This window comes from Neovison vison, chromosome 4 (genome assembly GCF_020171115.1).
Source record: "Neovison vison isolate M4711 chromosome 4, ASM_NN_V1, whole genome shotgun sequence".
Classification (NCBI taxonomy): domain Eukaryota; kingdom Metazoa; phylum Chordata; class Mammalia; order Carnivora; family Mustelidae; genus Neogale; species Neogale vison.
Window position 1 is genome coordinate 61237366 of NC_058094.1, and position 144179 is coordinate 61381544.

At 38.9% G+C, this 144179-nt stretch overlaps 1 protein-coding gene across 1 annotated transcript; it reads left to right on the top strand.

Moving 5' to 3' along the window:
- The first annotated feature begins 41093 nt into the window (after window positions 1-41093).
- TRPA1 (transient receptor potential cation channel subfamily A member 1) lies at window positions 41094-105433 on the top strand. Its single transcript, XM_044244465.1, has 27 exons — window positions 41094-41204; window positions 49801-49960; window positions 52417-52592; window positions 58899-59006; window positions 61855-61963; window positions 62146-62291; window positions 62703-62839; window positions 65068-65116; window positions 66707-66806; window positions 67468-67568; window positions 68540-68709; window positions 68795-68959; window positions 70581-70695; window positions 71778-71944; window positions 73602-73695; window positions 77173-77232; window positions 77868-77966; window positions 81097-81167; window positions 89609-89771; window positions 90543-90632; window positions 92679-92848; window positions 94413-94542; window positions 95167-95349; window positions 98198-98266; window positions 102114-102224; window positions 104146-104243; window positions 104890-105433. The coding sequence occupies exons 1-27, from the start codon at window positions 41094-41096 to the stop codon at window positions 105098-105100; spliced, it is 3363 nt and encodes a 1120-aa protein (XP_044100400.1). The 3' UTR covers window positions 105101-105433.
- The last annotated feature ends 38746 nt before the right edge of the window (window positions 105434-144179 follow it).

Genomic DNA, 144179 nt, shown 5'->3' on the forward strand with positions numbered 1-144179 from the left:
ACAGGATCACTTGGGTTGTTTTTAAAAAGTCACATCCCAGATTAACAACAACAACAAAAAAAACTCTCTCTCTCTCTCTCTCTCTCTCTATATATATATATATATATATATATCTCCAGGTGGAAGACCCAAGCATGAGTGTTTTTAAATCACCAGGTAATACCAAAGAGTAGACAAGGTAAAAAAAAAAAACTGTTGAAATCAAGAAAAGGTAGGAGAGAGGGGCCTGGAGCCGCATTGAAAGAGGAATGGAATTTGGGCTGGTCTGGTAATATTTGGGGGAGGTACAATTTTCTAAAAATAAAATAGGCCATTCAACTACTGGTTGATTCAATTATATTATGTCCAAGTATTAAGTATTGAGTACAGAGAAGTAAATACAACTTGGGCATGACCCTTGAGGGGTCCACAATCCAGGCCTTGCAAATTTGGTAACACCTTGTTGCCCAGAGCCAGGGAACCATTGCTACATTGCTACATGGTGGGGAGGGTGAATGGCTCTTAAGGTTAGGTGCTGAGCATTAGAGAAATGCTAATGTTGACTTTACCTTGGAGTTAAAATGATATAGATGCCACTGAAATGGGCAAGAGGTTGTTTAGGATTTCATGAGTAGCCCTAACCAGGCCATTCTCAGCTGGTCATAAGGGACTCCACTTCCAAGACTGCCCTCTTGAGAAGGACAGACATTACTAGTGTCCAATAAAAACCTGGTTAACAGGAAAGACTGTGTGGAAAGGGTGCAGTGAAACTGAATCAGACTGGCCACCATGGAGTGGAGCCCCAGAGGAGAGAGATCATTATTGATCATCAAATGACTGCGTGGTTTAAGATTATAATTAATACATATGAATAAAAAACAAAAACAATGGCTTAAGCAACAAGGAAGCTAATTTCTCATGAAAAAGAAATTCAGATGTTCTAGCTGTCATATAAAATCCACACTCAGTGCAAAAGGAAAAACAAAAAAGAAATAAGTGAAGGAGACGACGCCCTTCATTATTAAAGAAATCTCCTCAAACCACACACAACACTTGTGTAATTAATTCCATTGTCAAAATTTTTGCAACATGGCCGTCCCTTGCTACCAGAGAGGCAGGAAATGTCTTTTTTATTTTTTTGTTAAAGATTTTATTTATTTACTTGAGAGAGAGAGTATGAGCAGGGGTGAGAGGTAGAGGGAGAGGGAGAAGCAGACTCCCTGAAGCAGAATCCCCACTGAGCAGGGAGCATGATTTGGGGCTCAATCCCAGGAATCTGGGATCATGACATGAGCTGAAAGCAGACACTTAACCGACTGAGCCACCCACGTGCCCAGGAAATGTGTCTTTTATCTGTGCTCAGTTTATACTGGAGCTTTATTCTTATAAAGCAAGAAGGGGAGGATATATCTGGAAGGCAACTAGCCAAATCCATCATGCCAACCAAGCAACCTGTGAAGGAATAATAGCAGGGTAGCAACCCAGCTGATTGGAGCTGGGAAGGTTTTAAACTGTCAAGTTCTTTTATATTAAATTCTTACTCTTACCTATATTCAATAGCATATAGCTATGTAACAGTTTCGAGTTGCAAGTCAAACTCTTCATAGGACAAAGGGTACTTTTATTCACATGATATCTGTATCAATTTCTCCATTCATATTTTAATTCCACAGTGAAGAGAAACTGAAAGAAAGATTATATTTCAGTACTGAAAAAGCAACCAGATCTGCATAAGTATGGCAATTTTTTCCTTTATAAATAAATCCCTCCCTCTCTTTCGTTTTTTCTTTTTTCTCCTTCCTTCCTTCCTTCCTTCCTTCCTTCCTTCCTTCCTTCCTTCCTTCCTTCCTCTTTCTCTCTTTCTTTTCTTCTTTCTTTCCTTTCTCTTTCTCTCTCTCTTCCTTCCTTCCTTTCTCTCTCTCTCTCTCTCTCTCTTTCTTTCTTTCCTTGACCACTATGGACTTCAACTGTGTATGTCAGATTAAGATCGAACCCTTGAACCTGAGCCAGTCCAGGTTTCCATAGGGCTAAATTTGGATTCTATCGAATCCTAGAAAAATCAGTTCTAACTAACCACTCAATGAATTTAAACTGAATTAAAAGAGAAGGATCCTGAAGGTTGATATGAATGAAATCTCCGAGTTCTTTCTACTCTTGGCGGGGGGGGGCGTGGGGGGGAGTGGGGGGCCTTAGAGCTTCATATTCTAGTTTGGATCAGATCAACTCTGAGCTTAGTAGATATCCTGGGAGCAAGCTAGCATGCTTGCTCTAGGCAACTCTAGGAAACTCTGAGCCTCTAAAGTGGCAAAAAAGGAATATTAAAAATTTTTCTTCCAGATGCTATCACATTATGTTAAGACAAAGTACACATTATAGTCCTTAGCTTGGGTGACCGAACAGTATTCCTGACAAGAGGATGCCATTTGCTTCATTCATCTGGAAACACCATATTCACGGTTCCACACCAATCACATCTGAGCCACCAAATTTCAGGGTCCAGTTTCATACTTAATACAGCCACATCTCCAACAAAACATTACAAGCCAACTTTGGTTACCTGACATTTCAGGACACTAATTAAATATCAGCTTCAGTTTGTAGCAAACAAACTAAGTTCCCAGCAAATGTCAAACCCCATGAAATCCTAAAAATGGACAAAGAACAAAGGAGGGTGACATTTCTGTATGTGTGCTCGGGCCCGTGTCTAGTTCAGTGGCCCTGTGATCACCAAGCACTCTAGATGGTAATCAGTCTGGCTTTTTCATGACTCAAGTCTCTCACTCAGTAAGCACGGCAGTAAATTTGACTGGGATTGAAGAAATCTGAATTACAATCCAAATTCTCCCAAACAGAAATACATGTGGACAAGTTCCTTAACTGTCTCATCTGTTTTATATCCTAAAAAAATCTAAAGGTTAGATTAGATGGCTTTAAATCTCATTTTCAGTTCAAAATTCTACAATTTGGAATACTTTCTGAGAACTCTTTCCTTGGATGATACCTAAGAGTAACATATTTCTGCTTTTCCACATCTAAAAGAACCAGTCTTGGCTTTAAAGGAAATGGATGTAGCACTGGATGCAACAGGAGTTTTGTTAATCCCATTTATAAATCTCCATTAAGTAACAGGTCCTGCTTAATGCCTAAAGTAATAAAGAAGTTTTCAACACACGTTGAAATGCGTCCTCTAGGAAACATTTGCAGAGGATTTCTTAAGCACACAGCTGAAGAAATGTGATGGTGCCTCCAATGGCTCCCTTAATTTTACAAGCCTTAACACACTTCCTGCTACAACACTGGAAAATTGCTGAAGGCAGAGAGAAAACTACCTCCACCGAGAAAGAAAAAGCAGGGCTTTTGTAAAAGTAAATAAAATCTGATGAACTTGGCATAAAGTTGGAAAAAATGCTGGATTGTGTACCAGCACCATCCCACAAACCCTTTCTTAGATGAGTGGGTCTAGGTAATCACATGCCACATGGCAAGGAGAGTGGGACATGGTGGTTTCTTTCATGGGAAGTAGGGGTAAAAATATTAGGTTGAACTTTACAAAAGGTTTTTTAGGTCAAAACTGATTGAATACTGGTAACACGATATGCCCAGACCAAATATTTCTGCTTCTTCCATGTGGGTATCGAGTGCCAATTCTACTAGAACGTTGTACATGAGCATCCAGGATGCGGAAGTATTGTTATCCTTAGTAATGACACTGTGAAGAGTGTTAGGTTGGACCCCCACAGGAGGTCTGACCACAGCAGAACCTCCAAAGGAACGAGAGTCCACGGAAGTGGGGGTGGAGGGTAAGGAGTACAGATGAAGCCACAGCGAGTGCACAGGGAGCATTAGGGCATTGCTTAATTTGTATCTTTTGCACTAAAATTAACTGAAACCCCACTAAACATGTTGAGGAGGAGACAAAAGTACAATTGCAACTCTGCAGAATTTGGAGAATAACACATTTCATACACCACCCAGGAGAATGGAGTACCCAATGCACACATTATTAATTGAGAGGCAGTTAATAGTATCATTCTTCCTCACAAATGGGTCCTTCCCTCACACTTTCCAGCCATTCCCAGAGTGCTTTTCTTGGCATACAGTCTCAGGCCCTCTGCTTTCATTCCTTCTTGCCCACTTCCAAGAGCTCTTTTTATTTACATAATTTCATCTGATTCCCTACCCACTGGACAATCCTCTCATCTTGCCTTCTCATCAGTTTCATACGTACAGATGCTTCTTTCCAGGTACTACTCCATTTACTATCCCATAAATGTTTATTAAGATCTTTAAATATTTACTCCTTTGTAAATGTTGTTTTTCATTTGGGTGCCTTGTATAGTTCGACGGGATTATGAACTCTGAAAGTGAAGACTTAATATAAAAGCCTGATATAAAACAGGATTCAGAGGAGAGAGCATGTATGTGGAAGTATGCTTGTTATTACTGATTCATAGAACAATGCCTCACCCATCCAGGAATCAGGTGTCTGGAAATCTCAAATTTCTGGGCACACCACTAACAGACACAAAATAAGATAAGAAAAAGTACTGAGAGAATTTAAGAAATCCAAGTTTCCTACCCAAGTAAGTTTCTTACCCAAATAAGTGTCATAGTATCCAAACACTAATGCTCATGAATATTTCTCACATGAGGCCAAATCTGAACCCATTTCTTACCTTGCTTAGAAATGTAACAAGTTTGAGGGGGAGACAAACCAATAGAGACTATGGACTCCGAGAAACAAACTGAGGGTTTTAGAGGGAAAGGGGGTAAAGGGATGGGTTAGCCTGGTGATGGGTATTAAGGAGGGCACATTTTGCATGGAACGTTGGGGTTTAGATGCAATGAATCATGGAACACTACACTAAAAACTAATAATGTACAGTATGGTGACTAACATAACATAATTAAAAAAAAAAGAAATCTAACAGGTTTGAGTACCTGGTTTCCATAGTGGATTAGAAACTTTGACAAAAAGGATTATTATAAGCAGGTACAAAATAAGAGGGTTAATATGGCTATTATATAAAGACCACACACATCTAAAGAAAGGAAAAAAAATCAAAATGCAATATGAGATTTCAAAAGAGAAATATTTGGGTTATTTAGTGTAGGGACAAATAGTAGGACTTTTCAACTGATTCTATGACAATAGCTATAATAAAATTCAGAATAATATTTTATTTCATACTGATGAACATGTTCTCAACAAAAGTTAAAAGTAAATAGCTTTTAAGGTAAGTAACAAAACATAGATTTTAGTCTGGAAAAAATCAATAATACCCAAAGGTTATTTATTTACTGATTTATTAAGGTTGATGGCTGAAAGTTGTAATGTTCAGTCATCCAGAAATTCTGTTCTTTACATTGATTTATCACCCAAAGATTCTAGATCACTGAATTTCTGTTTAATTATTAACTTTCCCAGTGTGAGCTTAATAAATGCCATTTATTATCAGCTAAATGACTAATGTAACATAAACTTCCATTATATCTTGCTAGTCTAACCTCTGGGGAAGTATGTAAAATATGAGAAATTTTATTTTTAATTGTGACAGGGTTATAGGTTGCATAGATAAAGGAGAACCCAGTGACATACTTTCACCCGGTTTTGTAAAATTTCTCAATTTCTCTTTCTACTTGTAGTCATAATGACAAGCTGCAAGTATGATACCCTGAAGAGTGAATGAGAAACTTCAAGCCCGTAGTTCACCAAAGAACATCCACTCAGACCATATGGTTGTGGGGATGAAGTTGTTAAATAATAAAACCCACAGAGGCACGTCCATGATCATGTGCAAGATGCCTGTCCCACTGTGTTTCTGGGCAGTAAAGAAGCCCTTCTAGCTCCATCTGGCAGCTACTGTCCTTGTAGGGCCACTACCCGCCATGACCTTAGGCAGCAGAGTTGAAGCAGATGGGAAGCAGGGCTCTAGCATGGCCCAACCACCCAGAGAAGCCATCTCCACCAATACATAACTGGTGGTGGACCCTCCTTTTCTCGAAGGCAGAGAAGGTTGCTCGTAGAAATCTGACCTTAGAATTACCATTTGCAACAGCCTGTGATACAAAGCAGCAACGGCCCCAGGGTGTTTCCACACAAGACAAGAAGAGTTTATGACAGAGAGGGGTGGATGGGATCTGGGAAACATAGCAAAGGTGAATAGACACACTGAAGTATCCCTTGTTTATGGGCTGAACTGTGCCCACCATCCTTCCCCTAAAACTTGTATGTTGACATCCTGACCTCCAGGACCTCAGAATGTGGCCTTATTTGGAAATAGGCTCATTGCAGATATGACGGGTTAAGGTGAGGTCATACTGGAGTAGAGCGGGCCCCTAATTCAGTGACTGGTCCTGATAAAAAGGGGAAATTTGGAGCCAGAGGGAGCAGACAGAGATAATGCCATATGATGAGGTAGGCAGAGATGGGGGTGAGGCACCTATCAAACAAGGAACACCGAAGACTGCCAGCAAACCACCAGGACCCAGGAATGAGGCATGGGCCAGATTCTCCCTCACAGCCTTGGGAGGGAGCCAGCCCTGCCGACAGCTTGATCGTGGACGTCTAGTCTCTACAACTGTGAGGCAATCAATGTTTGTCGTTTAAGCCATCTTGTCTGTGACAGCCCTAGCAAATGACTTCACTCATTTAACCAGTTCCTTAGTAAGTGCTAAACACTAATGACCAGAATACCTCTGTATAGAATTAGTAATAATCACATTCATATAACAGATGGAAGAAGCAAAAGAAAGAAGAGGAATAGGTTTGGATTAATTCTAGTTGTTTTATTTCTACATTTATATGTCTACCCATCTACCTAATCTCCCTCCATAATTCAGTTAACCACATGGAAAACTGTCCGCCAATCTTTTTTTTTTTTTTAAGATTTTATTTATTTATTTGACACAGAGAGAGAGAGAGAGAGAGAGATCACAAGTAGGCAGAGAGGCAGGCAGAGAGAGGTGGGGGTCAGGGAAACAGGCTCCCTGCCGAGCAGAGAGCCCGATGTGGGGCTTGATCCCAGGACCCTGAGATCATGACCTGAGCTGAAGGCAGAGGCTTAACCCACCGAGCCACCCTGTCCCCCAGTCTTGTCCCACATAGAGGCATGAATCCTTCTCAGCTTCCTCTCCCTGTTGCTGTGCATTCTAAGCCTGTTAGAGGTAACTGTGCTTCAGATTCTGCTGACCAAGGGGCCAGACCAATTAAATAGTGCCTCTCACCGAGTGGTGCTTCAATAACACTCCTGTTGGGTGTGCCACAGGTCACATCCAGGAAATTAAACTATCTTTTGTGCAACTACTGTGTACAGGGCTCAAGGTGAGGCACTTGGGGACAAGATATACATTAATAATTAACTATTAAGCTGAACATTAACAAGAACACAGAGGTCATTTTTGCAGCTTTTTATTAATAATACCCTGGACAGAAAAAAAATACTGTGGATTGTAGAGCTAAATCACAGGACTTCTTTGAATTTATGATAGGTTTTATGTTTCCAAGGTCTAAAAAAGCCTAATTACAGCATTTCCCTCCTCTTTTTGAAGAGGTACATTCTCTAAGGATCCCTACTTCCTGGACATTTGCCAAGTGAAGCCCTGTCACCTAGAAACATAATTACCAAAAAGTCATAGATAATTTATTATTGTATGATTATAGTAAATCATTTTACATATACCTCTTCCATTTTAAAAGGCAACTTTCTCCTAACCTCTAAGGTGTGTACTACTTACCTTCATGTGAAAAAATATGTAGTTAGGGATAATTTTATCTTGAAATATTCAATACATTTTTTCTACTTCTTTGCTTCTTTTTTTTTCAGTGACTTTATGGAAGATGTTTTATGAAATGCTTTGAATCCCCACATCCCCTCTTCTGCATTCTAGAAGCACATAGGTAATAAAAGCTTCCCGCATAGGCTAATTGGAACTTACTGGATAAAAAGGGACTTAATCTCTGCTCCAGGATGACCCTCTGAAGAGAGGCTTTTTAAACAGCATCATTTAACCACAATCAGAAGTAGTTTCCTGACTTATACACCAGTGAAACTACTTTGGGAAACAATTTGCTTTATTGATGGAATGGGAAGAAATGCCAAACAGCAATCACAGAATCAGTGAGCAAACATTATTAAACTTGTGATGGAAAGAACATTATTTAATCTGAATCCTTTCATTAGAATCCAGTATTTTGTTATAAATGGGTTACCATAGAATGTTTTCAAATTAACGTGAACCTCTTATTTAGATGTATCTAGAATTAGCTTTCTATATATTGAAATCATGACTTGTGACCCCTGTACTTATAATTCTGCATTTCCTGAACAGGATCAGGCTAGTTTAGTATATATCTATGAAGCATATTTGAAATGGACATGGAGTGGCTCATATAAACACAGTGACCACTCTAGCTTTAGAGAAAGGTAGAGAACCATTTGGAGACATTTGAAACCATGAAAATGAGTAACTCTAACTGGTACATGATTACTAGAATCTTAAAAATCTGCCCCAATCCACTCTCTTCCTATAAAAGGTATATATACAACTGAACACTAAAAGACCCCCAAACAATCCAATTAAAAAGTGGGCAGAAAATGTGAATAGACACTTTCCAAAGATGACATCCAGATGGCCAATAGACATATGAAAAGATGCTCAACATCACCAAGCATCAGAGAAATGCAAACAAAAACCAGAATGAGATATCATCTCAACTGGTCAGAATGGCTAACATAAGAAAGGTAAGAAATAACAAAAGTTGAAGAGGCTGTGGAGAAAAAGAAACCCTCATCCATTATTGGTGGGAATGTACATTGGTGCAACCACTGTGGAAAACAATATGGAAGCTCCTCCAAAAATTAAAAATAGAAATACCACATGGTCCAGTAATTTCACTACTGGGTATTTACCCAAAGAAAACAAAACACTAATTCCAAAATATATACACACCTCTATGTTTACTGCAGCATTATTTATAATAGCCAAGATATGGAAGCAACCTAAGTGTCCATTGATAGATGAATGGATAAAGATATGGTATATATATATATATATACACATTGTATATATACATATATATATACACATACACACAATGGAGTGTTACTCAGCCCTAAAATGAACGAACTCTTGCCATTTGTGTCAACATGGATTGATCTAGAGGGTATGATGCTAAGTGAAATAAGTCAGAGAAAGACAAATACCATATGATTTCACTTACATGTGTAATCTAAAACAAATGAACAAACAAAAAAATCCCAAACAGACTTAAGTACAGAAAACAAACAGGAGGTTGCCAGATGGGACTGGGGGGATGGGTGAAGCAGTTGAAGGGGATTAGGAGGTACAAACTTCTAGTTACAAAATAAATGAGTTACAGGTATTAAAATACAGCATGAAGAATATAATCAATAATACTGTAACAATGTTCTATGGTGACAGATGGTGACTACATTTACCATGGTGAGCACTGAGTAATGCACAGAATTTTCAAATCAATAAGTCATATACCCAAAATGAATATTTTATTTTATTTTTTAAAAGATTCTATTATTTGACTGAGAGAGACACAGCAAGAGAGGAAACACAAGCAGGGGGAGTGGGGGAGGGAGAAGCAGGGTTCCCACAGAGCAGGGAGCCGGATGCAGAGCTCAATCCCAGGACCCTCGGATCATGACCCAAGCGGAAGGCAGATGCTTAACCACTGAGCCACCCAGGCGCCCCCCAAAAGTAATACTTTTTAAAAAGCATATATTCTCTCCTCTTTTGAAAAGCCTTCTTTTGCTGTTCTTTAATCTATACATGTCTTAATTCTTTCCAGAAACATTGACTTCTCAATTAGCATGGATTCAAAGTCAAATGCTCATAGTAGCCAGGAAATCATACACTGGGGAGAGGTGGTGAGCAAGTTAAAGCAATGTGGCAAGTGACAGTAAATGTTGGGAGCAACAGGGAGAAGAGACAACTGTAGTGAATGGAGATTTTCTAAAGCTGCCTTTGGCTCTGGGTCATTCCAAGCAGGAATGTGGGCTCAGGTGAATGTCCCAATTTTAATGTCAAATTTTTTTTTCAATTTATTTATTTTCAGAAAAACAGTATTCATTATTTTTTCACCACACCCAGTGCTCCATGCAAGCCGTGCCCTCTATAATACCCACCACCTGGTACCCCAACCTCCCACCCCCCCCCCCCCCGCCACTTCAAACCCCTCAGACTGTTTTTCAGAGTCCATAGTCTCTCATGGTTCAATTTTTTAACACATGTCAAATTTTTAACACACCTGTGGAAGTTGAACAAAACACTACTGTGTTTTCCACAGTAAGATTATTTTTTGCCCTCAAGAATGTTACAATCATTGAATAAAGTGTGATAACAGAGGTAGACATGATTCTGTGGAAAAAGATTCTTCATCTATTCTGAACAGGCTCAGAGGGCAGTGGGGGATGGGTGGAGGAAGCTTGGTAAAAGAATGCTTCTGGAGGATGATCAACCTTATCTTGAATGATGACTGGGGGTGGCCGGAAGTGAAAGCAGGCATAGAGACACTCTAGGTAGAGGACAGAATAGAAGCCACACAGTTGTGTGAACCAGAGCAGGGAAAAAGCTGCTGAGGTTCTTTATGCCTGGGGTATAGGTGAGGTGGTGAGAGAAGAAAGCTGTGGGTGAAATTTATGGAATTTGAGCTGAGCTGAAAGATTTAAAATATTTCCATTCTAGGTCATTTATTTTTTATTTAAGGTCAAAACAATGATTCTTTAATTTTGGAATTTCATGGCCCAGTAAATTGGGACATGTATTTTAAAAAATTAATATTGAAGATAAACTTGATTTATCATAATTATGGTGTAACACATCTCTATATATTTATCAAGTTTTAAATTGACATAAACCTCACATTTGATTAAAATATGATTAAAAATCATAAACTTTATTAACATCTGTGTAAAACTGTCACCTCATTAAAGATAATTAATATCTTCCACAAAGTGTCCTCATGTGCCTTTGTAATTACTCCTTCTGACTCCACCCTGCCCCACCCTTGTTCACAGGCAACCATTGATCCATCTCCTGTTAATATAGATTAGTTTGTGCTTAATGGAGTATTATATCAATGGAACCATATATGTACCCTTTATCGTCTGGCTTCTAGCATTATTTTGAGATTTGTCCATGATGTCAAAGCATCGAATAGTTTCCAAATCAAGAATATATGAAAGTTTCAGCCTTTAAAAATTTTATCAGTTCTCATGGATGTAGTGGTGTATTACTGTGGATTTACTTAGCCTTTGACTAATGACTAATGATGTTGAAGAGCTTTTCACGTGCTTATATGCCGTCTATATATCTTCTTTGGTGGGATAGAACCATTTGCGGTCATAGACCCTTTCAAGCCAAAACCACTTTGTAAGAAAAGATTCTTTGGCCACAAACTGATTCTGAGTCTAAGAACTATAAGCTTAAGATACAGTGAATGGATGAAACTTCAAAGTGGAGCACTGTGACTCTTTGGCACTGATGTATGTTTAAATTATGCGTTGTGATTGATTTTGCACATGCTGTTTTAAAGAATTTGTGTTATTTTTACATGGATTATTCCAGACCTTAATTGTCTGGTCTCCTTTTGTTATTGTTGGGTAGCCCTTCCCTAAAGCCGGTCCTACCCTTGGAGGCCTGGCACTGCCAGTAGGAGGCAGGGCAGTGGCCTGGCAGGTCTACAGAAAGGTCACTTTCTGTCTAGAGAAAGGTGAGCCACTCACCACAATGGCAGGAGGCGACAGGACACACAGCCAGCTCATGCTGTCACTGCCCCTGCCAGGAACCTCTATTGGAATTCTGTCCTTCTCCTGGCCAAGTAAAAATAACCAGACCCTCTGAGAACCTATAGTTGTTGGGGAAATCTGCTTCCCTATTCTTTTTTTTTGCTTTTTTTTTTTTTTTTTTTGCTTCCCTATTCTACCACTATTCTTTCCTCTCAATGCATGAAACAGGCTTAAAATACATTTCTTCCTTTCTCCCTATGGATTCTTCCCCTTCCTATAATTGAGTCTTGGGAGGCTAGAGGCCAAATGAAAGCTTGCCTATCATTTTATACATAAATTGTATCTGTGTAAATTGTATCTCTGTATGGTCATTTGACACACCGCCTGGGGAAAATGAACATGCTGTATTTTAAAATTAGTCTTTCATCAAACCACTGGTCAGTCAACTAATAGCTTTAGTTTTTAAAAATTCTTCTATGAGGGTTTTATACTAGTTAGTACCTTACTCCTCCCAGCTCTAAACTCTCCATATTTGTAAACATCAATTTACGGAGGCATTAAATGTGTCACTCTTCACAAGGCTTAGCTGTTAGTTCTTTCTTCCTCCTCTCCCTTCCTATGTAACGGAAACATCTGGCACAGAAGTTAAACAATATTAGGAGTGTTGATTGATTTTTTTTTAATTTGTCAAGACATGATCTGTAATGTATGTTCTTAGATGTTTAATTTTCTCAGGAAATTTCAGTTGGCACTGCCATATTACCACTGTTACATATAGATTATTATATTACTCATATTTTGAATTACTCACATTTACTATTTCCTGTCTTGTCATGTAAAGAAAATCTGCTGTGAGGAGGGATAGAGTACATAGAAGTCAACTGGATGGCAATATCCATTAGAATTGGTGAACATGTTTTTCTTCTAAAATGAAAAATAAGAATCACTGTAATTACTGGAAGAGAGCTATCATGTTGGCAGAGATCAACTGTACCATAAATATTCTAATATTTTAAAAAGTATTATTTTTTTATCGAAGTTGTACATGTTTTAAACAATCAAATAGTTCTATAACACTTAACAAAAAACTGCACAGGCCACCACCACTTTCAACCCCACAAAGGCAATAATTTTCCACCTTTTAATCTAATTATTTTTAACCTAATTTTAAAAATCTAATTAATAATTTTGTTATTTATCTCCATATCGCAACATAATATGCTTCTGGATTGTACACGTCTTGATTTTTCACTTTTCATCCTTTATTGACTGTTGAAAATGGAAAATGAGGCACAAGCTCTTTTTCAGTTTCTCACAATACCACACACACACACTTCCTAAAACTTTAGTTTGTCATAATTCTACCGTAATATCACTGTAAATGTTCTTGAAAGATGCATTTTAAAAGGATACAGTGATTCGTTCTCCTTTTCTGTATATTTTATTTTCACTAGAATTAATTGTGCACATTTGCTAACTCTTCTATATATTTATTACTTATTTAACTTCCAACTCTCCTTCAGTTATATACATCTATCAGCATGTCCAAATGTTTTAGATATTCCAGCAATTTTGTTTTATTGAGCTTGTCTCTCTCAGAGCTTTCAGACTTGCTTCAGTCTGGAATGGTTTTTTCTTAGTCCTCTGGCTCAGGGTCATGGCAAGCTCTCTTCTCACCAGCCTCCTGGTGACTACTCTCCCCTCCCCTCCCCTCCCATCATCAATCTCCTTTCCTGGATTCCACATTTTCTTTTTCTCTCTACTCCCTTGGTATGATGTGGTGCATTCTCTTTTAGTTTCTTTTAATTTTTTTTTAAATTTTTAAAAAGATTTTATTTATTTACTTACTTGACAGAGAGAGAGAGCGAGAGAGAAAGAGAAATCATAAGTAGGTAGAGAGGCAGCGGGGGTCGGGGGGAAGCAATTTCCCTGCCGAGCAGAGATCCTGATGTAGGGCTCGATCCCAGGACCCTGAGATCATGACCTGAGCCGAAGGCAGAGGCTTAAAACCCACTGAGCCACCCAGGTGCCCCTCTTTCAGCTTCTTTTAGAAAGCATAGGCGATAACATGTTCAGCTTGCTATTTATTTCACCTGAACACTTAATCAGGGTTTAAAATTTCAGTTTGGAGGTTAACTTTTTTTTTTTTTTCCAATTTATTTATTTTCAGAAAAACATTATTCATTATTTTTTCACCACACCCAGTGCTCCATGCAAGCCGTGCCCTCTATAATACCCACCACCTGGTACCCCAACCTCCCACCACCCCCCGCCACTTCAAACCCCTCAAACTGTTTTCAGAGTCCATAGTCTCTCATGGTTCACCTCCCCCTCCAATTTACCCAAATTCCCTACTCCTCTCTAACGCCCCTTGTCCTCCATGCTATTTGTTATGCTCCACAAATAAGTGAAACCATATGATAATTGACTCTCTCTGCTTGACTTATTTCACTCAGCATAATCTCTTCCAGTCCCGTCCATGTTGCTACAAAAGTTGGGTATTCATCCTTTCTGATGGAGGCATAATACTCCATAGTGTATATGGACCACATCTTGGAGGTTAACTTTAAAAAAAAAAAATTGAAAACATGAATTATCTCCAGTCTTCCAGTGTGGCTATTAAGTCTCTTCTCATTCTTTAAAATCTTTTTTCTTTTTTATAAAACCCTTTTTCTTTTCTCTTTGAAAGCTGTAATTTTTTCTGCAGTTTTGCCCCACTTTCATATACTATGCAGAGCACTTAGTGGGTCCTTCTATCAACAAACTCCAAATTCTCTGTTCTTAGAAATTTTCTTCAACTATTTCTGTAACTATTTTCCTCCCTGCTCCCCAATCCTAGTTCAATTTTCTCTTTTTCTTTTTTCTAGAAGTCCAAATATCTGAATGTGCTCTAGTTATCTTATTTTCTTGCTATTTTTCATCTGTTTCTCTGATGGCCGACTTCCTATAAGATTTTCTTCATCTTTTTTTTTTTTTTTAAAGATTTTATTTGTTTATTTGACAGAGAGAAATCACAAGTAGATGGAGAGGCAGGCAGAGAGAGAGAGAGGGAAGCAGGCTCCCTGCTGAGCAGAGAGCCCGATGCGGGACTCGATCCCAGGACCCTGAGATCATGACCTGAGCCGAAGGCAGCGGCTTAACCCACTGAGCCACCCAGGCGCCTGATTTTCTTCATCTTATTTTCTAAACATTCTATTGAGTTTTTTAAAATTTCTGAAATGATCTATTACATATTATCCCAGGAATTTTTCTCTCTGAATATTCATGCTTCATGGACATGGTATCTTCCCTTCTTTTATGATATTTATCTTAGTTTTCTTCTTTTTAAAATCCTTTCTCCCCTCTATCTTATCTCTATGCCACACTTACTTGTTTCTATTTGCTCACTTTGGTTTCTAACTTTTTGTGATTGGAATATTTCATTTTGCATAATGTCTTCAAGGTTCATCCCTGTTATAGCATGTGTCAGGATTCTTCTGCTTTTTAAAGTGGAATAACATTTCATTGCATGTACATGTCACACTTTGTTTATGCATTCATCTGTCAACGGAACCTAGATTGCTTCCACCTTTTGGCTATTATGAATAATGCTTCTGTGAACATGAACATGGGTATACAATACAATCCTTAATGTTGCCTTTGTTCAGACCCTTTCTCAAAGATCTCCAAATTTCTTCTCTTTGGTGTTTCATCAAAATTTTCTTTCTTCTTTGTTCTCTTCTCACAATTTCTCTGTAGCCCTTTACTGAACTTACAGGCTCAAGAAGGATAGTAAAGCCATGAAGGCTCAGTAGGCAGCACAGTATACCTAAGCCTCAGAGGAACTTGTCCTCAGAGTAACCCAGGCCTCTGACATTAAGGGATCTGGTCCATTTAGATAAATTAATATGGTTTCGGCTATTTTATGGTGATATAGTTTTATATGGCCTATCTTAGAAACTTAACCACCATTTGAAGATTTTATTTATTTTATTATTTATTTGACAGAGAGAGAGATCACAAATAGAGAGGCAGGCAGAGAAAGGAGGGAAGCAGGCTCCCTGCTGAGCATAGAGCCCGATGCGGGCCTCGATCCCAGGACCCTGGGATCATGACCCGAGTGAAGGCAGAGGCTTTAACCCACTGAGCCACCCAGGCGCCCTTAACCACCATTTGTATTTAATTTTTTGTATGAATGTACTGAATAAACATTTGGGATATAATTTGTATTGATCTGTATATTATGGCTACAACTTGTAACTGATTTTTAACCTAGTGGTTACTTGTAGAAACAAAATATTTTAGAAATAGTTTCAGCTATATAGTAACAAAATAATATGGGTGGGCATAGAATTGAATGCTACCTAAAAGACTACATGCAATTCAAATCTATAAACATTTTAAAATAAGTACATTTTAGGCACTGAATGTAACGAGAGTAGCTACCTATTAATACATGTTTTAAATATTCTGCTATGCTCTATTCAATTAAACTATATGCTCACTAATTCACGTGAGCATGATCACGTGAAGCCCCCTGCTGGAGAGATCAAGACTTAAAGCAATTACATAGCCTACCAAATCACACAGATGGTCTGTATGAGACCATCTCATACATAGATGTCTGTATGGTCCAACTCATATGTTGGTGCTCTTAATGCTATGGTACAGAAACAGAATGCATGAAAAAGGCAGGACAACTCTAGGTGAAAAAGGAAGGGAAGTCTTGGCATTATAAGATGGACAGGGAACCCTCTCATAAAGTTTTTTTTTTTTTAATTTAACCTTTGATTACATTAACTAATATTAAAAAAATAACATCTTTCAAAAAGAATCTTAAAATTCTCTATGTGTGTTAGACTCACCACAGTAGAAGTTAGTGGGGTGCATTTTCCAAGGACAACAGAACACCTTCCTGGTCTGTTTCATATATAATACATCATCCCACAGCTAATAATCATGACAATATGGCCTCTACACAAGAGTAGCATAATATATGAATATGAAAGACCAATGAAATCACAAAATATTTAATTCAGGTTTTGTAAAGATCTTTAATCTTTAAAGCTTGCACCTATTTCTATCATCATGATATTCTTGAATTCCATGTCCTAAAAAGATAGTTTTAAGTTCTGCCAAAAAAAAAAACCCTTTTATATTCAGTACTCCCAAATAGAACCCATTGTGTGACTGCATGTCTAGATGAGGCGCCTCTCTAAAATTCAATAGAATTGTAACTGAGAAAAACTTAAACTGAGATTTCTGTAAAGTTCACCTGAGATCAAGAAGGTCTTAGAAAAGAATCTTTCTAATGGGCTTAATTTCAGGAACTCATTTACCGATTCCCTTGTTACTGGTGCCACTCCCTGAAGAACACAGTGTGAAAATGATCTGAATCCAAGGAAGAAGGGGGAATGCTCTTGGAAAGCTAATGGGTTTTAAAAGCCTCATCATCTTCATCTCTGAGTACCCTGACGGGCAGCATTAAGCATCTCGAAGATGGAAAGTGTTCTATGAGAGCACATTTTTAACATTATTAAGCTTCTCACAGCAAATTGGGGTTTCTTATTCAGAAAAGTGCTGAAGAAAACCTCAACCTTGTTGAGTAGTAATAATGTAGGAATCTGGGACAGCAACCGTAATTGCTGTCAGTAATAATTAGTTTCAGGTGTAAAATTTAGTGATCATCAGTTCCATACAACCCCTGGTGCTCATCACAAGTACCCTCCTGAATGTCCATCACCTATTTAACCCTTCCACCCCTCCCCCCTCCACCTCTCCTCTGGTAATCATCAATGTGTTCTCTATAGTTAAGAGTCTGTTTCTTAGATTCCTTCTTACTAAAACACTGATTGTCAGAATTCTCTTTGGGAAAGAAGTCATGATAATCAATCTCTATTATTAAAGCTTAAAAGCTTTATGGACTTAACCTTCTACAAAATAGTAAATTGTAAGTAAAATTATAAAGCCAAAAAGTACTTAACCTAGTTGAAATTCGTTATGATACAGGCTTTGGTATGAAATAGTTATTTCTAAGTTTAAATGGATGTGTAGCATAATGAGAAAGATATATTTGGGTTTCTGTCCCTGGTCTCTAATAGAGCTCCCAAAATTCTTATAAATTCCTGAATGATAGGGACGATAAGAACATCTTTTATTCTAAAATTTGGTCTTTCTCCTGATTCCTGACCTAGGCTCTTAAGTCCTCTGGAATTTCCTGGGAGATAAAAATATCTTTTGTTTCAATGGGGTGACTTTTATAGCCTCCTAAGGAGCTATAGGATAGGAAATAATCACCAGGCAGAACGAGCCAGTGTTTCAGTAGTACAAAAGTAGACAAAGTGAACAGAAGGACTAAATAAACATGCCAGAAATAGACCTACCTGTATCTAGATACCTACATAATGACAAAATGACCTAGAAGTACAACAGACAAAGACAGCTTTTTAATAATGGTGCTGGATTAATAAGCTGTTCATATGAGAGACAAGTGTACTTTGACTCCCACCTCAAACCACATATAAAAATCAATTCTATATAAATTGTAGATAATATAAATTCTATATAAATAGATATAGATAAATAGATATATATTGTAGATAATATAAATTGTATATAAATTCTATATAAGCTGTAGACCTCTATGTGACAGATAAAATATCAAAGCTTTTGGAAAGATATCATTTCATGACTTGGAGTAGGCAGATTATTTAAAATAATACACAAAGAGGCAAAATATTTGTATTAACTGATGAGAAACCAGAGTATTGCCATTTGCAACAATGTGGATGGAACTAGAGAGTATTATGCTAAGCAAAATAAACAGAGAAAGACAATTATAATATGATCTCCCTCATTTGAGGAATTTGAGAAACAAGGCAGAGGATCATAGCGGAAGGGAGAGAAAAATGAAACAAGACAAAACCAAAGAGGAAGACAAACCTTAAGAGACTCCTGGTCTAAGGAAACAAACTGAGGATTGCTGGGAGGGGTAAGGGATGGAGTGGAAGGGTAGTGGTCATTGGGGAGGGTATGTGGTATGGTTAGTGCTATGAATTATGTAAGACCGATGAACCACAGACCTGTACCCTTGAAACAAACAATATATTATATGTTAATTAAAAATAATACACAAAAAGGACTGCAAGATAAAAGATAAAAAAGCACTAAAGATAAAAGGAAAAGTTGGGAAAGTTGACTATGTTAAAATCAAGACTTCTATATACCAGAAGATACCACTGAAAGAGTCTAAGACCAGTTCACAGAGTGGGAGAAGATACCTTCTTACATACATCTTAAAGAGGACTTTTTTCTAGGATATATTAAGAACTCTAACAATCAGTAAGAAAAACACATATGTCCCAAAGATACTGAAAAAATACTTCAACATATACATCACAAAAGTGGATATTCAAATAGCTAGGAAGCCTATAATAAAATGTTCAGTTTCGTTATTACCAGGGAATTGCACATTTAAACCACGTGATACCACAATACTTCTGCCAGAGACAAAAAATGAAAAAGACGGAAAATATTTGGTGTTGGCAAAGATGTGGATAAGCTGGGTCACTTACCCAACACAAGTATGAGTAGAAATTGGTATAACTGCTTTGGAAAATGGGCATCTGACAACCCAACAGACTCATACCCTAAGACCCAATAATTCTACATATACACTCAATAAAAAAACCAGGAACATACATTTGCCAAAGGACATGAAAGAGAATTTTCACAGTGACACTATTTTTAACAGCAAAGTTCTGAACATTTTAAATGCCAAATAGAATGGATCAGTAAATAGTGATATATTGACACACTGGAATGTATGCAACAATAAAAATGAATGATTTACAGCTGCATGAAACAATTTCAAAATATCTCAACCTAATATTGAGTGAGAAACCAAGCCATGAAAGAGTGTTTAATTTACATAAATTACATAATCAGACAAAGATAATGATGGTTAAAGTAGAATTATGGTGGTTAAAGTAGAATTATTACTAAAAGGGGCACAAGTGGGGTTGTCTGAGGTCCTGGTAATATTTTGTTTCTCTACCTAGGTGCCAGTTACAAAGGTTCAGTCTGTGCAATATTCCCTGAACATTATGTATATACACACAAACACACATACATTTAAACTCTATGTTTAAAATGTTCCTCTTTCCTATGGATCTCTATGCTAGAGTTTCCTAGTTTTCTTAATGTTTCTTAATGTTTTTTATAGATTCTATTTTTGGAATGATGCATATGAATATATTTGACACAACTGCTTTTTAAAAATTAACATTTGAATGTAAAATTGTAAGGAGGTTCATAAAAATTCAAGTGGCAGAAAATGGAAATTTAGTTTTCTGTGGCAAATTATAGCTTTGTGGATTCAAGTGACACAGTAATACACTGCCATGTTTATCACTGTGGTTTGGATATTTATACAAAGGAATTACAATGCTTCTTGAGTACAGGATGTTTAAAGCAATGATACCTTTTATGATGGTAGAAGGAATTTATATTATCTTGACCTAATTTTACTCAACATACCTTGATGTTAGGAGCCTGAGTCACCACTGACTCAGCCCTTGAAATACAATGGTGCTTTCCTAGTAATTTTTCAATTAATTGAAAATTAATTAATTTTAGAACATAAAACTAGCAATAGAACATGGAGAAAACTCCTGCTAGTTTATTTTGTTCCCCCCTTTTTTTTTTTTAAGATTTTATTTGTTTGAGAGAGAGAACACAAGTGGGGAGGGAGCTCAGAAAGAGAGAAGCAGACTTCCCACTGAGCAGGGAGGCTAATGTGGGGGCTCCATCCCAGGATCATGGAATCCCAGGATCATGACCTGAGCCAAAGGCAGACCCTTAACCAACTGAGCTACCCAGGTGCCCCTAGTTTATTTTGTTCTTGAAAATACGGATAATGGGGTGCCTGGGTGGCTATATTGGTTAAGCATCTGCTTTTGGCTTAAATCATGATCCCAGAGTCCTGGAACTGAACCCGGCATGGGGCTCTCTGCTCGGCGAGGAGCCTGCTTCTCTCCCTCTATCTGCCTCTCTGCCTACTTACGCCGTTAAATAAATAAATAAAATCTTTAAAATAAAAAAAAAGAAAAAAGAAAATATGGGTAATAAGTCCTCCTTCCCACAATAAAAAATAAAGCCAAAATTTGGGGGGCTAATCTCTGCTTGGTTTTGATTGGTTTCTTCTTCTTTGAGCACCCAAGAGACATCTCCCAAATTTGTGCCACATTTAATAAAGGGAAAAGAGTAATGATAAAGACTTTTTGTTGTTGCTGTTTTGTTCTCAGAATTAGTTACTAATAATTTTTCTGTGTCACCATTGACATTTCAATAAGAAATTGGGAGAAGCTTTGTATAATTATATGCATTTGAAGGAATGTTTTTAAATACAAGTAAAAGAAAGTCTTTATTGTTTTATTAATAAAAAGTACAAAGAAATAGGTTTCCAGGATTGGTTCTGTAGCTCCATGATTGTGCTGCAGATGTAGAATCTGTTCGTTTTTCCTGTGTCACCATTATGTGCCATCTTTCACTCAGGTAGTTTGCCTCATGCAAACATTAAATCCTCACATGACAATGTCCAAAGCTGAAGGGAGGTAAGTAAGAAGAAAAGGGCTTTTCATCCTATGGTTCTCTTTTTTAATCAAGGAGAAAAATTATTCTCAAATGGCCACTGCTCCCTAGCCAACCTTCTTACAACGTCTCAAGTTCAGGGGCAATTACCATAATCAGTTTAGAACTATTACGGCTTAGTCCCTGAAACTCACTGAGCAAAACTCAGTATTTTCAAAGAAAAAAGTACAATGGACAACAAGTAGGCAAGGAACATCATCCATTCTGGGCTGTTTGCCATACACTTCTGTGAACAAAAGTCTTCACCTGAGTTTTCCAACATCTCATTCTCTTATGAAATGCCAAATGCATGCTTTATATGCTGAATATATGTCATTAGAAATCAATATCAAAAGCAAGAAATAAAATAATTTATTTCTTAATATTCTTACAGCACAAACCCAATAGCTATATATATTTTAATGATAGGCTCACAAGTCAGGTCACACTGGAAGGAAAACTTGCTCTAGCTAAATGAGTAAATTGGAATGAAGATAATATTTGAACAGATACTTTCAATCCTACAATAACACCACCAAGAGCCAGTAGAAAGAAATGCTAGTAGATGAATGCAAGTTCATCACCACCACGCAAAAATCATCACAAGCATAGGAACCTCTGATATTTCACCTTTTTACACCAGATAACCACGTTATTTCCATGAAATCAAAATAAAAGAACATTGGGAAATGTATCCTAGAGCCCCAAAAGATATCACAAAGTCCACTGGAGGAAAAATCAACAAATGAAGATGGAGATTATATAGTGGTTACTATTCCAGAACAAACACATCTGAGTTTATCTTCTCCCAAAATATTTATTTTACTTGTTAAGACAGTTTTCCTGATGTTTAAAATTTTTCATATGCCTAAACACCCTTGTGGATAGGCAACCGCACTGTAAAGCTATGATGTGGCAACTTTACAGAAAGTCAGGTAACGTTTGGCAATATAAACACATGATGTAACAGAAGATGAACATCTGTGCAGAAGGAAAATTAGCTGTTCAAACGGCATCAAAGTCTGTGGTGTGCAGTGCACCCTTTGTATCTCTGGTTGGCCAACTGGGCCAGTATCTTGTGGGAACATGCTCTATGAGGAGAACAGATTTTCACTGTTTGAACAGATGGATGGAATTGCATCAGATTATTTGCCTGAATGGGATTACAATCCTTATTAAAGGATGCTCACTCAAGAGAAAAAAATATTACTCTGGAAGCACAGAGTGCAGGAGGAAAAAGCAGAAGGAAGACAGCACTGGGAAGCAACAGGAGGATGATAAGAAAAGACAGAGAATGATCTCCTTCTTGTGGAGATTCTTGGATGGTTTTAGGGGCTCCTCCTGAGCCCAAGCTATGACTTTGGGAACCACTTACAGAGGCAATGCATCACACCCACCATGGTGGGGTGCAGGTGGCATTCCCACGGACATCAGTCTTGGCTCTCCTCTCTCTTTATTCTAGATATGGCCCCAAAAGTTTTTGGTTTCACTTACTTAGTCTTTCTTCTTTCCCCACCTGTTTTCGTCCTGCTCAGTTGCCCTGGGAGGTGATTCTTGTCAGCTCCTTTAAGGCTTGGGGATGGGTGTGGACAAAAGACTCCAGCAGAACACTGAAGGACAAGCAGGAGAGAGAAGTCAAGTTGTTCTTTTCTGCTTCCTCCCTCTTTCAATGCTATCTCTCTGGCAGTGGCCTTGTTCCTGCCAGCAGGTCCTCCTCTAGCACTCTGGGTCCCAGTGGGCTCTGGAAGCCCTAGTTCTTCTTCTCCTTCTGCCTTAGCAGCCTATCATGCTTCCCAGAGCATTCTTGGTAATTAGTGGAAGCCTCACCAGCCATTGTTGGTTCTCTCCATCCTAACCCATCTCTGTAAGAAGGCCTTTTATTTCTCTACATTTGAATCATCTGGGGTAATTCTGCTTCCATTTAGGACCTTGACCACACAGCTGCTGTTTCCTAAAATTGGGAAATCACCTCTTGAAAAATCAGACTTGACAATACCAGGCCCATATTTTCTCATCAAACCAATTATTTAGACAGAAAACAAAACAAAACAATTTGACCTTTTAGATCAGTGCTTCCCAGGCTTTAGTGTGCCTGAGTATCATTTGGGACTCTTGTTAAAATGAGTATCTGGCTATAGTAGCTCTGGGGTTGGGCCTGGGATTCTGCATTTCTAACAAGATTTCAGGTAACGTCAGTGTTGACAGTCAGTCCATGAACCACATTTTTGAGTTGCAGAACTTCAGACAGGATGTAGTTACCCACATTTGCCACTCTCATTTATGTTACTTTCATAGTACTTTTATTTCCTCCACCAATCCTCACTCATTTATGATACTGGTCTGGCTTATAATCTTTGCTCTCTATTCATTTTCGTTAATTTTCTTACTCTGATGATCTCAATTGTCTTGGAGTTCAGACGTCTCCCTTGATCTTCCGATACCACCCACCACCCAGAAATGGAGTAACCCCAGAAAAAAAAAAAAATCCCCTTTCCTCTACCCACATTTAACTGCTTAGAATTTTTGCTGTTTCTTTCTCCCATAAATCTTATCCATCCACTAGCATCTCTATTTGAATTTTTACTGCCCCCAACCAGACTCTTATTATTATCTGCCTGGTAGGACCTCTTAGCTTATCGCCCTGTCTTTAGGTTTTGTGCCTTCAACCTATTCTTCAGACAGCACCAGACTGATTTTTCTTATCTCTTTTTTTTTTCTTTTAAGATTTTATTTATTTATTTATTTATTTGACAAACAGAGATCACAAGTAGGCAGAGATGCAGGCAGGAGGGGTGGGGGGAGCTGGCTCTCCGCTGAGCAGAGAGCCCAATTTGGGGCTCGATCCCAGGACCCTGGGATCATGACCTGAGCCAAAGGCAGAGGCTTTAACCCACTGGCCACCCAGGTGCCCCCAGACTGATTTTTCTAAAATGCAAACTGAATGTTGTCTCACTTTTTTTTTTTTCCCTTTGGTGTTTCATACAATCTATAGCATAAGAAAGCCTTAGCAATCCTGTTTCCAGCTTCTGATGCAGCCCCCCACCTATTAATTTTATGTTCTGAGAACACTGAAAAACTTACAGGAGACTTCCAGTCCCAAAAGCTTTGTCCATGCTGTTTCTTCTCCCTGAAATGCCTTTGCCACCACTTCTTGCAAACACACCTATGGGTTTTTGCTCTCAGGAGAAGGCCTTCAGGCCAGAAACCATGTCTCGTCTCCTTTTCCTTTCCCTTTCCCATTATGTTCTTTCTTATGTCCAGCATCTAGTCCAGAGTGTCTTCAGTAAATGTTAATAAATGTATCATTTAAAATGGTAGATTAATGTTTGACAATGTATAATATTCTATTTCAATTTATACACTAAGGTTTATTTTAAATGTGGTTAGATATAAAACAAAACTGTTACTTCTCTTGATGTTCTCAATAGTAGGGAAGCAATTTTTAAAGAATGAGGCTTATAATCTTCACCCTGGCTCTCCATTTGGCCTTTATTAGAGATTAGTTATCTTCCTTGGATCTGTGCTTGGAATCTCCTGATGAGGGTGACAGATGATCGGTCCAATGTAGACCCTAATTTGTATTAATTTTGTATCTTACTGAGGAAGTAAACAATGGTAATTTGTTTCTTTTTCTTTAACCACAACACAGGAAATTTATATCTGGAAGGATTTCCTCTTGGGCAGGCAATCTGCCTGGAAATACTTATTGAGCACAGTCCAGATGAATCAGACTATTGGGTCTCAGTGTTTACAGATAAAAATAACTTACATTTATAGAGCAATAGAGGGAGTATTTGAGACTTGCTGCTGCATAGAGATCATTAAATGTTAGAACTGACAACCAAAGATGCTACAGAATCCCTATCCATGGCAGTTCTTAAAAGCCACATACACTGACTTAGGAAAGTCACTCCACCATTCCATTCCATGCCCTACTTGCCTTATTTGTAAAATGGACAAAATAAAAGACCTACTTCATAAGTTGTCATGAGAATTCACTGAGGTAATAAATGGGAAGCACTTAAACGAGATAATAAGTATCAACTTGGCTCACTGTGTTCATTAATAAATGTTACTATCAATTTAGTAAACAGTGTGTAGTAATGACTGTAAGTATCTTTGTGACTTTGGAATAAAAAATCAGAAAGCATTATTTACCTTTTATTACAATGGTTCAATTAAAAACTTAGTCTATAGTCATTGCCCCAAAGGCTCATCTTATTCCCAAGAACCTCAATAAAGCACCTTTGACTTTAGAAAAGTCCAAGATTAAATGTTTTTCCACCTGAAAGTTCCATAAATGCTGTGTCTTATATTGTATTCCTAATGTATTCTCCTATCACTGATCATCAGCATAATAAATTAAGCATTTTGTAATGGTGCTCATAAAACCCAGATGATTATGCTTCACTTTACAGCTTAATCAATATTTTCGCATGCACTGTCTAATTTGCTTGTAACAACCCCAGGGAGGCTTGTTGTACTATTTCCATTTTGTGCATAAGAGATGAGAAAATCAAAGAAATTACAAGACCAACCTAAGGTCATGATATTACCAGATTGCAAGTTGGGACTCAAACATTGGTCCTTTTACTTCACATTCCATGTCATTGCACAAACTTGTGTCTCTTGGCCCAGAGAAGACTGGTTTAGCAGACCATTTGTGGAATCTTCTGTGAGTAGATGGTACTTTGGATGTGGGTTTGCCGATTTCCTACTGGGATGCCAGACCAACATTTGCAGTGGTCCTCTATATTAGTCCATAGCTGTTTTACATTCTACTATGGAATTATTGCATTTATTCATCCCTGGAGAGTGAGAAAACTAAAACTAAACATAACCAAATGTAAAAGGTAGTTTTTATTTATTTGTTTTTGTAAGAACTCATCATATTTGGGCGCCTGGGTGGCTCAGTGGGTTAAGCCGCTGCCTTCAGCTCAGGTCATGATCTCAGGGTCCTGGGATCGAGTCCCACATTGGTCTCTCTGCTCAGCAGGGAGCCTGCTTCCCTTCCTCTCTCTCTCTGCCTACTTGTGATCTCTCTCTCTCTCTCTCTCTCTCTGTCAAATAAATAAATAAATAAATAATTTTTTTTTTTTTTTTAAAAAAAGAAGAACTCATCATATTATAAGTTTAAAATAAATGCAGGTCATTCACCACTTAAGTTTTTGAGCTTCTCATAGAATATATAGAGAAAAGGTTGCTCCATTTCAGTTTTTAAAAGTATGAGATTATATAAACAAATGTATTTTATAGGCCAATTTCCATGTCACTTTTATTTCTTTGAGATTTTGTTATTCTGGATAATGCAGTATTGCATTTTCAGGGTTTTTTTTTTTTTAAAGATTTTATTTATTTATTTGACAGAGAGATCACAAGTAGGCAGAGAGGCAGGCAGAGAGAGAGAGAGAGGAGGAAGCAGGCTTCCCGCTGAGCAGAGAGCCCGATGTGGGACTCGATCCCAGGACCCTGAGATCATGACCTGAGCCGAAGGCAGCGGTTTAACCCACTGAGCCACCCAGGCGCCCTTCAGGGTTTTTTTTTTTTAAGATTTTATTTATTTTTTTGACAGAGAGAGAGATCACAAGTAGGTAGAGAGGCAGGCAGAGAAAGAGAGGGGGAAGCAGGTTCTCTGCAGAGCAGAGAGCCCAATGTGGGGCTGGATCCCAGGACCCTAAGATCATGCATGACCTGAGCCGAAGGCAGAGGTTTTACCCACTGAGCCACCCACGTGCCCCTGCATTTTCAGTTTTGAGAGATTTTCCATTCTACCAATTACAGTTTTGCTAATTTTTACAAGCTATTTTTTAATCCTTCAGAGATCTGGAATTACATTGAAATGTTTGTTATTAAAATGTTTATCTTTTATAATAATAACTAAAGCATATCATTGGGTATAAGGATTTGAAAAAAATAATTTTTGATTCTTCATACCTTGAAATTTTGTTGTCATAAATTCCAGAAGTCATCATTCTTGCTAATAGCATGGTCTTATATCATTTTTATACTGAACTTCAAAAAACATTATTGTAAATTACAATACTCAGCATGATGTTTTAGTAATAATAATAATATGCATTATCATCATCAAATTTCCCAACAATTTAGGCAGAGATGGAAGTCTTCCATATGGAGACATGCCAGCATTGGAACTCCAGTAATTCTGTATAGAAATAATCTTTCTTATATTCAAAACATAATCATTAATTTTAAAATTTCCCAATATCATTGTGATAAACATCACAGCCCCTTCCTATCTATAACTGAATCACTTAAACACTAAACTAAGCTGTACCATTTTTTTATCCTAACAAATGTGATATTATTTCCAATGCTATTTAAGTGCTTAGTATTAATCAGTAAATTTAAATGCTCATACTGCTGTTAGCAAGATCACCGGTGATACTCTGGTTTCCACATTGAAAAACTACCTTTTGGTTCTCATTTTTTTACGAACTGAAGGTTTTACAATATTACATATTTCTAACATTTTGAAATCTCTCATCTCATGGCCTTCTGGATGGCAGGATTTTTTTTCTCCCTCTTCTCTGAACACCTCTCACTTTTCCCTTCCTCCCCTCTCCATCTCAAGGAAACCAGAAACCCTGCAGCCATTCTACATTCTACTTTCACTCATCTCACCTTCAGATTGTCCTCTGATGTCTGTAAAGTCTATGTCCTAGACATCTAATAAATCCTGCCCCTTCTTGGTTTCCATTGTCATGATTCAGGACTGGACTTCTTCCTTCTCAACTTTATGGCCGCTATGCCTTCCTTATTGATTTTAGTGACTCTACTCTTATCCTGCTTACTTCATTCCCACAATATTGTTAGAGAGACATACGAAAAATGGAGTTTTATACCCTACAAAGTGGACAACCATATTACAAAACCCATCCATGTCCCTTCATGCTCTGTTTTCCTCCTATTCTTTCACAGGAGCCCATGTTCTTGAAACGCCTTAATTTTACCATCTTCTCTCACTCCTATGATTTGCACATGGCTCCTTCTTCTACACAATGACCTTGCTTACATACCTCTTCCTTCACTACTCCAGTTTAGCTCCTACTCATCAAATCAGATGGGCTTTTCCTCCTTCACAGAGCCATCTTGAACAACCTCCCACACAAGTTGCAGTCCCAGAGCACGTGCAGAAGGAACTATCAAGAAACACACTCCTCAGGGCGCCTGGGTGGCTCGGTGGGTTAAAGCCTCTGCCTTTGGCTCAGGTCATGATCCCAGGGTCCTGGGATCAAGCCCCGCATCGGGCTCTCTGCTCAGCTGGAAGCCTGCTTCCTCCTCTCTCTGCCTGCCTCTCTGCTTACTTGTGATCTCTGTCTGTCAAATAAATAAATAAATCTTAAAAAAAAAAAAAAAAAAAAAAAGAAACTCCTTTTCTTCCTCCTCAGCACCACCTTTCCCAGCCTCCTTTTCTGTTATTACAGTCATGTCACCACAAAGGACCTAGCCCAAAATGATGCCCCTGGAGCTGCTCCATGCTTTTTTGTCTTTCATGGCTGGGTACAGATAAACAAGGCAACATGGGAAGCCTGAGAGGAAGATGGCAGAGTCACTATATGGGCATATCCTTGGTTTCTGAACTATCACTTGAACAAAATTTCTGGCTGATTAGGAATACTTATTTTGGACTCTGTGTGATTAAAATACCAACTTGTTTTTTATTTTTTTTTTTTTTTATTTTTTTTAAAGATTTTATTTATTTATTTGACAGAGAGAGATCACAAGCAGGCAGAGAAGCAGGCAGAGAGAGAGGAGGAAGCAGGCTCCCTGCTGAGCAGAGAGCCCGATGCGGGCCTCGATCCCAGGACCCTGAGATCATGACCTGAGCCGAAGGCAGCGGCTTAACCCACTGAGCCACCCAGGCACCCTAAAATACCAACTTTTATTACCACAATTAGTTTATGCTAATACACTCTGTACACTCTAGCAAAAATGTCTACTTTCTGTCTAATCAAGCTGGCAGCTCTCTGGGAGATCCCAATACACTACCTTTTATAGTGACTACTCAATCAGTGTTTCTAAATAATAATTGAATGAGTGAATTAAAAATGTTTTACGGAAAGAAAACAGAGAATACATCAGATGGGACATCTTTTTTTTATTTTTTATTTTATTTATTTATTTATTTTTAAATATTTTATTTATTTATTTGACAGAGAGAGAGAGATTGCAAGTAGGCAGAGAGGCAGGCAGAGAGAGAGAGGAGGAATCAGACTCCCTGCTGAGCAGAGAGCCCGATGCGGGACTCGATCCCAGGACCCTGAGATCATGACCTGAGCCGAAGGCAGCGGCTTAACCCACTGAGCCACCCAGGTGCCCGGGACATCTTTTTTTTTTTAAGATTTTATTTATTTATTTATTTGTCTGAAAGAGATACAGAGAGAGCAAGCACAAGCAGAGGGAATGGCAGGCAGAGGGAGAAACAGGTTACCCACTGAGCAAGAAGCCCGATGAGGGACTCAAGTCCAGGACACTGGGATCATGACTGGGGACAAAGACAGATGCTCAACTGACGAGCCACCCAGGCATCCCCAGATCTTTAATCAAGTTGTCATAGTTGATGTGAAAAGTTAAGTTAATTTTTAAATATTACAGCTTTCATAAGGTAACTTGATAGTTAACCACTTTAGCAATATATTTTTCTTTAAATCATTTCCATGATAGACACAGATATATGTTTTTGGCATGAGGCATCTATCATATTTTATTTTAGATAATTCTCCTTGGATAGGCCAGTTTTATCTTCAATATACTGATATATAGTAGATTTTAACAAATGATAATGCTATGGTCCTTTATTTACTTTTATTAGTAATCTTTTATTCAGTAGGAAGATGATAATTAGTTCTCCAAAAAAGCCAGATAATTCTCCTAAGCCTACCATTGTTAATTATTTTGATTTTTGGTACTGCATTATAAAGGGGTCATGGCAGGTGAGATAAACCTGCAAGCAATAATTACATTAGGTGATTTTTTTTTCAGTTGCCAATAATCAAATTTTAAAGCTGGCATTATGCAATCTTAATGTTTACCCATCTTTTATGTAAGATAGTCTAATAAAAAGGTATAATATTGACTCTTAGAATGAACCACTCCTTGTATAATCATATGGAACTATAAAAGTAGATGTAACATATTGACTCTGTCAGGAAAAGAACAGTTCTCCACTTGGACATTTATACTTGTGTAACATCAGAAACAGGATGTCAATTTTTATGAATGAAGGTAAGCATAATTTTTATTACCTTGTAACTTTCACTTTTTTAAAAAGATTTTATTTATTTATTCGACAGACAGAGATCACAAGTAGGCAGAGAGGCAGGCATAGAGAAAGGGAGGGAGAAGCAGGCTTCCCGTTGAGCTGAGAGCCCGATGCAGGGCTCTATCCCAGGACACTGAGATTGTGACCTGAGCTGAAGGCAGAGGCTTAACCCACTGAGCCACCCAGGAACTCCAGTAACTTTTCATATTTTTAAAGGATAATGCATAGATTTAGATGTTAGAAAAGTTTTCTCATATAAGAAATTAGTATAATTTTAATACTAATTATATATCTGAAATGCCATTTTGGGTTTCAACTGAAAGGAACACAGGCTCTCATTTTACATTTGACATTATTTAGTTTTAACCTGACCTCCTTACCATAATGCATTGGATAAAATAAAAACTTTATTTTACAACTAATTCAATTCAAATTGTTTAAGCTATTGTCCAGAATTCACTATGAAACTTAAGAATTGGGATCCTAAAAAGTTTTTCTCTTCACAGACTGAGATAAGTTAACATATCCTTGAAACAGTAAACAGTATCTCTAAATACTAAAGACAGATTTTGAACTACAGACATTATTAGTATGAGCTACCTAGGACAAATTTGATAAAGTGTTTTCATATTTTAAATACTTTAAAATGTTTTAAAATTTAAATAATTTAAAATATCCTTGGACTAAAAGCATTCCATATGTAATAAATTTGTTAAGGTAAATAACAGAGGTGCTAAAGAGAAAAGAGCTTTCTTTTGTATTCTCACTGCCCCAGTCTAAAATGATCTATGTATAAATTAGTTTAGTGTCTATCAAGTAAAGTTGTATCCTACATGCCTTTTATAGTCAGTAGGAAGTTTCAATTATACTTTCAAATCCTATAAAGGAATTCTACTATTATGAGGAATCTGCCGTTATCTCTCATTCACTGGCAGATATCATGGCAACTTTTAAAATTTTGTCTGTTGCTTCTGGTTAAATAGTTAGAGATAAAAATTTACAATGTCAAGATTAATCCCATCATAAAATTTTGCCTATCACTTTAGGTTAAACAGAACAAAAATTCACAACATAAAGACTAATTCTATCATCTGATTAAGTTATATAATAAAAGTTTATAAGAATGCAAATCAATTTATTATACCTAGCTTTATTCTAAATTTCAAAATATTATTTAGTATGACATAATTAACTTTTAGGAAGGTTTTCCTTGTCTAGAAAGAAGGCCAACTTAATTAGCTTTCTAAATATCTCATTTTAAATAATCTTATCAGATTTGAATTTTTATTAATTGTTCTAATAATTTCCCTAGACTATGGTTGCTAAGGGCCCTGGGAATGGTGCTGGTTTGGATAATCTATGTATAGAAATTGGTCCTCTGGGTAGTAAACAGAGCAGAATTTCCTTCAGGTTTCTCTGTAACAAAGTACACTGAGTTGCTCTGACTCTCTGGCAGAAAAGAGCATTTCGTAAATGCCCACAGTAGCGTGTGTTTATGTGTATGTGTAATTTATCTCACTATTTATCAAGATGAAGCAGAATTTTCCATGTGAGACTCAACGGTCACAAGACTAATGACACACCCTGTGAATAGGAGAATCTCATGAACATTAGTTTCCTCCCTTCCTCCCTGATCCAATCCTTTTCTCATGTAATTTCAATGTTCAAGACATGCTATATGAAAAATTTCTCCTTTCCATACAATTTGGCAGGAATGAGGTAGAATTTTTGAAAGTTACATAACAAATAAGAAAAAGCAATTAAATTAAGATAGTTAATGTGATAGTTATGTGTCTGAGTATACATATTTATTTTCCTTTCCATCTGAAAACCTATGAAATGTCAAAAAAAATTTTAATAAAGAGTAAATACAAACAAAGGTAGGAAAACAAAAAAGCAAGCAATGCCACCTACCATCTAGAAATGTTAAAAAGAATTCTGGGAAGATGGAAGGTGAGTGGGATCACATCTACAGAGATATAAATAAAGGAAAACACAAGCATAGGCAAAAGTATACTGTGATGGGAAAAATGACACGGAGCCAGGAGCCAAAGGATAAGAGAGGTAGGCTTTAATCATTCCTCAGAACAGTTGTTAATGGATGAGAAATGGTCAGAGTAAGGCTAGTCAATACCTCTCTCCTCTCCAATTTGTAGTAAGCAGTAGACAGCAATGGTGTTTGCCCATAGCCTAAAGTGGAGTGTGGGCAGTGAGGGCCTGGAAGCAGAGCAATGTTCCAGAGAGGACAAGAACTGCTCAACTCAGAAGGGAAGCTGATGCACACTGCATCTTCTAACAGCCTATCTGGCCTCTCCCACACAATCCCCAGAGACTGAGCTTGAACAGTAAAGGCAAGTGCATAGAGATACCAAACACAGAAATGAACTAACAGCAATTACTGAGCATTTGAAGGAAATGACCACTACTATAAAGAGGAAAGGAGATCAGGCCTTATAATAACCATGTGAGCATATACTGCATTTAAGGACACTCAAAGCAGAAATTTTGAAATAAAAATTTCTTCGTGAAATTAAAAAAAATACTTGAATGATAAACATAACTGTAGGGCAAAACAGTGAATTGGAAGATCAAGTTGAAGAATTTTCTCATGAGACAGTGTAAAAAGAAAAATAAGTTATACATATATGCTTATACACCACACACACCCACACACACCCATATATATGTATTGGTATGCATTCTTATGTATAAATGATTGACAAGAAGCTTAAGATGCAAGGAAAGATGGATCAGGAAATGTTAATATGTAACCAGAAAAATCAAACAGAGAGAAGGTATATAAACATCTACAGAACCAGCTGGAAACAACACTTAGCGTCAATTCCTCCTTCTTCTGCCAGTGTACTCCAAGTGATCTCAGGGTGATAGAAATGATCGTTCCCCCATTCTCAGTCCATGCAATTCAGGCAAAGTTGATATCAAGTATGACATTGATAAAGAGCATGTAACTCAGATATGAATAATCAGATCACTCTTTTTCTGGCTGTGGCGATTAAGATATTGAATTTATAACCCAATTAGAGCCAGTGGTACATCATGAAATTTTGTAGAGCTGGTAGAAAATTCAGTGGTCACACCCATAGATGTAAACTTGAACGATTTCAGCCAGGTGCTGCTGTAGGTGAAACTTCAAAGAAGTGGAGACATTTCTTTCTTTCTTTCTTTCTTTTTAGGATTTTATTTATTTTTTTGGACAGAGAGAGAGCACAAATAGGGGGAGCAGCAAACTGAGGGAGAGGGAGAAGCAGGCTCCCTGCTGAGCAGGGAGCACAATGTGGGGCTCAATCCCAGGATTCTGGGATCATGACCTGAGCTGAAGGCAGCCACTTAATGGACTGAGCCACCCAGGTTCCCCAAGTGGAGAAATTTCTTGCTCTTGATACATTAAAAAAATAGAAACAGGTTTTTTATTTTTAAGATTTTATTGATTTATTCGAGAGGGAGGACAGAGGGAAAAGGAGAAGTGGAATTCCCACTGAAGAGGAAGCCCGACTTAGAGCTTGATCCCAGGACCTCAGGATCATGACCTGAGCCAAAGGCAAACATGTAACTGACTGAGTCACACAGATTTCCCAAGAAACAGCTTCGATGACATGGAGTCCTGGATCCATCTGGGTCCTAAGCTAGTTCTGCCACAGGCCTTTTTAGTTTTGGAGCCAATTAATTCTAGTTTGGGTTAAGCCAGTTCTGGTTGTGTTTTTCTATTATTTGCATGAAAAGATGCCTAACTTATGTAGAAATAAATAACGACACTAAACAAAATAGAAGAAAATTTCCCAGAACCTAGAAAGATAATCACTAGATTAGAAGAGACCACAGAGTACAGAACAAGACAAACAACAGAAAATCCCCACTGAGTTACAGGATGGTGAAATTTCAGAACACCAAGAATATAATAAAAGTCCTAAAGTTTTCAGAGAAATAAATGAAATAAGTACCAAGAAATGAATGAGATATAGCTTGACATTAGACACTTTAACTGCAAATATTGGAAGGTAAAAGGGAACAAGAAAGTCTTAAAATTTCTGAGGGAAAATGACTTTGAAAGAGTTTTGTACCTATTTAAACCGCTATCTACTAGGAAGGCAAAATAAGGAGAGTTTTGTAAGGTAAGACACAAGGACCGAGGCATCTTACCACCAACATACTTTTCCTGGAAGAATTATTTATATATAGAATCTAAAAAAATTAATATGAATTCAAGAAAAAGAATTATAAAGATTGTGAGAAACAATGCAATTTGTGATTGTCTAAATATTTTATAAAGTTTAATTTCTTAAAAATCAGAAATTAGAATACTGGATGTATTTTTTTTTTTTTTTTTTTTTAAAAGATTTTTTATTTATTTATTTGAGAGAGACAGTGAGAGAGAGCATAAGCGAGGAGACGGTCAGAGAGCGAAGCAGACTCCCCATGGAGCTGGGAGCCTGATGTGGGACTCGATCCCGGGACTCCAGGATCACGCCCTGAGCCGAAGGCAGTCGTCCAACCAACTGCGCCACCCAGGCGTCCCGAGAATACTGGATGTATTAATAGGGATGGAAGAGAAACTCAGGGAGGAGAGAAATGCAAACATGATAAGCTTATTATATTGTAAATGGGGAAGATACAGACAATCACTAACTTTTGAGGTCATACAGACAATCATTAACTTTTGAGGTCAGCAAAAATCTTAAGTCATTTAAATAACAACAATATGATATGATATTTTGATGACTTCTCATCAGAAACAATGGAGGACAGAATAACATTTGAGTTGCTCAAAAAAAAAAAAAAAAAAAACCAAAACAAAAAAAAACAAAACAAAACAAAAAACCCTGTTAAGCAGAAGTTCTCCATCCAGCAGAAGTATCCCTAACATATTTTTCAAGCAGAACTGCCTTACAAAAAATTCCAAAGAAAGTCCTCCAGATTGAAAAGAGAGGATACCAGAAAGTAACTCAGATCTATAGGAAGAAATGAGTAGTGGATATGGTAAATACAACACTGTATTTTAGAGTGCATAACATTAAGAAAATAAATTTTTAAAAACTTACAAATAAATGAGAATTGTTTTCTAAAAAAATTGTTGGACACAAAAGAAGGCAGTAAAGAAAGAACAGATGGCAGAAAATGATATAAGATATAGAAAACAAATATCAAAATAGAAGTATCATAGCAACGATTACATTAAATGTCAATGACTAAACATTAATTAACAAGCAGAGACTATCAAGCTGGATAAAATAGCAACATCTAACTCTATGCTATTTACAGGAAACACACTTTAAAAATACAAATAGGTTAAAAGTAAAAGGATGGGAAAGGATTTATCAAAGAAAGAATAAATATAGGATATGTGGAATAGCTATCTCAGACAAAATTGACTTTAACTGGAAATATTACTAAAGACAAAAAAACTCATAATGATAAAAAAATGCAATAGAAAACCAACAATTACAAATATGCATACATTTAAGAACAGAGAATCCCCAAAATGAAGTAAATCTTGAACAGAATGAAGAGATTAGACAATTTAACAGTTATAATGAAATGTTAACACTCCTCACTCAGTAGTTGATAGAAGAATAGACAGAAAGTTACTAAGAATACAAAAGGCTTGAACAGCACTATTAACCAACTGGACCTAATAACATATTGTGAAACTTGACCAAACCACAGCATAATACACTTTCTTTTCAAGTAACAATCTCCAGGACAGACCACATGCCAGCCATAAAAACATGTTTCAACAAGTCTACATTTGAATGTAGACAGACTAAAATCATACAAAGTATGTTCCCTGACCACAACCAGACTGGATTAGAATTCAACAACTGAAAGAAATTTGGGGAAACCCCACATATATAGAAATTAAACATTACACTTCTAAAAAACAACTTGTGAATAAAAAAAGAAGCCATAAATGAAAACAACAGCAAATCAGAGTTTATGGAATGTCACTAACACAATGTTTAGAAAGTATCTTATAGCTTTATACACTTACACTAGAATGATGAAAGATCTAAAATCAATAACCTAAGGTTACATATCAAGGAAGTAGAGAAAGAAGAAACAAATCAAACCCAAAGTAATTAGAAAGAAAGAAAAATCAAAGAAGAAAAAAAACAAACAATGAAACCTAAAGTAGATTTTAGAGAAAAACCAGTAACATTACAAACTGGATCTTTGCAAAGATCAAGAAATTTGATAAGCAATAGCTTATAATAACTAATAAGCTAAAAAAGAGAGATGACACAAATTATCAAAATCAGGAATGAAAGAGCCAGCATACTGCAGATCCTATAAGAATTAAAAGGATTATAAGGGAATTTTATGGGTAAACTCATACCAAAAATAGATGACTTAGATGAACGATATATTTCTTGAAAGATAAAAATTACCAAAATTTACTCAAGCAAATTATAAATTCAGAAAAGACCTATAAAAGAAAAGGAACTTGGTAATTAAAAATATTTCCAGAAAGAAAACAAAGAGCCCAGACAACCCAATTCACCAGGCTGCACTGTGACTTGTATCAGAAATTTTAGAAAGAAATAATACCAATATTATATGTTCTACTTCAGGAAATAGAAGGGGACATTTCTCAGCTCTATCAGTGAGGCCACTATTACACTGACACCAAAGCCATACAGAGACATTACACAAAAGAAAAGCCACAGACCAATATTCTTCATGAATATAAACACCAAAATCCTTGATATTAACAAATTGAATTCAGCAACATATAAAAAGCTAACTAAATATTAGAAAATCAATTAATGCAAAATAATAGAATAAATGAGAAAAAGCACACAATCATCTCAATTGTAGAGAAAGCATCAGATAAAATTAATGCCTCCTCATGATTAAAAACTCTTAACAAAGTCATCATGGAAGTTATGTCCCTCAACATGATAATAGGCAATTATGAAAATTCTAATATTAACATCATACTCCAAAAGACTGAGAAAGAGGCAAGATGTCAGCTCTGTTCAACTGACTGTCTGTTCAACAATGTCCTGGAGCTTCTAACTAGTGCATTATGGAGGGGGAAAAAAAAGTTAAAGATGTAGAGTTGGGAAAGAAAGAAGCAAACTGTCCTTATAGTGAAAGACACAATCTTATTAGTTCATAAGAAATCCAGGAAAAAAAAAAAGCTATTAAAGTTAATGAGCAAGATTAACAAGGTTGTAGAATATACAAGAAATATAAAAATTCAAATTTTATTTTTATACTTTAAAACAGATAGTTAGAAAGTGAAATTAAGAAAATAATTCTGTTCAAAATATCTTAAAACTAATAAAATTCTTAGGAATACATTTAACAACAACAACAAAGTGTATGGCCTGTCCATGGAAAATTGTAAAACGCTGCTTAGAAATCAAGAAGTATCTATATGATGGAGAAAATGCCACATTTCTGGATTAGAAGACCTGATATTGTTAAGATGGCACATCTGCCAAATTGATCTATAGACTAAATGCCAATTCATCAAATCCCAGCAAGCTTTTCCATGGAAATTGACAAACTGATTCTAAAATTTATAATGCAAAGAACTTAGAAGAGCCAATTTGGAAGAAGAAGAACAAGTTTGGAGGATTTATCCTTACTGTTTTCAAAATTTGCCATCAAGTACAAAATCAAGATTGTGATATTGACTCTTAGGCACAGACTTATCAATCAATGGAATAGAGTATGAAGTCTAGGAACAAACCCATATATTTATGGTCATTTGATTTTTTTAAATTTATTTTTTATTTTCAGCATAACAGTATTCATTATTTTTGCACCACACCCAGTGCTCGATGCAATCCGTGCCCTCTATAATACCCACCACCTGGTACCCCGACCTCCCACCCCCGCCCCTTCAAAACCCTCAGATTGGTCATTTGATTTTTGACTATGGTCCCAAGGCAATTCTTTTTTTTTTTTTTTTAATTTTATTTATTTATTTGACAGACAGAGATCACAGGCAGGCAGAAAGGCAGGCACAGAGAGTGGAAGGGAAGCAGGTTCCCTGCTGAGCAGAGAGCCCGATGCGGGGCTCAATCCCAGGACCCTGAGGTCATGACCTGAGCCGAAGGCAGCGGCTTTAACCCACTGAGCCACCCAGGCGCCCCCCAAGGCAATTCTATGAAGAAAGCACAAGCTCTATTTAACAAATAGTAACAAATGAATATCCATATGCAATAAAAATGAACTTATACCTCTCCTCTACCTCATACCCTATATAAAAATTAACTCAAAATGAATCTAAAAGAATAGAATAATAAGCCTTTTTAACGTGAACATAAGCAAAAATTGCTATATATGACACTCAAAGCACAATCCATAAAAATAATAAATTAGACATTTTTCAAAATTGAAAGTTTTACCTTTCACAAGACTTCATTAAGGGGCATGTGGGTGGCTCAGTCATTAAGCATCTGCCTTCGGCTCAGGTCATGATCCCAGGGTCCTAGGATCGAGCCCCACATGGGGCTCCTTGCTCAGCAGGAAGCCTGCTTCTCCCTCTTCCACTCCTCCTGCTTGTGTTCTCTCTCTCTGTCAAATGAATAAATAAAATCTTAAAAAACAACAACAACAACAAAAGACACCATTAAGAAAATAAAAAGAGATTCCAGACTGCAAAAATATTTGTGAAACATTTATCTGATACAAGACCTGTATCCAGAATAAAGAACACCTACAACCTAATATTAAGAAGACGACTCGACTTGAAAAAGACAAAATAATTTAGTAAGCATTTTGTTAAGATGTATGAATGGCTAATAAATGAAAAACATGGACAATATCATTATCCGTTAGGGAAATGCCAATTAAAACCAAAATGAAATACAACTATATACACAACAGAATGATTATAATCAAAAAGATTGCGGACACCAAGTTTTGTGAGGATACGGAGAAACTTGGAAGCCTCATACAGTGTTGGTGGGCATATAAAACGACCCAGACACTTTGGAAAATGGTTCAGCAGTTTCAACAAAGCCAAGCACATACTTATTATATAATCAAGCAGTTTGCTACTAGGTATGCACCCAAGAGAAATGAAGACAGGTGTCCATGGAAAGACTTGTATGAAAAATTTCATAGCAGCATTACTTTTGATAAACTAAAAATTAGAAATAATCCAAATGCCCATCAACTGGTAAACAGGGATAACCTTAATATATCCTTCTAGGGAATTCTAAGGAATTCCATTCTATGGGTGGAACAGATGGCAACCTGCAAAATCTATTGATAGCTTTGGGGGCAGGGGCTTCCATAGTCCCCAAATACCATCATGCCACATTACCTGCCCTTACGGTCAGCCCAGCGTAGCCCCTAGGTCAAGAAGTCCACAAACCTCTATTTATTTAGCACAGGATCTACGCCAGGTCCTGGAGCCCTGAGGGTCTTGTGACACATACTGGAGATTGCCATGTGATTAGGACAAACCAGGGCCTTGAAGGAGCGCACAGATTGTCCAAACAAGAAGCTGATAAAGTTTTGGCCTGTGCAAAGTATAGTCACTTTTTGAAAGAAGTTTTTTTCCTTTCTAATCTTGTAGCCTAAACATAACTGCTACAGTTTCAAAGGCTCCAGTGTATGAACAGAGAGAAAAGCAGCCTGGTCAACGGAGAGGAAAACACCTTCCTCTCCACAATTTACACACAGGCTGCGGATTAATAGATGCAGGGCAGGCCCGTGAAGATAAGCCTTTCACAAACAAAGTTGAGGGTATACAAGCCGAGAGCAGTCAATGTGATTTACCTTTACCCTAACAGTCATTTTTTTAGCCCTTCTGAAACACCACATCGTGAGATGAGTATTGCCATCCACAGGAAATGGGACCTGAGTTTCAAGGGGACCTGATCTAGTTACTCAAATCGGTGCCAGGGTTTAATCTCTCTCCCTATTCTTCTGGAAAGAGAAGTGTTCATAAAAATCTTATTTCCGACTCAAAGAGTCTAAAACGCAACGGGCACCCAAACTCAGAAGCGTTGGGGGAAGGGGGGAGGGAATCCTAAAAGAGAAAAATCTTCCAAGGGACTCGGTTATCTCGTTCTCCACTTCCATCCTCCGCCATCCTCCATCCCCACCCCCGCGCCCCACTCCAGTGGGTGGGCGGTTCTTACTGTTTTTATTATAAAAGATTCCAGGTTCCTTGGATCCACCCAGACCTGACACCTTGACTCTAAGTGTGCGCAGCCGGGACAGGCAAGTCGCGCGTGCTCTGGGCGCGAAGCGGCGAGCGGGGGACAGTCTCGGCGCGGCCACGAGGTCTGTGTCCCTGCCTTCTCCCCGTGCCCCTCTTGTTTCCTGCACTGCTAGCAGCCCGGGCCGCGAAAGCCCTTCCAGAAGTTCTCTCCGCCTGGGGGAGAGCGAGGCGCCGGCAGCTCTCCACGCTCCCTCGCCGCCGGTGCCTGCGCACGTGGGGAGCAGCTGGCGCAGGTGGCGCCGCGGTGCGGTCGATGAGGCGCAGCCTGAGGAAGATGCTGAGCCCTGGGAAGCAGGAGGAGCCCCAGGGCGCAGTCTACCAGGGTGTGGAGAACGACATGGACGACTCCAAGGACTCGCTTAAGGTACCCCGAGGGCGATGGGCGGGCGGGACCCGTCCGGAGCCGGGCGGGGGCGGCAGTGCTTAACTCTGCCCTCCTGCGTTCGGGGTTTCCCAGCCGGCAACCCCGCGACGGGAGGACGCCGAGCACTGCGGACCTTCTGAGAATGGGGGCGGGGGGCGAGAGGCCGCGTTTGCGAGGCGCCGCAGGAGCGTCTGCTGTGTCCAGTTTGCCTGCCGCTTTGCTCAACCTGCCCTTACCCCGGCGCGGGCACCTGCAGTCTGGGGAGACTTACCCCCAAGTACGGGGAATGGCGGGACTGGCGGGCTCCTCCGGGGAGTGGGGGCGTCAGGAAGGACTGTGGAAGAAGAGGCCTCTTGACGTGGGATGGGTGGTCTTCTCGAGGCGCTCTGGGCTAGGATGGGCTGTGTCGCTTGCATGGTTCCCGGGACACCCTGGCGTCCGTCCCAAGAGGCAGCACTAGCTGCAGACGGCCGGGTCGAGGGACCGAGGCTGTTGAGGGCTCAGCAAACCCGCCCCTGGCTTTCCGCCGGTTGTCAGCAGGAGGAAGGGTCTTTTTTTTTTTTTTTTTTAACGAGTCTTTTCGACCCCACCCTCTACCTCAAATCCATTTCCTGAATTGGAACCGTGTTATCAGTGCCTCCAGTATTTTCCAGAGCGCGGGGGAGGAGGAGTTTGAACAAATACATACACGTGACACGAAATTATATTTTGGAGTACTTTAAAATTCACTTGGAGATGTACCTCACTGTGTTTTTGGAGCTTTATAGTATTCCCTTATGTGAATGTATCATGATTTACTTCACTAGTTCAGCATGAGTGGACTCTCAGGTTGTGTTTGTTTTTGTTGTGTTTTGCTATCACACATGTGCTTGTGTAGTGAGTGTGGATATAGCTGATTCTGTTAGTATATTAGTGAATATGCATGCATATCAAAGTCTTAGCAGAACCAAGATGTGTGTGCAGCTTTAATTTTGATAGAAATCACCAGATTGACCTCTAAATAGGTTGCACAGATTGTTACTGAGACAGGCGCGTGTAGTGAATCACATATACTGACAAACCAGCCTTCCCCTATTTGCACATCCAGATTAAACACTTTTTTTTCTTCCCTCCTCCTTTATATAAACATATTAACTAGGGTCTTTTGGCTTAATGCAAAGGATTGAGGTCCTGAGTTCCAGGGCTAGGGTAGTATTTTTGGAATTAATATTACAGACTGGAAGAAAATTGTACATTTCACAAATCTCAGAAATACTTCACTTACCAACGTGGTTTTGTTTTCAAGAGATACTTGCCAAAGGATTTCTGCAGCACAGAGTCTCAAACTTCATATTTTTGTTTGTAGTTCATGTAGTTTTATTGCCTAAGTCAAGTAGAGCCATTTATGTGATTTAAGGCTTTTAGAGGCTACAATAGAGCTTGTAGTTTGAAGGGTTTATGTATTTTATTAACTAAAGTAATTCCAGATCATTCTGTAGGAATGTCAGCGGTGAGACTAATTACAAATCGGTACCTATAATACTGTAGAGAGTTCTGACTCTAAAGATTTTCTGATTAAAAAGATGTGGTGTATAATATTTTCTCCAGCATCTCCACACCATCTCAGGAATACTTAAAAAAAAATCAAAGGATGGAATAAACCTTACAAGATGAGAAATGTGGACAGAGAACCATCTGATTGAGGCCTTTACCTTTTTCCATGACACTCTAAGCATTTGACCCTTCATTTGTCAAAATCTTTCACCTGCTTCCCTCTTTTTTACCCCATTACTGCTTGTATTTCATTAGAGCAACCTAGAACAAATGCATCCGATACCTCTGTTTTTTTTTTTTTAAAGATTTTTATCTATCCATTTGACAGATCACAAGTAGGCAGAGAGGCAGACACAGAGAGAGAGATACCTCTGTTTTAAAGTGCTTAGACTTAGTTTCTTTAAAAGTGATTATGTTCTGTATCTAGTCATGTAGTTTGGAATCCAAAAGAATCTGAAGTAACCCTGTGACAAAAAACAAAACAAAAAAAATAAAACTATATTGAGTGAATATAAAATAATTCTGTCTAAATGACATTCCTGAATTACTTTCAGAACTTTAAGAAGTCTCTTCAAAACCCAACTTAACATATGATGTACTAAATCCAGACTGTTTAGCACATCTGATGAGCTATATAAAGTACTTAGATGCTCTTTTGTCATTTTGAATTCAGCAGTACCTTATGAGCATCTGAGCCTAGTATTTGTCCTCTAGAGCATATAATTGGGTTTGTGTTGACAGCACATCACTGATCAGACCTGTAGACTGTTCTCTCCGCCTGCAGGGTGGGCAGTGTAATCCCTTTATTACTGGGAGAACATCAAATTCAAGTGCTAAAATACTTCCAAATGTAATTAGACACTTTCTTTGGTAGAGTGAGACATTGAGAAACAGTGTATTTCTGAAAGAACCTCATTTTTTTTTTTAAGATTTTATTTATTTATTTGACAGAGAGAGATGACAAGTAGGCAGAGAGGCAGGCAGAGAGAGAGAGAGAGGAGGAAACAGGCTCTCTGCTGAGCAGAGAGCCCGATGCGGGACTCGATCCCAGGACCCTGAGATCATGACCTGAGCCAAAGGCAGCGGCTTAACCCACTGAGCCACCCAGGCGCCCGAAAGAACCTCATTTTTAATTTTATTACTGAATCTGTTTAAGTTTAGAAATGGTTGCATGCTCCTTGTTCTATCATTCACTCACCAAAATTATGGGTTGTTACATAGAGTTTTGTAGTTGAAAAGTGATACATGTGTATTTAAAAGACTATCATAGAAAAGTGACTTCTTCGATACTATTCTGTGATAACAGAGCAAAAACCAAAGTTCAAACTTTTAAGGGATTTTGTTTTATTTATTTCAACCTGGCATTTGTTGAATGAATCCTTTGAGTTGTTGAGTAAATCCTAATATGCTCCATGTTTATTAACTATATTAAAAAAACATTAAGTAGTTTAACAATTTTATCTCAATGCGTGTCAAACATGACCAGTGACAGCCAAAGGTAGAATTAAAGCAGTTATCTGGATTATTTGTTTGGAGGATGTTGCTGCATTTTCAGGAAGTAGTTATTTTATGGTGGTTTCTATGAAAAGCTACTGTCTTGTAAAATGTTTTGTTTTCATTTCATTTGATGAAATATTTGATAAGAAATACCTTCAGAAAAAAGTCAGATTATTACTTGGTCTCATATTTGCAAAGCTGGGAGGAACATTGAGAAATAATTTTAGCCTATATATTAGTATAGCATTGGAATTAGGTTCCATTAATTTTTCCCACTGATTTTTAAAAAGGTAGTCTGGGGAAATTCTGAGGTGTATACGGGTCCATATGACCCCACCTGCTGCTCTGTAAGAGCTCTGGATCTGCCTTATTTCTCTCCTTCCTTCACTTTCTTTTTCTGGAAAACCTATTTACATATATAAACTATCATGCAAAATAAGTATCCAAATGTGTAGAGCACATTTAGCATAGACAGTCTGAGGAATGAACTAGAGAATGTTTCTCAAACTTTTTTGTGTGTGTCTTAGAACACCTTTAAACTTAAAATTGATGATTCCAAAGAATGCTTGTTTATGAGGTTAAAGCTACAAATAGTTACCATATTAGAAATTAAAGTGGAGAAAACGCTTAAGACATGGGAATCCATGGCACGCATTCTAGTAACTGTCAGTGCTATAATGTCACCATACCTTCTGTGGCCTGTCTCTCACTGCACAGTCATGAGAGACAGAAAGAAAGGCTAGGCTAGAGAATGGCATCCTGTAGTTCTCCCGAAAGCCTCAAGGAGGAGGGAGAATTTAGGAGGGCATTTAGAAGGTGGATTGGAAAGGAAAGAGAACAGGGCACACTTCATTCAGGTGGACAGACTGGTATAGTTTGAGCTAAGCACAACATGGACACGGTGCAGCATGGAGCTAGAAGAGGCTGGCTTCTGGAGTAGAGCACTTGTGTGCAGTTCAGGGACATGTCAGAGTTTGGCGACAGCCTCAGTTTTGGCCCACACTCTGCAATTTGGCTTTGGCTTTGGCAGTCAAATATGAAAATACCTAATTCAGTGCCATTTCTGTGTCTTTTGGCTGGTGTGTTATCAGTGATACCATCATATCTAAACACTATAAAAATTTTAGCAATAGAATAAGGCATGTTGTTCGTATTTGTTAATACCTAAACACTTTGAAATATAAGGAATTCTAGAAGCAATTTAGACTAACACTCTTGTCAGTCAGTTGAAGTGTAATTAATAAACATGATTATATTTAATTATTTTGAAAATTCCTTTTTTTTCTTTCTAAAGATTTTATTCATTTGAGAAGGTGTGAGAAAGCACAAGAGTTGGGCGAGCAGGGAGTCCAATGTGCGACTCGATCCCTAGACCCTGGAATCATGACCTGAGCCAAAGGCAGATGCTTAATTGACTGAGCCACCCAGGTGTCCCAAATTTGAAAATTCTTAATTTTTTGTATAAAACAGATAGTAAGAATTTTCAAGTAGGGAAGTAGAATATGGAACTAGACTGTCAGTTAATACAGATATTATAAAAGGATACATTACTTAATTTTTGAAAAAACAACATACTTCTGATCTAAAGTATTCATGAAAATTTAAATAATGTAAGGCAAGGTAATAGAAGTAAGTTCATCACATTAAGGTTTTTATAAAATTTTGTTTGCTATAGTAACATTAATAACATCAAATGAAATTATTTTTAAAGATTTACTTAATTTTTAGTAAATTTATTCTGTTTAGGCCATGAGATTTTCTAGAAAAAGTTCTGCTTGAGAATTTTTCATATCTTGTGAGAATGAGTCAAAAGCAGAATATCAACATTGTCACCACAAAATTTCACAAGGAAGAGATACAGTGTCATTTATGATAAATTATCCTCAGTCCAGTCATAATAAAGAATATAAAAAGCAAGAGGAAGAAAAAAGAGTATTAGAGAAAAATAAGGTATTCAAAAAAAAGCTCTCACTTTTCCCCTGACATCAGTGGAAATGAGCATATGTTTGGAGTTACACTTTCACAGGCCAGTGACAACAGCCAGCTATGCCAAAAACTTACTGAACTTGCTCTCCAAGATCTGTTCTTATGGTTCAAAATATTTCAGTCTATCACACACCTCGTTCTTTTTTCTTTTTTTTTTTTTAATTATTAGCCAAATCTCTCTTTTTTATATTAACATATAAGGTATTATTTGATTCAGGGGTACAGGTCTGTGAAACATCAGTCTTACACAATTCACAGTGCTCACCATAGCACATACCCTCCCCAAAGTCCATATCCCAGCCACCCCATCCCTCCCATCCCCCTCCCCTCCAGCAACCCTCAGTTTGTTTCCTGAGATTAAGAGTCTCTTATGGTTTGTCTCCCTCTCTGGTTTCATCTTTTTTCATTTTTCCCTCCCTTCTCCTATGATCCTCTGTCTTATTTCTCAAATTCCTCCTATCAGTGAGATCATATGATAGTTGTCTTTCTCTGATTGACTTATTTCACTTAGCATAATAACCTCAAGTTCCATCCACATGGCAAATGGGACGATTTTGAGGGGTTTTTTTTGATGGAGATATATAGATATATAGATATATAGATATATAGATATATAGATATATATCACATCTTCTTTATCCATTCTTCTGTTGATGGACATCTAGGCTCTTTCCATAGTTTGGCTGTTGTGGACATTGCTTCTAAACGTTGGCATGCACGTGTCCCTTCGGATCACTACATTTGTATCTTTAGGGTAAATACCCATTAGTATGATTGCTGGGTCATAGGGTAGCTCTATTTTCAACTTTTTGAGGAACCTTCATGCTGTTTTACAGAGTGGCTGCACCAGCTTGCATTCCCACCAACAGTGTAGTAGGGTTCCCCTTTCTCCACATCCTCGCCAGCATCTGTCATTTCTTGACTTGTTAACTTTAGCCATTCTGACTGGTGTTAGGTGGTATCTCACTGTCGTTTTGATTTGTATTTCCCTGATGCCGAGTGATGTGGAGCACTTTTTCATGTGTCTTTGGCCGTTTGGATGTCTTCTTTGCAGAAATGTCTTCTCCCCATTTCTTGACTGGATTATTTGTTCTTTGGGTGTTTGATAAGTTCTTTATAGATTTGGATACTAGCCCTTTATCTGCTATGTTGTTTGCAAATATCTTCTCCCATTCTGTTGGTTGTCTTTTGGTTTTGGTGACTGTTTCCTTTTCTGAGCAAAAGCTTTTGATCTTGATGAAGTCCCAATAATTCATTTTTGCCCTTGCTTCCCTTGCCTTTGGTGATGTTCCAGGAAGAAATTGCTGTGGCTGAGGTCGAAGAGGTTGCTGCCTGTGTTCTCCTCAAGGATTTTTATGGATTCCTTTCTCACATTGAGGTCTTTCATCCATTTTGAGTCTATTTCCATGTGTGGTGTAAGGAAATGGTCCAGTTTCATTCTTCTGCATGTGGCTGTCCAATTTTCCCAACACCATTTGTTGAAGAGACTGTCTTTTTTCCGTTGGACATTCCTTTCTGCTTTGTCAAAGATTAGACCATAGAATTGAGGGTCTATTCCGGGCTCCCTATACTGTTCCATTGATCTGTGTGTCTGTTTTTGTGCCAGTACCATACTGTCTTGATGATGACAGCTTTGTAATAGAGCTTGAAGTCTGGAATTGAGATGCCGCCAACTTTGGTTTTTTATTTTTAACATTCCTCTGGCTATTTGGGGTCTTTTCTGGTTCCATATAAATTTTAGGGTTATTTGTTCCATTTCTTTGAAAAAAAATGGACGATATTTTGATAGGGATTGCATTAAATGTGTAGATTGTTTTAGGTAGCATAGACATTTTCACAATATTTGTTCTTCCAATCCATGAGCATGGAACATTTTTCCATTTCTTTGTGTCTTCCTTAATTTCTTTCATGAGTACTTTATAGTTTTTTGAATACAGATTCTTTGTGTCTTTGGTTAGATTTATTCCTAGGTATCTTATGGTTTTGCGTGCAATTGTAAATGGGATCGACTCCTTAATTTCTCTTTCTTCTGTCTTGTTGTTGGTGTGTAGAAATGCAACTGATTTCTGAGCATTGATTTTATATCCTGACACATTACTGAATTCCTATATGAGTTCTAGCAGATTTGGAGTGGAGTCTTTTGGGTTTTCCACATGAAGTAACATATCATCTGCAAAGAGTGATAGTTTGGCTTCTTTGCCAATTTGGATGTCTTTTATTTCTTTTTGTTGTCTGATTGCTGAGGCTAGGACTTCTAGTACTATGTTGAATAGAGTGGTGAAAGTGGGCATCCCTGCCGTGTTCCTGATCTTAGCAGAAAAGCTCTCATTTTTTCCCCTTTGAGAATGATACTGGCTATCATACAGCTCATTCTATGATGATGATTTTTTACCTCAGCTTCATTTTCTCTTGTATGTTGCTTTTTCCTTCCTTGACCAATCAGCCAAAATACATATTCCATGCATCTCCTGTTCAAGTTGTGACTTTGCCATTTACTGAGTCCCTTTGGGCAAATTGTGCAACCCCTCCATGTCCTTGTGTGTAGCCCTACCTAAGTCCACAGTATAGCTAGGATTTCCAATGTGCAGAGAACAATGAGGTTGGGCTAACTTGGCCTGGTGCAGGATCCCACTAATCAAAAGAGGAGGAATAATGTAATCCTAGGGCGTGAGTGGATAGCCATCTAGACTACTAACCAAGTAAGTTACATAACACTGTTTTGGTATAAATCTAGCTCTGCTACTTAAGGAAACATTGGATGGGAATTGACTGTCAGCAGGAAGGTCAAAGATGAGACAATAATTTAGATTCCTGGACTTAATCCTTGTATCATGAAAATCTTTTTATTTAACCAAAATCCCACATGCTCTGATATAAGTACATATTCATCTGAAAAAATTTCTCTATGTTTCTGGGCACCTGGGTGTCTCAGTTGGCTAAACTCCTGCCTTTGGCTCAGGTCATGATCTCAGGGTCCTGGGATCAAGTCCCTCCCACATAGGCTCCCTGCTCAGCGGGGAGTCTGTTTCTCTCTCTCCCTCTGACCCTCACCCCCTGCTCATTCTCTCTTTCTCAAAGAAATTCTTAAAAATTTTTCTCTATATTTTCACTATACTTGCTATTTTTTAGATCACATCCCTTATAATTACTTCAATAAAAGTTTTCTCAAGGCCTTTATTTCTACAGCATATACAAGTTTATGATCAGAAAAGCTGATCATTTATTTAATGCACTTATTAATGTTCAATTAATTGTCCCTTCTATATATCTGTACTCATTTTGTGTTCTTCAAAAAATATTTACTTTATCATAAGCATGATGAATAATTTTGGGTGATAGTAACCTTTTAACAAACAGCTTGTAGTGTGGTGCCTGGGCAGCTCAGTGGTTTAAGCATCTGACTCTTGATTTTAGCTCAGGTCCTAATCTCAGGATTGTGAGATTGAGCCCTGCATGGCCTCCACCTTCAGCAGATTCTCTCCCTCCTTCTCTCTCTGCCCCTCCTCCCTTAAAAAATTAACTTGTATTAATACGTTTTATGTATGCTTGTTGGAGGTAACAATTTTTTATATACTTCCAGGTGGTTTTTGAAGGAAGTACATGTAGACTTAAAAACCTTCTGAAGAAACGAAAGAAATTAAGCAAATATGATGATATGAATGCATCCCCTTTGCACCATGCTGCAGCAGAAGGTCATGTGGAGCTGATGGAGATGATCATCAATGACTCCTCTTTTGAAGGTCATGGGATGTTAAATGAGTGCTGTATAAGTCCATCATCCCATTAGATTCATTGGGAAGAGTGGTATGAAGTAATTTCGAAGGGCAGATGAGTTCCAGATTATAAAGGGCCTGAATATCTCACTCAGGAGTGTGGTTTTCCCTTCGAGCTAGTTTCCACTGAAATAATACAAAGGGTGGGGGCAGGGATCTGGGACATTGCACAACATGCAGAGATTTTCTTTATACACATTTGTTGTGTTCTTTACTATTTTAATTAAGGTCATTCTGCACTTAAATTGCATATCATTGAATAAAATCAAGACTCTAAGAAGATGGAACATCCTCTCCTATCCAGGCTCATGCGCACCCAACCTTGTTTGATAAACTCAGCTGTAATCACATAAGGAAGGGAGATGCTACAGATTTAAGCCATGAGATACTGTGATAAGACCTTTATTACTTGAGATGATTCCATCAATATTGTGGAGAGATGGATTGGAGGAGGAAGCACAAATGAAAAGCTATTTTAGTAGCAAAGAGAAGATGAGATTCCATGAGGGTTTTGAGATTGCAGTAGGGAGAAAGGGCGAGAATCAAGAGCTGTTTTGCATGTAGAATGGACAAGGCTTGATAAGAGATTGAGTGTGAGGAGTAAGTAGCAAGCAGTTGAACCAACTTTGAGTTTCCTAATTTAGGAGATTAGGCTAATAGTAAAGCTATCCAGAAAAGAAGGCATATAAAAAGAACAGAAGAATAGTGAGAGTGAGGTGTGAAGAATAATGAATTTGGTTTGGTCATACTAAGTCTGAAAGGTCCAGAGGACATCTACTATTGGAAATATCCAGTAGACTAGAACTCTAGAAGGAAGGGAGCTGCCCCCACAGGACCATTGTTCGTAGAAAGTATCAGAGGCTATGGAAGTGCATGGAAATCCTTTAGGAGGCTGTGAAATTGACGGCAAAGGTAGCTTAAGGGTAGAGCACCGACATTAAGGATCAGATGGCAGAGGAAAAGCCAGCAAGAGGATCATGAAAAGGGTGGTGGATGAGAGACGGATGGTACAGAAGCCCAGGGAAGAGTTCTCAGATAGATGTGTAATAAGAGTAACTGCACCCAAGAACTAAAGTAGGAAGTAGATCACAATAACCCTTGTGCAAAAGGGTCTCAATGACCTTTATAAAAATGGTTTCTGAAAACGGATAGAGATAAAAGTCAAATTCATTAGTTAGTTAGTGAATGGGGATTTATCCTTGTAGGCCCCTGTTTAAGTTTGGTGCTGAATGAAAATCTTGAAAGGAGTGATTTGATCAGACAGATTGGTCCAAAGATGTGTACGAGTATGAGAGAGTAGGATTATGTGCGTGTGTGTTTGTGTGTGGGTGTGTTGCAGAGAATGAGGTATTGGATGGATGAAAGGAGAGAGGAAAGATAAATTTTAAAAATGAGAAACATGGGCATTGTGGCTGAAGTGTGGTTGCACATGGTCCCAAATCATTTTCATGATTGAATACTTTCCCGTCTCCTCAGACATAATAATATCCTGCCACTAATTAAAAAGGCTGATAAAGCAGACAGACATGTCTATTTTAGAATCGATATACGATACTGCCATATAAAAGGTCATTCATACTCTTCTGTTATACTACTTACAACGTACGCCATACTCTTATCTTATACTACTTTGTAAGTAGTATAATATGTTGCGTTGTAGAAATAAGCAGAAACCACATGTGGCATTAGGGGCACACGCTCTAGTTCTAGCTTTATGGTTTATTAGTGGTGTGTCTTTTTTCTCGTTAACATTTTTTTGAACCATTGCTATGGGCCATTCTATTAGGATCTTTGAAGCCATGATTTGATATTATCCCCCCTGAAACATTGTGAAGTATATATACATTTTAAACTTCCTCTTTCCTCCCTCTCCCCCACCCCTTCCTACCAAATTTGACTATAATAACACTGAGGTTCAAAGAGTAAGGCAGTTTACAGAACTCCATACTGGTTGTGTAGCATTGGCAAGATTTTGAACCTCTGGCCTCATCTTTCTTTATCTTTCTGAAAAAAAAAAAATGGCCATGGTCCCTTGTGGGGTGTTGGAGGGTTGAATGTGGAATGGTTGTATGGAACTTCGTTGTGTTTCTGACATATAGTTACTACTCTTATTTAAACTCGATATTTTATAACTATTCTCAAATTCATATTTAAGATAAAAACATATAACCACAGGAGAATCTGTTTCTTGAGGATGCTATCGATGGACATCTAACTCATTTAACAATGCTGGTGCTGTACTCCAGCATATCCCTGCTAGGTGTCCGTCAGATGTTCCTGAGAACTGAAGCTATGTTGTATTGTTTTTATAGAGAAGGTAAAGCTTGTGTCAGCAGCACTTGGCTTTGAAGTCAACATGCATGCAATAGGTGTTGAATATAGTCCAAGCAAAATCTAACTGTTATTTCGGTGTATTTTTCTAGTGCTGAACGTCATGGATGATTATGGAAATACCCCTCTGCACTGGGCTGCAGAAAAAAACCAGGTTGAAAGTGTGAAGTTTCTTCTTAGTAAAGGAGCTAACCCAAACCTCCGGAACAGCAGCATGATGGCGCCCCTTCACATAGCTGTGCAGAGCTTGCACAACGAGGTGATGAAGGTAAGGCTGCTGCCCACATCCCACATCATAGCATAAGCCAGGACCCCAGTCTGGTGGTCTCTGCCTGAGCCAGAGTGGTCAACATAGCCAACCAGGATGAAGGAAATATGGTGATGAGAACATTGGTTTTGCTTTTGACCAATTGATGATGATCTTGTCTTTATCAAAGGGTTCTTATGTATCAGCATTTTATTTTTTAAAGATTTTATTTATTTATTTGACAGTGAGAGATCACAAGTAGGCAGAGAGGCAGGCAGAGAGGGGTGGAAGCAGGCTCCCTGCTGAGCAGAGAGCCTGATGCGGGGCTCGATCCCAGAACCCCGAGATCATGACCTGAGCTGAAGGCAGAGGATTAACCTGTTGGGTCCATGGTCAAAGAAGCGAGACTGATACAAAGCGAAGGTCAAGCAAAGCTTTATTTCGCACCAAGCATCAAGAATCAAACTGACCGGCCAGGGCCGTCTCTTGCAAAGAGGCGACCCCGCCCAGCTTCCCAGACTAACTTTTATAGAGTAAAGGCCATGTGGTTAAGCCTGGCCACACACAGGTGGCCAATTGGATTACAATTCACCCTATAGTAGTTATTTGAACTAGCTTATCACTCTGCTCAGAATTGGCGCCCAAAAGTCAAGGCTCACATTCTTGGGTGGTAAGGGAGGTTCTCTCCTGATTGGATGTCTCCACCTGGCATGGCTCATCCTTGTATTCTGGGCTCTGTTACCTCCCTCCGACCTGATACATCCTGGTATATGGGCTCTGTTATCAGGGGCTGGTCAGTCATATTTTACTGTTTCCCAGACTTGTTTCTAAGTAAGTTCCTCTGTGGGGGGCAGGATCAATCTAGGTTTACTGCATAAACAACAAAATGGCTTACTCTGGCTAGGCAGGCCCTTACAAACCCACTGAGCCACCAAGGCGCTCCTGTATCAGCATTTTAAAAAAAAGTTTTATATGTTTCAACTTTTTAATCCTCATTCAAAGAAACAGAACTGTGTACCAAGACTATTATTATCCCTATGTCAGAGCTGAGGGAACTGAGGCACAGAGAGAATGAAATAATTTGCCTAATGTCATATAACTGGTTGAAAGCAAAAATTAGGAATTTTGTTCTCATCTTTGTGAGTTCATGCTTTGCTATTTTTTACCTGACTGATTAAATGATAAAAAGGGAGACAGTGATGAATGCCTCAGGAAGACAGAAAACATAATTGCGACTATTTTTGTTACAGCAGACAACATGCCTTGGTGGATGCCATGACTTGGCAGAGACATAACGACACTTTTGGGGGGATTTATTACTTTTTCCAAGACCTCAGAGTGAGTGAGTTTTGTCAAATAAAGGAAATGCTGGAAATGCCAAAAGGGTAAGGTTTAGCCCAAGGCTTTTAAACTGCATCGCAGAGTCTCACAGACACACCAGAAGACACATGTTACTGACTTAAAGAGCCATGACATTTACGAAGGGATCATGTTTTGCATATTCATTTCTAAGAGAGGCAATTTGGAACTTATAATAAGTTTTTCTGAGGTAATTATATTGCAAATAATGACTTGGCTATGAGGCTAAGCCACCTATCTTAATTAGTGCTAGTTGCTGTAACAAAATACCATGGACTGTGGGTCTAAGCAGAAACATTTCTTTTTCAGAGTTCTGGAGGCTGGGGAGTCCAAGATCAAGGCACTAGCCAGTTTGGTGTCTGCTGGGGGCCTTCTTAAGGCTTGTCTTTCACAGATGGCTGTCGTCTCCCTGTGTCCTCATAAAGCAGAAGGGGCAAGAGAGCTTACGGGGTTTCTTTTATAAGGGCACAACTGTCATTCTTAATCACCTTTTGAAGGCCTCACCGCCCAATACTATCACATTGGGGATTAAGTTTCTACATAAATATCAGGTCCATCCCACTATTCCCAAACCGACTTTGTGTATAAATCACCCCCCAAATCCCAGGGGTGTTCTTGCGCTCCATGTTCTCTGTAGCCCAGACACCTTCCTCTCAGCCCCCTGGGTCCTTGGTTCCTTGAAGCTGAGCATAGAGGGTGTGAGAGGAGCCTGCTTTCTGCTTTCCCATTGTAAGGTGTGTATAGCTCTATCACAATACTTGGCACATGGTATTGTAATCAAAGTTCATGTGCTCCGGGAAACAAATTGAGGGTTTTAGAGGGGAGGGTGGGATGGGGTAGCCAGCTGATGGGTATTAAGGAGGGCTGTGTTGTGATGAGCACTGGGTGTTATCTGCAACTAATGAATCGTTGAACACTACATCAAAAACTGATGTTGCACTATATGCTGGATAACTGAACATAATAAAAAAATGAAAAAATATTAAAATCAAAAGACTTAAAAAAAAAGTTCATGTGGTTTCTCTGGCTCTGGCTGGTTAACCTTGAAGAAGGGACTGTGTACAGCTAATCTAAATATCTCTAGTCCTCATCAGGATGGCTCTTGAATAAGTAAATGAATGAATGAGTAAATGGGCATTTTTGCCTGAAGGAAAAGGAATGAGTTTAAGTTTCAGCCCCTAGGAAGATGGTTCAGGACAGCCCTTTGATGAGGTTACTGAAAAGGCCTTTGGCAAGGGGCTATTTGTTTTTAAATGTCTGCATTGTTTGTGAGCCAGATGCTTTATTCTATGCCTTCTGCACTGGACCCCCTAGTGACTGTGGGGACCTCTCTCTACCTAAAGAAGCCACATATTTCCTCAAGGAACTCTTGTGTTTCCTCTGAAGGCTCTCTTCAGATACAAACGCCCATTGACTTAATTAACCTTGACTCTGAAAGTGTGATTTGGGAATTCAAAGGCAGGTAACAGTGGAAGGGCTATCTTTAATTAGGAATCAGAAACCTTAAGACTGGCAAATACAGAAAGATACCACATAGAAATAGAAAAGAAAGTTTAGAAATAAGTCCTTAGCTGATTTATAAACTAGAAGGTGGCGGGGGTGGGGGTTAGGGGGTGGGGGGTGGGTATAACAAAGAATTTCCTGGTGACACCAGAACAAGAAAAAAAAAGAAAGAAAGAAAGAAAGAAAAAAGGATTATAAAAGAAGTGAAATTAGTTGTCTCTCCTGTGCTTGATTTTACCAGCCATAACTTCATCTAAAAATATTTCCAAACCCTCTACTTCACCAGAGATGATGTAAGTGGAAGGAGGAGGAATTGGGGGTTATTTCTCTGTGTGCTTGTAAGCTCTTTTAGGGCTGCCTCTCCTACTTACACCCATGGGTCCAGCCTGTACCCCACCAGCCTTTGCTGAATGTGGAATGCTTCTCCATTGTCTGTTTGGCCAACCTCCCCCAAACCTTCTACCCCTGCCTATATGCTTGTAAAGTAAAAAACTTCAATGTCCCCTCAAGTTCTTGTGCAGCTATCAGCTGTGTTTCCTGGGACACAGTGGACTAGAGGTTAGTGGGTGGGCTCATTTCTCAATAGCCCCTAAGATTTACTACTCAGGGCTTACCCCTTCAGCATCCAGTGGTTGACCCTCCGGTAAGGCTTCCTGGATTTCTATCAAAGGGACCTCTGGAGGCCACACCTACAAACGGTCCAGCCTTGCCTGCTTATGTGTGAATCCAAATTCACAATTCAGTTGCTCTCTCTGGGATCTCTGCCACATACAATTTTACACAGCTTTAGGAAAAATTGTGCTTATGGTAGTAAGCAAAAGCACCCTCATAAGTGCTGTAACTCTGTGATCTCTGATTCTAAGAGGGCAAAGAGAGAAAAATCTCTTACAGGTTCAGTAGGAATGCAGAGTTTGCTGAGAACAGAATGTGAAAGTGCCTGACATTCGGAATGAACTTGTGCTCTCACTTTCTTTCACCCATCAATAATCTCCTATGTGTTCTTACATACTAAAATCTCCATTTAATTTTGTTTTATGACCAGAGCTAATTAGTAAGCCTAATTCATTTGCTTACCTATCTGGCTTTTTTTTTTTTTCATTTTATTTTATTTCTTTGCAGTGTTCCAGCATTCATTGTTTATGCACCACACCTAGTGTTCCATGCAATATGTTCCCTTTATAATACCCACCACCAGATTCACCCAACCCCCCATCCCCTCCCCTCCAAAGCCCTCAGTTTGTTTCTCAGAGTCCATAGTCTTTCACGGTTTGTTTCCCCTATCAGGGCATATTCTATTAACAAGGGGATCTGTGCACTTTTTTTTTTTTTAAGTCAAGGTTTTTAGGAAATAGCTTGTTTAATAAATTCTTAAGAAATTTAATTGTAAGTACATATTATAGTTTTATCATAGTTTTGCTCTAAGAGAAAAGGCCTCTAGTAGGCTAATTCAAAAATTCTTCTTGGGGGACACATTTATAGGAGCTAATTATTAGATTTGATATAAAATGAAGACTGGTTAGATTTTTATTAATTTAAAGATTTTATTTATTTATTTGACAGAGAGACAGCAAGAGAGGGAACACAAGCAGAGGGTGAGTGGAAGATGGAGAAGCAGGCTTCCCACTGAACAGGGAGCCCGATATGGGGCTTGACTCTGGGACCATGACCTGAGCTAAAGGCAGACACTTAATGACTGAGCCACCCAGGTGCCCCAGATCTATAGATTCTTGGCCCATAATCAGCTGGAAGCCACCAGCTGAGGGGATGTCATGGGCATGCTATGAAGGCACATACAGGAGCTGTGTCTTTTCACAGTGTCAGCTTTATTCAGTCATAAAGCCAAGTTAATCACAATTATAAAGCAGGTTCAGGACCCCAAACTCCATGACAGTTCGCCATGTGATTAAACTTGGCTTCTTACATGGCACACAGAGCAAGACAGAAGACAAGCCAAACAACAAACAAGATAACAGAGGGGGCAGGACATGAAGGAACCGAATGCAAAGTCAGTCTATGGGTGCCCAGTTGAGATAGGTCTGGTCAGGGTCTGCTCTCAGCCCTCACTACTTCAGATCAATCAGACAGAGCCTTCTGAGGCAGCTGCTTATTTTAATCGATCAGACACAATGAGGTCACATCTGAAGAGTCTGACAGTTTGCTGCCCAAATCTTCTCCTTTCTAAAAAGATTGAATTGGTCCTGGGTCCTTGCAGACCTCCGCTGGTTGCTTGTTATCAGTTCTGGGGTGTCAGCTAGCTGATGCTGGTCCCGGCGAGATCTCCTAACTGCAGTACCTTAACTGCTTGCGTCACTGCTTGACAGGAGAGACTGCGTTGTGTTCTCTACAAGGGAACAGTTCTTAAGTTAAATTCCATCAGAAAAACTGCTTAACCATTTTATCAGGAACGGTAAGTTATTACATCACAGAAAAAGTTTCTATTCTGGACTAAGTCTGAATTAATTGAGGTAAGCCATATCAGTGTTACATGAACTCTCTTTTTTCTGCTAAAGAGAATGGAGTTTTTAACTGACATTTCCCAGAATACTTAGAATAGAGGTACAAGAAAAATGACTGGAGGGGAAAAAGCAGCTCTTCCCCATCCACCCCTTCTCCCTCTCTCCTTTCCCACCTTCCTTCTTTGTCTCCCCCTCCCTTCTTCCTCCACACTCACACATTCTGAATGGCTCCGCAAATTTATTTTCTTGAAGCTGTTACTTTATTAATTAACATAGTTCATTTAATACAAGTGAGAAGTATTAAGTGAGCTGTTTATTAGTATCTGTATTTCTTACTTCTTGTTTCATAACTCCATATTGCCTTAATTGATGTGATACAGAAACCTCCCGCTCTCCCTTCCCTTCTTCCTTGAGAGAGAACATGTATGGGCACATGAAGGGTGGGGAAGGGCAGAGGGAGAGAGAGAATCTTTTTTTTTTTTTTTTAAGATTTTATTTATTTATTTGACAGAAAACACAAGTAGGCAGAAAGGCAGGCAGAGAGAGAGGAGGAAAGCAGACTCCCTGCTGAGCAGAGAGCCCAATGTGGGGCTCGATCCCAGGACCCTGAGACCATGACCTGAGCCGAAGGCAGAGGCTTAACCCACTGAGCCATCCAGGCGCCCTGGGAGAGAGAGAATCTTAAGTAGGCTCCATGCCCACTGTGAATCTTGACACAGTGCTTGATCTCTTGACCCTGAGATCATGACCTGAACCAAAATCAAGAGTTGATTGCTTAACCAACTGAGCCACTGAGGTGCCCCAAAATCACCATTATTTAATCTTTTTGAGAAATGTATACAGTACCTACTAAGTAGATGTTTATGCCTGATTCCATGGGAGAGGGATGAAAAAAGATGAGTAAAGACATGGTCCCTAACATCCAGGAGCTTATAATCTAATGGAAGGCAAATATTCTCATTGGCAACTTGAAAGCTAACTGTTTGACCGTTATCCCCCTCTTGTGTAGGTCTTGACTGAGCACAGCAGTACAGATATTAATTTGGAAGGAGAAAATGGAAACACAGCTGTGATAATTGCATGTTCCAAAGACAACAGTGAAGCACTGCAAATCTTGGTTTGTGTTTTAACCATTTCCCCCCATTTTCTTTCCTTTCATTAGGGTAACACGGATTGTTGTTATTTATAGCAGATTTGTTGTTATTTATAGAAGATCTTCTCAGCAAAATATAAAATGCAGAAAATGTCCGGAAAAATAGTTCTGTGTGTTTCTGTATTTGTGCACACTCCTTAAATCAATCTGAGATTGTTTACAGAAGATTCACAAGAAAACATTGGAGAAAATGGGAGGAGAACCAAGTGACAAGAAAGTACAGACCGCAAAAATAAAGATGAAGCTGCTGGTCAGGCTAGACTGCAAAATACAAAGTATAGTAGATTGGATGTTAGTAAACGTGGACCATAGTTTTGACTCTGAGCTTCTGAATAGTCTGAGGAGAGATAAACACAGTCGACTGCAAACTTCCTGTTGGGCTCATGAAATAAAAGCCAAGAGACATGGACTTTCATGTTCCTAGGACTAGAAGTTGCCGCCATGGATTCTCAGAAAGGGAGCCCTATTTGTCATAATGACTGAGGTCCTTGGCCACAGCCCTAAAAGTAGGGCCAGTCCTCTCTCTGGTGGGATTTCCTGGGGTGGTCCACTGAAACTCTGGAGATGCCCATCTGAAATGACTGACTCCTACCCTACATAGTGTCCCTTCTGAGTGTGGTATTAGAATTCCAGAAAAAGCTTTCTTTCAACTATCGCTTAAGAACTTGTATGCTATTCAGACGAGGGTATATATTTTTGCTGCTTGATTTTTTTTCTCTTCGCTATCCCAGAGAGTAAGAAAATAAAAATAATTTTAGAATATCTTCCTGAATATTTAAATTTACAAATAAGTTCTAACAACTTAATTACATGTTTGGAGAAAAAATACATATTCCTATAAACTGTTATGATTGGACCAAAAAGAGGACAAAAAGTAAATGAATTAACACTTAAACCAAGAATTTAGAAAGAGAGCCTCAAATAAAATAAAAGAAAATTGTAATAAAGGAACAGCACATTTGAAAACAAATATTAATGATTTTTGGAATTATTTGACAAGTTGATTTGTTTCTTTGAAAAAGATGATACAATAGAGTTGGTATGGGGCAAGTCTAAATAAAAGAGAAAAAGATGAATTGCAAATCATGGAGGACTTTATCTGGATACAATAGGAAATATTAAGATGACAAAAGATCAGTATGAATAATCCTATTCTAAAAAATTGGAAATTCATTTTTAAATGTGTAAATAGTTAAAAGTAGTTGAAATTTAGTAATTAGCCAAAAAATTCTAATTTATATAAAGAACTATAAAAATATTAAAAATGCATTATTAAGCTCTGTAGTCAGCTAATTTTACAAGCTTTTATAGATTTTATAAGTTCTTTCAAACTTGTAAGGAAAAGGTTTTCATTTCAGGTAACTATTTTATAGCACAAGAAAAGAGTGAAAATATCCAGATTAATATTAAGAAGCAAATGTAACAATTCTAAAATTTGCCAGTTTTCCTCAAAAGAAAAATTTAGACCAATTTTACATATAAACATATAGGTGCAAAAATCTTAAAAATTCTGGCAAAATTGATTTTAATCATCAAAAGTGTACTTCATCGGCTTTATCCAGGGAATGTACAAATAGTTTAGTATCTGATTATAGCACACCAGTTGATGTGAACAGACTAAGCATATGATTATCCATTTCTTTATCTTTAAATGGATAAAAATGTATCTTTAAGGTATTCTTACAAATATGTATGGAAAATGCTACAGAAAATTGGCCAGGAACACATGAAGTTTAATTACTTTCTCTAATACAGAGAAACCTATTGAAATAATGAGATTTTTTTTAATCTCTTAAATTGGAGGAAACAAAGTTATTGATTTGATATTCAGGGTTAGAGAAATTTTGATGAATCAAAGAATTTCATTCACTGTGGGTGTGAATACTTTTTAATTCACCAATTTCAATTCTTGGAATATATTCCAAGGAGATAATTAAACCTATTATTGATATTAATGCTAGTGGTACATATATCAGAGGGAGAAAACTTGAAAAAAAGCAGAAGTTCAGTAATAGGGATTTATTGTATAAAGTTTTGTGTATCCAAAAATGCAATATGTACTTAAAAATCATATTTTTAAAGAATGTAGAACTTTTTGAACAAAATGATCACACAGTGTACACAAAATTACTTTTGAAAAGAAATAAGACAAAAACAGTTGTTTCCTAAAATGTAAACCAACACTGCTCCTCAGAAGTGAGAGTGTAGGTAATATTTGCTTCTTCACAGCTTCCTGCTTGTATAAAAAATGATAGTTGAAAATAACGGACTCAGAGATCAAGGTAACATTCTTTTAGTAGAGAATTTCTACTAATGAAAATACCTGAATTTCATTCTTTTAGTAGAGAATTTCCGTTAATGAAAATACCTGATTTTCATAGTTTAACAAGAGTGCTGGTCTTACCATTTATTAATTTTATATAAATGAGAGGAAAGGAATTTGGGAAATATCACTTTATTTATGTATTGAACATAGATATAGGAGAGGTCATGGTAATGTTTTAAAACACTTCATTAATTTCATTGAAAAATGTGTTGACTTTAGTTGGAGTATCAAGATTGATATTTTTGTGTCTACATTGTTACTTCATCTTTAGAAAATACAAAGTATCTCTAGTTCATAATCCTAGTCTCCTTCCACAATTACCTCCTTCCCTAGATTTCCTGTCCTATGAACCTTTTCTATATAGTGTTACCTAGGCACAGAATAATGAAATGACCTAAGAGTGGCAATTAATTCTTGTTTATCCTTGTGATTTGGGTTTTCGCTTGGATCAGTTGACTTTTTTTTTTCTCCTTTCTTTTCTTCCAGTTAAATAAAGGAGCTCAGCCATGTAAATCAAATAAATGGGGATGTTTCCCTATTCACCAGGCTGCGTTCTCAGGTGCCAAAAAATGCATGGAAATAATATTAAAGTTTGGTAAGTAGAAGTTTTCATACATTATGTACTATAAAGAAGCCTGTTGTACTCAATGCTATTAATTTGAAAAAATATTTAATAGAGTTTACATAGAGGCTTTTATATAAGTCTAAATATCCCTTTTTTAAAAATATCCTTGTATTTATAATGTTTGTTCTTTTGAATTCTATTTTCCTCTGAAGGTGAAGAACATGGATATAGTAGACAGTCTCACATTAATTTTGTGAATAATGGGAAATCTAGCCCCCTGCACATGGCTGTTCAAAGTGGTGACTTGGAGATGATTAAAATGTGCTTGGACAACGGTGCACAGTTGGAACTGATGGAAGTAATTGTTCATGTTCTACATGCTGCTTTTATTTAGGGTTGTCGTAAATTAGTCTCCAGAATGCTTTATTGCTCTTTTACAGTTAATTTAGGTTGCAGCAGGCATCATTTTTTGCTGTTCAGATAGAAGCAGAACAAGAGAATATCACATTTCAACCTAGCCAAAGAATTCTGAGAGCTACCCACAACACTTTCAAACACAAATATGGGCGGATAATGATACTGATAATGATAGTAGAGGTACTGTCAGAGCTGTCAAAAGCCCTCAGATTTCAAGGAAGAATTGTTCACTGTGAATCTTATATTAATACTTGATTTTGTTGATCTAGGAAGAAAAAACTCACAGCTGAATTTAGGTTATATCCTTAAGTTTGGACTTAAATATTGGTTCTGATATTAAAACTCTTTGCAGAATGGGAAGTGCACACCCCTTCATTTTGCTGCCACCCAGGGAGCCACTGAGATTGTTAAGCTGATGATATCCTCTTATTCTGGTAGCAGCGATATCGTCAACGCAGTGGATGGAAATCATGAGACACTCCTTCACAGGCAAGTTTCCTGCCTATCATTGGGTGTACACGTTTTTAGTCTGCATGTGTTAAAGTGTACCCTCCAAGAAAAAGTTAGCACTCATAGTAGCGGAAATTCTATCATTTAAAAGAAAAGAACAGAGATAAAGATCCTATGTTTCAAATGGAATCTCTGTGTTCCTCTGGAATTAGAGTGTTAAATAGATTTTCTAAGAATAAAGTCTCCAGTGGCATGTTCTGGATTGTTTCTTAGGCCAGTGAATATAGGCTCAAGACTAATCTTTTATATGCTCCGGATAGCAACATACATGCTTTTCTAAGCCTTTTCTTATTTGTTTCAATTCCTTATGTGTGTCTTTTCCTTATTTTTAGTGGAGATAATGGAGCAGATCCATCTGGATGTTCCACTGTTCCTAACCCTTTCCACTCACCCTCATAGTTATAAATATTTTCAAAACAGTTTTTAGGAGATGGTGGCCAAGCTCCAAATAAGATGAGAGTTTAACAGAAATACACATCAGAGAAAAAAAGCATCTGAAACTGTAGGCTTGCTAGATGCAAAGGCAGAAAGCAGGCAGTATGGACTGAGAAGGGAAAACAAGGAGTAAATACTTCCTGAGTGAGTGAAAGAAGTAGCTGAAGTGAGCCTTCCCTCTCTCTGTCCCTGACTCTCTCTCTCACACACACACACAAACTGGCATTTGTGAATAAAAGGTTGGTGATATGAAAATGGCTATTAAATCAGAACAAAAACAATTGATTAACCTCCAGACTGGAGATTCTCAAACACCCATGTATTAGTATCAGGGCAGTAATTTATAAACTCCCAGCTTCTTTGGAATGGTCTCGGGAACTTTTTAAAACGCTATAAACTATTTCCAGGTTTAAGCCAATTTAGAAACCCAGTGATCAGGGTGTAAATAAAATGTGTCCATTTGGGTCACAGCTTTAATGTACAAGTACGCATAAGAAGGAATTATTTTAGAAAAATAAATCATTCAGCTGACCTGTAAGTGTCCTCAACCTGGTGACTACTTTAGCTGGACATACTCAACTTGGATTGGCTGTAGATTTCTTGCATCCATTCAGTCCAATTTTGATTAACCTAATACTGATCTATAATCCTGGAATGTCCTTTTAATAGCCAGTGACATTTGGAGTTTATGTTGAGCTTCAAAGTGAAGTTTGCTCTTTGGGCTAGAATTCTTTTAGTTATCATAGTGCAAAGACCCCAGTTCCTTGTTATGACTGAAACAGTGAACTTTGGAGGAAGGGGAATAGGGTGCCAGCCCTACCTGGCTGTGTAATATTTGGCAAGTCATTAACCTCTCCCAGCCTCAATGTTAAGATCTACTGAGAATCTGCATTGGTAATGGACCTCTCCCAGGTGGTGCCAGCGCTGGTCTGCAGTCCACAGTTTGAGCAAAACTCTAGACTGGGGAGATAGAAGAACAAGTCAAATGGGGCCTTAATGTTGTTATTCATTTTCTACAGTTGCTAAACATATTTAATGTAATTTAAATGTAATACAACCTCTTGTGAATTTGGGGTGAAAATTGACAAGCCAGTTCTAAAATTTATATACAAAGTCTAAATAGCTGAGATCATCTTAAATAGGAACAAAGAAAGAAGATTTGCAATAGGAAACAAAATTTTCAGTCATTAGTATTAATATTTATTACAGAGATGCTGTAATGTAGATTGAAAGTTTTTACTTGCTTTATTAATATTATCCTTATGACTGGTTGTGAGATAATACCAAAGTGACTTCAGTGTTCCCCACAATTTGTTTTTGGCTTCATAAAACCTTAGGAAAATAATGCTGCCTTTTAACTTTTGGCAAAGAGGGCATTTTGAACACTGCCAGTGAATTTTAGGTGCATCTTGTATGCAACTGTTTTTATTCCCCATGATCATGGAGATAACAACCAGTTCCTCTGTCTTGTTTTCAGCTCTTAGGACAGCTGTTACTATTCACTTAACATCTTCATGGTGATTTTACAAGGAGAAAATCATTTTACTAAAAGATGAGGAGGGAAATCTTGTGATGTATTTGAACTTTCTCTGTTCTTTGACTTTGAAAATATTATCCTCATCACAGTCAGTTATACATTTTGGAAGGTTATTGATTGCCTAGCATTTCATTATGTTGTTAAATGATCATTTTAATTGACCTTTAAAGTGCAGTATAGTAGCTTTATTTTCTCTATCAGTAGTCCCTTAATATGCGTGTCACTCTCTTTGCAGAGCCTCACTATTTGATCACCATGAACTGGCAGACTACTTAATTTCAGTGGTAACTATTCCATAGAAAGTTTTTTATTTTATTACTATTTTCAGTTGAACAATCATATAATTAAATAATACAAATGTTCAAATAAGCCGAACTTTAATTTGTTGCTTCTCAGCAAAAAAGTTTACAAAAAGATGACTGACACATTTACAAATAGGCTGTATTGTGTATGAATACATTCCTGACCAGATGTCATTGCCTTGTATTTGGTCAGAAGTACCAAAGTGTACTTTTGATACCTGGATCCATGTTTTTAGTGTTGGGGGTTGGTGAGTACATGGCAAGGACAGTTCTGTGAACCAGTCCTAGAAGAGGGTTAGGCTTCGCAACTCTGATGACTCTTCCATGCGCAACAAGCTTTCCAGGTGGAAGCAGGATGGGCAGCAGGAGTCGCCTCCACCATTCACTGTAAGCTTCTACCCCAGCTGCCTCAGTGCCATCTTTCAAACAAGGAAAAACTGAGAAATTAAAAATACTGTCTAAAGTCTGCCACAAGTGAAAGCACACTGTCTTTTTCATTCTGAGAAGGGTACTTACTCAGTTGGCTTTTGAGTTAAATTTTAACAAGTCGTTTACACAAACGAATATATGATGTATTTATTGAAGCCCCACTGTATCAGCAAAAGTGTAATCCTATTTGTAGTGTTTGTTGTGGGTTTGTTGTGAATAGCTACTATTGAAATTGTGATATTTACATAGAGGAATCCTGGAAAGATTCATTATATGCCGTAGTTTTGTCATGCATGGTTTCCTATAAATGCAGCCATGTCACCTGGCAACCTCACTAACCAACATGAGATTTTCAAAGGGGCTGCTGGTGCTATCATTCGTCTGTACTTGCTGGGTCCCCACCCCCCCCAAACAGGGAACTAGCCACAGCTGGAGCTTAAGTTATTTTTATTATCCTGTCCAAAAGATCAAATTCTTTCCATGAACTTTTTTAAGCCCTGTTTCTGGTCATGTAAAGTATTAGAATTAACACATCATGGTAAATACTGACTTAGTCATTTAAAATATCTGTGACTTTTAAATATAAATTGTCTCAAATATTTGGCTAAAATTTCACTGTAGGATCTGAATTAGTTCAGTTCAGTTGTTTCAGTTCATCTATTTCAGATGAAATGGATTTTTTAAAAAAGTGAACAACTACTTATGAATGTTTTAAAAATCACATATGCAATAAATTTGGAAGATATATCATGGATATATCATGGATATTTAAAAGTATTTTCTTACATTGAGAACTAAACTGTTGCTATAGGTGGGAGGATTTTATTTTTATGATTTAGTAACATTTTTACTAACATTAACATTGATGTTACTTAGAGTAACATTGATCTGTCGCCAGATGTCAATCAAAAGGTTAACATGTGAGGATAATTTTTGTTGTTAAAACTGTAAAAGAATGTCTTGATTTCTGATGTTACAACATAAGAATTAGAGGGAAATTCTAAGTAGTTCTGTAGTTAGTCATGTACTTGAGTGCTAGCCCTATAATGGTTACTCTATTTTAATGAATTAACATCACTTGCTGATTGCAGTGTAAGCTAATTTGTTCATAAACTCTTTGTTGAATAACTTGTTTTATTTTAGGGAGCAGATATTAATAGCACCGATTCGGAAGGACGTTCTCCACTTATATTAGCAACTGCCTCTGCATCTTGGAATATTGTAAATTTGCTACTCTCTAAAGGTACCATGAGGGGCCAATCCAAGCTTTTAGAACTACTACTCAATTTAATATTAAACATTTATTGGTCATTTATTGTGTACCATGTTTTGGGCCAGATGCTGTGAATACAAAGATATAGAGAATAATTTCCCTGTTTGGAATAATTTTCAGTCCAGTAAAGGTGTGATATTTTTTAAAAGAAAATTTCGGAATAACAATAGACAACATTTATAAAGTAAGAATTTTATTACAGGCACACTCATGAACATTTTAACTACATTCTCTCAATTATTAATCCTGTGGTGTGGATGCTTTGACTGTCCCCATTGTAGGTACTAACCCGATGTGAAGATTACAGAGTGGAGAGCTACTGTCCTTTTTTCTTGATATCTAATCTCTCCATCTTTATATTTTATGCTTTAAAAGCTAAGCTATCATATATTAATTGACATAACAAATCATCTAGTCTCTATTGCCTCTACACACACACACTCACACACACAAACACCTAGGTAAACCAATTTTAAATACAGTTTTGTTATCTAAATAAAGTTTCCTGTAAGTTAATGTTTGACAAAGTTTTAAGTAAATAAAAAACTTTTGTTTTCTTAAATTGAAAATCTGCCATAGGTCATGCTTCAAATAAATAAGTAGAAATTATATTTATATTGTGTTTTCTTAGGTGCCCGTGTAGACATAAAAGATCATCTTGGACGTAATTTTTTGCATTTGACGGTACAGCAGCCTCATGGATTAAAAAATCTGCAACCTGAGTTTATGCAGGTAATATATATATATGTGAATTTCCATAACTGAGTTGGGTTCGATGAAGAATACAATAATTTTGCTTATTATGATTTTTATTGTTATGAAGTCTGACTCTGGAATTTAAAAATTATTTTAAAATAAAGATGCCATATTTGAACACATGATGATTATGATAATACATTTCATTGGTATTGAATTTTCCAAGTTACAAGCAGTTCCCATATATCCCCATCTATAATAAGTCAGCTTTCCTTCATTCTTTTAACCATTATGAATTGCTTATCAGTGGAAAAGCCAGGTGCATGAGTCAATTAGCAGTATTTCATCATCAGTTAAGAAAAATTTATATGTATTTGATTTGACAGGTTGAAATGTTATCTCCATATTTATATTCACCAGCACATACTGAGTGACTATGAGATATATCTGAAGTTCATCATATTTTTGTAATAAGTAGATTTTCATATTGTCAAAGTCTTTAACAAAGAATAAAAATACTTTTATTTGAACATTTTAAACAAAAATAATTTATTGATTGGATGAAGTGCTCATTTTGTATTCACTTTTTATTTCATAGTCATATAAAAATAAAGTAAATCTAGTTTCAGCATCTTATCCCTTTTGCCTAACAGAACACATTAGCATTAAGCTCTTAAGTGTTATTTGGGGGAAGAATGTAAAAGGAGGGCTGAAAGGGGTGGCCTTTAGCAAACACATTTAGAAAATACTCAGTTGAACAGTTAGGTACATTTTTTATCCTTAGGATTTTTCAGAGCCCTTAATACAGTAATATACATTTTAGGGAGGCAGAGCATATACCATTATCCATATTTATTTTACTCTAGTACCTTTAAGTTACTATATTTTTGTCCTCAAGGTACACATATTGATCCTTATTGGGAAATACTGTCCTACAGAATAATTTGAAAAATAGTATATTAGCATGAAAACAAAACTATATTTAGAATATTTGTTTTTTTCCATAGATGCAGCATATTAAACAACTGGTAATGGATGAAGATGATGACGGGTGTACCCCTCTACATTATGCGTGTAGACATGGGATTCCTGTCTCTGTAAATAACCTACTTGACTTTAATGTGTCCATTCATTCCAAAAGTAAAGATAAGAAATCACCCTTACATTTTGCAGCCAGGTAAGGGTCAGTTTATACAATATATGAGCATGTTTTCTTTCTGTTTAATATTTGCTTTGAGAACATGAAACCTAATTTTTTCAAGTTATGGGCGAATCAAAACTTGTCAGAGGCTTCTGCAAGACATGAGTGACACGAGGCTTTTGAATGAAGGTGACCTTCATGGAATGACACCTCTGCACCTAGCCGCAAAAAATGGGCATGATAAAGTAGTTCAACTTCTTCTGAAAAAAGGTGCATTATTTCTCAGGTAAGGATATGTCATCAAAATATTTATATATTCTTTTTAATTGGCCATATTCTGGCTGTTTTTCTATGTTATTTTTTAATTATGATAGCTGATTTTCTCACAAAGTACTTTTATCCATCTTACTTAATCCTCAAAACATATATGACTTCTCAAATATTGAAAGGTACATCGGTATTATTTCTGATTGACAGACAAAGATGTCATAATTTATAAAGTTGAAAACTTCATTTGAGGTCACAGAATAAGTGGCTTTGTGGAAAGTAGTTCTCAGAACCTTTTAAATACAGCTCTTGATATTTGGCTTTATCATGCTACCATCCCTTTATACAGATACATGTGCACACACACCCCATACAAATTCAGACTTTTTCATTCAGTCTGATGGACGATGAACATGAAAAGCTCCTTTTGTGTTGCAACACCAGACGTTAAGAATTCCTAAATTTCATTATACTTATAGGAAGTCTAACAAAAAGATCAAAGACAAAATAATTAAGCATTAAAAAATGTAGTATAATTAAATGACATCTTTGTAAAAAGAAAAGTTCTATAGAAGTTTGGTGAGCTATTTTCTAATTTTACAGCAGGGAGGCAAAGAGCTTAATAGGCTAAGTTCAAAAGTGCATTTATTATTATTTTTTTAATCAGAGCACCGGTCATGCAAAGTAGGGCTGCAGCTGCAAAAGGAATGCTCTGCTCAGTTCCCTCCTACCTCCAAGGGGCCACCAGGCAGTGGACATGCAAAGGGGATACCAAATGGATCTAGGCCAGAAATTTGTTGCTTAATGACATCATAATAACTGAAATGACAATGTGGACTTTGTACCTTAAAGTAATTGCTCACCAGCACTGAAATTAAATTCTGCCAGGATCTCATTTTTTTTTTTCATCTCTAATTTGGAAAAATGACAGGCCTTCATTGTATTTATATCTTGAACTTCTGTTAGAAACAACAAACATTTTCTAAAGGGATTAAAAAAGCATCTTTGAGAGCACAAGAGGAATGCTCTCTTCAGACCTGAACACTTAGAAGAATAAGGAGCATTAAGCTAAGCATCTTAAGGTGATATTATTATTATGATTATTAGCAATACCTAGTGGCCATGAAGACTAATACTACCATCATGGAATTTTTTTAAAGAATTTATTTTTAAGTAATCTGTACACCCACCATGGGGCTTGAATTCACAACCCCGAAATCAGGAGACATGTGCTCTACTGACTGAGCCAGCCAGGTACCAACCACCCCCATCATGGAAAATTTTTGATGTGATAGTTGATGAAAGAATAAAACCAGATTCAAGATAGTGTGTATAAGTACATTACAGCCTTGAAAAAAATATGAACAGCACAGACATGCTAACTCTAGTTTTACCTACCTCCAGATGTTTATGTGCTTTTATATGTTAATCTGCTAAATTAAAAAGTGTGTATGAATCACATTCTAGAAAGGTTATTTAAGACCATGAAGCTTGAAATTAGCTCATTTGTTAGAAATATGTAATATTTAGATGCTAGAACTTAGACAGGCTTTTTTGTTGTCACCTTTCCAGTGGGTAGCATCCTTTCCCATGATTCACCTGTGAAGTGAATGCACAGTTTTTTCTTAACTCTTTCACAGTGACCACAATGGCTGGACTGCTTTGCATCATGCTTCCTTAGGCGGGTACACTCAGACCATGAAGGTCATTCTTGACACTAACTTGAAGTGCACAGATCAGCTAGATGAAGAAGGGGTAAGTACTGTGCTCCTCATACCTGCCCAATGTCTTGGCGTAGGAGAAACTTCCAAAATTACAAGAAAGCTGCCTTCTTAGCCACTCTCTTTCTTTCCTTTCTGCATTCATACTCTTTTTCGGGTTCTTACTCTGCAGGGGGAAAAGAATAAGAATGCCAACGGGGTGGATGCATGTTGAGAACACCTCTTAAGTCTCACGGAGACTCCACAGGCCCATGTAGATCGATGAAAAAATTTTCACTACTCCCCGGTGAACCAAGAAAAATGAAGTCAGGGATAGGTCTTCATAAAACTAAGTGTATTGGATTTGAAGGACTATTGTTTATTCTGCTATGAAGTTCTCCTTCTTTTTATGGAGTGTATTAAATAAGTGCACATTCTTTCATGAAATGATAGAGAGTTTTCACTGCTTTTCAAAATGTCTCTATGGGGCAAAATTAAAGACTGGCAACCTTCTAGCTATATCTCATTTTTTTTTTTTTTAAATTTCACAAGCCTGTGAAAACCCCAAATCTGGAAATTATTGCTCTAAGATCATAAATCTCTTGGAAGTATACTGTGGTCACTCCAGTATCCTTACCCTGAAAATTTGTCATTTATCCTGTGGAATCATCCCACTGCACAAAGAGAGTATGTAATTCCATATATACACACACACAGCACCCCTTCCCTACCACACACACACACACACACACACACACACACAAAATGTTCAAACTATAAACTCATTATGCAAAGCCTGATTCTGAACACTGGCTTTAAATTTCATGTATTATGGTATTAAATAGTTAAGTTGTTAAATAATTTATTTTAAGCAGTTCAACAATGAAAGCAGAAAAATAGCCAGAGGATGACCAGCCATTGTTACTGGATTTTCTTTGTTCTAGTTTTCCTTTTTTTAAGATTTTATTTATTTGACAGAGCAAGAGAGGGATTATAAGCATGGGGAGTGGGAGAGGGAGAAGGAAGCCTGATGCAGGACTTGATCTCAGGACCCTGGGATCATGACCTGAACTGAAAGCAGATGCTTAACAACTGAACCACCCAGGCACCCCAGCTGTGTTCTATTTTTTCTAAAAGAACACTGCGCTTCACTTTGCTGCAAGGGAAGGCCATGCCAAAGCCGTTGCACTTCTTCTGAGCTACGATGCTGACATCGTCCTGAACAAGCAGCAGGCCTCCTTTTTGCATGTTGCAATTCACAATAAGAGGAAGGAGGTGGTTCTTACGACCATCAAGAACAAAAGGTATGCTGTCTTCCTATCCCATTGTCATTTAGTGTCCTCTGGGCACATGGGATGATAACACAACCTGAGAGGAAATAGGAAAAGAGTAAGTTTCAGCTATTAACATTCCTTAAACAGCAATTGTTTACATAAAATTTTTAATTAACTCTTTGGGTAGCAACAGACATGTTACTTAACCTCTCTGGCTTTTGGTTTTCATCTGTAAATTCTGGGAGCATAGATCACCTTCATAACACCCATGTAAGACTCATGGGGTTCAGGCATGTGTAGTTTTGTCTTTGTCTACCACACTCTGCCCTGATCTCCATGAATTTGCCCAACACTCTTTTACCAAAAGAAATGTCGAAACTGGATGTTGGTGAAAATAATCTCCAGGGAAATTATCATATGGTTTCACTTATTTGTGGAGCATAAGAAATAACACGGAGGACATGGGGAGATGGAGAGAAGAGAGTTGGGGGAAATTGGAGGGGGAGACGAACCATGAGAGACTATGGACTCTGAAAATCAATCTGAGAGTTTTGGAGGGGCTGGGGGTGAGAGGTTGGGTGAGCCTGGTGGTGGGTATTGTGGAGGGCACGTTTTGCATGGAACACTGGATGTGGTACATAAACAATGAATTCTGGAACACTGAAAAGAAATTAAAAAAATAAATAAAAATTAAAATAATAATCTCCAGGGCATACCCATGCTGTTACAAGGCCATCTACTGGAATTTCCCTTAACACAGGATCTTTTGTGGTTGTGGATTTTTAAACCATCCTCTATGAAGTTTTAATGATGAAGTTGGAGGGTCGTCTGTTCTACTTTTCATACATAAACTTTTTGTATAATCACAGGTATGCTCAAGGGCCCAGTATCACCCAGTCACGAACACAGAGATGAACCTTGTCCTATTCAAGACAGATCAAGCCTGTATTTTGATCTCAAGTTCCTCCTGCTGATCACTTCTTTGAAACACTAGTCACTGCAAATGTAAAACTGGAAGTTTTCTACTGATTATGTAGATATTCTAGATGGGTTTTACTGATAAGGTTAACAGAAAATTTGGGTACTTTTTAAAAGTAGTCTCTTAAGACCTAGATCAGATCTCAGAGGAAAATGTCTCTACTTCTTGTTGGGGATTTATTTCCCTCTTGTGATCATAAGTATCTTCTTACTCTGTCCAACTGGATGGTGTTGAAGAAAGGAGCAGGCTATGCAATCTCCTGGCAGAATCCATGCTTATTAATGTACTTGACACATGTTTTGTAGTTTAATGCAACACATGATTATGTACATGGATTGAATGTTAACTATCATGTGCCCACTGTGTTGCTATTGTATTTACATGACTATGAATCTCTCTACCCAACAAGACGAGGATGATTTCAGGATGAGAAGAAGATAAAAGCTTACCTTCTGTAGAAGGCATTTAGAGAACGAGAACAGTGATTATAACTGCCATCCTGGAGTTTGTCTACATTTCTAATTTCCATTAATGAACAAAGATCCTATTAATGGATTGATCTTGATTCACATACTGGTTTCACTAGAACAAATTCAGGTTTCTTCTAAAGTTATAATCTTGAATATCAGCTGGTAGCTTTGCTGTATCAAACAGAAAGATTAAGACTTGTGTTTGTATTATTATTATCACCACTGTTATTTTTTACAGATGGGAAGAATGCCTTAAGGTTTTTAGTCATTATTCTCCAAGCAATAAATGTCCAGTCATGGAAATGGTAGAATACCTCCCTGAATGCATGAAAGTAAGCTGTCTAGACAGAACTGCTTCTGGGTAGATGCTTGACATATAATATAATATAATATAATATAATATAATATAATATAATATAATATATAAGGATTTATTATTGTGATTATTGTTGTAATCACAATGTAAATAATAGTAATTTTCATTTTTAAAGTAGTTTATTGTTTCCCATAGGCTATCAATCAGGGAAGTTAGCCAACAATTATTTAATAAGGACCTACTTAGATTAAAGGATGCTGTTAGTTGTTGTGTGGAATCTAGGAAAATATAGTCAGGAGATTTTTTTATTCAAATAATCCAAATCTAGAACAAAGACCACTAATTGTCGTTGCTGGCTGAATAAAGTCTCTAGCTGGTTTTTCTGGGGGCATGCATGTTATCGTCTCAAAGCTACAGTAGTTGGTAACATTTAAAACCAGGCTACTTAAGGATCCAGATATCTGGCTTCCTGTAAAAATCAGAAGGTCTGGTGACTGGGCCTCCTCCCCATGAGGAAGGAACTGCTGGGCTGGTAGCAGCTGCTTCCTTTAGATGGGGCAAACACTGCTCCCATTGCAAACACTTTTCCTTTTATATACTCTGTCTAATGCCTCCTATTTGTTGCCATATGTTGTCATTCTGGTGCAACAGCTCTCCTAGCAGTAGAGAGAGATTTCTCTGTATTTGCCTCTACCCAAACTGTGAAGACAAAAGCCAGCTCAGGAAGAGCCAACATTTCAGAAACAGTGGGAAAGAGCTTTTAAGGCTGGTACAGTTTATTCATTTACACTACCTGCCTGGTCTCTAAGGACCTCCAAATGTGTGCTTCTCTGCTGGATTAAACATATACCCAGCATGTGACTGGACTCCGACAAGACAAACACTCATGAACTGTTGAGGATGTGAGTGTTTAAGGAACTAGAAGGGAGACCTCCTTGGGAAGTTAGAGGTTTGAAGATTGGGATAGATATAGAATAATCAAAAGAAGAGGAAGGATGTCGAGTGTCATTCATAGGGAAAAATATATTCAAATCCTGGAGGAGGCAATGAGACATTGAGACACAGGAGACATAGGGCCCGGTTCAGAGCCTGATGGTCCTGGGATTTAGTCCTGGCTCTGCCTCTTGCTGTGCTGCTTTAGGCAAGTCATTTCACCTCTCTGGACTTCATTTTTGCTTGCTTGCTTGCTTTTTTTAATTTTTAAAATATTTTATTTATTTATCTGAGAGACAGAGTAGGAGCAGGCAGAGAGGCAAACGGAGAGGGCGAAGCCGACTCCCAGTTGAGCAGAGAGCCTGATGACGCAATGATGCAGAGCCAGGAGCCCTGGATCCTGACCTGAGCTGAAGGCAGTTGCTTAACTGACTGAGCCACTAGGCACCCCCGTTTTCTGCTTTCTTTACCTCTAAAAAAGTATTGCTGATACTGATCTTGCGAAGTGATTTAAAAAATTAGAGGTAAAACATACGAAGTATTCAGAATGGTGCTTGGTGTATATTCTACATCCTACTATTTTTATACTGCTTCTGTGGTTGTTAGTACTACAGCTACTCAGACTTACTGTTTTTATTTATTCAGTAAGCATGTGGTATGTGCTAAGTGCTTCAGATACATTTTTTTCTTTACAATACCTAATAAGAAACTGGAGCTAGTCCAGTCCATAAATTATCATTTCAGGTGCTTAAATTTCATCAAAGGGAACATAAAAATTCAGAATTTAAAATGGTCTTGGAATTTCTTACTTAGTAATTCCAGTTGTTGTAATCTGTCCTAATGAATAATCATAGGTACAGACAGATTTATATACAGTAATGTGTTCTGCTATGTTACTAATAATAGTAAAAAAAATGTAAGAAATAGTCACATGTGGAAAACATAGGATAGAACTGAAGAAATTATACTAAAATATTAAGAATTATCACAATTGTAGATTATTAGTTTTTTCTTTTTTACACTACTGTATATTTTATTTAAAGTTTTTTAAAGTTTTTTAAATTTAAAAAAAATTTTTTTTTAAGATTTTTATTTATTTATTTGAAAGAGAGATCACAAGTAGGCAGAGAGAGAGAGGAGGAAGTAGGCTCCCTGCTGAGCAGAGAGCCTGATGCGGGACTTGATCCCAAGACCCTGAGATCATGACCTGAGCAGAAGGCAGAGGCTTAACCCACTGAGCTACCCAGGCACCCCACACTACTGTATATTTTCTAGTTCGTTTTCTATAATTTCCTTGTATTTTAGTATTGTGAATTTTTCCTTAAATAGGGAAACTTGAAGGTCTTTCAGTTTAGCCTCAGATGACACATTTGAATAATTTACATAACCCCTCCCTGATTTATCCACAACCCCCGCCCCCCCTTCCCCCCCCCTGCCCCGCCTCAGTCTATCTTTGTTTTGTCTGTGCTGATGGTTATAAAATTCTCAGTCTCAGATCTGCTTCTTTGGTTTTGCTTTACACAGCACTACTGACTAGCTTTGTCTTCATTATTATTATTATTTTTTATGATGCCTTTTATGACCCTTAGTATCACTACTGGGTCACCAACAGAGATTGAACGTTTTAAAGTTCCTATGGTGCTTGAGACCAGCCAGGACAGCAGTGCCCTCTCAGTGGAGCCTGGGTCCCTGTTTCTCCCCTGCAGTTGCAAGTGGGGTTGACCAGATGCCCTATGAGTTTTGGGGGACACAATGGTGGGGTCATCTGGGGCTTTGTGTCCAGAATCTAATTCAGGAGGGCAAAATGGGCAGTATTTTTTTTTTCCTCAGGATGATGAATTTGGGGTGCCAGAACAGTGCCAGCACACAGATTGGGGGGTGACTGAAATTGTTTATGTTAATAGACACCCCATAAAAATATTTGTTCCTACACACCCTAGAGGTATGGCTCTAATAATCTCTTAAACATTCTCTCCTTTTCTTAAGCATGTAGAGGGCCGTCAGTATTGCTGTGTATAACATTTATTCCCTGCTATGCTGTCACGCAGCTCTGGATGAATACTTTGTCAGTGTTGCTCAGCAAGTGAGGTACAGAAACCAATCCAGTACTCCATGCTTGAGCAATATGGAAGATGACACCGAGACCAAAGAAAGACCCTAGTGCTCAGCTGTGAGATCACAATTAGAGACAATAAACTGTCACTATAAGATGCTGAGCAAAGGAATCCTTTATATATTCTCTGGAAGCCCAGGACATCAAATCTTAGGCAAAACTAATGAAATATTTTTTACTCCAAATTTTAGTAAATGTAATTTCATTCTTAACCACGTGGTACATTTTCTGAATCATGTGGTGTTTCTGAAGCATGCAATGGTAGTTCAAACACTTTACATTTTAAACTTTGTTCCTTGATGACATGGATTGTAGTTTATCTTTGAGGCACCAGAAATGAAGGGAGGGGAAAGGACTATCTTCGGTATAATTTTAGAAGGGGAATCAAATCCTGTCTCTTATGTAGGTCTTCTGACTAATATCTTAGCCATTTTTTCTTTCTTAAAGGTCCTTTTAGATTGTTGCATAATCCCCTCCACAGGAGACAAGTCTTGCAAAGACTACCATGTAAGTTTATTTTATCATGATAATTTAAAGTTTATTCTAATTCTTTAATGAATATTTAAAATGTGACTAGAGTTCCACAATCTCAGAAGTTGGTAATTATTATCTTCATTTGGCATACTATTGTATCATCTACTTGTGAGAGAATTTTTCCTCCATTTTCTCCCAGTATTTTAATTGTTTCTAACAGCATTATTTAGGGTTGTTTCTAGTCTTTATATTTTCTTCAGTAGTACCACCTAAAGAATGAAGTTCCAAAGATCTAAGTGATCTTTTGAGAATTCATCTTTGAGAGAGAGAGAGAACTTCAGAACATGAGTGGGGCAGGGAGGGGCAGAGGGTGAAGAAGTAGCAGACTTCCTGATGAGCAGGGAGCCTCGCCTCAGGGCTTGATTCCAGGACCCTGAGACCATGACCTGAGTCCAAGGCAGAGGCTTAACCAACTAAGCCACCCAGGTGCCTCTAAGATACTTACTCTTTGAAATAACTTAATCTACATTCTTCAGACAAAATGACTCAATTTTATTTGAACTACTTAATTTTCAGCAGAATGATAGTCTTGCATATTTGATTTGTCAAGACCTATTTTGGAGGTATAAACTAGACTGTTAATTTTTTCAAAATTTTATCTTATACAGATCGAGTATAATTTCACATATCTTCAGTGTCCATTAGAATTTACCAAGAAAGTAACACCTGCACAGGATGTTACATATGAGCCTCTTACAACCCTCAATGTAAGTCTGGTGTCTTCATAATCCAGGTAGTTTCTGCATGGGTTCTATAATGTTTTGGTACAATAGTTTCAGGAAGGGGCCTAGAAAGAATTTAACATTAATAGTTTTAGATCTCTGTCCTTCATGTGTCCTAACCCCTTATTTTTTAGGAAAGAAAGTAGTCATTTTCTATAGTAGCTATAATTTGATCTACCTTAAAGTTCCACATTCTTGATCACTTTAATCCTAATGGTCGTATTATTAACCTGCCCCAACCTACAATCCAATAAGCCACGGACAATATAGGCTGAGAGTTGGCATTTGCTCCCCACCTCTGTCCACCTAAATATAAACATATATATTTAAGAGTTTCCTCCATGCAAAACCATGGGAAAATTCAAGGTTGATAACTTAGAGTCATAGCTTCCAAGTCAGCTAACCACTGGGATCCATGGTAAACTCTGACCCTTCAGAATCACTTAGATCATTCTGGAAGAATGATCCCAATCTGAAAGCAGGCCCAGCATACACAGTATAGACCCAAATTGCCCAAGAGACCTAACATCAAACCAGCTCTTATTCCAAAGAGGACTTTTATATTTCTAGCAGATGGGACAATAAAAACCATGCCAATATGATCCACTGCATCTAAATCAGGGGCCTCAAACTCAACTACAGAGGAAACAGGTTACTGGATGGTTTAAAAAGAGATCAGCTATTGGCATCAACAAATTAGTGCCATGTGGGAAGGGCAGCCCAGCTTATAAACACTGGCAACAAATTAACACTGTGTGTTAGCAAAAGAAAACCTATTTGAGGGCTAGATTTCCAAATGTGGTCTAGGGTCTAGATCTGTGCTAATAGGTAACCACTGACCACATGTGACTACTTAAAACTAATTAAAATTAAGTAAAGTTACAAGTTTATTTCTTCATTTGCAGTAGCCACATTTCAAGTGCTCAGTAGACTATGTGTCTTGGGGCTCTCTATTGAACAGCACAAATATAGGACATTTCCATCATTACAGTAAGTTCTATGGGACAGCCCTGGTCTAGACCAACTGGGAATTTTCATTCACTTTAAATGAATTAATGTTTCTGCATGAAAGACTTTGGTACAGACCATGGTATCAACCATCACCTAAGTGGTTATCTAGAAGGCTTAGTGAGTATTTGGAAGAGGAAAGATTCAGAGTCACATGGACTTTATGCCCACAAGGCTGGCAGTGGAAACTGACTCGCATACTAGCTTTATGCAAAGAATTTTAGCTCTGCTGGAGTATGTTATGTTTTGCAGTTGTTACTATAGTTCAGACTCCATAGCCAAATGACCTAAAAGTAACTATACTTAACAGCTATACTCAGGAGAATTTTTGTGTATGTATGTGGAGGTTTTTAAATTGTAATTTAAAGAATAGGCAATACCTCTATCAGAGTGTATTGCTTTCACCACCAGAGTGAGAATAGGAGAAAATAAAATCTTTGTAGGTTCTAAAACGTTAATATGCTTAATAAGATACGGACTAGGAATAATCTATATGAACCCAGCTTGCTTGAATAAATACACTGCACTTAGTGGACTTTGGGCAAGATTGAATAGTGCCTTAAAACACGACGGACCTGAGCCAAAAGGGGTTCTTCTGGAAGGATAGCTGATCCATCATAGGGAAGTACTGTGCACAGAAGTCTGAAAGTCTAGATGGACTTTCAGTGCTTAGATTCAGGCAAGACAGAAACCTGTCCCTTGGAAAGTTCCCCACAAAATTACAACATTCCACACCTCTCTTTCCTCCTCAGGGAGAAGCTAGAAGTTAGGAATTTTCTCTTAACCTCACTCCTCTGTGCTGGGAGAGGGACTGTGGTGATAAATGCCATGAATTTCCTGCTGTCTTTGATTGCAGTTCTTCTTGGCTACAGGCTCACTCAGGGTGCCCAAACCTCTTAACTGGTTTCTGTATTTCTCACAAAGATAGTTTTCCAGGTATTGCTATTAAGTTGATGTCTCTTCTCTCCATGGGTGTAGGAGGGTCTAGGATTTCTGTTCCAACCTTCTGACATCACTTCTTCTATGTATTTCTTGAATAATTAAAAATTAATTTGGAGATACCTGGGTGGTTCTATCAGTTAACTGTCTGCTCTTGATTTGGGCTCAGGTGATGATCTCAGGATTGTGAGATCAGACCCCACAGCAGCCCTGCATCAGGCTTCACACTGGACGTGGAGCCCGCTTAAGATTCTTTCTTTCCCTCTTCTTCCCCCCCACCCCAACTAAGAAAAAAAAATTTGAAATGGATACTAGTAGTTCCCAATAATTCATGAAAACTTAGTAATCTACAGGCTAATTTAATGACTATGTGTACTATACTATTTAAAATTCTTCTAGAGGGACGCCTGGGTGGCTCAGTTGGTTAAGCAGCTGCCTTCGGCTCAGGTCATGATCCCAGCGTCCTGGGATCGAGTCCCACATCGGGCTCCTTGCTCGGCAGGGAGCCTGCTTCTCCCTCTGCCTCTGCCTGCCATTCTGTCTGCCTGTGCTTGCTCTCTATCCCTCTCTCTCTTTGACAAATAAATAAAATCTTAAAAAAAAAAATTCTTCTAGAAAGATAAGCCTGAGTTTCTTCAAGGAAAGAAACTCAGCTTCCTTCTTTATCTTTAGTATCCTTTCCAATTGTAATTTTGTATGAGATTAAAATGCTTATTCTATCTCAACTAATGAGAAATTGAAAGAGACAAACTGAATCAAATAACCACATGTACAAAATGGTTCTCTCTAGCTTGTTTTTCAAAATATACATTCTTGCTATAATTTTGATATTTCAAACTTTTATTAAAAAGTGTTACTTTACGGGGCGCCTGGGTGGCTCAGTGGGTTAAGCCACTGCCTTCGGCTCAGGTCATGATCTCAGGGTCCTGGGATCGAGTCCCGCATCGGGCTCTCTGCTCAGCAGGGAGCCTGCTTCCTCCTCTCTCTTTCTGCCTGCCTCTCTGCCTACTTGTGATCTCTCTCTGTCAAATAAATAAATAAAATCTTTAAAAAAAAAGTGTTACTTTACAATATTAAAATAAAATTATAAAACAATCAAAGAAAAAGCTTACCTTGTGCTTAATAGTTTAATAGGATTTATTTTGATTGATCTTTTCTTATTTCTCAGGTAATGGTACAACATAACCGCATAGAACTTCTCAACCATCCTGTATGTAAAGAATACTTACTTATGAAATGGTGGGTAGTAAGTAGTATTTCTTTTTAATAATGCCCCATTGTTTGTTTAAAATCTTCTTATTAATTGTTTTTTTTTAATTTTTTCAATTTATTTATTTTCAGAAAAACAGTATTCATTATTTTTTCACCACACCCAAGTGCTCCATGCAATCCGTGCCCTCTATAATACCTGCCACCTGGTACCCCAACCTCCCACACCCCCCCCCGCCACTTCAAACCCCTCAGATTGTTTTTCAGAGTCCATAGTCTCTCATGGTTCACCTCCCCTTCCAATTTACCCAAATTCCCTTCTCCTCTCTAACGCCCCTTGTCCTCCATGCTATTTGTTATGCTCCACAAATAAGTGAAACCATATGATAATTGACTCTCTCTGCTTGACTTATTTCACTCAGCATAATCTCTTCCAGTCCCATCCATGTTGCTACAAAAGTTGGGTATTCATCCTTTCTGATGGAGGCATAATACTCCATAGTGTATATGGACCACATCTTCCTTATCCATTCATCTGTTGAAAGGCATCTTGGTTCTTTCCATAGTTTGGTGACTGTGGCCATTGCTGCTATAAACATTGGGGTACAGATGGCCCTTCTTTTCACGACATCTGTATCTTTGGGGTAAATACCCAGGAGTGCAATTGCAGGGTCATAGGGAAGCTCTATTTTTAATTTCTTGAGGAATCTCCACACTGTTCTCCAAAGAGGCTACACCAACTTGCATTCCCACCAACAGTGGAAGAGGGTTCCCCTTTCTCCACATCCTCTCCAACACATGTTGTTTCCTGTTTTGTTAATTTTGGCCATTCTAACTGGTGTAAATCTCAATGTGGTTTTAATTTGAATCTCCCTGAGGGCTAATGATGAGGAATATTTTTTCATGTGTCTGATAGCCATTTGTATGTCTTGATTGGAGAAGTGTCTGTTCATATCTTCTGCCCATTTTTTGATGTGTTTGTTTGTTTCATGTGTGTTGAGTTTGAGGAGTTCATTATAGATCCTGGATATCAACCTTTTGTCTGTACTGTCATTTGCAAATATCTTCTCCCATTCCGTGGGTTGCCTCTTTGTTTTTTTGACTGTTTCCTTTGCTGTGCAGAAGCTTTTGATTTTGATGAAGTCCCAAAAGTTATTAATTGTTTAGATTTTATTATCTTAATGCTTTATAGTTTGAAAAAGAAATGTGTTGGGGCGCCTGGGTGGCTCAGTGGGTTGGGCCGCTGCCTTCTGCTCGGGTCGTGATCTCAGGGTCCTGGGATCGAGGCCCGCATCGGGCTCTCTGCTCAGCAGGGAGCCTGCTTCCTCCTCTCTCTCTCTGCCTGCCTCTCTCCCTGCTTGTGATCTCTCTCTGTCAAATAAATAAATAAAATCTTTAAAAAAAAAAAAAAGAAAAAGAAATGTGTTGAAGGCAAATTTTGGTATTAAAAATGTTGTTTGGGGGAGGAGTCAAGATGGCGGAGAAGTAGCAGACTGAGACGACATCAAGTAGCAGGAGATCAGCTAGATAGCTTATTAAACCATTCCGAATACCTACAAATTCAACAGGAGATCATAGAGAAGAAGACCAACAATTCTAGAAACAGAAAATCAACCACTTTCTGGAAGGTAGGACCAGCAGAGAAGTGAATCCAAAGCGACAGGAAGATCCTGGCAAGCGGCAGAGCAATGGAGCACAAAATCAGAACTTTAAAAAGTCTGCTCCACTGAGGGACATCACTGCAGAGGTCATCCTGCGGTGAAGCCCACACGGGAACAGACTGGTCTCAGGTCCTGTGGGGTCATAGAAGGATCGGGGGTGTCTGAGTGTCGCAGAGCTTGCAGGTATTAGAACGGGGAAGCCGGCTACAGAGACAGAGCGGAGGAGTGAGCTCTCAGCTGGGGGTTACCTTGAACCATAATCCGTGGCACAAGCCACTGCTCTGTGAGTGGGGTCCCCACAAAATTTGGGGAGACCCCCCCCCATAAGAACTCAGGGATCTGCAGGGTTTGGAGACTCTAGGCAGAGCTGTGTGCCAGAGACAGAGAAGCTTGGTCATAGGCTATATGAGCTTGGAGCACAGCTGGAGGCCAGGGAGACAGGAATGCTTGAGTGCTTTTCTCTGAGGGTGCACTGAGGAGTGGGGCCCCAGCTCTCGGCTCCTCCGGGCTGGAGACTGGGAGGCCGCCATTTTCATTCCCATCTTCCGGAACTCTACTGAAAGCACTTAGGGAACAAAAGCTCCCGAAGGCAGACCCGAGCGGATTACTTAGCCCGGCCCCTGGTAAGGGCAGTGCAATTGTGCCTGGGGCAAAGACACTTGAGAATCACTACAACAGGCCACTCCCGCAGAAGATCAACAAGAAATCCAGCCAAGACCAAGTTCACTTACCAAGGGGAACAGCGGAATTCCAGAGGAGGAGGAAGCAAAGCATGGAATTCATGGCTTTCTCCCCATAAATCTTTAGTCTTGCAAAGTTAATTTAAACATTTTTTTTCTGCTGCTAAATTTTTTTTAACTTTTACCCTTTCTTCTTTTAACGTTTTTTAACTAGTTTATCTTAATACCTTTCATAAAAAAAGTTTTTTGAAGCTTCATTATATAATCATATGTTATCCTTCGTTGTACTAACTTTATTTTTTGTATACACATAGGGTTTTTTCTTCTAAAAAATTTGGGGTATGGCTTCTTCTAATAGATCAAAATACACCCTAAATCTAACACCAGGCTTGTTCTAGTCTCCAGCCGGAGCAAATTCTCTCCACTTTTTTATTCTTTATTCTCCCAACCAACTTATCAACGCCTTTTTTAGAAATTAAAAAAAATTTTGTCTTTATAGTCATATTCCATCCCTTCATTGTGTTTACCCTTATATATGTTTTTCATTCTTTAAAATTTTGGGAGGTAGTTTCTTCTAAGAAACCAAAATACTCCCCAAATTAAGTGGGTAACTCTGTTCTATACACCAGTCCAATGTATATATATATATTTTTTTCTTTATTTGGTTTCTTTTTGTAATTTTTTTTTCTGAACTTTTTTAACCCCCTTTCTCCCCCCCCCCCACAATTTGGGGTCTTTTCTGATTTGTTTAAAGTACATTTTCTTAGGGTCTTTACCACCGTTTTAGTATTTTATTCTCTCCTTCATATATTCTTATCTGGATAAAATGACACGCAGAAAAACTCACCACAAAAGAAAGAACAAGAGGCAGTACCGAAGGCTAGGGATCAAATCAATATAGACATTGATAATATGTCAGATCTAAAGTTCAGAATAACGATTCTCAAAGTGCTCGCCAGGCTCGAAAAAGGCATGGAAGATATTAGAGAAACTGTCCAGAGAAATAAAAGCCCTTTCTGGAGAAATAAAAGAACTAAAATCTAACCAAGTTGAAATAAAAAAAGCCATTAATGAGGTGTAATAAAAAATGGAGTCTCTTACTGCTAGGATAAATGAGGCAGAAGAAAGAATTAGTGATATATAAGACCAATGACAGAGAATAAAGAAGCTGAGCAAAAGAGAGACAAACAACTACTGGACCATGAGAGGAGAATTCAAGAGATAAGTGATACCATAAGATGAAACAACATTAGAATAATTGGATTCCAGAAGAAGAAGAAAGAGAGAGGGGAGCAGAAGGTATATTGGAGAGAATTATTGTAGAGAATTTCCCTAATATGGCAAAGAGAGCAAGCATCAAAATTCAGGACGTGCGGAGAATCCCCTCAAAATCAATAAGAATAGGTCCACACCCCGTCATCTAATAGTAAAATTTACAAGTCTTCGCAACAAAGAGGAAATCCTGAAAGCAGCCTGGGACAAGAAGTCTGTAACATACAACAGTAAAAATATTAGATTGGCAGTGGACCTATCCACAGAGACCTGGCAGGCCAGAAAGAACTGGCATGATATATTCAGAGCACTAAATGAGAAAAACATGCAACCAAGAATACTATATCCAGCTAGGCTATCATTGAAAATAGAAGAAGAGATAAAAAGCTTCCAGGACAAACAAAAACTGAAAGAATATGCCAACACCAAACCAGCTCTACAGGAAATATTGAAAGGGGTCCTCTAAGCTAATAGAGACCCTAAAAGTAGTAGATCAGTAAGGAACAGAGACAATATACAGTAAGAGTCACCTTATAGGCAATACAATGACACTAAATTCATATCTCTCAATAGTTACCCTGAATGTAAATGGGCTAAATGCCCCAATCAAAAGACACAGGGTATCAGAATGGATAAAAAAACCCAAAACCCATCAATATGCTGTCTACAAGAAACTCATTTTAGACCCAAAGACACCCCCAGATTTAAAGTGAGGGGTTGGAAAAGAATTTACCATGCTAATGGACATCAAAAGAAAGCTGGGGTGTCAATCCTTATATCAGATCAATTAGACTTTATGCCAAATGCTATAATGAGAGCTGAGGAAGGACACTATATCATACTCAAAGGGTCTGTCCAACAAGAAGATCTAACCATTTTAAATATCTATGCCCCCAACATGGGAGCAGCCAACTATATAAACCAATTAATAACAAAATCAAAGAAACACATTGACAATAATACAATAATAGTAGGGGACTTTAACACTCCCCTCACTGAAATGGACAGATCATCCAAGCAAAAGATCAAGAAGAAAATAAAGGCCTTAAATGACACACTGGACCAGATGGACATCACAGATATATTCAGAACATTCCATCCCAAAGCAACAGAATACACATTATTCTGTAGTGCACATGGAACATTCTCCAGAATAGATCACATCCTGGGACATAAATCAGGTCTCAACCAGTATCAAAAGATTGGGATCATTCCCTGCATATTTTTTCCCACAATGCTCTAAAGCTAGAACTCAATCACAAGAGGAAATTGGAAAGAACCCAAATACATGGAGACTAAACAGCATCCTTCTAAAGAATGAATGGGTCAATCAGGAAATTAAGGAAGAATTGAAAAAATTCATGGAAACAAATGATAATGAAAACACAACAGTTCAAAATCTGTGGGACACAGCAAAGGCCGTCCTGAGAGGAAAATATATAGCGGTAGAAGCCTTTCTCAATAAACAAGAAAGATCTCAAATACACAACCTAACCCTACACCTAAAGGAGCTGAGAAAGAACAACAAAGAAAGCCTAAACCCAGCAGGAGAAAAGAAATAATAAAGATCAGAGCAGAAATCAATGACATAGGAACAACAACAACAACAAATAGAAAAAAATCAATGAAACTAGGATCTGATTCTTTGAAAGAATTAATAAAATTTATAAACTCCTGACCAGAGTTATCAAAAAGAAAAGAGAAAGGACCCAAATTAATAAAATCATGAATGAAAGAGGAAAGATCACAATCAACACCAAAGAAATACAAACAATTATAGGAACATATTATGAGCAACTCTTCACCAACAAATTTGATAATCTGGAAGAAATGGATGCATTCCTAGAGACATATAAACTACCACAACTGATCCAGGAAGAAATAGAAAACCTGAACAGACCAATAACCAGTAAGGAGATTGAAGTAGTCATCAAAAATCTCCCAACTAAAAGGGCCCAGGGCCAGACAGCTTCCCAGGGGAATTCTACCAAACATTTACAGAAGAATTATTTCCTATTCTCCTGAAACTGTTCCAAAAAATAGAAATGAAAGGAAAACTTCCAAAATCATTTTATGAGGCCAGCATTACCTTGATCCCCAAATCAGACAAGGATCCCATCAAAAAAGAATTACAGACCAATATCCTTGATGAACACAGATGCAAAAATTCTCACCAAAATACTAACCAGTAGGCTCCAACAGTACATTAAAAGGATTATTCAGCACGACCAAGTTGGATTTATTCCAGGACTGCAAGGTTGGTTCAACATCCTCAAATCAATCAGTATGATACAATACATTAAAAAAAGAAAGAACAAGAACCATATGATACTCTCAGTAGATGCTGAAAAAGCATTTGACAAAGTACAGCACCCCTTCCTGATCAAAACTCTTCAAATTGTAGGGATAGAGGGCACATACCACAATATTATCAAAAGCATCTATGAAAAACCCACAGCAAATATTATTCTCAATGGAGAAAAACAGAGAGCTTTTTCACTAAGGTCAGGAACATGGCAGGGATGTCCATTATCACCACTGCTATTCAAAATAGTACTAGAAGTCCTAGCCTCAGCAATCAAGCAACAAAAATAAATTAAAGGCATCCAAATCAGTAAAGAAGAAGACAAACTATCGCTCTTTGCAGATGATGTGATACTATATGTGGAAAACCCAAAAGACTCCACTCCAAATCTGATAGAATTCATACAGGAATTCAGTAAATTGTCAGGATATAAAATCAATGCTCAGAAATCAGTTGCATTTCTATACACCAACAACAAGACAGAAGAAAGAGAAATTAAGGTGTCGATCCCATTTACAAGTGCACCCAAACCATAAGATACCTAGGAATAAACCTAACCAAAGAGGCAAAGAATCTATACTCAGAAAACTATAAAGTGCTCATGAAAGAAATTGAGGAAGACACAAATGGAAAAATGTTCCATGCTCCTGGATTGGAAGAATAAATATTGTGAAAATGTCTATGCTACCTAAAGCAATCTACACATTTAATGCAATCCCTATCAAAATACCATCCATTTTTCAAAGAAATGGAACAAATAATCCTGAAATTTATATGGAACCAGAAAAGACCCCAAATAGCCAAAGGAATATTGAAAAAGAAAGCCAAAGTTGGTGGCATCACAATTCCAGACTTCAAGCTCTATTACAAAGCTGTCATCATCAAGATAGTATGGTACTGGCACAAAAACAGACACACAGATCAATGGAACAGAATAGAGAGCCCAGAAATAGACCCTCAACTCTATGGTCAACTAATCTTCGACAAAGCAGGAAAGAATGTCCAATGGAAAAAAGACAGCCTCTTCAATAAATGGTGTTGGGAAAGTTGGACAGCCACATGCAGAAAAATGATACTGGACCATTTCCATATACCACATACGAAAATAGACTCAAAATGGATGAAGGACCTCAGTGTGAGAAAGGAATCCATCAGAATTCTTGAGAACACAGGCAGCAACCTCTTCGACCTCAGCTGCAGCAACTTCTTCCTATGAACATCACCAAAGGCAAGGGAAGCAAGGGCCAAAATGAAATATTGGGACTTCATCAAGATCAAAAGCTTTTGCACAGCAAAGGAAACAGTTAACAAAACCAAAAGACAACTGACAGAATGGGAGAAGATATTTGCAAACGACATATCAGATAAAGGGCTAGTACCCAAAATCTATAAAGAGCTTATCAAACTCAACACCCAAAGAACAAAGAATCTAATCAAGAAATGGGAAGAGGACATGAACAGACATTTCTGCAAGGAAGATATCCAGATGGCCAACAGACACATGAAAAAGTGCTTCACATCACTCTGCATCAGGGAAATACAAATCAAAACCACACTGAGATACCACCTCACACCAGTCAGAATGGCTAAAATTAAGTCAGGAAATGACAGATCCTGGCGAGGATGCAGAGAAAAGGAACCCTCCTACTGTTGGTGGGAATGCAAGCTGGTGCAACCACTCTGTAAAACAGCATGGAGGTTCCTCAAAAAGTTTAAAATAGAGCTACATTATGACCCAGCAATTGCACTACTGGGTAGTTACCCTAAAGATACAAACATAGTGATCTGAAGGGGCACATGCACTCGAAGTAGAGGGTATTATGCTGAGTGAAATAAGTCAGTCAGAGAAAGACAATTATCATATGGTCTCCCTGATATGAGGAAGTGGAGATGCAACGTGGGGGGTTGGGGGGTAGGAAAAGAATAAATGAAACAAGATGGGATCGGGAGGGAGACAAACCATAAGAGACTCTTAATGTCACAAAACAAACTGAGGGCTCCTGGGGGAAGGGGGTAGGGAGAGGGTGGTAGGGTTATAGACATTGGGGAGGGTATGTGTTATGGTGAGTGCTGTCAAGTCTGTAAACCTGGCGATACACAGACCTGTACCCCTGGGGCTAATAATACATTATATGTTTATTTAAAAAATTTAAAAATTATTAAAAAATGTTTATCTTTGACATTAAATGAGACATTTCAGGGGTGGAAATCCTTATAGAAGACATAAAGAAGCACTCCTGGGCCTTGCATTTTAATGGACAGTGAAGTGAAAGGGGTACCTGGGAAGAGCAATCAGTGTGGAAGTCAGAAAATATGAGCTAAAGTCTCTGTTTTTCCATTAATTGGTGAGAGATTTTAAATAATTCAGGATTTTCTGGGAAGTTGAGATTGAGATTCCTTTTCTGAAAATGAAAAAAGGTGAATTTGAAGACCTTGTTTGTGAAGTTCAGTGAATTTACCAAATAGATTTCTGAGAGGGATTATAACTACTTCTTCCATGGGTTATATCTTATATATTTTTGTTAAAATTATGATTTTTTTTTATTTTTGTAGGCTGGCTTATGGGTTTAGAGCCCATGTTATGAACTTAGGATCTTACTGTATTGGTCTCCTACCTATGACATTTCTTGTTACCAGTATAAAGCCAGGTATGGCTTTCAACTCAACTGGAATCATCAATGAAACTCATGATCATTCAGAAATATTAGACACTAAGGTATTTTTGATTGGTCTTCATATTTCAACTTTTTAAAATAAAATATTATCAAGAGTGTTGTTTGTTCTTAGAAATACTAACCTCATAATAAATCTGAAATATCAGGACTTTATTAAAAGTAGACTGTAGAATTAATATATGAACAGTTTCACCTAAAATTTTTTGTGGAATGAGAGGGACTATAAATAAATAGATCAATAAATGAGTTTGTAAATTAAAAAGAATTGACATGTATGAGATGCTAACTTTAATGCTGAAGTATAAAACTTAAAAATAGGTCTACGAACGTAGATGTGTGGCTCTCAGGGATTTTGAGGGAGAGGGAGTGGTTCTTAGTGGATACAGGGCTTGTGTTTGAAGGTGATGAAATGTTATGGAGCTAAATGCTAATGGATGGTGGTGGTTGCCTTAATGTCACAGAATTATACATTTTGAAATATAAATGTACCTGTAAAATATGAAATTTGAAAATGCTAAATTTTATGTTTATGTGTATTTTACCATAGTAAAAAAATTTTTTACATAGGTCTACAGATTCGTATTCTTTTAGAATTTGTTTGGTGATTTTTGAATCTCTCTTAAAAAGGACATTACGAAATGAGGATGAGTTATCTTTATATTTGTATTAATAATTTTTTGTTAAAAGCAAATATGAACAATGTGTATGAATAAAGCAGAAGAAAAACAAATATTTAGTAGTAGAAATTATAAAGATGTTTAAGTGTTGTTTTATTTGATATCCTTCATAACTTTTGTACTTTTCTGTTTCAGAATTCATATTTTATAAAAGTTTGCATGATTTTAGTTTTTTTATCAAGTATATTTGGATATTGCAAAGAAGTGGTCCAAATTTTCCAACAGGTACACAATACATTTTATATCTCTAAAGTTGCAAATATTTTAATACACAGAACATAAATTGCTAAACTATTATTTTTTAAACTATTGTTGGAGCAATATATGTCAGAATAAAATTGCTTATCTTGACAAATGTGTAGATTAGAAATACCAAGCATAAACTTTTCAAACTGTAGAAATCACATGATTTTAGATAAGACTCCTGCATCGAATGGTGTCTATTTGACAAAATTGAAGTAAAGTTGTTCTAGTTGTACTAGTTAGTCCATATGGGTCTGCTTGGCTACAAATGAACTTATGAATGCCTTTTCTGTATTTTCTCTCATATCAGTTAGATATTTTGCTGACATCACAGATTTTGAATTTGATATTTTTGAATGTAGCATTTATAAAGAACTTACTTGGTCCATGACTCTATTTCTACTGGGTTTTTCTTTGAATTCCTTTTTTTTTTTTAAAGAATTCCTTTTTTTTTTTTTTTAAGATTTTATTTATTTATTTGACAGAGAGAGATCACAAGTAGGCAGAGAGGCAGGCAGAGAGAGAGGGGGAAGCAGGATCCCTGCTGAGCAGAGAGCCCGATGTGGGGCTCGATCCCAGGACCCTGGGGTCATGACCTGAGCCAAATCAGAGGCTTCAACCCACTGAGCCACCCAGGCACCCCTTGAATTCCTTTCTTAATAAGAATGCTTTTCAGGGGCATCTGGGTGGCTCAGTTGATTAGGCAACTGCCTTTGGCTCAGGTCATGATCCCAGGGCCCGTGGCTTGGGCCCAGGGTACTGCGATCGAGCCCCGTGTTGGGCTCCTTGCTCAGGAGGGAGCCTGCTTCTCCCTCTCCCTCTGCTTGCTGCTCTGCCTGCTTGTGCTCTCTGTCAAATAAATAAATAAAATTTTAAAAAAAGAATGCTTTTCTTTATTGGATAAAGTTTCAAGTTACAATAAAATTTGGAGCTCTTTATAGCATAATTTTTGCTTCATGCCTTTTTTTTAAATGGGTGAACCAAATTCAGATCAGACTCAAGAACTATGTAAAGTATCTACAGGTCCTTACTTTGGCTAATAAATGGCATCAATCTTTTATTTCTCAGTGTGGAGGTTTAAAGTCTTTCATTCATTTTGGGGTTTTTTGTGCATCTTTTTATAAGATATATCTCTTTTATACAATACCTCATTTTATGTGAAAATTTACCTTGTTATATAAGCACTGATAGCTGCATTAAAGAATGTTAATGATAGTTACAGTGCTTCACATTTGTTTGATACACTATACATTGCAAAAACTTATATATGTGTGTATATGTGTGTGTATGTAGGTGTGTGTGTATATCTATCTATAGTTGTAGTAAATTGTCACAATTTGGAGAATTAGACTATATTGTTTCATTGTAACTTTAATTATTGTGGGCATATTATTTAATCTTGTCATAATTTTCATTTTTTACAGATTGTAGTTTAAAGTAAACTATCAAGTTACATGATTTCTGTAACAGAGTTGGTCTCCACCTTTTTTTATTGATAGTAAAATCATTGCCTCTACAGGAAATTCGATGTCCAAAACATAAAATCTTTAAGAGTAGGAAACGACTTCAAATTGTCGTGGTCATTAAGTCTTAGCACAGGTCTCAAACCCCCTTAGAAGCAGCTTCAGTTTATTTGTATCCTGAGAAATTCACATGTATGTCCTTACATGGGGGAAAAGAATTATCTAACCCAACTTGCAGCTCCCAAGGAATTTCCTTAAGAAGGAATGAACTCTACAGAGAAAGTCAGAAACTTGTTGAATTTCCTTAGGTATCAGATTTCCAAAGCATGCCAGGTCAACAGAAGAGGCTGAACCATCTCCAGTACTGGTCCATACCCGGGCTCTGAGTTCAGTCAAGTGTGGCAGGAGCTGGGTCCTTGGTCCTAAACCTCTCCCAACTGCAGTGTCACAAAAATGTTACTGCTGGTCAATGTGTGTGTGTGTGTGTGTGTGTGTGTGTGTGTGTGTGTAAGATGCCAGGTCTTGGACTCTACATGTGGTAATTCTGAATTCTTTTCAACCCCAGAAAAGGAACTATATTTTGGATAACGCCAATGCAGTTGAATGGATTATCTACACAACAAGCATCATTTTTGTGTCCCCCTTATTTGTTGGTATACCAGCTTCTGTGCAGTGGCAATGTGGGGCAATTGCTATATATTTCTACTGGATGAACTTCTTGTTGTATCTTCAGAGGTAAAGTCAGCTTTAATGATTTCTATATCCCTTAGGTATTTTTAACATTAAAGGAACAACTATTTGAAGTACCATAGATTTATAATTGTCTTATTCCTTTTCCAATTGTTTTTAGACTATGAAGATACTTTTTATATACTATTAAGGAAAAAGTGAGGGAGGTTTGGAGCTCAGAGTGTAGACCAAGATTTCTTAACCTTGGCACTACTGAAATTTGTGGCTAGATAATTTTTTGATGTGGGGGGTGGGTGGACTGCCGCCCTGTGCATTGAAGAATGTTTAGCAGCATCTCTGGCCTCTACCCACTAGATAAACGGTAGCAACACCCCTACCATGTGACAACAAAAGAATATGCAGATATTGTCCAGTTCTTCTGAGTGGCAAAATCACCTGGGGTCGAGAATCACTGGTCTAGACAAATCTAGGTTAAATGTGGGGAGTAAATGGAAATAAAAGTATTAGCTATTCTTGGCTTTACTTGATATTATTTGGTAAGAATTTGCTTTAGATTAAAACAACCAAAATGAAGTGATAGGTATGGGGAATAATAATGATATACAAGAAAAAATAAGTTAGAAAACTAATTACAGAGAGGGGAAAAGGACTAAGCTCCCTTTACCTCCAGATAGTGTTATTTCATATAATCTTTACAATAACAGAGGGTAAATGTTATTACTCACAGTATATAAAAGAAGAAAATGAAGGTGTGAGTTAAGTAACTTTCCCAAGATCTCAGTCAGTAAGTGGACATTTTGCCTACACCTTTCTAACCCCAGGGACCGTGCTTTTCCTACTATATCATGTGCATCACTGTTCACAAGCACAAGGCAGTGGGCTGAACCCAGCCCCTTGGAAAGGACATGGTATGGTGGGAAGAACAGTGCTCTGAAAGTCAAGAGGCTTCAAGGCAAGGCTGGGTGCTGCCACTCCCTTGGCTTTGCTATTATCAGTGACTTTAGCGAGTTCCTGGAAAGCTTCGGGAACTTCGTTTCTGAGGCCTCTAAAGTCCCTTTCATCTTTAAAGTCTCATGACTCCCCCTTTAACAAGCTGTCTTTGCCAAAGGAAATGTCCAGATTGGTGGCTAGAGGACACATCCATCATCTCTCTAAACATTTCACAATTTTGGTTTGTAGGAGAGAAAGGAAACCTCAGGAGGTCAGGAGGTCCTGTAAATCATGTGGGTGCGCCCTTCAGGTGTGTGAGCTCATTTAGAGTCCCCACTGGATGCATCTCCTAACTCAGCTCTAGGATCCCTTTATCAGGCTTTGCTAGCACTTTCTATGATCCTAAGGAGATTTTTCTCTCCTGCTTTGTTTGAAGTGATTCCTAGTGGTCAAGTAGTAAAACAAAGATAAACATGAACAAGAAGGAAAAAGAAAACCCTTTGACAGTTTGAAAATGAGACAGCTATGCCTGATTTCTCATGTCTCTTTTTTGAAAGTAACTGGTCTCCATTACTCATCTGTGGAATGCAGTTACTAATGCATGATAAATATTGACGCTGAGTGAAATACAATTTGACCAGAAAAGTAAATACATACTTTAATTTTTACATTTTCTTAGATTTGAAAATTGTGGAATTTTCATTGTTATGTTGGAGGTAATTGTGAAAACTTTGTTAAGGTCTACGGTCGTGTTTGTCTTCCTTCTTCTGGCTTTTGGTCTCAGCTTTTACGTCCTCCTGAGCTTGCAGGTGAGGCAGCTACCTTAGTTGATTTTGTTGATGCAAATGTTACGAATATATATTTATACTTAAATCTGAACAGCCTAGAACATTAATAGTAATGTAACAGTTTTTTTTTTAATCTGATAAAATTACCTTCAAATGATTTTTATCACAGGAAAAAATGTCATCTAACTCAATGACTTTTTCCCACTGTCAAAATGTTTATATAGGGGTGCCTGGGTGGCTCAGTGGGTTAAAGCCTCTGTCTTTGGCTCGGGTCATGGTCTCAGGGTCCTGGAATCGAGCTCTACATCAGGCTCTCTGCTCGACGGCGAGCCTGCTTCCCCCTCTCTCTCTGCCTACTTGTGATCCCTCTCTCTCTGCCTACTTGTGATCTAAATTTAAATAAATAAAAATTTATTTAAAACATTTAAAAATGTTTATACATAATGCATGATGATTTGTTATAGATGCAGAAAAGATCTTTTTGATGACTTTATTGTCAGCTTATTAGTAGTTCTTGTCACTTTTAGTAGTTATAGTCCTGTGACGTAAAAACATATTCTAAATATGATTTTTATCATTTTACTCTTCGGGAAGTGTTTTTTCCTTATATGCATTTTGCATTTCACTTTTACCATCTTTTCTCAGGATGCTTTCAGCTCTCCATTGCTTTCTATAATCCAGACCTTCAGCATGATGCTAGGAGATATTAATTACCGTGATGCCTTCTTAGAACCGTTTTTGAGAAACGAATTGGCATATCCAGTTCTGTCCTTCATACAGATTATTGCCTTTACCATGTTTGTTCCAATTGTGCTCATGAATTTACTTGTAAGTAATTTTTCCTTACATTTCCTGTTTGTTGATCATGTGGGGGCATTTAGCAATGATCATTATTCTTTGCCTCCTTTAACTCCCTTCATGAAAGGAAAAAGGGACTATTATAAAATCTATTCATACAACATTCATTTAGTGCCTGGGTGTGCCGGGCACAGCATGAGGCCCAGAGGATACCAGCCAAGATGCATTCACTTGGCAGATACTTATGAAGAATCTAGACAATGATCCAGGTGCTGGGAAATAGTGGTGAATAGACCAATACGCAGCCCTTACATTATAAGCTAGTCATGAAGTTAAATAGTAAATAAATATGTGATATAATGTCATGGGGATGAAAAAATGCTATGAGGAACTACAAAGCAGAATAAGGAAATAAAGGTGAATGGTGTTTGTGCTGCTCTGGGTTTGGTGGGAGGTCAGAGCATCGGCAGAGATCTTGGTGGAATGAAGGATTAAAACCTCATCTCTGCCTTTAAATTTCTCATCGACCAGTGATTCAAGTGGGGAAGAGACTCTCAGGCATGAGGGCATCTGTGGCATTCAGGTGCCATTTCTAAACCAATTACAGGCTGAACATCCTCAGCAGACACAGACGTGCCCTTCACAGAGAACCTGCTCCAGCCATGGGTGTCTTAGCCAGCGCAGGCAGAAGTACATGCCAGGTCCATGAAATGCCTGAGCTGACGTTGCAGTGCATTTTTTCCCTTATCCATTTATGCATACATTCAGTACTCTTCCTGAGTCTGACTATACACCAGAGATTGTGCTCTACAGTGTTTCTGGAAAGAAAAGAAAATATCAACTACTTAATATTTTGGTTCACTTACTTGATGCAACTCCAGAGTTTTATGTTGTTGACCTAGAAAAATAAAGGATAGCACTAAGAATAATAAAGAACGACATAAAGCCCACGTTCTTCCCTTAGAATCACTTATGTTTTAGAAGATAATCATCTAGAAGAGGATTTGGCCTAGCAGTAATACACGCATGGGTGCCATCTCTACCTGCACATCCCAGAAGAAAATCAAACCCAACAGAGCCAAGACTGTCAATGTTTTCTTTCCTTCAAGCTCTTCTGTTCCTCTCAGTAGAACCTTCCTGGTTATCTGACTCAGATCATTGGAAGATACTCTAGATTCAGCTCTGCCCTTCCCTAACTTCTCCCAGTAAATAGTTGCCTCAAATGCCTACTTTCAGTTGGCTTACACCCTTATGGTTCCTCCTCCATAAAGTTGCAGTAGTGAAAAGAGGCTCTCTTGTCTCACTTCTCTGTCTAATCCTTCCTGCCAATTGTCATCACATAGATGTTCTAAGGAAAAGCTGAAATTGCTTTTTTCATCATTTTTTATCTTTTTTAATCCCCAGGACTCTTCAATTCAGTTTAAATCCATCAGCATTCCACACAAGGGTCCTCATGATCTGATTCTTACCCAGATCTCACTCAGCTCCCTGCTGTTGGCAGGATTTACCCAGACATGTACCGTGAATGTTCACTGAGTGTGCCAGACTTTTCTGTGGGCTTTCTGGGCTCTGTTCAAGCTTCTCCTTTTCCTGGAAGGCCCCTCACTTTGGGTTAACTCTTTCTAAGCTCCCAACACTCAGCTCAAGCATCATCTCTCCTAGGTAGATTATCTTAACCAACACCTCCCTGCCATCACCCTCGTCTGAATCAGATGCCCCTTCCTTGTGTTTTCATAGTTTTGGGGACACAAATCAGAAAAATGTCATAAAACCTACTTTCTAGCATATGCAGAGAAAATTAGCTAATACAAAGCACTTGAAATGATGCTTGGCACATGATAAGCATTAAACAAATGTTAGCTATAATTAATAGTAATTTATCTACTCTCTGACTCACAAGATCAGACGTCTTCAGATCCTAGGCAAGTATCTTCAGTATGAGACAGCTGGGTTTTGATGGAGGCTGATATAAACTAGAGAGAATGCCCACTGAAAGGCTTCCAAATTAAAAATAAAAAAAATTATGCTGCCAAATAAAGCCCACTTGCTGACTACATGTGGTTCCAGTGCTACTCTGCACGCTCTGGAGTATACTCTTGCTGCTCATTCACTCAGTAGCTGTCTTGTGTTCCTGCTCTGTCCCCGCTGTGGTTCTAAGCACTGGGCATACAGTGGTGACCTGGACAGACTGAGCCCTTCCCTTATGCAGTTTACTTGACTTTCTGAGAACATCAGCATCCAGGAGGCTGGTTCAGCATAGGCGGGTACTAACAGATACATGTCAGCTCATGTAAGTAAGTGGATTTAATTGGGATTGAGTAGAACTAAGCTGACAGGTTCCCCTCACCTAATTCTATGAAGCCACGGATTTTTAGATGGAGTTCCTGTTTGTTTTTGTTTGTTACCAAAGCCACACCCATCCTTGAAGTGTACCTCTTCCTGCCAAACCTATGTAAGATATATATTTCTGCATCACCTCGGCTTGCTATTTAACTTTTCCATTTGTCAAGTCACTCTTGTTTACCTTAGAGAGGCCCAACTCCTGGAGTTTGCAACCGTGTTGCGTGGTTACCCCAGTGGCATTTGATCCTCTAGCACCCTGTCCTCTCCAAAAATATCAAATTTTTATCTTAAATTAAAATGAATTTCAGATGGGTGTTCCTAGTGTTTTATGATAACACTTAAAATCAGTGAACCCATGTGGCTACCATTGTGACCAAGGTGTATAGGCTTTACGGTGTGCTGCAAGAGGTGTTAGCCCTGTTGGGGTCACTACGAGGCAGTTACATGCTCACTCCCCCCCTGCAGCCAAAGAGATCTTAGTGCATTTTTAGGTGTCACTAAACTGGTGATGACTCAGTGCTGTGTTGTACTGTAGATTGGTTTGGCCGTTGGCGACATTGCAGAGGTCCAGAAGCATGCATTGTTGAAGAGGATTGCTATGCAGGTAGGTACTGCATTTATTTAAAACTTCTTGAAATTAACACCATCTTAATTATTCATGTATGAGCATAGCTGATCTCTGCGAACAGTATTGAAAACAGGTATTTTGTTAGTGCTGAGAAGTACCACACCGTATAGCGCTTGTTGGGCCCATTCTTTGTAGTACCTGCTGTAGTCAAAGACTCAGAAATGAGGATTTTCAGAAAAAATTCAGCAGAGAAACTGAGAAATTATCTGGGCCTCTTTTAATGTCAGCATGTGGCCAACAAGGTAGCTAGCTGCTAAATAAGGATGTGACAGGTGTGAGGTGTTCTGTCTTGTCACAGCCCCACTGTTCCAAGGATCCTGGTATTCTGGCCATAGTCTTGCAAGGTTCCCACATCACATGTTATATTGAAGTGACGTTCACTGCCTCCAGGAGATTTTGTTCCTTTGTCACATCCCTGACATCTTTCTAAATAATTCGATGTAAAATTTGCTCAAGTAAGAGGCTTCTGGGTGGGTCCTTGGCTGCTGAATCCTGTGAGGTGGTCTCCTGTTACACAATGCAAAACTATTTTTATGCTCTTATTTGCCTTGTCTTTAAATTTCAAATTTGAATGGGAATATTTGATGCTTCAAAAATATCTGATGACCAGTTGAACATACACATTCAGAAACTTAGGCCAGTTCAAGAGAAAGACAAATTCATTGTAAGATTTAACTTTATTCTCTTCACTTTTCTTTGTCACACTGCTTTCTTCTGTGCCACTCACTCAGCTATCCATGAGCACATGTTTATTTCTGAACAGTGTTCTAGTACATGACACATGTGGAGCACAGTACAGTTTAGCATGAGTGAACACAGAACCCCAGCCCAAAGTCATCCAGTTATTTGCTAACTTTAATACGTAAAAGAAGTCTAATTAGAGAGCACATCAACAGAACATTCAGAGTGTAAAACGTCGAAGTCAACTTAGAACTGTGCTTCAAGTCTCTGTTCTGTGACTAAGTTGTACATTATACAGACGGCCTGGCACATTTAAAGAACAAAAATATATAAATTAACTGATTAAAGTGTTAGGTCCAGAAAATTAAAGGAAACACAGTTAAGGAAATGCTACATGGAAGAGTTGACATGTGAGCCAGACCTTGAAAGAAAGGATTCAGAAGAGCAGTGAGGCCGGTCCAGAAGGGCAGGATCCGGCCGGAGCAAAGGGCTGAAGGCAGAATGAGAAGTGGCTAAGGAGGGGTGAAGGGCTGCCTGGCCTAGAAGGATGGCTCCTTAAAGGGCACTAAGCCTGCTCAGGATTATAGAGGGCTTTATGAAAAAATAGCAAAAGAAAACCTCAGCTTTGTGTTTTGTTTTGTTTTTTTTTTAAGATTTTATTTTTGAGTAGTATCTCACTGCCAACCTGGGGTTTTAACTCACAATCCTGAGATCTATAGTCTTGTTCTACTGACCAAGCCAGCCAGGCACCTCAGAAAACCTTAGCTTTGAAAGAAAGGGCAGTAAATGATGGAAGTGCTTCAGGTTATTTCATTAGTGCGTGGGACGCTATTAGCTCTTCCGAAGAATGAGAACAAAATGAAAGTGGTGTTTAAGATGATCAGTTATTGGGCGCCTGGGTGGCTCAGTGGGTTAAGCCACTGCCTTCAGCTCAGGTCATGATCTCAGGGTCCTGGGATCGAGTCCCACATCGGGCTCTCTGCTCAGCAGGGAGCCTGCTTCCTCCTCTCTCTCTCTCTCTGCCTACTTGTGATCTCTCTCTGTCAAATAAATAAATAAAATCTTTAAAAAAAAAAAAGATAATCAGTTATTATCTCTATTTGGTGGAGAAAGATTAAAGGAAGAGCTAACTGACCAGTTCCTACTGTAACAAAGATGGGGTGTGGGACTTGAGGGAGGTAGGGAAGAAAAGGAAAAGAGATGCAGAAACCTCCTCGCAGGCATGCCAGCAGTACCTCATAACTGACGACTCTTGACAAGGTCAAGGAAAGTAAATAAAAAGAACAATACAAGCAATATCACTACATAAGATGTCTGCGGAAGCCCACTAAACTACACGGTTAATACAGCTAACCAGTTCATAAGGTTAATAGGAAAAGCACAATTCTGTATTACGTTTGACTTCTTCCCTGAAACACAGCAACAAAAGGGCTTATAAAGGAAACAGGCACAGCAAGTGCTCCTATGTTATCTGCCTTGTTTTGGATCACGAAGAGCATTGGCTAGAAAACCAGGAAGTCATTCTCTTACTTCCCCTAAGTTGTTTTTCTACGCAAATTTCTATAATCCATGTACTACTCTGTGAGGTACAACCTGAGTGTGAGGCCACGTCAGAACCAGAGCATAAGGGGACGGCAGCAGCCCTCTCACAGAGGAACATTTGGTCTTTTCACAGAGTCCTCTCAGACCTAAGTAGGGACAGAGAGGTCCCTGGGGCAGTGCATGCTGGGAGATGGAACAGTTACTCAAAGACAGGAGTTGTATTGTGAGGAGCTTGGAGCTCTGTAGTTTCCCACATTAGTATCCCGTTTCCAGTACAGGCTGACAGCTGTCAACACTGCACACGGACAGGCACATCACGAGAGACAGCCATGGAACTCACTTACCTCCAGCATGGGAAAGCCACCAGGTGGAGGAGGTGCAAATCAGTCCTGAGCCCACAGGAGCCATGCTTGGAGGGTGCCAGCAGACCCACCAAGGTTGGACTTGAAGCTCTGCTTGCCATTCTCCCTAGGACCATATTTAAGGAAGGAAATCTGGCAGGTCCTATGTAGAAAATGAACAGGGTTAAGACACATCATGTGCTTTGTCTGTTGGCAGGCACTAGACTTGAATAAATCTTTTTCAATCTAGTAAGTGAATGATAACATGTGACCCTGAAAAAATGTATATTGTAAGAGGAAAGGAATATTGCTCTTAAGATCCAAGGGAAAAAGGAACCTTGGAAACTATTTATTATAGAAACCCAAAGAAAATTTTTAATTGGTGTTGTGAATAAAATACAAGAAAACATAGCTGTTCTTGAAACTAGAACCAATATAGAGCATGTTAAGTGGTGGTAAGTGCTATAAAAATGGGAAGCAAGATAGAGTGTGTTATGTGGAAGAGGGGCTAGTGTTTTAAACAGGTGGCCAGGGAAGTTCTTAGCATCTCACCGTTTGTGGATGTGAGCCACTGAAATGCCCATATAGAAAAAAGCCAGTGGTCTTAACTTAGAGAGCAAACTCTCACCTACATGGTAATTACAATAAACATATCTAAACAGACACAAAGGACGACAAAAAATGAGTAGAAGATCAATTTGGCAAATAAAAAGTAAAATGTCAACTCAAGGTAAACCCATTAAATGACAACAAATGATTGTTATCTCTGAAAATAGAAATTATTAGACTCAAGATGGGTCATGGATAAATCATTTTGCACCCGATAGCACCGCGTGAAAAGTCAGTGGAGTACTAGTCTTCGATGCACCAGCTGTATTCCTTCCTCTGGCTCCGGTCGTGGTCCTCCATCTAAGCACGAGTTCCTCCCCTGTCACAGGTGTGCATTTTGGATGACGCCCCAGAGGACAGGGGTGTCTTCTGTGGGTGGTGTCAGTCACCGTCCCTGAAGAGTGACCATCTGCTCACTTCCACTGAATTCCTTCTTTAAGCAGTCTGCCTTGGCTGCAGACTGCTTGGCCCCCATCTTGTCAGTGGATGAGCGGAGAGGCGGCGAACCTGGCCAGCCCGGCTGCTTGTGCGTTAAGCAGGGCACCGGAGTCAAGTTTTCAGTTCGCTGTGCTAATGGTTGCTTTCCTGTGATGTAAAAATTCCAGATGCTTATTAATGATTCCTCTCAATCAATCCAAACTGCACTTTAGGTGGAACTTCATACCAGCTTAGAGAAGAAGCTGCCCCTCTGGTTCCTACGCAGAGTAGACCAGAAATCCGTCGTTGTGTATCCCAACAGACCCAGATGTTCAGGGTTATTGGTAAGTACATGTGGAAAATGTCGGCATCAGTAACATGATACTGTTTGACCTTCATTCATGGTGTTATCCTTAAGGGCACCCTTAGGAAAAGAAGTAATTGTGATTTAAAAAAAAAAAATTAAGTGCCTGATTAACCCACAGTGAGAAAGTGAAGGGCAGCGGGAAGGAGGCATTTGTCCTACTGGCTCATTCACAACATCTGTGTTAAATGTGTACCACATCCCTGTGAGGGCAGATGCTTGGGTGGGTGATTGGCTGTGCCCTGTATCTTTCCTACAGTGTATGCTTCATTTTTCCTAGTCACATGCCACTTACATAATTCGCGCAAAGAATAGGTCTATCTGCAAATATAGAGCACATATGTACCTATGCTCAGATATACACACACACACACACACACACGTGCATGGGGAGTGTACATTATACACAATATACTAAGTGTCCAAGACTAAGAAAGCCACTGCATTATAATGGAAAAGGACTGTATTAAGGATCAGAAGTACTAGATGCTAATCCTGGCCATGCCTGGGCTTCCTCCTCTATGAATATTTTTTTCTCAATTCTTTGCTTATTACTTTTCCATTGTGTGGTCATGAAATGATAAAGTCAATTTGAGTATTGGCCTAGGCTTTATTCTATCTACACTATTTCCCTGTTTAATTGCATTCATATCCATGGTTGTGACTACTCCTAAAACACAGAAGGCTCTCAGCAATTGATTCCCTAGCCTAAAACTCTCTTTGAGTTCCAGGCTCCTATATCCAGCTGTCTACCGTGACTCTTTACTGGTATGTCTCAAGGTACCTCAATTCTGCATATTCAGAACAAACTCATGCAAAAGAAACTCACATTTTTCACTTCTCCTGTGTTTATTCCCCCTGCAGGGAAAGAATGAAAAAGCCTCTTTTCTCTCCAAAGTTTCTTTCAATTCATGTCAACACCATTCACTTGCTTGTGCAAGATGTCATCCTTGATGTTTCTTTTCCCCACTGCTGACTGCTCACACCCAATGACTCCCATGTTTGGTTTATTAGGCTTCCCGGATCACCTGTGTGCACTGTCCTCTTGTCTTGCTGGGATTCCTAGAATTGCCTCATTTCTGGTCATTTCATTTCTGCCCTTGACCCATTCCAGTCTATCAATGGTTTAAAAGACACTAAATTTTAAAAATTTATATTAAAATAGCATTTCAGAAACATCCTTATGGGAAATCCAGTTGTGTTAGATAATGGTGTGGTTTTAGAGAACAATTAATCTTGTATGGAATACCACCACTTGCGATGAGCATTTTTCATAAGAAAATATAAGATAATTTGGTTATACTTTTTCATAAGCAGTCTTCCATTCTTATTTTCTCCTTCTATCTTATCTATATAGCTTGTACTTTATTATAATATGCATGACTTGTTTTATAGCTTTTTATATGCCTGTTTCTTTTTTTATTTTATTTTTTAAATTTCTTTTCAGTGTACCAGAATTGTTTATGCACCACACCCAGTGCTCCATGCAATATGTGCCCTCCATAATACCCACCACCAGGCTCACCCGGCCTCCCACCCCCACCCTTCCAAAACTCTCAGATTGTTTTTCAGAATCCATAGTCTCTCATGGTTTGTCTCCCCTTCCGATTTCCCTCAACTCCCTTCTCCCCGCCATCTCCCCATGTCCTCTGTGTTATTTCTTGTGCTCCACAAATAAGTGAAACCATATGATAATTGACTCTCTCTGCTTGACTTATTTCACTCAGCATAATCTCTCCCAGTTTCTCTTAACAAACTGTGAGCTCCTTAAGGGCCATAGCCATGTCTTAGCTATTTGTCGTGCTAGCATACCTGATGCAGTGCTGAATCATGGCACACGTTCAAGAAATAGTTCCTGAATTGAGTTCAACCTGAGTAACTATTCATCGTTTATCCCACAGCGTATATTTCAATTTCTTTTTCACACCAAAGAAACAAGACAGGAAATTCCAAATGTTGACACATCTCTAGAAATAGAAATATTGAAGCAAAAATATCGGTATGTGTTTTTCTTTATATCTGTATTTGAGAAACATAAAACTTTTAAATAATGATGTCTAGTGTAAGGTTATATTGTATATTTGTGTTTATCTCATATATTAAGTCATACTTTACGTGACTGATGTCGTAGTATTTTGAGAATCATGAGAAATTTTTGAGACCCAACAATTTATTTGCTGCAGTTCAACAATCAGTTTTCCAGTCAGTATCTTAAACTGCATTCCCATGAGCCATCTGAATTCATATATCAAAGTTTTGAAAGATTTTGAGGATTCCTAGAGAAGCTATATAGTGTACAGTGGCTAAGCATTAGGGCATTAGAGTTTATTCACCTGAGTTTAAAGCCCTATTCAACTGCTTACTAACTGTGACCTTGGGTAAGCTGCTTATTCTTTTTGTGCAACAGCATTTTAATCTTTAGAATGGGAACAAAAGTAAACTGGCCAAGAACTAACAGCACAACCTTAAGAAGAACACCTAACCTTAAAAAATGTGTATTGCTTAGAAAGGTTAGGACTACCACAAAGCTATGACCTGAGAGAGCCCATTGGATATAGAACACCTCTCGTAACCTAGGCTTCTCTACACTCAAGGACTGAAAGGATCATTGACAGTAAATTCACGAGACATGTATATCTTTTTAGGCTGAAGGATCTCACTTCTCTTCTGGAAAAACAGCATGAGCTTATCAAACTCATCATTCAGAAGATGGAAATCATCTCTGAGACAGAGGATGAAGATAACCATAGTTCTTTTCAAGATAGGTTTAAAAAAGAACGGTTAGAACAAAGGAATAGCAAGTGGAATTCTGTATTGAAAGCTGTAAAGACAAAGACCCACAGCCCTTTGCCTTAGGCTGCAGTGGGGCTTCCTATCGGGGGGAAGTTTGCATGACCCTGTTGGGTCCAATTTCCAGGTTAGCAAAAGTGAGGAAAAAGCAGAACTAGGACTCTGATTTCACTACATATGAAAGGATGGTTCCTGTATTCTTTGTAAAATAAACCTTCTCTCTATTCATATTTTATGCCAGTTAGTATATATAGAGAATATCCTTGCTAATGAGTTCAAGTTGTACTTCACTTCTCATTATTTGAGTAGAAAACTGACTTGTTAGAACATACATTTTAATAAGGACTAATAACAAATAGCATGGAGGACAAGGGGCGTTAGAGAGGAGTAGGGAATTTGGGTAAATTGGAAGGGGATGTGAACCATGAGAGACTGTGGACTCTGAAAAACAATCTGAGGGGTTTGAAGTGGCGGGGGGGTGGGAGGTTGGGGTACCAGGTGGTGGGTATTATAGAGGTCACGGCTTGCATGGAGCACTGGGTGTGGTGAAAAAATAATGAATACTGTTTTTCTGAAAATAAATAAATTGGAAAAAAAATAAGGACTAGTAAATGTAACTCTTAAACTAGAATACAAATGTCAATACTGGATTCCTGCTTGATAATTATGTAATGTGTAATGTATTAGACAAAAAGTATTATATTAGGTTATACCATTGGGTATGCTTTTTTTGTGTGTGTTGTAAGAACCTGTGGGTGGAACACTGTGTACTCTGTTCCATCTATAATATACGACCACACCCTTCTTGCTGCTCCTAACATACCTGATGTCACTTTGAGTTGAGATCCAAATTAATAGACATTATATGCTTGAATTTTACTATAGATATAGATAGTATGTGCTGTTTCTATATTTTTGGTTTGCTAATAATCATAATAAATGTAAAATCTATATAGTCACCTCACTGATTATTGTGTGAACTTTTTACTACACTTAGTTTTTTGAGATTTGTAAAAATACTTCCATCACACATGGAACTAGAGAAAGATACTACAAAAAAAGAGAACTACAAGCCAGTATTCCTAATGACCTAGGTCCTCAGCAAAATATTAGCAAACTGAATCTAATAATTTTTAAAAAATCATACACCACAGTCAAGTGGAATCCATTGCCAGGATGCAAGGGTGGTCCAATATTTGTCAAACAATCAGCATGATAAGTCACATCAGTAAGAGAAAGAATAAAAGCCGTATGATCATTTCAATAGGTTCCAAGAAAGCATTTCACCAAGTACAACATCCATTCATAATAAAAACCCTCTGCAACATAGCTCTAGAGGGAACATACCTCAGCATAATAAAGGCCTTATACGAAAAATCCACAGCCAACATCAGAGTCCATGGTAAAAAACTGAGAGCTTTTCCCCCGAGGATCAGGAAGAAAACAAAGATATCCACTCTTACCACTTGTATTCAGTGTAGTACTGGAAGTCCTAGCCACAGCATTTAGACTATATAGAGAAATAAAAGGCATCCAAATTGGTACGGAAGAAATATAACTTAATTTGCAGGTTATATGATGCTATATATAGAAAACCCTAAGGACCCACAAAAAATTACTAGAACTGATAATTGAATTCAGTGAAGTCGCATGGTACAAAATCAGTGTACAGAAATCTGTTCCATTCTTATACATTAATAATGAAGCAACAGAAAATGAAATTAAGAAAACAATCTCATTTACAATTGCACCTAAAACAAATTTTCTAGGAATAAATTTAACGAAAGAGGTGAAAGACCTATACTCTGAGGACTATAAAACATTGATGAAAGAAATTCAAAATGATGCAAACAAAACAAAAAAAAAAAGACATCTCAATGTTCATGGGTTGGAAGAACAAATATTGTTACAATGTCCATACTATCCAAAGCCATTTATAGACTTAATGCAATCCCTATCAAAATACCAAGAGCATTTTTCATAGAACTAGAACATACAATTCTAAAATTTGTAAGGAACTACAAAAGACCTCAGATAGTCAAAGCAATCCTGAAAAACAAAATGAAGTATCATATTTCCAGATTTCAAGTTATATTTCAAAGCAGTAGTAATTACAACAGTATGTTATGGTCACAAAAATAGACACATAGATCAGTGGGCTAGAATGGAAAACCCGGAAACAAACCCACAACTATATAGTCAATCTTCAACACGGGAGAAGTGAACATACAGTGGTATTGGGAAAACTGGACAGCAACATGCAAAAGAATGAAACCAGACCCCTTTCTCCCATCATACACAAAAATAAACTCAAAATGGATTAAAAATTTAAATGTGAGACCTGAAGCCATAAAAATCCTAGATGAGGGCAGAGGCAGTAATTTCTCTGACATTGGGCACAGCAACATTTTCTGAGCTCCATCTCCTGAGGCAAGCAAAATACAGCAAAAATAAACTGATGAGACTTCATCAAAATAAAGAAGTTTCTGTACAATGAAGGAAACAAGAAAACTAAAAGGCAACCTACAGTATGGGAGAAGATATTTGCAAAGGACATATCCAATAAATTGTTAGTGTCCAAAATATGTAAAGAACTGATACAACTCAACACCCAAAAAGGAAATAATCCAGTTTAAAAATAGTCTGAAGATATGAACAGATATTTCTTAGACATACAAATGGTCAACAGACACATGCAAAGATGCTCAACGTCACAAATCATCAGGGAAATGCAAATCAAAACCACAATGAGATATTATACCTTACACCTGTCAGAATGACTAAAATCAAAAACAAAATAAACAGTTAGTGTTGGCAAGGGTTTGGAGAAAACAGAACCCTTATGCACTACTGGTGGGAATGTAAATCACTGCAAACACTATGAAAAGCAGTATGGAGATTCCCCCGAAGATTAAAAATAGAAATACCATATGATCCAGTAATTTCACAACTGGGTATTTACCCAAAGAATACGAAAACACTCATTCAAAAAGATATATGTATCGTATGTTTATTGCAGCATTATTTATAATAGCCAAACTGTAGAGGAAGACCTGGTGTCCATCAATAGAATGGATAAAGAAGTGCATAGAGGACTCCTGGGTGGCTCAGTGGGTTAAAGCCTCTGCCTTCGGCTCATGTCATGATCTCAGGGTCTTTGGATCAAGCCCCACATCGGCTCTCTGCTTAGCAGGGAGCCTGCTTCCTCCTCTCTCTGCCTGCCCCTCTGCCTACTTGTGATCTCTGTCTGTCAAATAAATAAATAAAATCTTAGAAAAAAAAAAAGATGTGTACACACACACACACACACACTCACACACATGTACATACCTGCAATGGACTATTATTCAGCCATAAAAAAAGAAAGAAATCTTGCCATTTGCAACAACACGGATAGGGTTAAGTATAATGCTAAGCAAAATAAGCCAGAGAAAGACAAATATGTGATCTCACTCATGTGTGGAATTTAAGAAACAAATGAGTAAAGGAAAAAGACAAACCAAGAAGCCAACTCTTAACTATAGAGAACAAACCAGTGGGGAGGGGGATGGGAGGATGGGTGAAATATGGGTTGGGGAATAAAGAGTACACTTATCTGATGGAAAAAGTGCTTCCATCACATACGCCCTTTTTTTTCCTTTTGATGTCCACCACAAAGTATGCATCAGTCACATACGTCATTGTTGATCTTTTTCAAGGTCCTTGTTTTTATTTTCCTCTTCACCCTAATTCTGATGTTTATTCATTCCCTCACTTGCCCAGGACATGCCCGCTCTAATGAATGTCTTTAGCTAAATGTGTACCCTTGTATTACACTGACAATGTTGGTTCATGTGTGTTTTTATTTACATAGGTGCTATGATGCCAAGGTTCTTGTTCTCCTTACTTCTTTCCATTTAACGTATTGATGAGATAGAACTGTGGAACCCTCTGTCCATCTAGCACAAGGGTTCTGACAGATGTTACTGTAATTTTTTGGGCCGCACTGCATGGACTCCTCTCTTTTCCACAGATGTACATCTTGGTGGCCTCCATCTCCTGCTGTCATATGCATTCTCAGCCACACACTCACCCAATCAGGCAGAGTGCTAAGTGACAATATATAATATGAGGAAACCAGTCATTTATGGTCCAACAGAATACATGCCCTAGAGACAATATTGTATGTTCCTTAGTCTTTGATTCAGACAAGATCTTTGTCCCCTTTATTTTCCTTAAAACATAAAGGCTGAAATTCACAGTATAGGATCACCAGGATGTCCTAATCATGAAAACAAATGGTCTTCTCACAGTCTTCCCACTCCTCAAACTTCACGGAGCATTGACACCATTCATTTAATATTAACTGAGCACCAAGAATGTAAGAATATGTGCCATATTGTACTACACCTGTTGGGGGGGTATGGAAATAGGCTATCCAACCTGCTCTCGAGGAGATGACAGTTGAAAAAATCACTTAGCTTTCTGAAATTCTTCCTTCCTTTTACCCCCAAACACTGAATTCTGTTTTTTCCACTATTTTTGTTACTGCTCCTCCTCTACGTCCCATCAACTTCTCTCTATGGCTACGACTACTACTAGCTGATATTTACACCCCTGAGGTCTGTCCTTGACCCTTTTCTCTTGCATACTCATCTCTTTGCCAGCTGTCTTGACATACCACAACTTTGCTTAGATTTGTAACCCACTACTTGATACAATCTCTCCTGCCCCTCCCCACAAATTATAGCTCTGCATTTCCATAGTTCTTCCAATTGAATACCCATGAATACTAATAGGGGAGTACATACCAGTTCCTCCAGGGTTCCTATTTCCTATCAATGGTATCATTCTCTCAGGGTCCTAGACTTGAAACTGATGTATTGCATTGCTTAATCTTTCTGAAGTAGAGCTCTTGGCCTTCACACCCATGCTGTAAGGCTTTAAAGACTTTGCTTTTCTTTCATAAGCAACTTTATTTTCAGAACTTGACTCTTGAGTCCAATTTAGTCTTATCTGCAGTTCATTCAAACAAGAACACTATTTCATCCAAACACACCATGGCTTCCCACTTCCTACCTCTTACTAGGCTCTCTTCCACCCCAGATGTCCTTCCTCCAGCTCTTCTCAAGCTCAGTATATGTGGAACCTGCATCTTGAAGTCTTCCTTAACAGCCCAACTGGTGATGCTCCCCGCATCCTCAGAACTGGTGACAACTGCATTTATCCTCTGCCGCTTGTGCCTGTTTGGTTGACCATGACTCTCGTTCCACTAGGGTCCATCTAGTGGGAAAGAGAGTCAGTCTATCTCAAGTTCATCTTTGAGATTATCATCATCAGTCCCAAGTGATCCAAAGACTTACACCTTATTTCTTTATGTTTCCTTTTTTCATCCTTTGTAGCTCCTGGCCCAGGCCCTTGCACATAACAGATGTCAATGAATACACACATATAAAACAAATAATAAAAATCAGTGAAAACAACAAATATCACAGGCCTAAAAGATACTCCATGAAAACCAGTTCAATCTTCCTCAGAAAAGAAGTTTAGTGTCCCAAATTCTGTTGACCATTTGCCCTACAAAAGTTGAATAACACACCTCTAACTGGTGGAAGAGACATTCGAATGCCACTTTTCTGTCTTTTCTACTGCTTCTGTCTTCTCTGGTTGTTGAGTATGGCTTTTGACTATGGTTTGTGTGGATGATGTCTGTACTTTGCAATAACACAACTGAACATCAATACTGACCCTAATTCCTATTGACTGAATGACTCTGGGTATGTTTCCACATTTCTAAAATGGTAACCTGAATATAAATTGCTATGGTGTTGGTAGGATTGGAAAATATCATGCATGCAAAGTGCCTACCTCAATAAATGCTATTGCAGTGTATTTGGGAGAACTGACTTAGCTGAGGTAAAAGGGATTATATCCTAGTGATTACACAGGGAATTTCCTCAGAATCAAGCTGGTGCTCCCAGGTACTTCTGAGTCTCATCAGCCAAACAAATCTTGGAGTGTATACCACCAAAAAACCTCACATTTAGAGAAAACTAATTAAAATATGCATTACAGCACTTTTTCTTATTTTTGTTTTTGCCCCAGATTCAAATCACCAAATATCAACAGAGCACCACTTCTCTGCTGTCAGGATAAGCCATAGCCACTGCGTATTTCTAAACCATTTTCAACATTTTGATATGAGCACATTAAAAGACTATAATAAGACTATGGAGTATTATGCCTCCATCAGAAAGGATGAATACCCAACTTTTGTAGCAACATGGATGGGACTGGAAGAGATTATGCTGAGTGAAATAAGTCAAGCAGAGAGAGTCAATTATCATATGGTTTCACTTATTTGTGGAGCATAACAAATAGCATGGAGGACAAGGGGAGATGGAGAGGAGAAGGGAGTTGAGGGAAATTGGAAGGGGAGGTGAACCATGAGAAACTATGGCCTCTGAAAAACAATCTGAGAGTTTTGAAGGGGTGGGGAGTGGGAGGTTGGGGGAACCAGGTGGTGGGTATTAGAGAGGGCACGGATTGCATGGAGCACTGGGTGTGGTGCAAAAACAATAAATACTGTTATGCTGAAAAGAAATTAAAAAAAAAAAAAAGACAGTAACAAGGGTCACCTGGGTGGCTCAGTCATTAAGCCTCTGCCTTCGCCTCCAGTCATGATCCCAGAGTCCTGGGAACAAGCCCCGCAATGGGCTCCCTGGTCAGCAGGAAGCCTACTTCTCCCTCTCCCACCCCACTGCTTGTGTTCCTTTTCTCTCTATGTCTCTCTCTGTCAAATAAATAAAATCTTAAAAAAAATAAATAAAAGACAGTAACAAGAAGGTGGCTTATGAAATATTTACTATGTTTCAGGTACTGCTCCATGCACTGTTAACTCACTTGATTCTCAAAACAACCACATGAGGTTGGTCCTATTATTCATCATCCTTGCTTTATGAAAGAAATCATGACACTTTTAGGTAGAGTAGCTTGTCCAAAGTCACGGTGCTGAGATGTGACCTCAGAGATCTACTTGTGCATGCTGTGACCTTGTGCATGCTGAAGCCTTCCTAGCTCTTGAATAAAATCAGGAAAAAGGTAATTATTTTTCCCCTGGGGACACTATACCTGAAAGGTCACTGAGTGGATATTGGCAATGTCACATTCACAGGTACGGGGATTTGAAGGTTAGGAGACATGGGGCATGGAAGACTGAGTGAAATTGGGTGTGCAACCTCTAAAGTCAGGCTGCCTGAGTCTCTCCAAGTCAAATAACTTTCTAGCTGTGTGACTTTGAACAACATACTTAACCTCTTAGTTGGGGGGGCTAATAAGAGTACATACCTCACAGAGTTGTGCTGAAGATTCAGTGAGTTCATGCAAGTAAAATGCTTGGAGTAGTGAACTGGCACTATTCTAAGTATTAGCACTCAAAAAATACTAGCCACTACAGAAGAGTGAATAATTTGTAAAGTTCCAGAAGAACAACTATTTATTTAAAGCATTTTTTTTCCTTTTCATCCAAGCTGAAAAATATAAGAACTGTACAAGGACGATGTTACAAATTCAGCTGTCATACCCTTGTACAGACTTTCCCCCCCAGTTTGATCCCCAAATCTTTCAAATCTAATTTCATCCATGTGCTTGATATGTAAGACCTCACTATCTTCCCAGATTATGAGTGACATTTTGTAAGTTGTAAAAATTCAAATGGGCATATTGGGTTGTTTTTGTTTTTGTATTTTTACTATGACTAACATAGAGGAGTACAAAGCACCTAGACAGCCCTTCTGTGGGTCTAATATCTGTTTCAAATAATGGTGATTTATAAGAAGATGGTGAAAATAAAACATATCATTTGAAGATTAGATATGAATGTGAGCACATATAGGAATTGTCCAGGTTCTCTGTCTGCCAAATGTGTTTGGTCCACAGAGTAATTTTAAAGGCTGTTTTTTAAGGGCAATGAGATTTAAAAAGGCAGCCTGGAAATGTCCTGAATCCTTCCAAAAGAAATAATCAGTAGAGAGTGATTTTTTACAAACCTATCACGTACATCTAAGAAATGTTTAACTTTAGACATTCCTTAGTGTGTGCAGCATCTGTAGACCTAGGGTCTGACAGAGGGGCCAGTAACCCTGTAATCCAGGGATCCCAGGTGCCAAGACTGCCACAGAGACTTCCAGAGCAGCACCTGCTTGACTGCACAATCCCAAGTACAGTTGCTGGGAAATTGCAGGAACCAGGAGATAGAACATCTCCTGACAGCATTATGGAAATGGTGTCAAGAAAGCAGTCAAAGCCCAGTGACAGAGGACCTGTCTCTGATTCTAGGGATGGTAACAGTTCTGTTCACTGGGTTAAACTTCACTGTTAACAACTGAGCCTTCTACTGTAGCATCTCCAGCCCCAACGTCTTTGCCATTAACATGCTTTCAAGGAAGAGCAGTTTCAGTGGGAGACAAGACAGGAAGCTGCAGGCCACCCTTTGCAATTTCCAACTAGAAACCATCCTCAACCCCTCGAAAGGCATTCAGAAATTTCCACAGCTTCTCAGACTTAAGACAACCCAGCTGCCGTTCCAGTAATGGCAACAGTAAAACTAGCGCCCCCTTGAGGTGCGATTCATACTGAGCCCAAATGGAAGATCTCACTGACAGAGACCTGTTTTGTGCAGAAGGGTTTTGATCTCAGGAACCTCTACAGTGACAATTACATACAGTTTTGCCCATTCTTCTAAAATGCACTGGGCACCTGCAAGGGCAGAGATGGATGGTGGTGCTGATTCACAGAGGCTTCAGCTGTTGAAGCCTGCATTACTGAGGCCACCAAGAAGCAGTACACAGAATAAGCAGGTGTAGAATCAGAAGTATTTAGCTGCTTAAAGGAGATCTAGTCCCTGTCTAGAACCAAATCTGAGAAAAAGGGAGGACCAGTCTCAGACGAGATAGTTATCAGGGCTAACCTCAACAGTTTGGTTGTTTTTAAAAATTGATGGAGAAAAAAGAAGGAAAGGGGGGGAGAAGGAGGGTTATTATGGTGCATGGACAGAAAAGGTCTCGGCAGTACCAGCAAAACCTGAAAGACAGTTTCACTTGCACCTTCCAAACCAGCTTCCAAGCATCTAATTTTGAAGCAATACCGAAGCTCCGGAACCTGTTAGAGTAACAACCAACTCTTCCACAGCCGGCCGCAGAGATAGTTGCTCTCAAAACATGAATTTCTCAGGGGCACCTGGGTGGCTCAGAGGGTTAAGCTTCTGCTTTCAGCTCAGGTTATGGTCCCAGGGTCCTGGGATCAAGTCCCACATCAAACTCCCTGCTCAGTAGGGAGTCTGCTTCTCCCTCTCTCTCTCTGCCTGGCTTTCTGCCTGCTTGTGATCTCTCTCTGCCAAATAAATAAATAAAATCTTTTAAAAAAACCAACATGAATTTCTCATCAACACCTGCTGCTGGTATGGCTTCAGGCAAAGCAGGACCCTTAGTTTAAGTCCCTGCTTAAGGACTTCCACAAAGAGTGGGATGTGTGTGTGGTGGATGGTTGGGTGGGGGGGAGCTGGATTTCAAGTGGCTTAACAAAGGTAATTGTTTTCCTGTCTCCAAAGTGACTCAATAAAGGCAAAAACACTACAGGTTGATTGAGAACCACATAGTGTAAAGAGCACTGATTCTGAAGAAGCCAAAGGATCTGGGGATGGAGGGACAGACATCTCTACTTTCCAAATACCTCAGGCAGACACAAAATCTTTCACAAACAGATACACTTCCCAAGTTTACAGCGATGCTGGGAGGTGTCCCCAGCCCTGGAGACTTAGGATAGGTCCCGTGAAGGAATGGAACCAGTAAGCCACACTGTAGTCTTCTAAAGGGGACTGAGAGCCATCTCCCCAACACCATGGTGACTCAGTTTTGCCTTTCAAGTCCAGGGTGCTTTACAGGAACCAGAAAAGTACCAGAGAACTGCAATATTGGACTCCCTATAAAAATGTATGCAATTACCATCATTCAGTGTCACTTTGAAATCTTCCCCATTACAAACTTGCTAAAAAATACGTTCACCCAAATTTTTTTCTCAATTTATTTATTTTCAGAAAAACAGTATTCATTATTTTTTCACCACACCAAGTGCTCCATGCAATCCGTGCCCTCTATAATACCCACCACCTGGTACCCCAACCTCTCCCCCCCCCCCGCCACTTCAAACCCCTCAGATTGTTTTTCAGAGTCCATAGTCTCTCATGGTTCACCTCCCCGTTCACCCAAATTTAAATGGCCTGGGCAACGTGAAGCCCAACTGTCCTCAGTCAAGCGGAGCGCTACAGCTTTGGGGCCGTCTGAGCACTGCCATCTAGTGGTCAGCTCCGCCATTCCCTCTCCACTTGCAAGACAAACGGCTTTTCCTCATCTGAATCTCCGCAGACCTACCACTCTCCGAGAGCCTAGCGGCCACTGCCTCACTTGAAATGGATTCCACCCAAGCTGGTCACAGAGACACGGCCAGCCAATGACCAGCCTGAAGATCAGGGATTTTCCAAGTTTCTATAAATTGGTGAATGACAGTCCACAGAATTAATATAACCCTTGAAATGTGGATTATATTAATTTCATAATGTGAAGTGTGCTACCTGTGTGGCAGATCAAATTTTTCAAAATGTTAAGTTTTTAAAGTAGGTGTGTGTGTGTGTGTGTGTGTGTGTGTGTGTGTTTTAGCTATGAAAAAATCCAGTGAGAGAAAAAGCTAAATGCTATGGAATACCTCAAAATGAGGTGTTTGATACTGCCATTTTAAGTCCTAGAATTTATAATAAGAATCAACAAAATACAGTGATTTCCTTGTTATTAAGATAATACCATGTTCAAAAAAACTCCCACGGAATGGGAGAAGGTATTTGCAAATGACAGTACAGACAAAAGGTTGATATCCAGGATCCATAATGAACTCCTCAAACTAACACACACGAAACAGGCAAACATATCAAAAAATGGGCAGAAGATATGAACAGAGACTTCTCCAATGAAGACATACAAATGGCTATCAGACACATGTAAAAATGTTCATCATCACTAGCCCTCAGGGAGATTCAAATTAAAACCACATTGAGATACCACCTTACACCAGTTAGAATGGCCAAAATTAACAAAACAGGAAACGTGTTGGAGAGGATGTGGAGAAAGAGGAACCCTCTTCCACTATTGGTGGGAATGCAAGTTGGTGCAGCCTCTTTGGAGAACAGTGTGGAGATTCCTCAAGAAATTAAAAATAGAGCTTCCCTATGACCCTGCCATTGCACTCCTGGGTATTTACCCCAAAGATACAGATGTCGTGAAAAGAAGGGCCATCTGTACCCCAATGTTTATAGCAGCAATGGCCACAGACACCAAACTATGGAAAGAACCAAGATGCCCTTCAACGGACGAATGGATAAGGAAGATGTGGTCCATATACACTATGGAGTATTATGCCTCCATCAGAAAGGACGAATACCCAACTTTTGTAGCAACATGGACGGGAATGGAAGAGATTATGCTGAGTGAAATAAGTCAAGCAGAGAGAGTCAATTATCGTATGGTTTCACTTATTTGTGGAGCATAACAAATAGCATGGAGGACAAGGGGTGTTAGAGAGGAGAAGGGAGTTGGGGTAAATTGGAAGGGGAGGTGAATCATGAGAGACTATGGCCTCTGAAAAACAATCTGAGGGTTTGAAGTGGCGGGGGGTGGGAGGTTGGGGTACCAGGTGGTGGGTATTATAGAGGGCACAGATTGCATGGAGCACTGGGTGTGGTGAAAAAATAATGAATACTGTTTTTCTGAAAATAAATAATTTAATTTAAAAAAAAAAAAAAAAGATAATACCATGTTGAGAGCACCTGGCCGGCTCAGTTGGTAGAACGTGGGCCTCTTGATCTTGGGGTTGTGAGTTCAAGCCCCACCCTGGGTGTAGGGATTACTTAAGAAAAATAAAATCTTAAAAAACAAAACAAAACACAATACCATGTTAGATTTACTGTTCTTTGCACATGGAGATTCAGCAAACTGCTGCTTTTAGTTTTCCTCAAGATTGGTATGCAATTACCATAACCCACTTTGAAAACATAATAAAATAGAGCCAAAAAAGTGCTGAGCTGCTTAAAGTAGTCATTCTGTTCTATTTTTAGTTTTTAAGGTTGTTTACCTTGAGAAGGTACAGGAGCAGAAACGTGGGGTACATGTTTCAATCTGGGCACAATTTTGCTGGTTGGGTAAAATGTTTCTTAAGATTTAGGTCCTTACCTGCTTGGAAAGGATGAAAAAGAAAAAGTCAGGGTGAGCGTTTTGATTAAACTATTTAGAATGGCAATTGCAGGGGCACCTGGGTGGCTCAGTGGGTTATGCCTCTACCTTCGGCTCAGGTCATGGTCTCAGGGTCCTGGGGTCAAGCCCCGCATTGGGCTTTCTGCTCAAAGGGGAGTCTGCTTCTCCCTCTCTCTCTGTCTGCCTCTCTGCCTACTTGTGATCTCTCTCTGTCAAATAAATAAATAAATAAAATCTTAAAAAAAAAAAGAGTGGCAGTTGCAAAAGTAAGTGTAATTTTAAATGTTTCCATTTATTGTTAATATTTACTTCTAAAGAAATGTTCTTTTTTTTTTTTTTAAGATTTTATTTATTTATTTCACAGAGAGAGATCACAAGCAGGCAGAGAGGCAGGCAGAGAGAGAGAGGAGGAAGCAGGCTCCCTGCTGAGCAGAGAGCCCGATGCGGGCCTCGATCCCAGGACCCTGAGATCATGACCTGAGCCGAAGGCAGTGGCTTAACCCACTGAGCCACCCAGGCAGAAATCATTATCATAGAAAACTATTACATATATATATATTTTTTTTTCCAGAAAACTGTAATTAGCTGAAGCTTTAGGTTCCCAAGGATATACACATCTATCTTCATGTTCTGAAAAATGTCATCCTAAAAACTATTTACAAGTGAATATATTGAGTGTTACCACTGAAGATAACTTTTAAAGCGTAAACTTTGATTTCCACAATATATTTCAAATGACACAAATCACAGGGGTAAATAGAAAATTGGGACAATAAATCTGGGCTATTGTATTAATATACAGAGTATTGTGTGTAGGACTTAAGAATTTGTATTAAGGTAAGAAGGATCAGATGCTTTTGAATTATACAAAAGAATGCATCACTGGTAAAACATAACCACTCCATTGTTGAGTGGCTTCATAACCTTCAAAGGAGAAGATGTGAGGCAGCACAGAAACCTTGCCATGTGAATATTCGAGAGTCCGCTCTAGACAGGGGGTTCAACTCTGCGCTGCTAATGACACTTGTGACCCACAGCAATCCCAGATGGATTTAGCCTGTCCGCACTGCACTTGTAAAACAAGTTAGAAAAAGGCAAACCCTCTGTTCTTCTGGTGCCATGTGTATATATTTTGGCTATTTCAGGATATAAGGTAATGGGGGAAAAGCACCTTTTGTTTCATTTTTCACCATAATGAGGAACACCATTTGACATGTGCTCCAATTCACTAGATAAGAGAAGAGCAATAAAACACAGGGCTGAAACATGAAAAAAGGAATGTTTCCTAAGGTCCTCTTGGGCACTGGATCATTATGATATTTTGAAGCTTGGTTTTAACTGACCATGCCTGAGTCCAAACTTTGGAAAAGAAATACCTAGGAATTCTTACTAATCAACAAATGTTCCAGGAGATGAGACACACCAGAGCATGGATGCCTATGGCACAGGGCACAGATGTTTGTGGGGAAGTGGCTAACCCATTTGTAAATTCCCACTGTATACATTTCAAAGACCGCCAGTGCTATGTAACTGTAGATTATGCCTTCAGTATTGATCAATGACACTTCTGACAACTATAAAAAAAATCATACAGCATTTCACAATTATGGGTGGTGAACGAAGGATGGTAAATGTGCTTAATCATTTTTCTTCGCAAGGAGTCATTTCTATTCAAATCAAGTAAAGGTATTGCTTCATACCTGATCCTTGCAGCTTAAGAAAGAGAGGTTTGACAATTTCTTTTAAAAATTAAGGAACTATAAGCATACTTTAAACAGAATAAATACCTACGAATGCACTAAAGGTAGAAGAAAATGAAAGAAGCAGTATCAGAAAAACTTTCTTTAAAAGACAGAAAAATCAAAACACACAAAAATCCTAAAACATAAACAAGACTACCCAAATAAAATAACACCCATCAACTCTGACAAATAAATACAAACATCAGGAAAAAGCAAATATTCTCCATTTGAGCCCAGAAATGTAATTACTAGAGAATGATATAAACTGGCGTTACAGAAAGATAAAGAGAAATCTTAAAATGTAAACAACATTAGTGATCAAATGAATCTAACACAAAGAGCTGAAGGGAGGAATTATGAAATTAAGCAAAAATAGTGCTTTACACTGATAAAGGTTTTGATCCATCAGGAAGTCATGAGTTATTAGCCTTTTTTTGTTTCAAATAAGTTACCAAAATATGTCAAGTCGTAACTGGTAGAAATGAATCACTGGTAGAAATATTATGGGAGAACCTTATCACACCTCCATTAGACTAATCCCTAGCTCTACATTTATGAACTGTGTGACCCACAAAGGTTATTAAAACACAGTTGCCAAGGGACCCGGCGAGAAGAGGCTGCCGGCCAAGGCCGCCGGCAGAGACTAGCAGTTGCTAGAGTAACACAAGTGCCAAAACCAGGTTCCCAGACAAGACCAGGGCCTCACTGGAAAGGTGGGTCTTTGGCGATAAGAGGGTCTCTGAACCCCTTAGCATCTGACTCATTTTGTAGGGTTACCTCCTCACTTTTCATCTCAGTCCGTTTTCTCTCCTCCAATTTCTGCCATTAATACTCCATTTTGAATAATGAATTCGTTTTTAAGAATTCACAACCCACAGAACTTGAGTATATAGATAAAGAAAATGATAATGAACCAATACCAGGTCTGACTTTCTTCCCTCCTTACCTGGGTTTTAATGACAAAATGAACCTCTATTAGTCCATATGCCCTTTAAGGGGCTATTTAACCACTTTATGCTCCTTCCCCCAATTAATTCACCTCCCAGACATTAGCTGAATGAAACCTGCCCACTTAAGCTACCGAAATTTAGTCTTGCTTGCTGCTTCCTCCAGAATTGCTCTGCGTATGGGTTTATCCCCTCTTCCCTCATCCCGGCTCAACGACATTCTTGTTTAAACAGTTGGTCCCTATGGTGAGTAGGGTATGCTTCACTGGTGTTATTAGCTCTTTCTCTGCAATACCAAATATTTTTTCTTGACTCTTCATATGTTCTAGCACCGTCCTCCTCCAATGTGGCCTGTGGGCCAGCAGCAGGAGCATCTCCTGGGAGCTCATTAGAAACACAGACTCTAGACCCTACCTTAAACCCACACAAGCAGAACCTTCATTTTAACAAGATTACCTGGTGATTCAGGTGCATGCGACAGTCTGAAAAGCACTGCTTTAGTGATTCTTTCCTGCAAATACTGCCAGATACATCCAATAATGTGTTGAACCATCCTCACTCCAGGTTCTCAATGTCCACTGACTTAATAAAGTCTCTGCTAAAACTGTATTGAATAAACCAATTTTTTTAACTTTAGTATTTTTGCAGCAAATTACTCTTCCATGGATCGCCCTGTCCCATGATAACTATTATCATCCTCCAGAATTCACAATCTGTGGAACACATTTTGAAAAATGCTGGACTAATGGATGTAATACGATGAGTGAAAATAAATCACTAATTAGGCACATCTCTGGGTTTCAGTTTCCTCAACTACTCATAGGGATAAAACAGACCTACTAATGTCAAAGGGTAGTTTGGAGAAAAAGATGAAATGTATCTCAAAGCCCTCTGAAAATATGAGTGGTGAGAAAAATTTCATTCATTATTTGTCCACCGAGCAAATATTTATGAGTGTCTACTCTGTCCTAGGTCTGTCCTGGGTATGGGGGTTACAGCAATGAGAAAAGCAGAAATGTTTCCTATTTTCATGGAGCCAAAAATCAGTTCAAGTGAATTAAGGATTAAGATCTATAGACAATCCCATCAGTGTTATTTCAACTCAGAATTTATTTAATTAGCAGAATGTCTTCTCAAAAACCACAAAGGAGTTGGAGTACCTACTGAGTGATAATTGTAATGATTTAATATTTATAGAGAATTTACAGCATACAGCCAAGCCAAGCCAGATCTTGATGTGTAATGTTTGGCAGTTTCCATGGTATATATCCTCTCATAAGACCAATTCATTTCAAGCTACTGATAAGAGGTTACTGGATTGGGGGATGGGAGGATTTGGAGAATCAGAAAAGTTATACACACTATCAGTCCTTGTGAGCCACCGCAAACCAGCGTTGGCCCATTGTGATAAAGATCATGCATAAAATAAATCATAACTACCTCATAAGAAAGTAACTATTATATTCCTCATTTTACAGATGAGGAAATGGAGGCATAGAAAAGATTACAGAATTTCCAAGATCATGCAACTAGTAAATGGTAAGTTGGGATTTGAATGTAGAGACACGTGATTGCAGAGGCCCTACCTCTAGACACTCTAGCCCAGTACTTTGTGGAAAGCTCTGATGTAATTCCTTAGGTTAGTGTCAGCCAAATCCCCCCTCATTCATTCATTTACTCAGTAACACTCCAGGAGTAGCCAGTGATGGGGATACACTATGGCTTAGATGCAGCTGCTTCACTGGAGTGAAAATCTAGTGGGGACTAAAACCAGTCAACATTTAGATGTGGCTGGTATACTCTTATGTGATAGAAACACACTATCACAGGACAGCCAGAAGATTTCCTTGCTTGGGCTTTCCAGATGAACCAAGATATGGCCCAAATAACTGATCAGGGATTGCGGTGAGAAATTTTGACAGAAGTTCAGGTAGGCACGTGGATATGTGTATAGTTCCTGTTAACTGAATGGTAAGAATACTGCTCTGGATTAAGCTAAATTTAATCCATATTTTAATATAGCCGGACTTGAATTGGCTAGGACGTAACAAGAAGGATTTAGCTCAGAATTGAGAAATTGCCTCAGCAATTGCCACAGCAGCCTTACAAATACATCCAAAGAATGAGGACTAGCTTCAGGCATTCAGGTGTGGAGGCAGCCATAAAAGAGGGTTTGGATGAAAAATCTCCATCTTCAGGAAAGCATAAAACCTGCTTTATCAAGAAACTGCAATAGGAAGGAAAAGAGTGAATGAACTGAGTGAACAGAACGGAGATTTTCCTCTCTGACACACCTATTGGCATAGTGAAAGGACTCTGCCATAAATACTGAACTTGTTCCCATATCCCTATATCCTGAGAGCAGAGGCTAATTCAAGCTTCAGATAAGCCTACTTCTGAAGATCTAGGAAGAACAGCAATAATTTTTCTCTCTCATAAAATGTGATTTTTAATTTTCTGTATTTTGGCTTCACTGCTGTAAAGCATTGTGCAAATGGCTTAAAATGAATCTTGATAGAGTTCTAATTCTTCAAGATAGTGTTTCAAAAACATAGATGATTTAAATTCGAATATATGAATAAGTTATATTCTTTTAATTCCCATTCTAAATAGTTTAAGTTTAGTATTTTGTTTTTTAACAAGTTCACACAAATAGGACAGGAATTTTATATCAGCAATTGGAGACGTGTGAGACAAACTGAAGACACTTGTGCGAAGTAATTAGAGACATTTGAAACAAAAACCATGTCCGTACATGCCCAGGGATGTAATTACTATGCAACTTAAAGTTTACCTGAATAACTTAGTTGGTTTTCAGAAACTATACAAGAGCCTTTGGAACTCAAGTGTTTAATAAAGTTCAGAGGCTTCTCTTGGAGCTTTATTCAAGTGAACGTTGAAGCTCACTTACAAAAGTGGAGAAATCCTTTTCTTGATTATCTCCCTGATTCACTGATGAGTTACAGACTTTCTCTTTCTGTTACAAACTTTCTCTCCCAACAATGAATGCATCTAGTCCTATGAGGTTATGAAACCTGAAGGAAAAAGTTCTTGCAAGGAGGGCTGGTACTGGTGACGGAGGTCTGGGGAGGAGAAACAGAGTAAGGGGAGACGGAGCTGTAGGGTACGCCTGGGGAGACAGGAAACACAGTTTTTCAGGACACAGACAGCACAAGACTAGATGTTCAGAAGAGATGGTCTGCAAGCTCTACTTTAATCTGAACACAGAGGGCTGCTGGCTGGGAAAAGAATTTAGGGAGACAACATGAAAAAATTTCATTTATCTGGTTAACACTAGATGGCAGTGAATGATAGTATTTATTAGGAAATAGGAACTGGTTGTCATTAATAATGCCATCATGGGCATATTTGGACTATCTTAGGGCTTGACACAGAACAACAACAACACCACCACAATAAAAATCACCTGATCACTCTTGCCTTGGTTCACTGTTTTGCTGTAATCCAAGTGAAATATTCAATGCATTAGTTTTTCCCTTCCCTAAAGGTAACTATAGTTTTGTCTCAATGTTCTGTGTTACATTCAGTTTCTCTATTCTTTGTTTCAGTGTGGTGATCTTTCACATTTATGTGCCTTAATGTAAATTTCTTTTTTTTTTTTTAAGTTTTATTTATTTGAGACAGACAGTGAGCACGAGTGGGATTGTGGGGGAAGGGAGAGGGAAAAACGGACTCCCCATTGAACTTGAGGCGGAGCTTCATCCCAGGACCCTAAGATCATGACCTGAGCCCAAGGCAGACGCTTAACTGACTGAGCCACGAAGGCGCCTCATAGTCTTTTTTTGTTGTTGTTTTTTGTTTGTTTGTTTGTTGTTGTTGTTGTTTCAACATATATAGACTCTTTAGAGACAGTAAGCACACTTCATTCTTAAAGGAAGAAGTTATGTAGAATTTTTGCCTCTTGGACCATCAGAGCTAAAAGGGACCTTAATAATCATGTGGTCCATGTTTTCAAATGAAATAACTAAGGTTCAGAGAACTTTAGTAGCTTGCCTGAGGTCACACAGCCCATCAGTGATGCAGTTAAAAATAGAACCAAGGTATCTTGGCCTGCATAGTTTTTTCATTACTTTTGAAGCTCCCAGGCCAAAGGCTGTGAATGGAAGAACTAGGTTCTCTCCAAGCTGAGGTACCGGGTTGAGGTGATGTCCCACCTGCAGTCATTTCCTTTCAGTTAGCTTCTATGACCTTGAAGCCCAGCCAGGCAGGCCAGAAGTCCCACACATGCTCTGTAACATCAGTTAGGGGCAGGACAGTCAAACAGGTAGGATATGAAGGACAGGCTCCCTTTAAGACACTGAAGCAATCCCCCCGCCTTCAGCAGGAAAGGAGTGTCACCAATCCTACATTTAAAGGAGAATGGCAGCCAGGGCTCTGTCTGTGAAGCTGTGCCGTCTGGGACAACCAGTGGCCACGCAGCTGACCCGGAACACCGTGCAGGGAACCTTGGCCGGTGCCCCGCTGGCCACAGCGCCTCCACCGTCACCACCTCCTGGTCCCCGCATGACGCCCACACATCAGTGCTTTCCAAGCCAGATGCCGGCCTCACCTCCTCCGGCCCCTACCGCAGGGTAGGTGGGGCAGGCATGAGTGCTCCCCAGGGGTCGGTGGGGCAGGGCGGCCAGTACTGGCTCTCCTGACTCTTCGGCTTCCCAGAGGTTAACTTGTAAGGCTGCAGGGTCCACAGGCCACTGGCAGGAGGGGCGGCAGGCTTGGGGTTGCTCTCTGGGGCAGTGGGGCAGGTGGCGGGAGGCAGGAGTGCTTGAAGCAGCCCAGCTCTCTTTCCTTCCAGCTCCAGTTCCTCTCGGGCTTACATAAATATACACTTGCTCTTTGAAATGGTGGAGCCATGCTGGTCTGCTGCTCAAAGAAAAAGAATACAAACAAAATAAAACAAAACAAAAAGCCCTCCAACTTGACTGAGCTTAAGAAAACTGCACAATTGAAGAGACTGGACCCATACGGAAACTCCTTATAACCTCAGATCGTCTGCCAGTAAGTATTAGCCAGTAAGTACTTGGGGGACATCTGCTAAGTGTCAAGACTGTGCGAGGCATGGGAGTTCCCATGGAGAATAAGACAGATGTCATTTCTTTTCTCCTGGAGCGTGAAGTGTAGAGGAAAAGACTGGCATGGAGGAAATAAGTAGTTGCATGCTCACACGCTTACATTGGGAATCACTGACACCTGTGTGTTGAACCCCACTGGTACCGGCTCCCCAGAGGCAACTGTTCAATATTCAGGGATGTTGTCAGCCAGTTGTTAAACACGGCCATGAATGGGATGAGCTGAGGTAGGAGAGCTGAGACCACTGAAATCAGTAAATGTCACAAACTGATCCTTCCCCCAGAGCCCCTGCTGTTAGCCGCTGACCTGCCCAGCATTGGAGGAAGTTCATGTCTCTTGTGAGGGCTCCTCCTTGCTACTAACCAGGATCCAGTGAGTATTTCCAACTACTGGCCCCTGTGGGGGGAACTGGGCAGGGGGCCAAGGCATCTGACTTGAGGGTAGTATTGTTTCCTTCTCTCCGTTAGTCGACTGAGGAGGAAGGATTACTTTCTAGGCCACCTGTGCCAATCAAGTGGCCAAGGAGTGTAGACAGGGCACCTAAAGATAGCCTCCTCCATGGGCAGAAACATTTGGATTATGAAGGTTTGATGAAGACAAGTAAATGCCCCCCAAACCCTCTCCTAGAGTTTAGACACAAGCCTTCCCCCATCAAGATTTTACCTGATCTGGGGATACCTAGGTGGCTCAGTGGGTTAAGCATCTGCCTTTGGCTCAGGTCATGATCTCAGGGTCCTGGATCGAGCCCCACCCTGGAGGCACAGCCCTGTGTCAGTCCCATGTCAGGTTTCCCGCTCAGCAGGGAGCCTGCTTCTTCCACTCCCTCTCCCTCTGTTTGCTCTTTCTCTCGAGTAAATAAAATATTTAAAAAAGAAAAAAGGTTTTGCCTGAGCTGATTCCTCCTCTCCTATCAATAACTTCACATTTTCTTTAAATTGGCTTGCTTTATCCCCCAAAACACATATCTTAAAGGACACCGTAGTCACCACCATTAATAAATCGATATTGTTTGTAATAAAGTCATCATTAAATAAAGTGCAATGATAACAAAACAATGGTAGTCAGTTCCAGCTCGGAGCTTGAGGTCGGCTCAGAGATGACACGGCAATCTGTGTGCGAGACACACTGGGGCCACCTGGCCACCTTCTTCTGAAGGGTCGTCAGAGAAATAAAAACATGAAGTAACTTCATCAATGCGTGATTTGACATTATCACGTCTTACCTGAACATTACTTAAAATTACCTTGTTATTACAAGGATGACAATGATGATGAGGTCATCACATCCTACTGACATTTACTGAGTGCCTGATGTGCACCAGGCCCCCTTGGAAGTGACTCCACTCTTCTATGGGGGTTGGATGTTGATGAAACCCTCCTTTATTCAGTCTCTGCCAGTTCTGTCGTGATTCTGCTTTGGTCTTTTTCTACCTGTAATGCTTCAGTTGATTCTATTTCTCTAGTACCTAAAGGCAAACACAATTCACTACTGTGATAGTTATCGTCTAATGAGCACAACATTAATCCTTCTAATTAACTGGTGGACATTACTTTAAAACAGGCTTTCATGTTGTCATGGTTAAAAGTGCAGAAAAAAATTAATTTCCTAGAATGAAAAATAAAATTAAGCTTTTTTTTTAAAAAAAGATTTTATTCATTTATTTGAAAGAGAGAGAGAGCATGAGAGGGGAGAAGGTCAGAGGGCGAAGCAGACTACCCATGGAACTGGGAGCCCAATGCGGGACTCGATCCCACGACTCCAGGATCATGACGGGAGCCAAAGGCAGTTGTTTAACCAACTGAGCCACCCAGGTGCCCCAAATTAAGCTTTCTTGATTGACTGAGTGATTCATTCAACAGATAGGTTATTGAGTTCCTCTTACAAGAAATGGCAGGGGGACAAAGAAGATTAGCTTCCCTGGCTGAGGGTACAGCCAGAGTCCCGGAAGTCACCATCTCTCCCAGGATGTGGACACAAGAATGATCATGTTGATGTCATCAGTTATTGGAAAGAGTTTACTTAAGAGCAGAGGAGAGCCAGGGGCTGAAGTGCATGATTGATAGAGGAGACTTCCAAAAGGGAATGATAAATTAAAAAACAAAAATGCAGCATGGTGATTATAGTTAGTACTAATGTATCATACACTTGGCTACTGCTAACAGAGTAGAACTTAAATGTTCTCACCACAAAAAAGAAATCATAACTATGTGAAGAGATAGGAGAAGGTAGCTAATATAGCTAAGAGTATAGCAGTAACCATTTTTGCAATTTATAATTGTATCAGTTCAACACCCTAAAGTTAAATACACTTAAGCCTTAGAAAGATAATCCATATATTTTTTTAAGATTTTATTTATTTGACAGAGAGAGAGATCACGAGTAGGCAGAGAGGCAGGAAGGCAGGCAGAGAGAGGGGGGAAGCAGGCTCCCCACCGAGCAGAGAGCCCTATGCAGGGCTCGATCCCAGGACCCTGAGACCATGATCCAAGCCGAAGGCAGAGGCCCAACCCACTGAGCCACCCAGGTGCCCTGATAGTCCATATTTTAACTTCAGACCTACTAGCCCTAGCTAGCCTGGCTGATTGGCACAGAAGTTTTCCTTTATAATTTAATAAATTGAAAGACTGTTAGTGTATATTCTATTATTTCATTCTTTCCCTTCTCTCTCTATACAAGCTCATTTCTCCCAGTATTTTTAATGAAATATTCGATCTAGATCTCTCCACCCCTTTGCTGTCTTCCTATGATTAGAGTCCCATTTACTAATGTGCCCTTTAAAAGGCTTGGGTGCAGCCAGATCTTTGAGGCAAGTCCCCCACCACATCTAGAGGAGAGTGGGCAGCAAAGTATTTCATCTCTATGAGATACAGGATACAGACTTTAAAAGAAACTAAGAAGCAAGAACATAATACCCAGGAAAGTCGACCATTTACAAGAGGGGAAGCCAAAACAGGGTGGAGTTGGGATGACCTTCAGGCCACCTGTGAACAGAAGCCAGTCTTTTTCTTCTTTAGTGCATTTTATTTTCCTCTTGAACATCTGGTCCATTTCCTAATGGAAGTGGAAATGCCAAATGGGTGTTGTTTTCATTCAGTTTGAAGAATGCAGCACAGGGTCATTTTGGTTGTCTCAATTGGGGTGCAGGAAATGCCGTTTGTGTCTAATGAGTAGGATGCTAAATGTTCTACAACGTACAGGCCAGTTCCCAGAGCAAACACTTACTCCCTTAATGTCCGTAGCCCGAGGTTGCCAAACACAGGATTAGAGGAGCGATATTTGGGATGCTGTAACATGAAATCTGTAATACTCTACGAGAGTTCAAACAATCGGAACAGAAACTGAGAAGGGCCATCACTTAACTGGTTGTTCTCTAGAGTTTCCAGAAGGCTTGCTCTATTTACCCCCTGGATTCACTCGCAGATGGAGTTATAAAATTTTAAGATACTTTCAAAATGGGTTCTTGCTCCCCACATGGATGTCCCTTGATGCTAACTCAATTTCTCATTAAGAGACTTCTGCTAATTCTTAAACCAGCTCCTTACTTTGCATTTCTGCAACTCCACTCTGCATCATATCTGAAAATGGTCAGATTAGTCAGCACTGCATCTGAAAATAGGAAGATGAGTCAAAACCCCCCAAGAAGTACATTTCCTTGCTGTTTGCCTCAAAGGCAAAGGCCTCAACCACCAATCACAGCTGCACGCCAAAAGACATTGCAGCACAAAGTAGGGCACGAATGCACTCGCAGGTAGTGGCCCTCACCACGCTGGTGATGGTGACCGCCCCAAGGGCATGCAAGGCTCGGCCTCACTGGTCAGGTTGCTCACACTTCGGCTGGTAAGACTGACACTTCTTTCAGTTTAACTAAACAGGTGTGGTGGAATGAATAGCATTTCATAAAGTTGGGGCTTCAGAGAACTGTCCTCTTTCTTGAATTGTTGTCAACTTCACATTTTCTTCCCCAAGTTACTCAGTAATGGACAAGTGAATGGCAGAAGAGAATGGGTTTGGCAGGGTTGTCGGATAGCAGCTGAAGCATGTAATACAGGAGGGAAATTTCTATTAGAGTGATAAGTATATATTATATATAATTATATATTATATATTTATAGCATATTTCAATATTATTCATGTAATTATTATTTATTTTTTTAAAGATTTTATTTATTTATGACAGACAGAGGTCACAAGTAGGCAGAGAGGCAGGCAGAGAGAGGAGGAAGCCGACTCCCTGCTGAGCAGAGAGCCCAATGTGGGGCTCCATCCCAAGATCCTGGGATCATGACCTGAGCCGAAGGCAGAGGCTTTAACCCACTGAGCCACCCAGGTGCCCCTATTTGTGTAACTATCATATACAATTCTTTACGATATATGTTTCCATTATAGGGGAAGGAAATCACAATTGAGCAACTGCCATGATAGGGTTTTGGAAGAAATATGTAAATAGAGCAATGGGACATAAACATGAGGAGGAAACGGGCAGGGCTAAGCCCCGTGAAGAGTAAACACGGCTTGTTTAAAAAACAGAAATGATCCTTGTAACTTCAGCTCTCGCGGGTGCAAACAGGGTCCATCTGATTCCACTCTGTGGTAGCAAGATGCTCTGTTACCTCGGGTAAACAGGAAATTACAACTAGAGACTGCCTTGTAATCAGAGTAACCTGCTCTGAATCACCCTGCACACTAAGCTTTGCAGTGCTCCTGGATTGATATAGAAATATTTCAGAGCTTGAAATAGTAAAAGCGTAGATCTGTTTGTGTCCGCACTGTATACTTGGGGATTAAGAAAAATTTAAGGAGATAATTTACTGTTACTGTTAAAAGCCCTGAGTGCAATATTTAGGACACAAAATTCCCTCCCTTAAAAAATGCGGGAAACTCTGTTGCAGGAACTTTTTAAAATAACATACAGAACAAAATGATCATTTTGCTGATGAAAAGCTAAGTGCACCCTGTCCTTCCCCAACACCAATATAAAGCGAATTGGTACGAACCGAAGACGAGACCCTTCTCTCAGTCAGGCTCTCCATGCCTGGATTTTATCGGAGATTCATTTTTTTATCTCTCACGAAGGATTTACCGCATCAAATGACTGCCTGCACCTCTGTTCTGAATCTTTGTTCAGGGAAGCAGTAGCCCTCCTCAGGACAGAATGCTTGGGTATGGTCCTTCATGGTCCTTCACTGAAATGCCAGAGACAAGAGCGAGCTAGAAGAGCTCCCAAGGACATCAGAAGCTTTGCTCGGAGCTGAGCAGATAGGAAGTGACTGTGACAGCCTGGGCTTCTGATTCTGGGTGCAGGGTTAGGTCTGCTCCCGAAATGCTGATGGCCCCAGACATCCTTACATCCATGCATAGTCCCTGAAAGCTTCTCTCCAGGCAATCTAATAATCGAAATCCATTCACATGTATAAACCAAACCTAAGGATATTTGATCTAAAGAATGAAAGTCCAGGAGTGCCTGGGTGGCTCATTAAGCAACTGCCTTCAGCACAGGTCATGATCCCGGAGTCCTGGGATCGAGTCCCATGCCAGGCTCCCCACTCGGCTGGGAATCTGCTTCTCCCTCTGACCCTCTCATACTCTGCTCACTCTTTCTCTCAAATAGATAAATAAATTCTTAAAAACAAAAGAAAAAAGAAAGTCTGTATGTACTCATTTTTCTAGAAACTTCAGAGAGGTGGCCCAAGTGACTCAAATGTACCCTTCAGGGCAGCCCAATATCACTTTAGCTTTAAGCAATGGAGTACTTTGTAGAAAGAAAATACATTGTTTCTTATAGAAACACAAACAGTCCTAAAACCACCTGCATTTCAATTTCACTATCTACCTACTTGCTACCAGTGTAAATTTCTGGCTGTTAAGTGTTATGAGGCTCTGTTAACTCTTCAGTGAAAGGGAGAAAGATATTACCTTCCTTGCTGGAAATGCAGATTCCTGAGTTCCGCTCTTAAAGATTCGGCAGTTGGGGGGCCCAGGAACCATCATTTTTGGGAAGGTCCTCCTGCCATTCTGATGTACAGCCAGAAAACAGGAACCCTTGACTGATTACAATAATTCCAAGATAATAAAACTATTATTTTGGGAAAAACAAAAGGCATATTGACATTTCATGTTCACCCAAACCAGGCATGAATCTGGAGGATAGTATCCTATATCAAGAAAGGGTTAAATTTAGCATGTGTAATCTTATAGGCTGAGATTAAGAGGGAAAAAAAGCAGGAAGCCATTGATTGCTGGCAGGATTTCCTCAGCTAATCTGTGTAAAGGGTTTAACCGGTACTGGGTATATGGTAAATGTTCAATAAATGTTAACAATTATTTTTAGTATTGCATAGAAACTGTATTGGTTCACCTAGGAAAACTGTAAGTGATCATTAAAACAAGGAATGATCAGCTCTTTATGTGAGCAAAATGCCTTTTAGAAATTATATATAAATACCAAAACACATTAAAACCACAGATGTGTTAACTTCTCACATTTTCCCACCAAGCAATATTGGAGAGACCTCTTCTTACTCTTGCCTTACTTCTTCCTCTTTACAACTGATATCAATCCCTTTCTTTCTGAAAAACAAATACTAAAATATACATAGAAAAGGGATCTGTTCTCCTTCCAAGAAATTGGAGCTGGACACACCCTTTAGGTTCTCTCATTGATCCTTGGGACCAACACTCAAAGGGTATATTGTAACACACACTAATTAAACACACATTTATGAGAAAATTCCACAAACTTCTCCTACCTTGTACTTTATTATCATACAAAACGTATCTGAAACAGCCGTGATGGTTTGAAGGTATAAAATGTTTGGTTTTAGTTGCTGCATTTCCCCAGCTGAGTTTTGGGGGAGTTCTTGGTCTTCTTCATAAGCTTTCTGCCCGATGCCGGCAGCAGCCCACTTCTTGCCTGTTCTTCGCTGGGGCTGGTTGATACTTCTTAGCAGGTACAAAATGACTAAGTAACTTTTGGTAATGTCAGTCCCTTGCTGGGTTCTTAATATGAGAACACTCTGTGACCCTGCTCAATTATTTTAACCCTTTCTTCTCCCCAAGATGTCCCTTAACCAAAGCACTAGCCACTATTAAAACAGGATTATAAATCATGGTTATTCGCCCACTGACCTTACTTACGCCATCAAAAAAAAAAAAAAAAAGAAGCTCTGAGCTCTGAAGGCTCAGGCCTGACTTTGACAGTGTCTCTGCTGTTGATGAATCTTTATGGAAGTCTTATCTTATATTTTTAACAGCAAAGCTTGGGCTGTGTTTTACTGAAGCTGTTTATATATCTAATCAGAGTGGATCAGGAAATGTGGCTGACAGCGTCGGGCTGCCTGAGAAACATAATATTTGCCGGCCAGCTTTAAGGCCACCTCTCAGCTAAGAGCCATGATCAATGAAGTGTGCCTGAGGCCCTGTTTAGATTAAGGGAAATAAGCACATCGGTGGCCACATTCATCCCAAGCAAATCGTCTTCCCACACGCAAAGCTGCAGTGAAAAGCTTTCCAATAAACTGCTGACAGGATTCAAGACAAGCAGCTCCTCATGCACCCCTCATGTAGCTGTGGGCCACAGGCAGGGAGGGGCATGGGCTCTCTAGGTGGACTAGAAGGAGGATGGCCTTGCAGGAAAGGGCAGCGCACCCTCTACCCTGCTGCTAACCACCCGCATGGCCTACAGTCAATTAATTTCTAACTCTTGTTTCATCATTTGCAAAAGAGATGCATTAGGGTTCTCCGGAGTTAAAATACACAAGCGCGCGGGCACACACACACACACACACACACAATGAGAAAGACAGAGCTGTATTTTAAGGAATTGGGACATAGGACTGTGAGCGCAGACAAGGAAAATCTGCAGCTGGATGCCCAGGCAAGAGCCCAGTGGCTTGGGTCCACAAGCATTCTTGAGGAAGTCTTCCCTCCTCCCCGGGGGAATTCAGCCTTTGTTCTTATGACCTTCAACGGACTGGATTATAGATGGTATATACATGTTATAGATGGTAATCTGCTTTATTCAAAGGCTCCCTATTTATTTTTAAAGATTTTATTTATTTATTTTTGAGGGCAAACAAGTGCATGAACAGGGGAAGGGGCAGAGGGAGAAGGAGAAGCAGACTCCCTGCTGAGCAGGGAACTGACAGGGGACTCCATCCCAGGACCCCAGAATCATGACCTGAGCTGAATGCAGACGCTTAAGCAACTGCACCACCCAGGCATCCCAAAGGCTACTGATTTAAATGTTAATTTCATCTGAAACTTACCTTCACAGCTACATCTAAATTGGTGTTCGACCAACAACTGGGAACCTTGGGTACCATGACACATAGCCAAGTTGACACATAAAATCAACCATCATCACAGGGCACCACGATAATGCTTCACTCAGGTAGGTTTGAGGAAAATTGAGTGCCAATGCCAACAAACATTTGGTGTGGGCCTCAACTGACCATTTTTCTCCCGAGATTTAAGGCAGATTGACTAATAATTGAAAGTTAAATTTTAAAACAGTAGAAAACCTGAGTTAGCACTAGGTATAATTCAGTATTACCCTCTGATGGTACCTGCTTCAGCCGCATGGAGGAGTCCCTGGCGGTCAGCTTCGCTTGTTGTCCTTGGAGGCTGAAGGATGACACCTGAGCAAAGGCATGTTTATAGGCTCCTAGACTTTTTTTTTTTTTAAGACTTACCTTCTAGACTTGAAAAACAGAGAAACTTTGTGGATACAGTCATCTTCTCATGGATGATTTCCTACCATGTGGCCCCAGCAATTTAGAACACAGAGGATTAAGTGAAGGGCTCATTAACAGACTCAGAAAGCATGTACCCCATAGTTGGAAAACGGTGCTTAGAAATGTGGTTCCAATGTACATCTCCATAGTATGAAATTCGGCAGCAAAGAAAACTCATCGCTTCCATTTCAGTGTCCTCTCCTGAGGAGGAAACTAGGCAGTTACTGGTGGAATGCTACCTTTCTAAGATTTATTAGGAGCCGTAGAGGGCTCTGCAACCTCGGAAGGTAACTTTGTATCCTACAGCACTCAAGCCTGATTTAATTTCATGTCAGTCCTAGAACTGCAACCACAATATGAACTGCAACTTTATAAATTGCTCCTTGGAGCAGCTGCCCTTGCAGGTGGGGAAGTCGGACGGGTGGGAAGTCGGACGGGTGGAAGCATGGGGGGAGCTGGACAATTGAGAATCTGCACCCCAAGTGAGCAAATATATTTCAACAAACTCTGTTCTCAGCTGTCCCCCATTTCACCCCCACAGCTCCTTCTTCTTTCACTTGTGTTTGTCTCCTGCCTCAAATACTCACTTATTCCCCCAGAAGGATGTCAGATGAGATGTGAGGGAGAAACTGAATTATGCTATCATACTGCGTAAGGCTTTTGGATTTCCAAAGACTATTCACCAAAATTTCTGCTTGTGAGAAACTCAGAATGAACAGAGTAAAGCCTAATTTACGTCTCTTCTCACAATAGAGTCCCTGATGAGAATATTAAAACAAACTGATGTCACTAAGAAAACAAAGCTCATACTCAGAAGCACGGACTTCTTACAGGAGCTACAGAATGTGGTTTGGGTTCATAGCATCGATTAAGCCATGCCTTAAAACCAGCATGCAGCAGCCAACGTTACAGGAACGAAACTACATACAGTGGATCAGGGCGAATCTCCTAACAGTCTGTCCATTCTGTTACAGTGGGACGTTGTCTTATGCAGGCAGTGGCAGCCTGTTCTCAAAATTTCGTCACTTGAAATTATTCTGGACCAAGCATTTGAGGATAATGTGAGGACAGGCTTACCTTGGTGATGGGATGTTATGACCATCCCATCATACCTTGAGAGGTATTTCCATGATTTAGAAAGAATACATGTGGTTAATTCTAAAAATAATATAATTTAGAAGAAATGTAGGTAATGCTTTCACATGATTCACTGTAGACATTATATAGATTCATCATATGAATATACATACATATAAATTCATCAGCTAACAGACCCACAGTCACATGATCTCAATGCTTATTCTCAATATGTTCTTAGTGCCAATCACATTTCAGATATTTAGACATATTTCAAGAATTAAGTTTAAAGATTATTTATTTATTTATTTGACAGACAGAGATCACAAGTAGGCAGAGAGGCAGGCAAAGACACAGAGAGAAGAGAAACCAGGTCCCTGCTGAGCAGAGACTCCGATTCGGGCTCGATCTCAAGACACTGAGATCATGACCTGAGCCGAAGGCAGAGGCTTTAACTCACTGAGCCACCCAGGCACCCTTCAAGAATGAAGTTAAATGCTTATATTCACTCTGGCCAAAACTGGCCTCTACAAGGCACTGCATGGGGCCTTTTATTTATTTATTTTTTATTTTTTTAAAAGATTTTATTTATTTATTTGTCAGATAGAGAGGAGCGAGAGTGAGCACAGGCAGACAGAGTGGCAGGCAGAGGGAGAAGCAGGCTCCCTGCCAAGCAAGGAGCCCGATGTGGGACTCGATCCCAGGACGCTGGGATCACGACCTGAGCTGAAGGCAGCTGCTTAACCAACTGAGCCACCCAGGTGTCCCTGCATGGGGCCTTTTAAAAGTGAGAAAATGAAACTAAGAAAGACTCACACTACACATTTACAAATCTCAAGATTTCCCAACATCTACCACCCTTACGAAGAGAGTAAGTGATATAGGTCTTCACACATGTACACACACAGCCCATCCCTAGGAGCCCAGGAGAAGCTCCATCTTGTACCGTCTTCTCCTACTCTCATGTTGTGTGCTCACTGCTCTTCTCTTTAATCGGGGAATTTCCTTGTTACCTCTGATCTGCAACTGGACATAGAAGAGCCACGAGAAGCGTATTTCTTGTCCCAAACTCTAAAGCAGAAATGTGGGCTTGAGTCTGGGTCCAGCGTCTTCCACCTGATCTGCATTTCCAGCTCCTTGCTCAGCATCACGCAGTTACACCAGAATTGTAAGAAGTGGGATTCGCATCTCCCAGGCATCACTCACATTTCTCGTACTTAAGCTGGACATTACCTTCAAGGTTGAGAGGGAGGAGAGCTGCAGAGTGTATCCACGTGCTGAAGGGATATTGTGTGCAACAGTGGTAGGAGGGAAGGATGGAAAATATGTATTTATCTGGTTCCAAACCATTTCCATCACGGCTGGCGGCAGACTATCAGGAAAGTTACTAAATGCCACAGTTTTTCACTTTAAAGTGGTTACTTTCATCTCAATACATTATTGATCTCATTTCATCTCAACACATTATTGAAAGTTATTTATAACTTTTTCAAAGTTATCCATGAAGCAATCACCTAAATGATCTAAGGGTTCAACAATATCGGACTCCACCTTCCATTCTCCCTTCTTGTTTCTTTGGGTTGTATTTTAAGCCTTCTAGTCTGGCCACATTGACCAGACCTGTCCCTGGCCCACGGTGAGGTAGGCGAAGTGTGGCTGGTGGCCTCCTGGGTCCCTGCTGATCCCTTATCTGCTCCATCACTGTCTCCAAAGCCCTGTGTCCTCTTACTACTCAGCACCTCCAAACCCAGAGAAATGCACCCAAAGAGCTTATCTGGAGGTGGTAGGTTGACGTTTTACTCTCCAGTGTTGGAGTTTCGTTCAGCCAGTTACTCACCAAACATATTTTGAGGACTATGGACTGGTAAGTAGTTTTTCCTCGGCGAAGCAGAAGAAAAGCACAGCGGGGAAGAGAAAGTCATGGAGTTGTGAAAAGGCCAGAAATGTTCCAGGAAAGTCAAGACTTCAGTGTGCCTGAGCAAAGATGTGTGATCAGTAGCTGAGGAGCTCTGGGAGAAAGCGAGCCTAGGAACAGGCTTCTAATGGTCGGGGAGTGAAGACAGGATGCTCAGAGGCTCCAGGAAATGGCTGTGAGGGCAGAGAAGGACAGAATCCAGGAGGCATTTATGATCAATTGAGTGCGGGTGCTGTTAGTGAGAAAGAGGGGTAAGGAGACCCAAGTTACAAGCTAAACAGACCACACAGTGAGTCACCCTGTTGAACAAAGTCTGCTTAAAATAATGAGAAAGATCTGGAAAGGCAGATACCAAATGCAGCGGCAACTTGAATCAGAGGTAGATTGGGGGCAGAAAGTCTCCGCTGAGATCTTTTCAAAGTCTCCTTTCAAATTTATGACTAGCGCCGATTCAAGAAGCCAGTCCATCAATATGGAAAAGGAGAATTTGTGTCAAATTCCACAAGCCGAGTTAATCTTAAGGAGAATTTTAATAATAGTTACACGCTATTCTCCACATTCAATTATATAATTGCATTTCAATCCCAATATAAGCTTCAATCTTTGACACAATGTAAGTTCATCGTCAATTACACTTTAAAATACGCAATTTCATTTCAGTCTGATGGAGAATTATTTTATTTGATAAGGACCTAAGAAAAACAGCCTAGTTAAAGTCAAAATAGTACAAAACATTCATCTAAAAAATTCTTTATACAAGGTGCTACAATTTTTCCTCGAATACTTTCATGAGATTGAAAGGGTCAAATATGCAATAAATTACTTCTTTCAATATGAAATTCCATCCAGATCAAGTTACGCTCATTGTGTGCACAGGTCTACCTGTGAAAACCCCCAGTCACTTTCACAGCCAATACCTGATACATTGCCAGCATCATAAACCTACAAGTTGCTAATATTATAAGGCAGGAGGCAAATTACATGTAATTTTTTTTATATCTTAATATCCTTTTTTGTTATATCTTAATAACCTTTCTATTGTAAGCATCTGATTTTAAAAGTGGGGAGAAGTGGAGTTAGTAGTATTACATAAAACCATAAATGAACCAAAACTAAAGGAGTGTTGATGTAAACTAATTTAAATGCATTTACTTGTGTGAGCTATGCTACAAATAATCCCATTCGAGGGTAAAATAATATTGGGGAAAAATTCTAGTAGTGAAAATAACCAAGTAAGAACATTTACATTCTTCGACATTTAAAAAAATCAGCCTGCATAATATAAAAGTTAGCAAATTCCTTAAAATAATGAGCTAAATCTTTCTTATTGTGAAAGAAATGGTAAATTTAAAACATTAAATCATACTGTTTGTAGTCATTAATAAAATAAATGTTAAGTTGGTTCCTAAATATCAACATTTAATTGTAAACTAAGTTAAAGTCAGAATATGTGGACATTTGTAAATGGATTTGCAATTTTGTCCCCATTTTCCAGTTATGTACTGTTTTTACCTACATAGAACATAGTGAAAGGAAAAGAATAACTAGCAAAATTCCAAGCTAACACAACAAGGATAGCTGGAAACTAAGCTTCAATTTTTAGGACGTAAATACATGTAAATAAACATTCAATTTCATTACTACACGCATTACTGAGTTCACCTTGCAAATGACAAGGAAGAATAGTTAAGTGTAGAATGCACATAAAATGAAAGCTTTTCATAAACCCCTTAGAAATCTTGAAATTGCACTCATAAAATTTATGCAAAAAGTAGACAGAATAAAAGCAAATCACTGGAGAAAAATATATTTGGGAAGGATTTAAAGGCTTTTAGAGAAAGAGCTTTCATGTTTGTTTGCTTGTTTTTTCTTTTTGTAACAGTTTAGACTAATACTTTATTTAACATGTTTCCAGGATTTACTGAATAATTTACAATAATATACTTTTATAAAAGTGATATTAAAGATTTTAAGGTTAATCTTGAATATGTATTAATGTATTAATAAAGGATAAAACCTACTACCCTAATTTTGTAAATGTCTTAACAAATCATTCATCAAATATATTTAAAGTGTCACTTTTTACATAATAAGACTTAATTGTGTAGTTTATTGTATATAACAGTTAGAAGCTAATATGAGGTGCCATTCACTGTTAGGTATCAATGAGAAATAAGGTTTCATTCTTACAGTAGTATATAAATTATGTGTGTGTGTAAATAAACTTTAAAAACTCTGTGAACGTTGAGGTTTCCTGCCCTGTCTATTGAGATAGAGGGGAGGAAAAATTACTTTTAACTACTTTTAATTGAGCTTCTTTTATATTCCAGACTCTGTGATAGGACTTTGTATCTATTTTGTCATCTAACCTTTAAATTATGAGATAGCTGTTACTCCCTCAACATCATAGCTGGTAAATGGAGGTACTATTTTTAAAAACAAGGTGTGCTAAACATTTAAACAACAATTAGTACAAATCTTTTTCAAATTCTTCCAAAATACTGAAAAAAGGCATTTCCAAAGTCACTTTATAACCCAAAGTGTGTTTGCTAGGTCACAGGTTATTAACTCTTTTAGAAAAGTGATGACTTTAATCATTGCGATTGTGCTTAATTTATGGAAGCATTGGAATTCTGAAGCTAGAGCACAGAGTGGTTAAACAAGCAAAGACACAGAGTAAATCAAGGGGCCAATTTTGCTTCCTTGGTATGCATATGAGAAAATTCAGTTGTTGTTTTCCAGAAGTGCAAGATGATAGTTTTTGGACACAGAGGTCGAACTCAAGAGAGGCCAGGAGGAGAAGGCTGTGAATTAGGCAATGGTTTCAAAGGCTAGCTTGTCCATAATGGCTTGGAGGCTGGAGAGACTGAGAGGAGAGTAAAACAATTGAGAAGGAGGTTGTCCTTGGTAGGGCAGCGGTAGTGGACTGGTGCGAGATTATCAGCCACAGAGGGCAGAAGGCAGAGAGGTTGACTCAGCAGGTGGGAAGTTTCTGGAATATGTTTTATCTTTTCTTTTCAATTCCTAGCACCAACTCCCAGTTCAGCTTCTTATCATCTATTCCCAGATTAATGCAATGCTTCCTTTCCGGTCACTGACCCCCTCCAAAGTGACAGTTTTCATTCATTAGGGTTAAAAATAACAAAGGTCATTAATATTCAGAATTAGCTAATATGTCGAGAAAGAGGTATGCTTTCACTGTTGAGAGAATTACTTCCACGGTAAATCTTTGATAAAGAACATTTGCTTATTTTTAGCTGTTTAGTGTCCACTTTGCTCTTTTCACCATCTATACCAAGAGCTGTCTTAGAGGAGAATTCCCCATTGTATGGAGTCTTGGCAGCAACTCCTGTGAGTCTGTCGGTCTAGTGGTCAAGGGCATGGACTCTGGTCAAGGGCATGAACTCTGATGTCAGACCATCCTGAGCTTGACACTGGACTCTGCCATTAATTCTGTCATCTTAGGAAAGTTGCCTAACTTTCCTGAAACTCAGTTTCATTAGTTGTTGATATCTATGTGTAGATCTTTGTTATATTTCTTCCAATGGGGTAACCACCGGAGTTCAGCTTTGAGTTGAACCAGGGAAAATCAAACAGAAGAAATAGGTCCAGATATGGGGAACACAGAGGAACGGGTGTTTACTGAGTTCCTAGGTCATACAAATATTTCCAGGTAATTCAAATACATTGTCTCATTTTAACCCCCAAAACATTTCATAAGATAGTATGATCATTATGATGCCCATTTTACAGATGAAGAAATAGAGTTGTTTCCTATGTCATATAATATTTAAATAGGACGAGGATTTAAACTGAGGTCTGAAACCAGAGGCCATGCTTTTAACCATTACCTAACACTGTTCCTGAAAGCTTAGGAAGCAATGAAGGGAAGTCATGGGAACACTAGGCCACTAAGGGCATGGAGACCTATGTAGGTGAAGGGAGGCAGAAATCCAGCTGATCCTGATGGTTGGATCATTGACCCAACCGCTAGTCCCACAAAGGACCAAAGTTCCAGACAGTGTATCTGCAGATCCCATCTTTAAGTGCTGAATAGTTTCCTAGTGCTCCTGAGGATAAATATAGTCGGTAATAAAAATCCTTTTAGGAAAACAATGGGATTATCTAAAGTGGCCTCCTTTCTTTCTAAGAAGGAATCAGAGGGATAGGTCACTAATAAATCAATAAATAGATAAAAATGAAAACTACTCTCAGAAGGAATGGCTGGCCATTAGACAATATTACTAGTCCCAAAAAAAGTTATTGCTTATATGACAATTATTTGAAATCAGACTTGAAGCACTTGGCTATACTTGAAAGAGATAAACAGAAATTATTCACAGTATGAATCTGTTTAATATTTAGGGTCTCTCTCCCAGGTCAGTTTTCTATTTGAAAACAAGAAAGAATAACCAAGGAGCAAAGACAAGACTTCAATCATCAAATCCATATCATATCTAGATCACAAGAGCATTTTTTAATACCTTAAATTTTTATTCACCAAGGAAAAGACTAATTTATTAGGTAAACATAAAAGATCCACAAGTTCTAAAAATTCCACATTTTACAGAAATTCTTTTGATGTCTTCCTTGTCACCTGGACATTCCAGTTTTGAGGCTACCCATGGCTGGTAAGCTGTCAGTTATACAGTACGAGGACCTGAAACGTATACCTGAGAAGATTCAACTACAGTGAAACAGTTGATAAGTCTTTAATCAATAAATAAAACAAATCTTAATAACATAAGAGAAAATTCAGTAACTATTTTAAAAAGGACTCATTCACTGGACTAAAATAATAAAATTCAGAATGCTGCTGCTGTCTTAGCTTGGGCTGCTATAACAAAACATAATAGACCGGCTGGTTTAAATGACTCATATTTATTTCTCATAGTTATGGAGGCTGGGAAGTCTAAGATGATGATGCTGGCTGATACAGTTCCTCGTGAGAAACTTCGTGTGTGCTCACAAGGCAGAGAGAGAGAGAGAAAGCTCTGATGTCCCTTCCTCTTCCTATAGGGTCACTAATCCCATTATGATGCTTTACCCCCATGACGTTATCTAAACCTAATTAACCTTCCAAAGGTCCTACCTCCCAATACCATCATATTAGTGATCAGGGCTTCAACCTATGAATTCTGTGGGAACACAAACATCAATCTGTAATATCTCCTAACTCTTCACTCTGGAGGTCTTACCCCTTAAAAAAGCTACCAAGATTAGTTTCCGATTTCAAACATCTCTCTGAATGTTGGCTGCTAAACATTTAAAATTCTTACACTAAGTTTTTTCCCTCAGTTCCTGCTTCCCTAATTTATAAACTTACTATTTCTTAATTAAAAGTATGCAATTTTGTCTAACGAGAGCTGTCATTTATTTTTCACCCATTTACTACTGCTAGCATGCAAAATTGAATCATTCTCTCTTAACAAATGAAAACCCATGAGCAAGCTACAGTCATGCTTTCTCTACACGAAATGTACACAAAACATCTTTAAAAAAAATGACAACATATTTAACTAAACTTGGATTTCTCAACACAAGTCTATCAAAAGGTGAACCTGCCTTGCTAAGGTTGCACATGGTCTCCATGACAACTGTTCAAACTTTCCTTGATGAAGAGGCACTTGGGCCTGGTCTGACATCTGGTCAGAGCCCACAGAGTTGCAGGAGAGGCTAATAGGTAGGACAGGGCCTGGGGTGTTAGGGGCAGAGCCATGGCTGCCAACTTGAAGGCCTCTCAGGTAAAACTTGGGGATTGCCGCCTATGCCTTGGGAATTCAACTATGATATAAATATCTATGTTCCTCCCAAATTCATGTTGAAATCCTAATCTCCAATATGGTAATATTTGGAGGTGGGGCCTTTGGGAAGCGATTAGGTCACGGGAGTGGAGACTTTATGAATGGGATTAGTACCATTATGAAAGGGACCCCAGGGAGCTCCCTTTTACCCCTTCCACTTTGTGAGGTTACTGCAAGAAGTGGGCTTGGACTCTCACTTGACACAGAATCTGTGGGTGCCACAATTTCGGACTATCTAGCCTCCAGAACAGTTAGAAATAAATGTTTGCTGTTTATAAGTCACTGTCTATAGTAATTTTTTATAGCAACCTGAGCACACTAAGACAATCCTGCTCAATTTGCTAGGCTTTTACATATTTTCAAGATTCTAGGTGGAAGAGCCACAGCATTTGTGCCCAGAATTAAGTATAGAAGGAGAATGAAAAGTGTGTAGTTTCCGGAAATCTTACAGGAGATTCATTTCTGATCTCTTCAGTAAACTTAATTTTTTCACCTTTTTTTTTATGCATTAGCCATCTTATACTCTTCAAGGACACCTATGTTTCTCATGCAAAGCTTCAATTTGCATGTACAAAAGGTCATTTGTGTGTACAGAGGTAAGAACACCCAAACCTCCAATATCCATGTGTGCACTGAAGAGCACACTTAAAATGTCACATTTCGTAGAACTTTCTCCCGTCCAAAGACATAGAAATTTGGCTGGATGTATTTGTGAAACTAAAATTGCTCTCAAAGAGGCTTACCTCACCTTCCCATGGCAACCAAAACAAATCTGGAAATGGAAAGGCTATGAAACCACAGCTATTCTTTTTTAAAATACCATTGTAATGTTGAAGGCGGCATTGGAAACCAGCACAGACTCACAAACATTTCTTTTACCGCCTCTGAATTCAGTTGGGTGTCAAACCCTTCTGGTCTGGGCTCCTAGCAGACTGAATTGGTGGCGCAGATTTTAGCAACGTCTCTCCTCTTGGGGACCAAGTGGGCAAAGCAGTCAAAAGTCCCATCACAGCACATGTGATCCGCCGTGCTCCGTGTTTGCCTTGGAGCAGAGGGAAAGGAGCCTTTGTCAGAGGATTTGGTTCTCCCAACGCCTCAGTCCTGCTGCCATCACATAATCTGTGTCACATCTCATCTGGGAAGACTTTTGATGGAGACGGTGAGTTTGCAATGGCCTATGCCACAAACTCAGTGTGAGGTCAACTCTTCCCCTGCCCTTCCCACATCAGTGCGGCTGCGTGCATATCGTCCACAGCATCGCGGTCCATCCCTCCCACCTCAGGGTGCTGCTTGGGTTTCCCTGCGAATGCATTCCTGCAGTGCCTGCCTTTCATGTTCTGACTTCGATCAGAATAAAAATGGCTGGGCGTCCCCTGCTCTGCATGTTCTGAAACAAAAAAGAATCAATTAAACCAGCTGTATTTCCATCGGGGGGCTACTGCTGTTCCCCAAACAGCTTAGGCTGTCTTCTCATAGTTTATGATGTCAGCAGGATCTCCCGACTGAAATACAGCCTTGAAATCTCACCCCACCCCTCTCTGGCCCTCTGTCTGCAGTATATATTA

Excerpts from the sequence above, each read along its gene's own strand:
- TRPA1 (XM_044244465.1), top strand. The coding sequence starts at position 41,094 with ATGAGGCGCAGCCTGAGGAAGATGCTGAGCCCTGGGAAGCAGGAGGAG. Across the intron at positions 81,168-89,608 it reads GAATACTTACTTATGAAATG|GCTGGCTTATGGGTTTAGAG; the intron begins GTGGGTAGTAAG and ends TTATTTTTGTAG. Across the intron at positions 102,225-104,145 it reads CCAGATGTTCAGGGTTATTG|CGTATATTTCAATTTCTTTT; the intron begins GTAAGTACATGT and ends TTTATCCCACAG.